Here is a 121896-nt window from a genome sequence, read left to right on the forward strand (position 1 = left end):
TCTTGCGAGAGGTTCTAAACGCATTAAAGTCTCAGTCACGTATATACTATTCAAAATAAGATATAAAGGTAAGGTATTTGAAAACTAATTGAAACATTTCAAGTGTTAAAGTTAAGAAGACGTGGGTGGAGTGTAAGATACAGTTCGTTGTCATGTGAAAGTCCTTTCGTGGTTTTATGTTCAGAATTCAACACAATTGAAAGGCTTCTGATTGACATTAATTAGTGCATTGGATTGAGCGACACATCTCATGTATCATGCAGCGAGCATGCGCATAAGCCTGTCAAGAATATATGAACAATATATATATATATATATATATATATATATATATATACATATATATATATATATATACATATATATATATATATATATATACATATATATACATATGTATATATATATATATACATATGTATATATATATGTATATATATATATATAACATTTACATTGTTTCCCAGTGTAGATAACACAAAATACCAAAGTTGGAACATAACGTTACAATAAAATTACCACACAGTAAAGGGTGACTCGATTAGGAAGAAATAAACCACCTTCCCCAACTCCCCTCCCCTTAACAAGGTTTTGCTTACATGTCTCTTTTGGAAAAATTTTTACTATAATTGATAGATGAGGATTTTCTCATTTTCTGTTGTTATTTATATCTCTTCCAAAAATATCTTCTTAATAAGATTACATCTTAATAATATCACTTGAAGCCAACCTGACATGATCATTGATGTAAGATATCATCAATGTAACATGAAATTCCATAAAGTTTAATGTTAATGGAGGAAAGGGTTTCGTACTTTCTTCATAACATTGAAGCATAAAGTCCCTAGCTGTATTTAACCGCATTTATAAGACAGCTACAACAATACACATATTTGTTCCAATTAACAATAACTACTGTGTTGTGTTTTAGTTTCCTTTCAAAATCATTGTAAAAAGGGAAAAATAGACCAATGATATCGACACACGACTAATTAACACGAACGAATCTATTTACCAACGCATACTAGTTTAATTAAATCAAACAAGCTACATATCTTGCTTACATATCAAACCCGATATAAAACAAGTACGAACATATATACACTCAAAAAACAATGATAAATAAGAACCGACGATGGTTTGACAAGAAGAATGGGCGAATCTTGTTATCGAAGTAGTAATTAACCTATTTACGAGATCGACTGAAGAAGACAAAAACATTTAAATGATGCACTAAGACGGTAGCAATGTTCTTTTACGTGTTGCATTGATGTTCACGTTGTATAACATCATCTTCATGTTGAAGGGATCGTTTCAATAAGTCGAGAAAAAAACGTACTGGTTGTTACCTAATGTTTGTATCTTCATTAACACAGATATCTTTGTGTGATATTACCAGGATGTTAAGTATACTGATACTTTCCTCGGCCCTATCGCATGGGATTTTCTGTATTCGTATGACGAGGTTCCTTTATCACTTTGGTAAGGCAATGGGAATTTAATCTTAAATTAGATTTACTATAGATAGCAAAATGCTCAAAGGTTCTTTAAAGTCCACGTTAATGTTTTATACCGTTAGCTGTAGATAATCTCTAAAGTTGATCAAAAATAGAAGTGTGGCATTATTTCGACCGGACCCAATATTCTAGTTCTTGGTGGATGTTGAAATAAATCTATGTGGTAGGATAACTATGGCAGTAATTCTAGATTCTACATATTCCCTACCACGCCCACCCCCCCCCCTGTAAATTACCCTGCACTACACTTCTGCATTCCCACTCCACCCCTTCTTTCCTCACCCAGCGTGTCCATTCTATTATTATTAGTTTTTTTTATATTTTTTTATAGAAGTCATCCTGTGACTAGAATGGCAACATACATTCCAGGTAGACAATTAATAAAAGAAACAAAACAACCAAACAATCAAACAAGAACAAAGAAACACAATTGCAAAACGTAATTTGGTTGTTTAATATACTGGTTTAACTGTGTATGACAATAGGAGTTACCTTCTATGGAACTATAACAATCGTGTTTTACATTAATATTTCATACATTACGTCACCGTGTTGTGCATTCCAAGAATCAATATCATATTTATCTTACGAATAGTACCGTAATCATTTTTTAATTCCTAAGTTTGTTTCTTTGTAAGTTAACGTGTAATATGTTCTTTCATTTTGTACCGGAGGATTAAACCCACTGAATAGTATTACGTAATCTGGTTAAAGGCACACGTGATCAATTTATTTATTAACAGAGAGCTCGTTGTAGTCAGCAAACTGCACCTCAGATGAGATAACAGCCCCCTCCCCCTCCCCTCCTCTCTCACGAAATGTTGCTCTCAGGTCACAGAGCGATGGCCTTTTGATGTCAATCACTATGAAGGTGACCTTGACGATAACGTCGACAATGGGATTACAACAACCATGACGACGACGATGACGAGAAATGACGATTGGTATGGGTGACGACGAGGACGTGGACGATGACGGCGACGAGAATCATGACGGTGGAGACTGATAACGATGAAGACGAAGAAGATGACCATAGCGATGGGGATGTGGGTGACGACTACGATGATGAGGAGGAGGAGGACTGTGACGATGATGATGACGATGACGAAGACGATGACAATGACGTAGATGACAATGATCTCGATGATTACCATGACAACGGGATGCCAATCATCATCAAGACGAAGACGATGACGAGGCGGATGAGAAAGTAGACGACCACGGCGATGGGGATGGGAGTGACGATTACAGAGGAGGCGGATTACTATGACAGTAACAATGAAGATGATGAAGACGATTGGACATCGATGACAATCACAATGACGTAGATGACAGTGATGACGTAACGTTATTAAGGACGACGACGAAGATGGCGATAACTATGACAAAGATGAACTCCCCTACCCCTCCGACCCGTCCCCCCCCCCCACAGAAGAAGAGACGACACCCACCATCACGATGACAACGATGATGAATATTTGCAAAATGGACGATGTCTTGTCGTCAAATCGACTTATTGAATGAGTCGATTGGTTGCTGTATTTAACTGTTTTTACAATAATCTTAATACTACACTATATAGCTGATAGACGCAAAAGTAAGAAAACTAAACTCTTCTAAAAAAAAACCACAATTCCACCAATTACCGAACTGTACTGAGAAATAAACGTGAATTTAACACCAGCCGAGACAGATGTTGTCAAACCGACAGCTCTCTTAGACAGATAATCGTTCGTGGGTTTATTCTCTTTTGAAATATTTCTCTCGAGTTAACCCATTCGTGTGATACCTTCATATAGCAGTTGCCCACACAGACTTATCCAAACCCACGCGATCGCAATACGTTAAGCATAACAGATGCAAAAGCATTTGGCAGAAATTGACGAAAAACGAATAATCCCGATAACCAAGTATCCTGTTCTTATAGAATGGTTTAAATCATTAAAGCGTCATGATGCAAAATTATATTTTAAAATTATCAGTCTACCCATTTGTAAACGCTCAATACATAAGAGAGAGAAAATGAACCTCTTAAGATGAACTAATGATGACAATCATTGTTTCAGAGTTAACTCAGCTAACATTCAAATTATGAAAAGAAAATCAAAAAGGAAGCAAAAGGCTTCAGATCCAAGCTGGCACTATGACGTCACGCATTTACAAAATGACCACTTCCGGCTTACTACGATATCTCAAACGGAGTCAGATTTTCCTTTGTTGTGTAGGGTTAGTGGGGTGGGGCGGGCGGGGCTGGGGAGTTGTCCTTCACAAAGATCTCTATCATTATAAGCCTAATTAAGATGATGGTGATTTTATGTCACCTGTAAGTTAAACTTGTTATGGATCATTGAAAGCCAATTCTAGTATATGCAGTCCTGGTGTGCTATATCAGACCCATAAATTATAAACATTAGATATTCAAATTAATCAGGTGACACAAAGTAGGGTAGTGTTGATTCTAGAGTAGAGTCTATGCGGAACTGGGGAGGGGAAGGGGGAGGGGGTTATGTGATATTAAACGCAAAATAGTGCTAAAATTTCCATCATTTTCGCTACAGTTGTGTAGAACAAGTATAATTGTTGCCAATGTATATACTTGCTTGCGTACGTTATAAAGAGTAACCAATTTGAAAGACAGAAGAGAGTCTGAACACTGTTTAGGCGACACGTGTCCTCCCCCACCCCCACCCCCGCCCTCCTCATCCATACACTGCTACGTTGACCCTGTTCACCACAGAGATATTTGTGAGTGCAATTACTTTACTGCAGATATATAAGCGTGTCAATATAATAATATTCTTCAACCCAAAAAACATTTTTTTTTTGTCTCATAATTTTTTATGTAATGCATTCCAATTTGCCTTATTCCATTCCCTCAGATTAAAGTAGCATATTATGTTTTCATGTTCCTATATCGAACCTCCAGGTTGTGACAAATGCTACTAAGAAGGCAATTTATTCCACTCGGAGACTTTTCTTGTTATTCTTTCTGGCATTCATCTTCTTCTTGCTTTGTTCTTAATGTTTGCAGCTTCTGCTAAAGATCTCTCAGATAACAAATTTATCAACTAATGAAATGAAATTGCAGATGGATAATTACTGACTGTACATCTTAGATTACAGAAAATTGAATTATTTTATTTTTTCAGAGTGTCCACAAGGATATTAAGTGAATTGTTTATTAGTCACGTGGGTGTAAGACAACTGACCGTATACTTCTCTCTCCACTACACATGAGCTTGTTTGAGTTCTTCAACTTTTAAAGAACTCAATTGACCATCAAGTACTCGAGTTACTGAATCACAGAGTTATAAGCAATAAGTCATACTACAGCAAGTTTCTATCACGGAGACATATGATCGTGAATAACAGACTCTTTACTGAAGTTAACAAGAAACAATTTTCTCAGTATGTCAAACAATTCTTCATCGCCAGTAATGGGTTTGTAATATCGGAAAGTGATAAACTTGAAAGAAAGACATATATCATATATATACAATATATATATATATATATATATATATATATATATACAACAATGACATATATACAACATATATACAACCTCACGGTCTATATATAAAGTGTATATACATGTGTATATACGTGTACCTGATTATGTGTGCATTTGTGTTAAAATGGGGTCGGATTGATACATTAACCAAATTAGGACTGAAAAAGGGTGCATTTACACCTGATTGTGTGTACGTGTATACGTATACGTAGATACGTGTATATATGTGTGTGTGTGTATATATATATATATATACATACATATATATATATATATATATATATATACATATATATATATATAACGTGTATATACACGTGTATATACACGGTTTATACAACTTTACGGTATATACAACATATATACATATATATATATAACATACATTCAATAACATATATTCAAATTGCAGATTTTGTAGTGAATCTGTTTTATCGCTTTACTCTTCACCAGTGCTTTTAATCGTTTTTCGATCTCATATTCCTGTATTTATCTATATATGGTATATTTATTTACTTTTTCATGTAGGCCTATTTACTGTTTTATGTCATTGTTAATTCTAGATTGATTGTAAAGCGCACAGATGCATCGCGCGTAGTGCGCTATATAAGATTTTATTTACATTACATATATACAACAATATATATCATATCGCCCATCGGTATAAGACAAGGATGTTAAATAATGAAATATATGAAGCCCTAAATGCCCGCTGGACCCTTCCTAAGTCCTGCACAATATCTGCTAACAAACAAAGAAATAAACAATTACAAAATATTGAATAAAGTAATTCACTTGGTTTCTCCAGCTTCATACATCCTTCGGTAAAGAAACCTCGCAAGTAAGCTGTATACTTAACTGTTAAATACCAAAACCCCTCCCCTCTCTAATGTCACTAATCTTAAGTTTAATCACTCGGTTATATTGTTTCTACGTTATCCTTCAGTCACGAGTAGGTCTAGGTCACTTATACACCTTCTATATACATAAGAGTATCTTCGCTCTATTGCGAGGTTTATCACAAAAGTTTATGTCTTAACAATCTACAAGAATTCTCACAAAAAAAAGACCTTACATCACAGTTTGATTAGACAGCTGGGGCATGGAAGATTGAAAACCCAGGAGGAGATCAAAAGACAAAAGTCCCTTATGAAAGCAGTTTGAAGTACGCGTGTCAAATAGAACACGATTAAAATCATATGATATCTTGACTATCCCATTTCACCCGCTCCCCCCCCCCCCCCCTTTTTTTTATCATTTACGATAATTGAAGCGGCAGCTAGACCAGGTGTCAACTCGCCCGGTATATTTCGCCACATTTTCCCTGCATTTCGCGTAAACATAGTCACGTTATTCAACCAATAATATAAACATCCATCCCATGGGAAGCTGCAAATTATTAAGAAAGTAAATTATGCGATATCACCAGTGGGCATCATTGCGCAAAATATTTCCTAGCATTTTATTTTTCAATCATTGTTTTACTGGAAATTAGGTTCATCGTTGATACATTACTTGCAAAAGGCTAGAAAGCAAAAGCATAAAACAAAACAAAAGGTATTGAGAAAGTATTGAGAAGGAAATGGAATCAGCGATTCGGACATAAGGTTATCACGTGAACATTGCAAAAATAATATAATTTCACATCATTTTCACCCAAATATGATAATGTCACCATTTTTTAGTAAGATAGTTAGAGAAACATATATACATTAAGAAACAATGCATATTTTAAAGAACACGAAATTATCGAGCCCATCGATGTGCATGAAACTGACAAATAGATGCCATTTTTGATCCGTAATTAATATTAATGAATATTTATATACTTTCACAATGGTGGTTTACTTTTAGCAGTTATTTCCGCGTTCCTTGGCTGCAAAGTGATGGTTCAACCTGCCGTATATATATATATATATATATATATATATGTGTGTGTGTGTGTGTGTGTGTGTGTATATATGTATATATATATATATATATGTATGTGTGTATGTATATATATATATATATTTATATATATATATATATATGTGGCTGTCCCGTATTGATCCAATATCCATATTTTTGGTTAACACACTGAGTACACGTTACACTGAACAGCTCAGGATTAAGTAAAGGCCTAAATATTAGGTTTGATAATCGATGCACGAAAGGGAGGCTACTTCATTGACTATATGAGAAAGCTTTGACAGAAAAAATTCTATTGAGCTCTTCTTTGGTTCTGTAAAATAACCCTCTGCCCAACCTCTCCGCGCCCTTCCCCTCTCACCCCCCCCCCCACCTCCTCACGAACACACATCTGGGAGAGTCAGACATGCATATTTCGTACTTACATTTTACAATGGCCAGCAATAGTCATAAACATTTGCTGTATGGAACGCCAAAAGGAACAGAACTGATGATGATAATATAATTTATATGATTATATAGTCATTTTATAACATAATATGCTGATCAAACACGATAATATACAGAAGATACACGAGGATAAGAAGAAATTATTGTACTATTTATACACTGTATAGAATTCCCTCTAATTTGCTGTCAGCACATAACATGGTATTCTGTTCTGGACGTGGACCGGATAATAAGCACTTTTGTATCGTAAGTTGTGATTGGTTACACGAGTAAACGCGTCGCACACACGAACAACACTCTACAACAGGTCCACCTTATGAGTAATATGCAAATACAGACGCGTATTCATACGCATGTGCATTAACTCGAGTTCATTCATACTTAGTAAAGATTCCTAAATCCTATTGGTCCATTCAGGTCAGCTGACCGTGGTTAATCCTGTGAGTAACGCACGGTAAAATTACGGGGCATCACTTTAATAAATCTTTGGTTATATGTAACCAAAAATGTTTTGTTTTATGATTTTTCCCCCGCACAAATGGTAGTGTATGAATGAACGGGGTTAATCAACGGTCTAGCGCGCGTTACTCACATGATTAATGCACTCCGGGTGTTAATGCTATCGCTGGATGCACTCGGGCTCCGCTACGCTCCGCCCTCGTGCATCGCTTGCATTATCCCCCGATCGTGCATTAATCCTGTGAGTAACGCACGCTAGACCGTTGATTAACCCCTTATTTTATATCGCAAGCAGTTTTAGTAGGATTCGATTGTTATCATCGTGTGCAGTCTTATTATTATCGGTGGCTTAATTATTATCATCTTGTAAAATCATTATTATAAATCGTGTAAACTCAGTATAATATGGTGTATTTTGTTTGTATATTATCATATAAATAGTATATTATTATCATATAGCATCCCATTATCATCATTAGTTGTGGTCTATTTGGCGTTCCACATTGCTGTGAACTAAAGTAAACAGCATGTTCAGATAAATAGCGCGCGAAAACGCGGCGGAAAACGGTTTAGCAACCGTACTGTCAAATATGACGGTTAAACATGGTTACTGCTATGAGCGTTAGTAATCTATTATAAATTGATGACATTTCAGACATTGCTGGGTTATAAAGCCAGTCTAGGAATATATGAACCTATAGGCAAAGGAAATGAATTGAATGATTTCGGAAATGAGTAATCAAATATCTCATATTTTTACTAGAGTTGTTTCCTCAGAGGAAATTTTTCCATTTTGTTGTTTCTGACAGCAAGGTTTACGGAAACTACAAACAGTTCAACAACATCGTCTACGGTCTTCAGAACGGTAACAAGAAGGAGCGAAAATCGTTTTTCGAATAATCTATACTTATTATATTTCCATTTATGGGAATATTTGAAGAAATTACGGTAAACACTAGTCAATTATTTGCATGGTTCACTCTCTTCACCGCTTCCAAATAATCTTATCCACACGTCTTCTGATTTGATCCATACAGTGTTCACAATCCATCAGAATAAATATTTATCTTTTAATCTGTTTTATGGATATTAAAGAACATGAGATGAAATTAGTACGTTAACAAATAAGTAAACAAAGCGCTTGTCATGTATAATTTGTTTTTTTTTTCTTTTAGGTAACATACACCAGTTATGCTTTTTGAATATACAGACACAAAATAATACTTTTGAGATGTTCTATGTAAACTGTCAAATCTACCGCTAAGCAGTAAATCCAGTATGTATAACTATATCACTTTTTAAATCTCAGTTGAGAAACGATAAATTTAAACATCAGAGGCTCATCAATCAAATTGACTGTCCTGTGTAGTCTATACCACACAGATTATTTGGTTTCCAATTCAATACGAAAATATAAACAGTAAAATAGCTTCAAACAATGTTTTTAAAATGTGATGTTGCATATCACATATATAGCGCCAATGTGTGTTTGTTTGTACATGCCATTAAAATAAAGCACTCTTTTTTATTTAAAATGAAGCTAAAACAAATTAACATTATAATTAAAATTAAAGTCTGCACTAAGAAGCCAACGTAATTATCGATTGAATCGTATAGAAGCGATTTCCATATTATAATAAAGTAGCTGATCACCGGGCATTTATCAATAAAGTACAGAAGATTTTGTGTCCCACAAATTTAATATAATGTTTTATTATTTCATTTAAAGTATACAATCATTTAAAGTTCGTGTCTAATATTATCGTTCCAAACGGACTAATTTGAGAAATTTTGATACACTTTTTGTTTTATAAGTACGGTACCTTCATCGTTTTATTATCTATAGTAACGGTCAAGTAGAAAAGAACTGTATATTATGACAAATACCCACACAAATATGAAATGACTGTAAAGAAATATTGATTCGATAATTTATATGAGTGAATTTACATGACAAGGGGTTGTCCCCGCAGGACACAACAACCTTGAAAACATGGCGGTATAAATATAGACAGTAAATAACTAATAAGAAAGTATTAAACGAAGTTGACAATTTTCCTACGGATCAAAATTCTTATCAATCAGAATATTTGCCTATATAATGATCAAGAAGTTCTTTATTATTTGATGGAACTGACAAATGCAATTTTTCTTAGTCCCCATTATGTATTTAAGTGCTTGATGGTTGACCAGATACTTAACAGCTGGCCTCTTTATGCTCGGTCGTGCGTGAAGCTTTGTAAATTAGTTATGCATTATACTCAACTAGAAAGAAATGTTTCCTTGAGTGGGTCAGGTTAAACAAAATTCTGAGTATTTATGTTACATATCTCGTCTCTTATAACAAAAACACACAATCATGATTTACAACCTCAATATTACATCCTCCCGCACAATCCCTAATCCTTCACAAATATGTAGAGATTGTAATCAAATGGTAAAACAAAAAAAGAATATATGACAGTCCCGGCTAAACCTGTTTTATTTCAAGTTATCTCAATGATTTATTCCTATTTCGTCATCATATCCTGGTTCATAACGGTAATAGAAGGTATATACGGATCCTGAATTTTATTGCTCTGCAAATACAGGGATAACAAAAATACGATGATTTGCCATCTAATAGATATTATCATATTACTTCTATGGGTTGCAACCTCAGGGTAAACCCGACATGCTGATCCTGTGTTAAACTATTGCACTATAACGGGATTGTCAAGTCAAAGTAACGAATTGAGTTCCAATTTGTGTTATTATTTCACTTATGTGGTTCATAACCTCAGGGAAAATCCAACCTGATCCACATGTGCTATACACTATTGCCCTTCATACATAGGATCATAAAATCTATATGTTAACTGAATTCCAAAACGTCTTATATTATAACTTATGTGGGTCATAATGTCATGGAGAACCTTCATTGATTTTGTATTAACGTTTCTATATGGTTCATAACGCCATGGTGAGTAAAGAATGAACCTGACATAGTTTACTTTTATGAAGCCGTACTGAATACGTTATATTTCAGTTGAAGAAATATGTAAGGTACAAAGAGGCCCTTCTAAAACCGGGGTTCTCAATAAGTGCCCCCACGCCCCCCCCCCTCCCGGACAGATTTGGGTAGCAAACATATTTCAATCCGGCCCACAAGTGGCCTACAAACTTTCACAATGTAACGCCAATTAGGCGTGAACTTCTTTCAGGCCATAACGTTGCACATTGCTCCGGTTCAAGGATATTTGTAACTATATCTCTTACCAATGATCACTTAGTAACAAATATAAAAAAAAGAAGGGGAGGGGGAGGCGCAATTTGTGAGCTAACACGATGCAACATTATAAAGTAAATGGAAAATATCAACTAATCGTTGTAAATCCATCTGGTTTAACTATTTTCAATGGCCTATATAATAAACAAATGGAGGTTTAAAATCTTATATGCTTTTTACTTGATTTTCTAATTATTTTCCGTAAGTTAGAATAGATAATTAGCAATTATATGTGCTTTTTATTTCATAGATTCAACGCTGTACTTTACTTCTTAACGTAAGTCATGTAGCAGTAGGACGTTGGAAAAGTGACATGTTAACTGACAATTCGCCTGATACCAAATGCATATGATTTGATTGATTATTGGTTTCTTTTTGTGTTTTTTTTTTATTTATTTTGGTTTGTTTCTTGCAAAACCGTCGATATGAAGTTTACAACTTAAGCAAAAACGTAGCCGATCTATCAAAGTAGATGTTGCTTCGCTGAAACGAAACCCTCGCTTTCACTTATATTTATATGTCAAAAAACATATTTTACAGTTGAGTTAAGAAACCTCACTGGAGTTTAAACGCCACAAAATCATTATCATGTTACATATCTTCAATGGCTCATCAAATTCATTTTAAACGAAATATTAAAACCGCATGTTTCATTTAATTCACACATGGGGTCGATTATAGTTAATTAATAATGATGATTAAAGTTTATTGATTATCGACTTCCGTCCAACCTTCAACTGGATAATCGAACTGTACTCAATTGTGGCGCGAATGTACGGAACAGAAATTATAATTATCAGTATCCGTTGCCATGCATCTTCTCTGTTCGTTGTCCCTATGACTATCAGCCAATCTACCTTCTGTACAAATTGATGTTGCCACGTCACTGTTCACAAATGTAAAGTTCTAATATATATTTTTGTCAAGCTCTCTGGTAAACACAATTTCAATTGGAACAGATGAGAGATTGACTTACACTCCTTCTAGCGGCCCCCACGTCAAATCTAACTCAAATTTGATATTCGACAATGGGGTTCAATGCACTGCAAATGAAAAGCTATGTACAAAATATAAAAACCGACGGTTGGTCAAACTCCGGTTGCGGGGGCTCGGTTCGCTATTTTATACTTTGTGTTCCTTTTCTTAAGTTGATTATTAACCTGAATTCTCTTCGATAATACATTTATACCTGGACAGAAGGCAGAAATTTGGCCGCTGATTTGTAGAAAACTGTGAGTTCTCTTTTTTTCTCAAAACAAGTCTATATAGATAACCGGCTGACTTCGAGACGTCAAAGAACTGGACCAGTGTTAAAGGTATTTCGTCTGTCTGCGAGGTGCATGACGGGAAATAACTTCATATATATATATATATATATATATATATATATATATATATTTATATATATATATATATATATATATATATATATATATATATATATATATATATATATATATATATATATATATATATATATATATATAATGGATAGATATATGCTTCAGTTTTTTATAAAGTTTTGATGTGCTTAAGTTTTGGTTTAGAACCTTACTTTACAATTTGACCTTAAAGACTCACCGACATACTTTGATTTACAACACGAGATTACAATAAGGCATCGGCTATGCGTTAATTTCGATTCAAAGCTTTTAGAAATACCTTCTTGTTTGGGTGAAAACGATAAAATCGTAAAGACAGACCCAGTATATACTATAATGACTTGATCGGTTGATTTAAATCAATCAGCAATGGCCTATCAACCGATACGAAATGTAGATGCATTCTGTTATCAATGGGAATCCAACGTATATATATATATATATACTTTATATATAGTTTACAGTTGTAAATATAAGACGTTATAACATCATATGTCAATATATGGATGCATCGTCTGTACTACGATGTGGACATTAATATAAACCCTTCGTAGTTGCAACGTTTGTTTCTTTATTTAAAAGTGGGGGAGGGGCGGGGGAGGGGGAACCAACATTAAAAGGCACACGGTTATTATTTTTACAACTGACAATTACTTCTCCGTTTTCCCACAACATCCCTCATCCTTATCCCCTCCGGACCCCTCCTCCGTATGTCATTCCTGTATATATATATAACAGCTAAGTCACGTGCCAGCAATGGAGAACAAAGACACAAAGGTTTTAACACGAGTCGATCGTTTTTTAATGATCCTGATTAGTTTATTTATAATTACTAATGTTGCTGTTTTGGTGATTAGTCGTCTCTCTTAGAGAAAGAGAAACAATCAGTAACTTGTAACCTATTTTTGTTTTCTATATTCATTACTAATTGTTTACGAGAGGACAACGGAATGGATACGATGAGTAGAAAACAGAGTCTCCATGCAAAGAAGTTTCAAATTGATTGAGCAAGACACTGGTCGGTCCAGGGTGGTCATTTTAGCAAGATCAATGATCCGATTACTGATCTAAAGAAGAAACCAACCCTGAGTGAAGAGGGCGACCTCTGAACCCTCTGACAAAATATGGTATTTTTTAAGATTCCTATGGTTCCTATTCATTGCGATTTTAGAAGAAGATTCATTTCAAAATCCTTTCTCCTGTGTCCAGGAAAAGTATTTAAGCAAAAACAGGTATCCACGTCGTACTGAATTACATACAGAAATAGTCTGAACCCACATCAATGATTGTACGTAAGGTGAATAACCAATAACTATTATTTATGGCACGTTTACTTTTAGATTTTAAGACAGAAATTGTTCAAAGAAAAATTTGTAAAGAAATCGATCATATTTCTTCCATATGTGTTTTCAAAGCAAAAACAAATTCTTTTTTTTTACGAAATAATCGTTTAACAAAGGCTGCTATATTTGACCATTTTCCCCTTAACTGAAAGAGAACTATATAAATAAATAGAAAATGAATAAGAGAAGAGGGTAAAAATAAACTGATTGAAGATCTCGTTGATGTTCGAAAAACATATTCTTACAATTGTTACTTGATCTGTTTCTCCTTCAAATCACAGGGGAGCGTTTTCCTCTTCAAATGTGTTAATCAAATAAAATTTCACCAATTTTACTAAATTACGGTTTCAATTACTCATAGTGAACGTGTCATGTAAAACGTATCAAATCAAATTGTCACAATAGCTTTTTCTTTTTCATAATTTTTTCTTTCTATTTCTATTTTTGATACTTTTATCATGTATTTTCAAAGTTTTCAACTAAATGTCATGTGAACTATGCTAAATTTAGTTACAAAACGTTCCGTATACCTCTCATATTTTATGAGAATAAAAATAATCAAAAGAAAAATTTATGAAAGAAAACATGTTTTCCTTTCATGTTTTTGACGAAACGCTCCATCATTAAACCTTCCCTCGATGATATTGAATCAGTTGAGATAGCGAGAGAGAGATTTTTATTTGAAGTTCACTTTTTTATTATTATTTTAAAGACACTTTTCTATATTTTTGTAGAAAATAAGGAGTGTTAGCTCAAGGAGTGTTAGCTCAAGGAGTGTTAGCTCAAGGAGTGTTAGCTCAAGGAGTGTTAGCTAAGGAATGTTAGCTAAGGAGTGTTAGCTCAGTGGTTAACGCCGGTACCTTTCAATCATAAGGTCCCCGGTTCGAGTCACTCCAAGATTAATGTAGTTGTCCAGTTACAGAGTTGTTGACAATTGACAATTCATAACCATGGACGTTAAATATGAATGTAAGAGACTGACTTTTCGATCAGTTTGCGGCTTTGATAAGCCAATGTGGCTTCTTCGCGAGTTCCTGCTTACAGGAGGATCTAAAATACATACCCAATTACAAATAAGAATAAACAACTATTGACTTGAAGTTTGAGGTATAAGTCTTCAAGCATAGCTCATTTTAATGTAATGATTATGAATCAAACAAAAAGCAACATGTCTTCACAAATCCCTCTCATTCATATATTGTTTTTGTTTTAATAATTGTTTAGGTAGAAACTGCAAGTGCTCACCCTGCATGGCGAGATCATTTTCAGGGGCAGCTTGAAACGAAAACATAAGAAATAAGAGAGATGGGACAGGGGACTTTATTGGAACTGTACAGAACAATGGGGATGAAGAAGAAAATAGTATATAATAATAATAAGTATCGTAGATGAAACGGCAGCTAGAGTTGGAAGAATTACAGGAGATAATCCGGGGATACAGCCTATAGAAAGGAATACAATGAAGGGAGAATTAACAATAGAGGATTAAGGAGCAAAGAGGAGTATAACAAAATGGAAAATAAGAAAGGGTTAAAGCTCTGTCCGTTTGTTGAGGAGGGAGAAGAGGGTGAAGAGGGGTAGGGTAGAAAAGAGTTTGGGAGAGGTAAAGAGGTTCGTCATTCGGTTCTTGGATGGTGAACGCATGCGTGGGGTGAATGCATGTTGCAAAGTCATTGTATCAACAGTTACACGGCGAGCTGCATCAGAGTGGGTTATACCTCGAAATCCAATAGCTTGTAGAATCAAGTCAAACAATATAGAGGAGCAAAGAGAGAAAGGTGTTAGATTCCTCCCAACTCCCCACACCACACATCCATGCGGAAGTTTACCGGGTTTCAGTGTGAGATCCCCTATACCTTCAAACACGTTAGTGTCTATACATTTGATCGGCAGTTTCAGGCAATCTTGATAAAACATACTCACTTGGTTAGAAGCATAAAAGTCGGTCACCAAATAAATGTATTGTATGAACATTTAATTATTCTATTCGATCATAAATAATGTTTCCATATTAGTATTAATCCCACTGAAAGGATGGAGGCAAAAATTTAAAGATTGTCAACATTTGTTTTTATATTTCCTTCATTATTTGAAGTAAAACTATATCATTAACCATAAACCTATACTTAAGCAAATGAACGGAATTTTATGAGAAATTAATATCGAATACTGTAGACAAGTTTCAGAAAATATCAATCAAAAACATGGTGCGCTTATTAAGGAAATTACTATAGGGGGAAGCGGTGACACAGCCTGGGTATCCATTACATCAATTTACAGGTGAGTGTTCCTTTTTAATATTTATTTATTTATATTTTATTTTCGGAAGAGTAGTAAGCACTCACGGTGTTATGTGTTACTTAAATGTTTCTTCATTTGTTTATCTTTATTATTTTATTGCTTCTTACACTTCAATGTTGGCTGAAGTGGATTAACTGACGTATAAATGATGTGAACATTGGGACAAAATGTATAAGACATATTCGAACATTATTTACATTATCTTGGACTTGCAGTGCAGCAAAGGAAAACGCCTCATTCCATCAGCGAAAATGTTGGAATTTAGCCTTTACCAAATAGTTTGCGACCTGATGCAGAAAAATCAATGCCATGGCCATGCTGGGGATAATTGAAAGTGTCATGAATAATAAGTGCATCAGCTATCCACCGAAGTGTGCAAAATGTAATTGAGAAAAGCTTGCGTAGACTTACAATCAAGGCTTGTACGTGTGTCCTTAGGCCTATTAGTCTGTAGAGTTAGTATGCATATATTATATGCTAACATCCTATAACACTATAGATTTGTAGGTCAGAAGGTATTACCTCGCGAGACAGCTCATTCAAGATGGACACCTCCCAGGGTTCGGCTTTCGATTAATTAGAATTTACCATCCTCCGGCGAGATAATGTGCTTGCTGATCAAGAGCAAGTGGCAATTCCCCTTATATCTAAGTAAATTAGCCTAAATCATTTGAATTCAGCGAGGTATTAAGCCTATACCTATAGAAGATTGAAGTAGCAGGAAATCTAAATTGATGGAATTTGTAAGTAAACTATAATCACTATCAAGTACCGTACCTCATGAATATTCATTGCAGTATTTGTTTACATCGTTACAAGCCGGGGGAATGAAGTAGAGGTTTTAAGCCTATACCTATAGAAGAATGAAGCATCGGGAAATCTAAATTGATGGAATTTGTAAGTAAACTATGATCACTATAAAGTACCGTACCTAATGAATATTCATTGCAGTATTTGTTTACATCGTTACAAGCCGGGGGAATGAAGCAGCTGCGTTAGAGATAACATAACAATATTAGATAAATGTGCAATTATGAAACCTCACAAGCTGAAGCGACCAAGTGATGGCTACCCGTCCTTATCCACGTGACAGTTGATTGACATATGGTAGGCTCTCGAAGTAAAGAGTAAAGAGAATACCAAACGCAGTGATATGGCGATCTGTTTTCATCGTCTTCTTTCCAATTCACAGAGAGAAAGAGCGAGAGAGAGTCAAGCTGAAGAGAAATACTATTAAAGAACTACTTATCTGCAACAAAACAAGTATGTAGGGAAATGTATGCAATGTTCAGCTGGGTTATGTAATACTTTATAATGTCCCCGAGAAGAGCTGGATGCGTAATATTTTCCTCAGTAGTTACTATAGCTATAACCAGCCTCGTTTTTACGATGTAACAATTGCTTCGTTGAACGGAGGTGTAGTACTGACGTGTACTATGTACGTATAACATACTTCAGAGTCAATAGGGTATTGTAACAATTCTACGCACTCCTTAGAACTGATTTTAATTTAATTTGAAATAAATTCCAGACTTTTGTTGAAATATTATAGATTTAATATAAGTATCGGAATAAAAACTACTAGATTTGTAACTTGCCTAGGAAGTTACCGTGATGCACGTTGCAGTCATTGACACATTGGAAATTCTAGTTTAGAACACAGGTGGAGGAAAGAGAGGGTGGGGGGGGGTCTATTTATTTGATCCCCAATATGGGTTGACTTTCCTGTCAGTACACCACAGGAAAAAATTTCAGTTAAGTAACTGGAAATTGGTGACTAGTTTCAACTGGTACCAGTTAGTTTCGCTTGAGCAGATGGAATATATTACTGGGAGTTACAAGCTTTCAGCTATACCCCACCCCAACATCTTTGCCTGTTTTTGGTTTTCTCGACTGTAGATGCCAAGCTCGTATAGCCAACACTGAAGAACACACTCTTCCACGACTGCACGTTGCAGTAAAAAAAAAATGGTTTTACAACCCCCCCCCCCCCCGATGGCCGGAAACGACCCTTCCCGAGTGTTCATTTTGGTTCCCTGGCCTCTTGCTAACTTGAGACACCTCATTCAATATCACTTTTAAACCCCAAAAACAAACGAGTTAAAAAAATACGTAATTCAATACTACATAATGTATTGTAAATTAGCAAGGTACATGTACAGAGTAGTCTTACTTTTCAACTTCTGATACTTTTAGATACAAAGATAGGCCAGAAATGTCTTTGATACAACTATAGCCAGTAATTGTCTTTGATACAACTGTAGCTAGTAAATGTTTAAGTTAGCCTAATAAGAGAAGGCGAGAGCTATCCCACGATTGCCATCTGATGCAAATTTTTCACCTGTTTTCTCAACTAAAATATTATTTGCGTAAACGGGTTCTTAACTAGATGTTAAAAAACTGACAAGATCGGATCCTAGTCTTTTTCGGCGGGTAGAGTGTTGAATGAAACGGCACTCGAAAGACATGACAGCCTAGATGACAGAAGAATAGGTCACCTAATTCAGCCATATTCTTGCTACGTTTATTTCAATGGTTTTTCCTATCTAGACTCTTAAACTCGTCCATCAAGCTTATGGATTTGAATTATGGGTGTTTTTTATATAAAAAAGATAACTTGGCCAAATAAAATGTAGGCCCGGGCCTACAGTGCTACATACTGGCTACACCCCTGATCATATGATATCATATTATCAGCAGATGTTGTTTTCTTTTTGAATTCTTTACATGTTCTTTTACATAATATATCAGAAAGACAAACGTAGTGCTCTTTTACAATTTTTCCAGTATGATGATTCTTGTTTATTGTCCAATGTCTGGACTTTAATACATTTGAAGAACTTAACTGATGGACAATATAAACTTTCATATTTTGTAATATAGCCAGATATGCAGTGGTCTAAAAACAAATATCGTTATCGCAGTGTAATAATTATTTATAGGAAGTGCGTATCACGTACGATTGCTAGCTTAGCTTCATAACATGCTGTTCGTGCAACAACTTAGGACGAATCATAAAAAGGATGAGAACGAACGCTGTAGACTAGAGTGAGAGTCATGTATTTACCGGAGTACACCCGCCGCTTTCGCAAGTTGTAATTTTTCTAGCTCTGATGTGTCAATCAAACATCTGATAACAGATGTGAAGCAGCTGAAGCGCGTGGTCTGTTCATCCAGCTTAGATCATTCCAAACTATTTTCACTTTGAATCCTCCTATACGATTTGCTGGGGAAATCTAATTCTCTCAGTCACTGACACTCCAAGATAAGACTTTGACCATGGCAAGACTTTGACCATGGCAAATGTCTCCAAGTTGACAGAAGCCACAATTTCAGCCATAGAGATGATGAGATCAGATGAGGCCTTTGAAGAAATCCTGGGAAGTTATGGCTGAAGGTGCTGGTATTGAGATCCGAGATGAGCCCACTAGAGGAAGAGTTAAGACGCGCCCTTCAGAGGACTTCCTCATCACGGAATCAGTGGGGGTGACACAAGCAGCTAGAGATGAACAAAGTTTCACGATGTACCGCAAAAATGAAACTTGAAACGCCCGAGAAGTGTCTTTTCCGACGATCTAGGAGTATTTTTTTGGCAAAAAAAAGGTCCGTGGTACGCTCCGCGCCAACCTATATGGTGGCGCTCCGCTTAGATAGTATCAAGTAGTGTGTGACACCTACATGACCTACTGATCCCCCTTGTGAACATTTCTGCGGACGCCCTTGCTTGGACCTAATAGGGGGCCCTTTGGGCCAGGAGCCGGGACCCCCAGGCTCATCGTTACGCCACTGCCTTGTTGCACGATGATGATCATCTTTTAACATCTTCAACGGCATATTAGCCCCCCCCCCCCAAAAAAAAAAAAAAACAATGTCCCTAGAACCGCGCCTGGATGAAGGAGGACTGAAGAAGCAAGTTATTTACGAGTACTCCCCCTAGCAAAAAAAAGAAATTTGAAAAAGGGAAGTAAAATACAGGGAATGGTAATACCAACTAATAAAGCTAGTGATAATAATAATCTTTAAGAGTTTAAATGAGATATAGGTTGCGATTCGTTTAAATTTTAGAAGTTGTGTGGTAAGATTATATTGAAATATTTTTACTATTCTTACATAGACATAAATATTTGATATATGTTTTGTGTGAGAAACGGTAGTTGTCTGTGGTAATAGTCGAACAACTTTCTTTTGAAAGATAGTATTTGATTGATGTCATTATACCAGCAATAAACAGCTCAGATAACCTCGTTCTCGATGCACTTTTCCAAAAACCGTGCCTGTCTCGCCTTAACAAAATAAATCTATGCAAAAACCAGGTCACCATTCAAGGCTTGATTGAAGGCCGTATAAGTACTTTCCGTAAAGCGCACGAATATTGTACAAGAAATGTCACATTCTCTGGGAAACAACAAATGATCGGTCCATAGATCGTGACCAAGACAGAGTATTGTTTAAAACCATGTAAATGGCCAAATGAATGAATTTGATTGAATAAATGAATTATGAAGAATTAATAATGGGTAGATTTATAGTAAGGAGAAGTGGTAAATTAATAGGTGTATATTGCGTGATTTATATGCAGAAAGGTTTGTGCAAGGTGTGATCAACATTCTCTTAATCGAGTAAGTATCTTCATTTCTCTGCATTTTGGTTAAGATTCTACCTACATGTTTAGTAGCCTACCTGTTCTGCAAACAGTACAACGCTCATTGACCTTGAACCGTGAGTATGTGTGTATTCCGTTTCACCTAAGGGAATCGTGATACTTCCCGTGACGTATATGCGGTATTTGTCCCATATGGCTTGCCATAGACGTAACCTCTGTGGTTACCACACAGTTACAATCTCAATGTATGAGCAGGGAGTTGCCCATGGAAGAACTCCCTGGTTGGAGTGATGAGGTTTGTCGGGTGATAATGCAGTTTGCTTTTTTTCGTGCACAGGCTCTATAGGTTTGGTGAGTTTTCTTAAAATGTGTCTTAGCTCTATGGAAAAAATTCTCTCAGTCCATTTTCCATGCAGAAACATAGAAATCAAGAAAGAAAAGCGAATCAAAAGCAAAACAAAAATAAGAATAAACTTCGAATGAAATGTGTGAATCTGTTATTCCATTTATTTCTTTTTGAGTTTAGAGGTCCAGTGTTCCCTAGTTTGTCCCCCTCAACACTGAGACTCTGCGCCCCATCCACCCTTGACAAAATGGGTGTGAATTCGGCCCAACTTCAATTGGTTGACCTTGGTCCAATCCAACATTTCTTGTAAAGAACCAGACATTACTTTTATTTACATAGGCCTGGGCCTATAAGAGGAAGGTTATCTTCACTACAATGTTATCCAGACTCAAACCAAACTATAGGTTCCGATTCTTCTTCTTTCGTATTTTATATCTTTAATCTGCTTAAAGGGAGTGAAGACTCACGCACAAAGAAACGTCTGATGCCGGTAATCTGACCTAGTTTTGAATGAGGTGTAACAGAAGTGTTAGACACCACCATCGATCCCAGAAAATACACACACAGCTTGCTACCGTCGGTAATTAGACACTAGTGTACAGTCAATACATGCAGCTACAGTCAATACCCACAGCACAGTGTACATAGCAGCGATGGACATCTCAGCAGGGAGTTGTTATGGAACTCCTTGATCTCATGTCCAGATAAAAGATAAAAAGGTATCACGTTTCATTACTGTCTGCATTTTGTAGCGACAAGAAGAAAACTTCACTTGCAAGCAACGGAAAGTTAACTTTTTCAGACGGCGGCATGCACGTGGTTTTGAACGAGTCTTCAACGCCTTTTAGATTATCTGCATTTACTAGTTTATCTGCTATATGCAGGGTCACGTGACGGCCGGCTCTCCCGTTGATGCATATTCATGAAGGAGATTAAAAGGTGTGAAAATATTTATTAATAATAATATATATATATATATATATATATATATATATATATATATATATATATATATATATATATTTATATTTATATTTACAACAATATGGCCCGCGAGCAGCTCTTACTGGCAAACGGACCTTCTGGAATGTTGCAAATATATAAAATTTCAACGTTCAAAAATGAAAAACCTCTGAAAACATGGCAATGTCCACACATAAATCATCTTGTTTTGGGCGTTTTCCCGCTTCCTGGTTTTCATGTAAGGTTTTGAATACTCGTATATTTACGAGTTGTTATATAATGTCATTTGACTTTTCAAAACATCTTGCCAGCAATCAGAAGGTGTACTAACTTTCACTAAGTTGCATTTCTGACGAATTAGTATTTCATTTTTGTTTTCATTCGTAAATTTGAAACTGAAATTTTACAGTTAATATGCGGGGGGGGGGGGGGGGGGGTTACATCGGAAAAGCCTGTTTTACTGTTGGTCCGGCCCGCCAGGATACCAGACTTATCAATTTGGACCGCAGGTAAAAAAGGTTGCCCGCCCTGATCTACACGATAACATTTATCTTATAAACACAGCCGACGAATATGTTTATAAGGCACATCCGTGTAATAACAAAGGTGCATAAAAGGGTAGGGGCGAGAGGTGGGTTGGTTGCCCCCCCCCCCTCCCCCTCATCTCTGAGGCACACCCATAGTTTTCTAATTAGGGACTCACTCCACGGCATTGCTGGATCATTCAGCTGGATATTTTACATTTGCATAAGAGTGTTAGTTTTATTTTGTCTCAAATCCCTCGAGATTTCGATGTGTTTTTCCTCAATATTTAGAGCAAAGCGAAACTCCAAGAAAACGAAAATTAGTTGTAGCAAGAGAACGCAAAATATTGGACTGTTTATTTACAAAATTTAGAAAGTAATAAAAGCCCCAATGATTTTCGAGGTGAAACATTTCAAAATGCAAAGATAAAGTTTCGACTCAAAACAGGATGAATTTTTTAAACAAGTCAAAAATTGTTAGAGAAATTTCGAATTTTGAGAAGAAACGTCAAAGATTCAGTATGAAATTCAAACATTTCGAAAAAAGAAATGGGCCCAGGGTTTGCTGGTAAAGGGGGAGGGGGAGGGCGGTGGAACTTTGATATAATATTTAAAATCAATATTTGGAGCAAAAAGTAGACATTTCGTAAACATGATCAAATTTTTTAAATAAAGTAGCTAAAACTTTGAGAAGGAATTGTCTAAATGTTGAGATTTAAAGTCGATTTGTTTTAAAGTTCGAAACTGAGAAAAAAAAATGGTTACAATTTTGAAAGAGAATAATAGACATTTCGAGATAAAACGTTTCAATTTCAAATGTCCCATCTGTGCCAACATAGCATTTGCAAAACTAAAATTCTTCCTTCAAATATCTATAACCCAGTTGGCTTTCTGATGGCATCTTACACAACTGTTATATTAATCGCACCGCTGTACTTTCTGTTAAGTTATAACTTTTTATCACCTCCCCCCTCACCCCACTCACCCACCCCATCCCCATTCCCGCCATGTAATAGCCACGTCATCCATTTCTTGATGAAGCTCCTTAGTTAAATATAATCAATGAATTTTCAGTCATTTACTTAATGCTTTCAATTTTGGATTTCCAATTTCGACATTTTCCAATTTCTTTCACTTTTGAGGCAATATGCAATAAAGGAAAATGGTTTTGATCATCATATCCACCCCAACCCCCACCCCCACCCCGATACACACTAATTATGTTTTTACCATAGTGGTAGAACCTATGCACGACCATTGAAGTTTTGTGCTGTTCTTATCAATCAGTTATGACAAATGGTACGTTTGTTAATCCTCATATCTGTTTAAAGACGCCTTGAGAGATGCGTAGGCTAACTAGTCAATTAGCTATGACAAATTGTACGTTTATTAATCCTCATTTCTATTTAAAGAAGCCTTGATAGATGCGTAGATTAATTTTCAGTACTTCAAGACGAAATCTACCTACTCTTTTGAAATTCTTGTATTTAGGCCAAATTGCATATTTCTGATAAAATTGATTGCATAGCTTTTAGAAAAAGAAAAAACAACTCGTCCTTGAAAATGTAATGTGTTAAAGGTTGACCGCTCACAATTGCCAGAGATGGCTAAAGCCATCTTGAAGAAGGAACAAGGTATAATAACCAACCATTTATAGTTACAACGGTTGCTATACGGACAGACCGTAGGCTTATAGTTTATACAGGTTTTATTGGTTAACATTAAGTCTAATTTTACAGGGCGGAATTGGCAAAAACCTTTTTGGAGTTTTAATCAGGAAATTTGGTCCGGGTACAAGAAGGGAGGCACAAAAGTAATTTACAAAATATCGAATAGTCATCACACTTTCCTCTCAAATTTTATCTTGCCCTTTTGATAGAAGGATGGAAATTCACGTATTGAATGATTAAAATACTTCTGTTTTTTTTTTCATTTTTGTCTCGTTGTACACAATAATAAAGTAATATTAAACTCGTGCCCTAAAGTCACGCTGTAATGATACATTATATATACCCAATGAGAACAATTACCAGTCCACTTAAAAATCGTCACGGATTAAAATGTCATAATTAATGTTTTAGAGGTTCGGTAATTTCAGCCTGTCAGCCAGGTTGACAGAGATCACGCGTGGAGTAATATACATGTAAGGTTTCCAGCGACTTTTCTTTTTCTGAATTATTTATAAGTATATTCTGTAAGTTATATAAAATCGAAATAAACCCATGAAATCATAATACTTTCAAGAGGCGTAAGTAATCATTTGAGCTTAATTTGTTGCAATATTTGTCGTCTATTTCGTGATCAGGTTTTCTTGATCATTTTCTTTCTTACGATTGCCCGCCTCTGTTTTAAAGAGAGAAGAAAAGGGTGAATTTAAGTGAGTGGTTCTCAAAATAAAATTGCATTTGATCAAATAAATATAGAATTATTCATGAACTTAAGTTTGTTCTTAATATTACGCCGACACCCCCTCCTCCCAACTCCAGCTACCTTCAAATTTACGCCAAAGTAGGCTACTGTATGATTATAACTTATTCTTGTCACAGGCGCATGAATGAAACGTCCTATGTATTGGCACAGTATATATTATAAGTGTATGAATTTGGAATTTGATGGGCCTTGGAAGAAATCCCAACATTGTCAGTTATAATATTAATACTTAGATCGTCTGATCTTTCGGTTCCAACACGTTTTAGCCATGTGTGACATGTATGATACGTTAGCACAAAACATAAATCATCTTGGAAAGTGGGGAATTTAAGAATGGGTAATTTTGCAATCTCTTACTAACTCTTTTTTAGTTATTCTTTTCTCAATTGCACATTTCTCCTATTATGCGGAAGGGTGAGTTTTTGAGAACGAGAGAAACGAACTGTGTGCTTGTGGCGAGGGAGGGTGGGGGTGTCTGCTGTTCGCAGGTAGCATGTTGTGAGGAATTAATGCGGGGGGGGGAGGGGAGCAGGTCCCACCTCCCCCACATGTTCCCATATTTGTATTTCAAAAGTCCCTTTTGTTATTCCAATTGAAATAATGTTATATTAAATCACCTTACTTAACAAAATGTGAAGTAAAGTTGTTTTCAAAAGTGCGTTGGTGTTCAAAAAAGAAGAAATAAACTACGCTGTTGCTGAAAACTTTCAAACAGTGGAACGTTAGGTACAGCAAATCAGGTACATATTCCACTGCCCCAGAGGCATGTCCCCCAACCCCCCCCCCACCCCCACTGATCCCTCTTAGCCGCCTCTGACGGTTACGTTGCCAGCAGAAAGAGAAGAAATCTATACATCTTCTACCGCCATCATCATCTAGCCTAAGAAGTGCGGGAAAATAAACTGCTTCAACGGTATACCAACCTAAACTTCTTAAACCCTAAGCTAACCCCTTTCTGAAGGTCAGTCTGAAAATTATAGAGGCCCAGAGGGATAAGTAAACAGAGACAATATTTTTCAATAGAGCCTATACAATTAATATTGATTTAGTCGCCTCAAGCTATGCATCCAAATCTGATTGGCTTTGAAGAGAGAGAGAGAGTGAGAGGCAAGTAAGACAAAACAAAAATAAGGGAAGAGCAAAGAATTAAACTCGACTGGACGTGGGGTTCGTCGACAAGAACAATTTATTTTGGCTTTTTCAAGTGTTCCTCATTCATTTATTTGAAGGGTATTAACAAATGCTAGTCTAGTGTTATCAAAATATGTTAAGTGAACTTTAATAAACGAATGTCAACGTTTCTATTAGATAAGTGATTTATGCCATTTGAAAATGGTAGCTTAATATAGAGACAATGATAAACCATGACGATCGAAAAGTAACAAGTTATTATCAATTCGCTCCATCAAAAGGTACTGGTAAGGTGTAAAGAGACCAACGGAGGATACCTCAGGGGGTATATAAGCAACACACTAACTCATCTTAATATACACATGAGGCACGTTTAGTATCATATTATAATAGTTATGAAATAGTACTTTGCTTCCGGCCCGGAACCTTACATCTATTACGTTTATGGTCAAGTTTATATAATTGGGCGACTAGCTTCTTCTTTATGTCATTAGTACGTATAATGATCTGATAATGTTGAGTAGTAACTGATAAATTAGCTGCTCTTTTTTCTTTTGGGGGGGGGGGGTGTATTATTGAGGATAGGGTAGGGGGGATACGATGGATGGAAGGTAAACGCAGAGGTAAGTAAACTGGATATGCGTTTTGAAACATCATATGGAATTGTGACGTCTTTCTGACGAATGACTTGACAGCATAATATACACACACTTCCAAAAGTTAACAAATTTATATTAATGTAACCACGGTAACAAACAACTAAAATAGTTTATGAAAAGGGAAAAGTACAAGAAAACGAAAATCCCAAATAACCACATAGTCCTATATCGGGGAGGGGGGGGGGGCAATATCATTTTAGATAACTTGGGTGTAGCTTTATAAGCACAGCAGGTACCCAGTGGTGGTAGATTCAGGACTTCTCACAAAGAGTGGGAGGGGTGTGGAGGGGAACTTGGCAAGTATTGGTACATACCAGAATTACAACCGAAAAACGGTGAATAAGGAAACATTGATCAAAAATAAGGAAAGCCTGCAAAAAGTGCTAAAACATTGTACCTTGTTCTGATCAAAATGTTTCTGGCTACGCTTTAGTGTCAAAAGAATTTCAATTGGGGGCCCAGGCCAGTGGCGGCGGAACCGGGGGGGGGGCTTGGGGGGGCTCAGCCCCCCCAATAAAAAAGTCGAGGGGGCAAATGCTTGATTAGCCCCCCCAATATTTACCAAGGCTCCGAAACGTACATCTGCCCATTTTCCAATGCATACTTGTCGATCTGTCCGATGCACACGTATACTCTATAGGTGTAATAATTTTAGTAATTGCTGGGGGACCCTCGGCCCGTCCCTTGGCTATAGACCACATTGTCATCCCAACCGCGCGTCTTCACGCCCCGTGAAAAGTGGAAGCAGTGAGTGTGAGTACCGGTAAGCGTAACACAACTTCGTCTTAGGCCAATGACTTGCCTCATTTCAGCCAGTTCTCCAACATCCCCTTACTTAGTCGCGGATCGAGCGTCCATATATACAGTCAGGGGCGGATGCCCCCCCCCCCCCGACGGACTCAAATGGACTGCTGGCGCCCTTTTCAGCTTTTCACAACTTTTTACTTATTCGCGATTTTTGACTATTTTATTGCGCTCTCATATACCTATTGACATTTGTCATATTCTGTCGGTGTATTTTCCGACAAAATGGCGACGACACCTATTTATTCTCCGTTTATCTGCAAATTAGCAAGGCCCCGGAAAGGGTCATTTCCTGCAATCTCGGGAGTATCTTTACTCAAAAATTTTCTGTACGCTCCGCGCCAACCTGTGGTGGCGCTCCGCTAAGATAGTGTCGGAAGCGCCACTACAGACCATTCTTGCCCCCCGACCAATACCCCTAGCCCCGCCACTGCCCTTACTACACTCAAAAACGTCTTTGCGAGTACACTACGAGTAATAGCTACTCTCTTAAAACACCATCGAATATACAAATTACAATGTTTTTACAGACTTAACGTGCAATCTGAGAAATTGCAGGCTTGAGACCCACATTTTAGGGCCAGGTATTCGCAGCATAAAACACTCGGGAAGTGCCGTTTCCGGCCATCTGGGGGTTTGAAAAAACCCAAAATTTTCTTGTACGCTCCGCGCCAACCGATGGTGGCGCTCCGCTTAGATAGTCTCCACACATTAGCCCCCCCAATAATTTTTCTGTTCCGCCGCGCCTGGCCCAGGCTACCTGAATCTACCCCTGGTGCCCGCCATCCCCCTCCCCCTTTCCAATTGATCAATAAACATGATTGACTTGGTCAAACCTGTTTTTTTTTCAGCCATCTTGTTTACAATTCTGAACCGACACAGATTTGAATATCGGGGTAACAGTTACGCCCCTTACCAAGTAATTAATTGTACAGTGTATTAGATTACCATCATACCACACAGCATGCTACCAACCTTGAATCCTCTCAAAACCTGATAAATTGCCGGCAGATACACTAAAAAGGGTATGAATTAAGTAATTTGATTGTCTGTTTTTGTGTTTGTGCGACTTGTGTTTGTGTCACGTTGCTCTGAAGACAAAGATCCAAACAGGATCAAACTCTCTAGGAAGATCGCTAGGCTAGTTTGATAGACTTTGACCGACCCAGACTTGTAGTCCTCAACTAAACTTTCCTGTTCACAAGCTCATTGGTTTGCAATTGTACTCAGGACATTTTATTTGTTACGGTACTCAGGGCATTGTACTCATAATGATACTCGGGACATTATACTCGTACTTGTACTCGGTACATCAGGCGCGTATCCAGGATTTTCAAACCCGGGGGGCGCGAATTACTATCTAAGCGGAGCGCCACCATCGGTTGGCGCGCAGCGTACAAGAAAATTTCTTGTTTTGAAACCCCCCCAGATCACCGGAAACGGCACTTCTCGGGCTTGAAATGACCAACCAGATGTAGACTTTTTGCCTGAGAACCAGGTATTTCCTAATAGTTTTTTTTTTCCATCCATAACCTTTTTGAAGTTTGTCAACCCGGCACACATCATGTTCGACCTGATCGCATGTCCTGTGGATCTTTGCTTTTGTAGGTGATTCTACGTCGCGGCCCACAATACCCGTCAGCCCCACTTTTCAAGGTTTTAAGCCCCATATTTGTTCAGAATTTGAAAATTCACATTTCTCGTGAATAAACTCACTTGAAAACATACCCATAATGTTGTAAAAAATTTCATCTATGGACAACCAATATAGAAAAACTTCCTTGAACCCCTAACAGACCAGTCAAAATTGCACGAGTAGAGGGAAGTGTGATGCAGAATGTTGGTCCGAAATTTTGGAAAATTCCGACAGAGTTAATTTATTGGTGTAGAAACATTAAAACCTGTTATAACGGCTATTATAAAACTTGGTTGAAGGAAATGAAGCAGATATTTCCGAGAGCGAACACTACACACATAGGCGTAGGAGGCGCGGCGGCAGTGGCGGAGCTAGGGGTATTGGTCAGGAGTGGCGAGAATGGTCTGTAGGAGCGCTTTCGACACTATCTAAGCGGAGCGCCACCACTGGTTGGCGCGTAGCGTACATAAAATTTTTGAATAAAGATACTCCCTAGATCGCCGGAAATGACCCTTTCCGGGCCTGGCTAATTTGCAGATAAACGAAGAATAAATAGGTGTCATCGCCAAATTACAGCAACAAAATGTGAGAAATGTCAATAAGTAGATGAGAGCGCAATAAAAAAGTTAATAATCTAGAATAAGTAAAAAGTGGTAAAGAGCTGAAAAAGGCGCCAGCAGTCCATTTGAGTCCGTCAGGGGGGGGGCATCCACCCCCCCCCCCGACCGTATGGACGCTCCGCCACTGCGCGGCGGGGGTGCAGCCCCTAATTCGCCATTACTAATGTAAAAGAGAGTTTTGACATAATTGGACCTCCATGCTTTTTATACATCTACATGAGACATGTCGTTGTTTACATTAGCATCCCGCGAAATACTGCGCAATTTGAACGGACCGTACGGTACATGATGGCATGCGATGTAATGTTGGATGCTTGCTTATATGATATTGACATGAACACGTTGGACGCGCGCTTCTTGCGCGAAAATTTTTGGTTATTTTTCGGACAGTTTTGAGGCTTTTCATCCTGGAACGCCATTTTCATGCTCACTGATATGATGTGATATCTGCTGTTTGCGTTACAAATTCGAACAGGCGCGTAGCGAGGAATTTGCCAAGGGAGGGGCGAAGCCTGTAGGCAAATTATCTAAGCGTAGCGCCACCATAGGTTGGCGCGAAGCGTACAAGAAAATTTTGGCCGAAAATGCCTCCTTGATCGCTGGAAATGGCACTACCCAAGACCATTTGTTAGCGCGAAGCGTACAAGCAAATTTTGGCCGAAAATGTCTCCCAGATCGCTGGAAATGACACTTCCCAGGCCTTGTAAGTTGCCTCTAAGCACTTTCTATTTTGAAATTACTTAGCGATATCATTTAAAAAATGCTGAATGGGGGGGGGGGGCGGGCGGTCGCCCCCATCCCAAAATGCGTCATGTTCCCCGACGACACGGTCGAGTTCGAGACCAGCCACAGTTGGTTTCATAGCACAATTCTACACACGCGTTATGATAGACCATATATAGTACATATATAGATCATTAGTGAGAGAGGAAAATGGAAGCGTCAAAAAATGGAGTTGTCGGTGTAAGGGGTAGGGTGAGTCACACTTTTACGAAATCATTGATCCGTCACTGGCTACCCTTCAGCGCTGTAATGATGTCACTGTTCCTCTTTCTCTCCCCGGTGTCTTCGCGTTTTTCTTTTACTCCCTCCTTTTCTCCTTTTTCTCTTTTTCTTCTTTTTCTTTTCCCTTCCTTCCTCTCCTCCTCCTCTTTTTTCCCCTCTTTTTTCCTTTTTTCTTCTCTTTTTTTTCTCTCCTCTTTTTCTTACCCGGGGGGCGCGCGCCCCCAACGCCCCCCCCTGGATACGCACCTGTACATTGTACTCGTACCAGTAGTTTTATCCATCATAATACCAATGGTAGAGGCCTGCAATAACTCAATAACATTTATCCAGTCAGAAGACATGAGAACCTATTTGAGTTACTCTAAAAACAATGCATTTTATTGTTTCGGACCAAAAACTAATTAAGCTTAGAAGGCAAAAACAAATGGGGGGGAAAAACATTACGATACAAACATGCTGAGAAACTTTCTCTGCCTTAGAAACAGTTTTCTAACATGACTTTTACAAACGCAGATTGGGCTAAGAAGAAAGTGTTTTATTTGGAGTGCCAATCTGCACCACCTTGCTACATGTGCAGGTACAATGTTATTGTCATCAACTGTTTTGTAGCTACAGATACCAACCAACTAAACATAACATACTTCCATACTGTTTACATACATATATTGCTATCTCACTATTACCATAACATACTTTCATACTGTACACATGCATATAATGCTATCTCACTCTCACCACAACAGTGAAAACTTAACACAAGAATTTTCTCAGTTAGATATTCCGTTACATTAAAATCATTTGTAAGATTCCTCTATTTCAAGGCAGTGTTGCATTTATGAGCATTTATCTTTTCGTATTTCTGTCTGCAAAGTTAACAACTGAATCAATCTCTAAATGTTACAATCCATTTCGTCATTCTAAATAGATGAGTAATATGTCTATGTAATACACTTGGGTTATTAATTTTGTAAATCTTCTGTATGCATTTCATAACCATAATTCACACGCACTGGGTTCCACCAGACTACCAGTGTAATGATTTGTGCCCTCCCATCCCCCCTTCCAACACCCCTCAACAAAATGAAAAGGCAATTATCCACTATGCTAAATGAACACATCTGCTTCAGCCTTGATAAGATGCATATTGGGTTAGGCTCAGTTTATCTGCAATCAAAGAGTGGAAGGACTGATTTCTATGGTGTTTTGTTTTATTTTGATTTGTTTCATAAATTAACCAGCTTTCTTCATTTAATCAACAGTTTTTACTCAAAACAAGATTGCAATTGATTGATTGATTCTTCGGCAAGTTATTGATGAATTTGATTCAGTTCTCAAACTTAGGGAAAATTTGCAACAATTTTTAGAGTTTTCCTTTCATGTAAAACTTTGAAATTAAACTTGATAAATCAATTTATTGATGTTAGTATCCAATAAATCAAGAAATTAATCCAAGCCAACTAAAAAAAAGTAAACAAAGAAAAAAGCTCCTTTAAGTCTCAGTTGTAACATTAATGCAACACACTTGACTCCACAATGTATATTTGAATGATTTCAATGACAAGAAAGAGAAGTTACAAACGCTACTAGTGATATGATGAACAATGTTATCATTCTCTGATAATTCCTGTTTGCTTTAAATCTTGCTACAAGTGATAACTTACACTATGCTTCAGATGGTACCAAATGGCAATCCTTGAACTACCTTGCCACAAAACTGAACATTTAAGGGGGTTCATGGAAAAACTATTTAAGCTGATGAAACTAATATTTCGAAGAATGATTCTATCCACCTGGGAAATAACCAACTTGGTGTTAGAATGTAATGATAGCAAGTATAATCAATACCAGAGACTTCCCACAGAGTTTAATGTTACAGTATTTTGCTAGATTAAACCTGATGAAACTATCTTGTTAACAAATACAAATCAACTTTTGTTTCTTTGTGAGGAACAAAACAGGTCCAAAATCGCAAAAAAAGTGTTGATGAGAAAGGGGCACATTTCGAAAAATTTATGAATGAAAAGTCTGGAGCAGGTATTATAGGTAATGTAATAACAGGCCACATCTGCTTAAAACTTTTATTTTCTGACTAACCAATGATAACCGGAGTTCTTTTCTCTTCCACAGAGACTGATGAGGACCAAATTAGTTTATTACCTACTTTTCACAAAATCAACATGAATATAAACTATGTCTTTCCAAACATGAAAAGGATGAAAAGTTTAAAAGTGTTGTTTGAAGAGTAGTTTGTGCTGACAGTCCTTATCAAAAAAAATAGGATAGAAGAGAAGGACATTAAGTCTTAACTTTACAGAAAGTTACAGTCACTGCGTCCTCTTTGATGATTCATATCTTTATGCTTCTTTTTGTTGTTTTCAAACACTGGAAATAATTTTACACTGGATCATTAAAAGCAACCCTCAAGAGTTTTTTTTTTTGTCTTACCAAATTCAAATGGCACGGCCTTTATTCCATGCTTACATCTTACAAAGCCAGCAAACTTGATCAACTTTCTGTTATTTCAAAAATCAGATATGTCAGAAAATTGAAAAAAACTAAACTCAATTTTTTTGTTTATTCCAGCTGTTTATTATGTCTATCCATTATCAATTGTGGTGTCTACCTTGAGTGAGCTATAGAAGCTTAAATGAACCCCTGACTGCTCCAAAGAACGTCACATATCTGAATCTTGATACAGTTTCCGGGGAAAATTCACCAAAAGTAATCACCGAGCTTCAGAGACCGACAGTCAACTGCGATACAGTATAAGGCTGTAATAAACTAGAGTTAATTATTTCATTTCCCTTTTGGGAGTGGTTGTGGTGTTATACCAACAAGGTCTTGCCTGCTTCCAGAGACTGTTGGAACATGTGTGTGACTGGGGGCTGTGTTCCATTAATGCGAGGTTGTATCCTTTTAATACCGCTTTCATATCAACATCAGTGAGTTCCCGAGGGTCTGTATGGGGAAAGGAAAGCGATAACAGAGTTTGATTCTCGATTGAGCAGAATAATATTTTGAGAGTGAAACAAAAGAGAGTCAAAAGAATAATTTAGTAATTACTTCTAAATTTTGGGAGAGTTCACAAGGTGATCTTTTGACACAGTAGTACTAATTTGTGGAATCAAGAGAGTTCCACATATTTGAATTTGTTTGAATAATGCTAAGAATAGAATTCATGTAAAGATCGGAAACAAGTTAATCTTCATGAAGTGTATGCGATGACACCCTGCTTACAAGGTTACGAGATCTGATTGGTCACGGGTAATACATCTCAGAGTCTCCCAGCTGTCCTTGCCACAAATGATCGTGGAATGCATGCCGAAATATGTCGTAGGAAACAATACATGGTTTATAATGGTAGGATTGTAACAATTTGAAGATACTGGTTGTCATGGTGTTGACCTATTCACTTTAACAGCAGATGATTTCAAGTTGTGGTCTTAACGATATACATGTCATTCAAAGGCTCAGTGGCTCCACTGATACACAGTGTAAGACTTAGTAAACCACTATTGAAGCTATTTGCTCACAAATCAGTTTATGGTGTTGAAGCTTGGCAAACGATGACAAGAGAAACTGGGGCCCTTAGCAGTATGATCATACTGTGCAGTATGATCAGTATGTACAGTATGATCACACCATACAGTATGACCACAATGTACAGTATGATCATACTGTACATTGTGGTCATACTGTACAGTATGATCACAATGTACAGTATGATCATAACGTACAGTGTGATCATAACGTACAGTATGATCATAAAGTACAGTATGATCATAATGTACAGTATGATCACAATGTACAGTATCATCATAATGTGCAGTATGATCATAAAGTACAGTATGATCATAACGTACAGTATGATCACAATGTACAGTATCATCATAATGTGCAGTATGATCATAAAGTACAGTATGATCACGAAGAACAGTATGATCACAACATACAGTATGATCACAATGTAAAGTGTGATCATAAAGTACAGTAATTTATTGGAATTTCAAGAAATTTTTCTTTTTGTTGCTAATTCGAGTCATCATTATGCTGTTTTGCCTCTCTTCACCCAGGTGTATACCCTACTGCCACGTTAAGTTCGACAGGTTATCATTGACCAGGGTGAGATTGCTACAGTATGCACCTTGAGCACTGTTATCGGTGGATATGTCTCACTTTATAAATCCTCAATATTATTATAATTAGCTAAGTTTTTCTTTTGTTTTGTTTCTAAAAACTTATTAGCATGCCAAGAAATATCATCCTGGATTGGATAAACGCATCAGTGTTTATAGTACAAACACCACAAACAAAATATTGATATTAGATATCTGTTTTGTAAAATCTCATGTGGGCAATCCACATGAGACTAGTTTAGAGAAAAGGAGGTACCTAGTTACTTAATGGAAAGAGTAACCATTCGACAAAGATCGTTCGTTACTAGATCTGTCAAAAAAAGGACATTCATACTGACTTAGACCAAAATCAAATTTAACAAACATGGAACAACATTCTTGTTTATATCATAATCATTGCCTAATCAAAGTCTTACAGATATACAGACGGTTTGGTTGATCTGATAAATCTATTTTAATGATATGTCTATTTTAATTTTAAAAGCAGTTTGCTATTAGCAGTTTGCTTTTTTATTAGATTTATATAAGATTTAAAATATATGTACAGCGCCTTGAGTTTGTTTTACAATGTAAGGCGCTTTATAAATCTAATTAATTATTATTATTATTAAACAGTTTTTGTTTTATTCTTATTCTTATTTTTATTTTTATTATTACGCCTTTTTTCTAATCTGCCTGACCATGGTTAATATCTCATACGAGTACTGTTTGTATATCTGTGTGAAGCAAAATAACACTCACTTAGCCCATTCTACATTTAGGATCAAATGATCATATCCAAATCCAGAGACAGACTGGATGGCCCTGGCAGCTGATTCCCGACTGAAGAACGTAATGAATGCAAATCCCTGGAAAATTAAAAGAAAAAGAGAAAATCAAATAATTATAACAAGAATTGCGGGGGGGGAGGAGGAAATCAGAGACAAAGATACCATGGTTATTAGACGGAATAAACAAACCACTTAAGAAAGCACTCTGTAAGTCCAGATAAGACGGTCAAGAGACCGTTGATATCAACCGCTGCAAAACCACCTTTCAAAGTAAACGCACAGCACACTGAAGTATTTTCCGTTAGATTCCGGCAGATATCTTGTCCTCGGGCTTGAGGATTTGTAAACAAGGAAAAGTGTGCCTCCTCGGAGGGAAGGTCACCGTGTAAAACAACGCATGAAAGAACACACTTGGAATATGCGATAGCTATCAGAGATCACTTGTTTCCCCCCCCCCCAAAAAAAATGTATATGTATTATCTATTTATAATACCACAACCGCTGAGAGGACCTTGGCTTTTAATGTTTACGTACATGCCAAAGAAAGAGAGACAGGGAGAGGGAAAACCGAGATGAGAAGAAGAAGAAGGAGAAACAGATAGTCAAGTGGATTGACATTGATGGGATTGAGTATGAGAGGTGGGGATAAAAGGGAACAACAACAGGAAATAAATAATAATTGATTGATTCTTTTAAAAAAAAACACACGTAATCATTTCCAACTGACATTGAACGTGATGATCAATTGTAAATTGACATCGGATTCTGATGTCTGTAGTATTATTATTTTTAATAATTTCTTGCTGATGTATGATGTATCGTTTGTATACTGTGCTGTGGGTATTGGCCGCAGCTGTTATGTACTGACTGTATACACTAACTGTCTAATTACCAACGGTAGCAAGCTGTGTGTGTATTTTCTGGGATCGATGGTGGTGTCTAACACTTCTGTTACACCTCATTCGAACTAGGTCAGATTACCGGCATTGGACGTTTCTTTTTGCGTGAGTCTTCACACCATTTATAGTCTACTGACCACTGCCCTAGCAATCCTAGGCAAGATTCTTCTTCTTACAAAGGAAGTACACGAGTGCTTTGTTACAAATTTTCATGATGTCACATTAACATTCAAAGCGCACATCTGTAACTTCTGATAGTTTTCTCTATCGTTTTCTCTCACTCTTAAACAATTTAACGCCACTTGAACTAAACTTGATTTCTAGCTGCTTTCACTGATTAGCCTTTCTGAGAACACAGATCTGAGTTAAATTAAGTTCCCAGGATCATTTTAATCTTCATATGAATTCACATTTTGGCTAGGAATTTATTGGTTAACATGTAAACATCTGTAGAAAATATGTAAAAACTTCAAAAGTGTCTGGAAGCAGGGTGAAAGAGTTAGAACTTGGACAGCTACACAGTATTTGAGGTGACGAAATAACTTCCCACAATGTTGGAAAGGCGAGAAGCTGGAAAGTATAGAACAGTTGAGAATTTTCCAGTCTCAAATGAGATTCAGACTTGGGTATTCACATTCTTCAAAGTAGATGACAATTTGACCAACTTTTGAAGTTGAATAAACTAATGTTTCTTATATCCACAGAGTCGTTTTCTTTAGTTAGCAACTTGGGAAGTAAACTGACACTAAAGCAAAAAGACAACTCGCCTATATATAGTTGTTACATCATCTAGAAGGAAACCTCCCATCATGCACTAGCCTTTATACCTGTATCTGCACAACTTCATCCTGAAGATTGTCGGCAACAAATATCCTGTTCTGTAAATTTACACCAGGATCTAAACCATCATACCCTATTCAAAGCATTCTCATAATGAAAACTCAAGAAAATAAAACTCCTCAATAGTACATTACCTTTGATGTCTGGGTGTTTCTGTCCATTGCCAAAAAGATTCTCTGTATAGAGCCAAACGGCTGGAACAAATCCTTCAAATCCGATTCCCTGGTGTCTTCTGAGAGATTTGTAACTCTGATGGTTGCACCCTCATCTGTGGCAAAAATTCATATTTATATTTTCATATATATAATATTCATATTTAACATCCATGATTATGAATTGTCAACAACTCTGTAACTGGACGACATACATTAATCTTGGAGTGACTCGAACCAGGGACCTTATAATGATTGCAAGGCACTGGTGTTAACCACTGAGCTAACACTCCAAAATGAGAAGAAAAAACTTTGTGAAACAAGTACAGTTTTGGTTGAGGTTAGTCTATAACCAATCTGTTGTAACCTCTACTATAGTAGAATTGGTTTTGGTGACATTCTTAAATATATCATTTGCTCAAAGTAGATATTATTAGATGCAACTCATCCTTGGGGGTTAAAATCTTGGAGAAATTAACATGGCAAAATTTGCAGCTGTTTTTCTGTCAGTACTATATAGAATAAACAAATTACCTTAGTGACAGAAATATGCTGACTTGTACATGTATGTCTAATAGAAAGATTTAGAAAACTAAAATTAATGAAATGCCCCAAATAAGAGCTTACTGTACCTACAGTAGGGGAATTATTTCCCTACTGAACTTTTGACCTACAAAACTCCAACATAGTTCTGCGATATCATGAATAGACATGTTTCAAACATCTCAATAAATATAAAGTACAAGTGTATGACAAATACAGTAAATTAAAACTACATAAAAAATAGGAAGATGAGGGAGAATAAGGATAAAAACATCTGCCTGTTTTCTTGTTAACTTTATAGGTCTTTCTTTGTTGTTTTTAATTCCATTTTTTGCAAGAACAGTAAGACAAGCATGCATGATTTCTCAAAGATAACTGGCACTCAAGGAAATGAGCAGGCTTTCAATTAATGAACTCTAGAATGAACATGACATGTTTTCATGACAGATGAACAATATTAATCCGCTGGCGTAGGTTCCGCTTGGCTCTGGTGACCTCCATAACCACTGACAGACAGACAGACAGACAGACAGACAGACATACAGACAAACAATGAGGCAGAGCTAAGGAACAAGTACAAACAATCTGCTAAGCAGAGCAAACTCGGTAAAATGCTATAATTTTACCTATAGTCTTAGAAGCCCACTCAGAGTCTTGTTGACAAGCTTATAAGAATTGGCAAATATTTATACAATTACAATCTGTGCAGTACAGGATATTGTACGTCTATGCTCAGACCTGTTCTGCTTTTATTCCAAATGATAACCTTCTTTGTATTTTCATCAGTATTGTTTAGGTCTACAGTATTTGACTAGTTTAAAACAGTTACTATTGAAGCATACAGTGTGATTAAAAGTTTCTTGGGGTGGCAGTGACATACTCATCATGGGGTCAAACCGTTTTCATTAATGATTCACGTAAATTTTATACGTAATCATTAATGGTTGACTGTAATCATTAATGATTTATGTAATCATTAATGATTTACCGTAATCATTAATGATTTACCGTAATCATTAATGGTTCACCTTTATCATTAAAGTTCTGGGTGAAACAAAGAATTATTGTACTCAAGGTGGATGTCTCAAGTCGATCCTTGGACGACAAAGATATCTGGATCAATTCAGTCAATTCGATCCATGGACGACAAAGATATCTGGATCAATTCAGTCAATTCGATCCATGGACTACAAAGATATCTGGATCAATTCAGTCAATTCGATCCATGGACTACAAAGATATCTGGATCAATTCAGTCAATTCGATCCATGGACTACAAAGATATCTGGATCAATTCAGTCAATTCGATCCACAGACTACAAAGATATCTGGATCAATTCAGTCAATTCGATCCATGGACTACAAAGATATCTGGATCAATTCAGTCAATTCGATCCATGGACTACAAAGATATCTGGATCAATTCAGTCAATTCGATCCACAGACTACAAAGATATCTGGATCAATTCAGTCAATTCGATCCATGGACTACAAAGATATCTGGATCAATTCAGTCAATTCGATCCATGGACTACAAAGATATCTGGATCAATTCAGGCATTTGACAGGACCTCTTTAAAATAGCGACAAAGAAAATTACTTAAATCGTGACTGCTTTTAACAATGGTAGCCCCATCAGAGGGAAAGACTATGAACAACACTGATCTAAGGAAGGCAAACTACCTTTCCAATGTCTTCATAAGTTTTGGTGGGTATTTTCTGTGTCATTCCATCATACACTCTATATACACTGAGACTGGCTTACAGATACAGTACTTTCTTCCATTTATATTGCTCTTCTTCCATCTTATTAAAGAGATTTAAGTTAACTTCTCAACATAGCTACAGTTCTACGGTATAACAGTACCCTTCCTCTCGCCCCTGAAAGTGAAGGCGGTGGGTGGACAATTAGCCAAATTACTATACATGAAGAGAGAAACCATTTGGCCCAAAGCTTGACATATGTCATGATTAGAAAAAAAAAAAAATTAAAAACCAGCCCACCTAAATGAAGTGAACCCTTTTGAAGATATACATACAGTGTTGGATGTGACAGCTCGGTATCTCTTAGGAGATTTCAAAATGAATGCTGGTATAACAGCACAAATACCTAGATAGAAGTATATATATAAACCATGTTGCACAATACAACTTTTACTTTCACTTAAGTTGCAGATCTACTATTAAGGGTGACATGCATCACATCTTATTTGCTTAAGTTGAAATCTAGTGGCAACTTTAGAACCACAACAGTAGGGTTGGTCAATTAAAATCACTGATTTAAATCTTGCTTTAAAAGTTTAGATTTTGTTTTTAAATTATTGCTATAAATCAACATGTTTATTTGCTTTATAATTTTAAATGATTTTTTTTAAAAAGAGCCAACAGAAACTCTGTACTAAAATAGGAATTTAACATGAAAAGGTTCAATGGAATACATACTGTACATTGGCACTAACTAAGTACCAACCCTGGCTTTATTTGTCAGTTAAACAAACTATCTACTGTACAGCAAGTAGATTTAACAATAATGTTCTCGACATCTTTGTTGAAAACGCATTACTTCAAGGAAGTCTATGGTTAATTGTTGTATAATTATAGTTTACGTGTTTGTTCAGCGCATTGAGCTTCGGGATATTGCGCTCTATAAGTACTGGTGTAATAATAATAATAATCATGAAATGAAAGGCCATGTTCAATGTGTTGACAATTAGTAAATTATCAATTCTAAATGTTATTCAGAATTAAAACCTGGTTCTGTTCAAAAGACGTACTGTGGATCCTGCATAAACCACCAAAATCATTTCATGTTAAACCTACTGAACACACATTAATTCAAAATATAATAGTTTAACAACAAAGAAAAGAAAATGATTTTCATCAAATGAATCCAACAATTTTGTTTTTACAAAAACACAAATCACTAATGGAAAATGTGGTTATGTATAATCAAGTACTTTGACTTTAAGAGGACCCTAGCTTCTTTGGGAAGCAGTTGGTCAAATGGCAACAAATCTGGCACCCCTCACCCCAATCCTCATATCTCTCAAATAACACAGAAATTGTTTCCATAAAAAGTTGACAAAAGGGAATGAGAAACCATGTAAAAGTCAAATATGGAAATGATTTGACAACAGGTACAGTAGTGTCCGGCCATGGGGAATGTCAATGATGGGATAACACAGATATCTGAATCTCTTTAAATCTGACAGTTGTAATCCCTGTAGAAACACTTGGTAAAACAATTGGCTTGTGGGAGTGGGATGGGGGGGGGGGGGAGAGGGCATTTCATCACACTCTACTGTCAAGTTTGTGTCAACCAATCGAGTGAGGGATACGGCACATATACAACTCTGTTTAAGATTGGTATAATGTGGTGACCTATACGAGTAGCACTGAACGCTGACAAGCTGACCTGCTCTTAAACGCCCAGTGACATCCCAGGGGAAGGAAAAACGTCAGAGAGTATAACATTAGAAATCACCAGTCAGACATTATAAAACAAAACAAAAGTTGAGAATTCAGGTAAGAATAGGAAGATTGATGATTCACAAGAGAAGGGGGGGGGGGAGAGGGGATGGAGCTAACGACTGATATGTACAAGAAACAAAAGAATACATGATGACAACAATGTGTCGATTCCAGAATTTCAAAGGTGTACGCCGCTCAAATTAATGCAGTCGACAAATCTCTACAGAAAATTGACATTACTAAAGCGATTCATGCAATTGACTACTGGAAGTTTTTCCGGCGTAAAGGCGCCCGTCATCATCACCAGACATCCCCGCAGATATCCGAGTGCAACTAGGGATTAGGGAATGTAGCAATGTACAAATATAAAATTGCCACCACCACAGAGAAACCTCAGACATCTGTGACCAAAAGCCCATTAAATGTCAACATGTATCTCAGCTCCCAAGATGAATGATTTCAAACCACAGAAAGGTGAAAGAATAAGAGACGAGAAGTAAAGAGATGTGACGACGACGCGTGGAAAAGGGAATTCTGCATGTGTGCACAACACTCAAGTTAATGCGGTCGACAAACTCAGTCTCACTCTATCTCTCTCTCCACCGAACAGAGAGGGAAAAATTTACTCACACCGCTGTCGCTGTTAAGGGCATAACTACCGTCACTGACGACTAAGAGAAGATTTATGAAAGAGGAATGAAGCCCTTAGCTCTCTCTGGCGATGAGAAAACTCCCACGGTGCTTCAATCTCTCAAAATGGATAAAAACTACCTGAGGGCGATATTTAAAAAGCTTTCACCCATGAAAGATTCAGAGATAGCCGTTAGGTCTAGCTATGGTATTTTTTTTTCTTCTTATTTTTCTTTCTGGCTAAGTTTTAAATAAAAGACACAGTCTCCAAGGGCCAAATAAGAAATCTGTGACATCTGTATGGGCGGTTAAATAAATTTCAAAGGAAATTAAGTTTGATAAATGAGATTCCAATGTTTCTCTTTATTTCGACATAAAGTGGTAGCAGGATCAGATTATGTGCTGTCGATTTGGGATGTCACAGGACGACGTACGACGTTGTGTTCGTTATTACGGAGAATAGACGTGACAGTTCAAAGCTGCATTAACATGGTAGGCTAATTATGGAAGGATAACGAGATACATCTTAGTCTTAAGCTCTGATTTACTTGTGCTGACAGCTTGCCTAGGGCACAAAATTCACTTTTATAAACTGTTGATACCAAAATTATAGCGGGAAAGATAATAACGCTGTTTTCTTAAGTAATAATTGTAAGAGCTGAAGTTAATGACTGAGGGATGAGGTAAGAAGTTTACTTAGATCAACTTGAAGCCTTAATCATGGGTGAATGACACATTTTCTAAACTTTGCATTTTGGGGGTTTATTAATTTAATTTTATATTATTTTTCTCTCTTTTTATTTTGAAGCTTCATGCAAGAAAATACAAACACAGTTTATATACCTGAAGAGCTGAAAACTCTTTACTGAGAGTAAATGAAAGAGACAAATGAAAATATGGAGATTATATCACTTAGATCTATACTGGAAGAATTAAATCCTAAAAGCAACATATGGGTTTTGAAAGTATATCGAGAAGAGCAACGCCTAATGCTCGAGAAAGAGAAACGGACAAATGGTGAGATATATGGCAGTCTTATCACTGGTCACACAATTGGCAGTAAATTTAGATTAGATTAGATTTAGAATTGATTAGATTTAATTAGATCCTGACAAAATCTATCGGTTTTGGAACTTAATGAATGAGAGAAATCAACATACAGTATTCTGTGTGTACACACAGTTCTGTTGCTATAGCACTGGGATCCATACAGTAGTAACAAAAATTTGGATCCCAAAGAAATGATAGGCATTGATAGAAAAATGGAAAAGAGCGACCAACGCATACTGTTTACATTCAGTCAGTACAGCGTTTGTAGATCCAACATAGTCCATAGGCACTGAGAATTAATGGGCATGATAAACTGACACATAATGTTTGCAGCAAAACACTGACCAAGTGTTTAAAGCCTATCATCCTTCTAGGATTTACGGGATCTAAGTTTAAAGACATGTCACATGACAAATCACATAAAATGGCTACAATTGAACTTTGGCATTCTATATTAATTACTACAGTATGATCCAAACATTGAAGGTCTCATTTCCAACATGGGGTGGGGCACGGGGGGTGGGGTGATTTCGGTCATCTTGTCATACTTTTAATGGCCAAAATTAGCTCTATGATTACAATTAGCTTTGACCTATAACTGACATCACTCACAGAGATTCAACAGCCCATGCCTAGGCTTACACCTATCAACTTTTGCAGTCCAGAAGATCATATTCATTTCATCATTTCTTGATTTTGAATCTTTCAGCGGAAAGTAATATGACAAACGTTAAATGAATTTAGACGGTAATGATGTCAAAGGTTACTTGAAAGTAATCATCCACTCGGTTTCTGGTCCGCTGTAACTGGAAACCTTTCCTATCATCATGAAACGTAGTTCTTCCTTCATACAACGAATTTGCAACACTACAACAATCCATCACAAGGAATTTTTCCAAACAGCTGGTTAAACTTCTTTGCAAAATATTCTGTAGCAACCCAGTACACTTCATCAAGAAAACTAAAGCAGGTAGATTCCGTGAATATTAATTTCACAAGAATGGAATAAATATTTTCAAAATATTGTCTGTTACATCCAGGGAAACTGAATTTAACAGACTACAGTACCACACTTTCATAGCTCCAATGTGTCTAGTGCTGCCTGCATTGGATATACAGTATAAAGGACACAAAACCGTACGGCTGTTCCGTAACCCGACTTTGTAACTCAAACCGGTTTGGCACAAAACCTGCAGGTTTCGGTCTGTTTCACATTTCATGAAAAAAGTGGGGAACCCTAGAGTACATCATGTGGTGTTTCTTAAGAGCAAACTATAAATAAGTATATTTTGCCAGCCAACTTGCAATCAGGAAGGGCGGGAAGGAAACATCCCATGAGTCAATACAAGCAACGATGCGGCCGATACATTGACAAACCAACACACAGAGAGCTATACACGCTTTCAACGTAGCTTAAAATAATATCTAACTTTGTCATTTTCTTTGATATTATTTCAGAAATGGATAAAGACAGCTTAGAGAGAAGAGATTGAGGGCATCAAAGAGATAATTTTTATCTTTTCCTTTTGAATCTTTAAAAAAAAATTCAACTAAATCTCTCATTATTTTGATAGGAAAACAACGTTTAATCCTTACAGTAAGGTATACCGAAAAGACATTGGACAATTTAAAATATATCTCCTAAAACATCAGAAAATATGGAGTAAACAACCTCAGAAATTACTTTGGTTATGTTTTCAAATGCGAGGGTTAAAACCTGGTTTCCTTGTTTAAACCAGTTTTATTGTCGACACCAACCGCTTTCGTGAGTATCCAAACCTTCAGCCTCATCGACCCTCACTCTTGGGACTAATAACCAGCTGATTACACGGGCCATTTTGGACCAGAAGGAAAACTCCATAACGCTCTCGCAGACTATTTGAGCTACTACTACTGTAACTACTTAACGGAATTGATGAAAGGTGGATTAAATATCAACAGCAACTCTACATGAACTATTACTTATTTCTTCAAACTCTGTACGATTTTTTAGGTAGTCTGCATCATTGCACGGAATATTACAACAACTTGTAAAAGAAAGCAGGTATCGTAGAGGGGGGGGAGGGGGGGCGGGGAGTTCACTGCACTTTAATACCACAAGGTAAACCAGAAGGTGGACCAGAAGGAAAATTGCATAACGCTCTTGCAGACTATTTAAACTACTGCTGTTACTAATTACCGGAATTGTTGAAAGGTGGATTAAATATAATCAGCAACTCTACATAATCTATTACTTATTTCTCAAACTCTGCACGACTTTTAAGGTGGTCTGCATCATTGCACGGAATTAACAATAACTTATAACAGAAAGCAGGTATCGTAGTGGGGGTGGTGGAAGATTACACTTCACTTTAATAGATGTTTTTAACTGACAATTTTTTGCTAAAAATCTAATGAATTCCTCTCATTGTCATTAATTTCACTTCTGCAGTTCTTATACAGACATCAAATGTTAGCTAAGTTTCTGAATGCATTCTCCCGACTGGACGTCACAAAGAATATGGCGATGGAAGTCTCTTACATTTCACTCAGAAAAACATCAAGGAAATAATCATGAAACACCTAAGCCTCTGCAAACCATTGTCCAAAGACAACACCATCAGAGACATTCTTCTAGTACAGTAATTACTCTTAGTAATTGTGTCGGCAAGAGTTTTCAAAGAACCAAAGCTAGGGTTAGAACTTAAATGTAAGACTTTTGAATGGGATTATCTCCATGCAGGATCAGATTTATTGTTTTCCACAAAGTGTCTCCATGACAACCCCATGGGGCTAAGGTATTCGACCCAGCAACGAGGAACACACGACCCAGGAACACATTGAGAGTGTTCAAAGCATCATCAGGGATATCAGGGATGGGCCCAGGATTTCCTGAGTGCCGGGTATACTGATCGCCGCCCTGGGGAGGGTCTAAGGGGGAGGAGGTGTCCCCCTCCCCTTTGAGAAATTTTTCGATTTTTGAAGGTGCTCAGATGCCAAATGCTGGCACTTGTGTAGCACATTCACTAGTTTTGCTAACAATTTACATTTTTTATTTTTTTTTGTGAAATATATTGTTAGGAATGTCTGGATTTTAGAAGAAAATAGTGCTGGGTGGAATTCACGATTTTTAAGACAGTGCTGGGCGGTAAGTTTTAGTGCTGGGCGGGGCCGCCCAGTGTGGGCACATCCCTGCATCATGATATACCAACTGCAATCCTCCTTGGTATAGCAATGCGACAGTCACTCAACAAGTACTTCTACCAATCTTTTCTTCGGTAATTTAGGTTATTATGAAATCAAATCAAATTCTTTTACACAAAGTGACAACCTTACTCAGCTGTGCGAGGCAGTGTTCCATAAAACTAATATAGGCCTAAGATAATGAATCTGAACCAATCCTTATGGAGAAGAACAACGTCCACATCTTACCTTTCCTCGTGAACATGGATTCACCCCTCCTCTTTCCACCTTCTCTGGCAGCTGGGGGAATGTATTTACCAGTAGAGGGAGGCTTGGGACCTTCTGGTGCTTCTCCAGCTTCCGTTGCAGCTGTAAACATGAATTGTAGAAATACAAAAGCAAAGTTATCTAAAAACTTCTGATATGAGTGACGATACATTACATCCAGAAAACCAAATGGCTTGGTGATTCTATGCCACCTTGCACATGAAAATTTGTAATGAAACACTTCATATAAGACTTTTTTGACCATTCTAATTCATATGATCATCAAAATTCTTACATTTATGTGCCTGTTTACATGGTTTTCCAAATTTCTCTTGACTTCAAATGACCTTTGACCAACAAAGACAATGATAAAATTATTTGTGCTTACTAAGGTGGAAATACAAAACTAATTTGAAGTAATTAAACGACCTTCATCTGCCCTTTGCTTTAAGGGTTACAGTGTTTATGTTTGCAGACTTTGAACTCTGTTGACTTTAAACCACCTATGACCTCCATAGAAAGCAATAGGGTTTTTGTGTTCACCAAGGTGGAGCTGCATAGCAAGTTTGGTTTCACCCAGCCTTTACTGTGGGAGAATTTTACAGTGTCATTAGGTTTAGACTTTGACCTATTACCTCCATAGAAAACAATAGGGATTTTGTGCTCACGAAGGCGAAGCTGAGTTTTGAGTTTCATGTAGCCGTTACCTTTGGAGAACTTAACAGTGTTTTGAGGTTTCAGGATTCTGAAGTAGCTAATATAATTTAAAGCAGCATTTTGCGTCCTTTTTTTTCTCAACCTCACTGATTCCAAGATGCCATAACGACATACATAACTAGCTTATCTATTCAAATCTTACTTCAAATGGTGGCATAAAAGTTGAAAAATTTACAACTTTCAACTTTGTTTTTCTCAAAGATATTTTCCGTTGGGATCCAAATAAACCTCGCCCATCATATGAATATTTAAGAGATACGAACGTCATTGGCCAATACGTAATTGCAACACACTGCTTGATTTGTGTAGATTGTCTAAGGCAGTTGTACCAGGGAGCTGTTAGAGTCCAGCTCACTGGTTGTACTAAGTTACCAAATCGCCTTTTTGAATCTATTTTTAGCAACGGCTCATAACTAAAACTGCATCTCTGATTGGTTGAATTCAAACTAGTGGGTTGGGGGGAACTGTATGCGTTTCATATTAAATGTGTAATTTGTCGGACGACTCTATTCTCAATGTCTGCAAATGTCCTCAATTACTTGCCAATTAACAGTTTTGGCAGGGAAAAAACTTGGCTAATATCTTTGTTTACTGTTTTGTGATTGATATATGTAAAAAACTTGATGGACTTGTCAAAAAAGTGGAAACAGCGACAAAACGCAAAATGCTGCTTTAATAGTGGTGGTCATAAACTGTATTTTAACCAGATAAAAGTGTCAAATAGGTTTGGAAACTTTTTGTTAGCTTGATTGAAAACAAAAAAATCAATCCAATACGCTGTTTTGGGTGAGCAAAGCACCTGGTGGAAGCTGGCGACCTTACCTTTAGGTGTTTCTGCACCAGCCTCTCCTTGTTCCTGTGCCGATAGTTCTTTACGGAGATTTTCCAAGGTATCTTTGTAGGGACATTTGGTGGTCCAATGGTCACCCTGGCAGACACGGCACATCCCCATTTTTGTGGTTTTCAGCTTCTGTAAGGGATCTTCCTCTGGTTGATTGTTCAACTCCTGCAGTCAAATCAACCAAATGAGAAAACAAAGAATGAGAATAAATGAGTTATTTTTCTGAATAGGAAGAATCTTGGGAGAGGGGTCTAAGGGGTGGGGATGTCTCCCTCCCCTGGGGAACATTTTTTGCAAATGAAGTATTCTTAGATGGCAATCTTTTTCTTTTCTTATTACAATATTGTTTCTAAAGTCTTTGTGGCATGGACTCAACCAAAGTTATTCCATGACAAAGGCGCAGGGGGAGGGGGAGGGTGGGGCTAAGGTGTGCTTGCTTTCAAAAATGTGCTTTTGTTTGTCAACTTTTCGAAACAATGTTGAAGAATCTTCAACCGTTTAGGTTGTATTGTTCCAACATCATATAGTTATGTATAAGTGCACTAGCAACTTTCTTATGTATTACTCTGCTTTTATTTAGTTATTTTTATTATTTCTTTTCTTTTTTCGAGGTGGGGGGGGGGGCTGGTACTCCCTTGATTTTTTTATTCTGATCGAGGGGGGGGGGGGAGACAGAAGCCCCTAGATGTTTATATGGTTGTGCCCCAACTAAGATGGTGGCACTGTTACTTTATATTTCAAAAGCTTTCCAAAATATTTGGCGCATTGGTAGTGGCCTCTGTAAGCCGGTTAATCAATTCATATAGTTATTGTTTATATATTTAATCTTTTTTCCTTCATAACACATTAATGTACACTAGGTTCTCAAAAGTAGTTGTTTCTGGCTAGCATACTATTCACAAGTGTAAAATGTCGCTTGGATGTGCCAGGCAGTCGGTCATCTTTGAGTTGACAAGAGAAGGGTGTCATGTAAACCAAAATGGACTGAACTCAATAGCATAGTTTATCAAACAATAAATCTATAATTTATGCACCAAATTAAAAATGGCTTACGGTACTGACTTGCCAGGAACAGCATATGGGAGTCAGGAATGACAGAAAAACATAATACAGCACACCTCAGGGAAAATAGCAAAACTGTTTGCATCTCTTAACTAGAGTTATCTGTATGTAAATTTGGTCACTATAACGATAGTTTGTAAGTACGTAAGTATCCCGGGAAGAGATCTGTCAAAGCTGTTTTTATAATTAGTGACAAATAAACATTGACTGGTCTGTCAGTAAACACTGAGAATGATGATCAGTTGCAATTTTTAGTGATTACTTTGCACTCAAAATAGAAACAAAATAAAATAAGGAATAACTGCAAAAGTAAAGAAACTGGCATTCCTAACTATTACCTCTTTATTTGTTACAAAATTCATAAAGATCTCATCGTTGACTGTCGTTGTAGCAGGATTTGGTCCAGGCCCATCACTGTCTGCAGCTCCAAATTTCTTCCATGCCTGTGATGAAGCAAAAAAAGGAGTCCACGGTCACTGAAAGCTGAAACTTCCCCAAAAATTTATGTAAGCACTGACCCATGGATTGATGCCAGCATAGAACTTTACCAAATTATTTCAATTTGTTCCAATGGTCAATAACTTTTATGATTGCAGCCATTTAAAGGGGTATTCTGGTGACAGACAATGTGAAACTTCTATTGAAGAATAAACTATTCCACACTGCTAATTGAAACCCCCATCTCAATATCTTATCCCTAACTGGAGATATGCTTGGTTAAATGTAACCTATAGACTGGCTAAACCCTCAACTACTCCAGGAAGTTGGATCACAATAGAGGGTCTGTAATGTCATTTAGGTAAACGCTCTTTAGAAGCTTTACTAATCCAATATAATCTTCTTGTTGCTTTATCCTTGAAACCTGATTCATTTGGAATGTTTGCATAGCTGTCAAAGTTCTCTGTACTTAAAATTTCATGAAAATGCATCTTTTTGTAGAAATGTTGTTTTTAGTTTGTGAATAAATGATTGGGATATTCTAAAAAAAAAACAAAGACATTTTCAACTGAAGTGCCCTGATGACATCATCCATTCTGCTGTTGCCAGATGCATTTACAAAATATCACTAAATTTTATAAAATTCATATCTTCACAATACAAAATGCTATGAGGATGTGGTTTTCACAGTTAGATTCAAAAAAAATGCAGCATTTTTGTTCAGCTATCAACTTTAGCCACCAGGATATTCTTTTAATTTACCAATGGTCAATAACTTTTTATGATTGCAGCCATTCAATTTACCATGAGTAAACACCATAAATCATAGGTATAGAACTTCAACATTTCTCTTAATGAGAGCAAACGAATGTTTCAGATGGTATACACAGGAGGAGGTAGGATATCAATACTAGGGCCACCGAGTATGATCAAATGAATTGAATTGAATTTGAATTTATTGTCCACAATCGGAAATTCGGCTTACACAGGTCGTAAACGAAAAAAGAAAAGAAAAGCAATAGTATAAGTATCAATAGACTGCGATACACATACAGTAATACAAACAAATATACAGCAAGTCCTACAAATAAGAAACTTATCTTCTCACTTGTGAATTAAATACAAGGATAGAATTAGGCACAAATGAGTATCTGTAACGGCCCCTAAGTGTACGTGGTGGGCACAAACGCAGTCCAGAGCTGTTATAATTATAGTGCTCAAACAAAGGGTGTGTTGGGTCTTGCATGATATGTTACAATTTATTCCACGCCATGAATTTTATGACTTTTCCCTGATCACTCACCTTCCTCATTGCTACTGTCTTTGAGGCTCTCCTCTTCTCTATCTTGAAAGTCTGAACAACCTATAAAGAAATAAAAACAAAAATATATTGTCTTTCGTTGTAACAATATAACTCTTCTGCAAAACGTCTCTTGCTTGGGCAATTTTTCTTTGGCAAACTTTCTTCAACTGATTAAATCAAATCAACTTAAAAGCAGCTAGTGTGGTCCGATTTAACACCGAATACCACTCAAGGTTAGAAGTTTAACGGCAAATCCGCAAAGAATAAAATTTCTGTTCTGACAACCAAAATTAGGTTTCGAGGTCGTCCCGCAGTTGTCTACATCATATTCAGAATGCATTGTAGCAAATAGTCTCAAAGTAGGTAGGAGTTTAGTACAATTCATGGGGATAAGTACAGGCAGTAATGACAGAGGACAGGCTCACTACCAATCTGGTGGTTGGTGGTTGTTATATACAGGATTACAACGTCATTGACTGTAGCTGATGAAAATATCACAAATTTAACATGCCTTCCAGATAAAGGAAAATGTTGGTTTCTGCTGAAGCTCAAATAAAGTAGCTCATTCACTCGCAAATACTGTAAGCTTAGCAAACTTAAATCACTTTCCTGGATTACGATCATGTTACAAAGAACCCTAAAATAATTGCAAATAGAACCAAGGATATAAAACAATAAAGAAACACTACTCCCCCAAAGGCATTTGGTTTTTCTTTTTTTACTTCTTTCTGGAGCATTATAAAATCTGACTTTTGGCATCCATTTGACATTGGCTGATTCAAGTTTACTGTTGTATTAAATGGTCCATTTTGATGACTTTATGTTTGACCTTGATGTTAACCTAACATTTTGCCTTCTTTTCTGGAACACTCCTGTTTCATTTTACATTACACAGAGTAAGTTAGGTGTTCAAATATTGAAGGTTCTGATTTTTTTCTCATAAAATATGCATCTGTGAGCTTGTATAGCAAGTTGCCAATTTTGCGATACCGGATAAATGATTTCCTGCATTCAGAGGGCAGGCTGATATATGTTGATGGTAGGCTAATATATGTTGATGGCAGGCTGATATATGTTGATGGCTGGTTGATATATGTTGATGGCAGGCTGATATATGCTGATGGCAGGCTAATATATGTTGATGGCAGGCTGATATGTTGATGGCTGGTTGATATATGTTGATGGCAGGCTGATATATGTTGATGGCAGGTTAATATATGTTGATGGCAGGCCGATATATGTCGATGGCAGGCTGATATATGTTGATGGCAGGTTGATATGTTGATGGCTGGCTAATATATGTTGATGGCAGGTTGGTATATGTTGATGGCAGGTTGATATATGTTGATGGCAGGTAGAAGAGTCCTCCATATACTACTATCATATTAAATTGCAGATTAACTATGTACCTTTAGTAGTTTGTCTTCTTCACTCCTTTTATAACTGATCACTCTCTTGATGCTCCCATCGAATGTGGTTTTTGAAGGAGGGAGAGCATCTGCGTGGGCAAAGAAAATGTTAGTTACTTCAAACTTACTACACAAATTTTAAAGATAAATTAAAATGATGCAGTGACATCAACGATGTAGTTTGCAAAATTTTACTCAATAATACTTGTGTTATATTCACCCATGACTGGAAAGGTATCGCTCCACCTGAGAGAATTTTGTAATTTCAACTCTGCTTTGAAATGGTAGAGAGGAGTTCTTTTCCCCGTTTTTACCGTTATTTTATTTCAGCTAATAGCCAACATGAAGTTAAACATGCATGTGGTAGGAGAAAGTCTTGGCAAAATCAATTATCTTTCAGTTTTTTATTTATTTTTAATCAAAAACATGTAACACATGCTGATGTGAAGTCTACTAAGTTGGAAGGTCCTAACCATCAATATCACATAATACTGTAGTACCATTGTATCGAGCCTCTGCTGCTCTTTCTATGGGAAATCATAGAAGTAGCCTCTAAACACCACATTAAACCAAATCTTGGCACAACAATCATAAATTTTACAGAACCAAGTATCAGTGAAAAAATGCAAAATATGTTCACACAAAGATGTCCTAGATTTTCTCTCTACATGAATGAACAAGAAACAGATTTGATTTTGATCATAAATTCAGTTATTTTGATCAGTTATTTTCAGACAATAGGAAACATTCAAATTTATCATTAAAGTTTTACACAGTGATAAGAAATGCAGCTTTTAATGCAGTGACAGTTAAATTATTTGTTTAAGTTTGTTCATATGTGAACTTCAAATAATCATAAATAATAATCATATATGAATCATGGTTATATGATTTTCAACAACATTTAGCAGAAATCCAGATGACCTTTATTAACGAAATAGTGAAATCATATCAGACAAGCACTAGTTGCTAGGTTGACATCTTTGGTAGCATGCATCCAAACTTGATTGTGACTTACGGAGTTCTCCTTCCTCAACCTGATCAGCCCAACTGGTTGAATTCAAAGTCCTGTGAAAGCCAAATAACAAAAAGATAGTCAAAAGGTGATGCACCATACAGCTCAACCAAAGTGCCCAACCACCACAAATTTGGTAAAAGAAAAACATAGTCAAAATAATACAGCAAAGATTGTGTAGCTAAGTGACAATTGCAAAATCGACAGTAATTTGTTTTATTTATTTCAAAGGTATCAACCAGTGTTGAAGTCGAGTCGATCCAGCATATCCCAGTCTGAGTCCTTGGGATCCTAGACCAAGCCAATCAATAAAAACTATTAATTTAATTAAGCTATGGAAAATAGTTTAAAATTGAACTTACAGTAAACTATGCCTATTGTACACTGGGAGAACAGCACACCAGAACTAGACATAGTGAAACTACCAACTGAAAACTCGCACCACACAGAATTTACTAAAACTTTGGTTATTTAATGACAAAACACGGCCACCACAACATCTGACACTGATCATGGACCCTATTCTGTTGTGTTGACAAACAACAATATGTTTTACTGATTAAGTGATAGGAACTTTAGGTCTGGCCTACCCCAGAATTCAGAGAAGCCTAAGTAATATGAGCGCGACCAAAATTGTAACCTAGCTAGCTTTCTGTGACATCAAAGACATCATTGTGTACCTCTTTCATGAGCATACCGAAATACTAGTACTAGTAGTATACCGACAGTTTTTTGGCGCTATCGAATAGCCACAGAGCCTTCTAACCTAGGCCTAACTGTAACATACACTAACGATTAACACTAACAAGTGCATGCAACGTTAGCCCTATCCTAACACTAACACAGTAACAGTTCCACACTTGACAGTGGGCAAGATACTCGACAGGAAGTGCTCGGTAAATCTTTGTTTGTATGATTGAAATCTCCTAAATATGAAACACTGGGATGCATTGAGCACATAAATTGAGTATTTTGTAATGACCCCAGAACTGCAATAAATGCACTTACGGAGAATCCATTTTTTTATTCTTGTCGGAATACGTTGCAAGCTGAGCATATGTCTCGCAATGCAATGTGTAGCATGCAACTACATTGACTTGACCAAGTCGTTTCTCGAAGCAAGAAAGGAAACTAGCAGCCATGGTTGAACGTGTTGCGTATATTTATGGAACGCGAAAAAGGGATACTTATTTCGTTGTCTAAACTGAGTTTGTTGTTGTCTACAAAGTTGTTGCTGCTGTTTTACCACGCTGTTGTTCGAACTCACGTTAATGTCTAAACTTCCGTTGCCTAAACTTACGTTGTTGCCATCGGCGCTGTTCAAAATTGCTCAACCGCGTAATGTAAAAATAGGCGTTTCGCACGATATTCAACAATTATCACCAGCGCAGGAGAATGCATGATACGTGGGCTACTTTCACTACTACTACTAGGCCTACTACTATTACACCTAAAGCCATATTGGTACTCTTACTACTGCTACTACTAGACTCAACAATGGAAATAATTCTAAACAGCAGGCTAGACTAACCACATATCCTAATTAACGACGTGCGTAAAGTAAGCATATGAAGACCAAGTGAATTTATTGTGAAAGCTATTTTTTAAGTCACGTGGTTGGGCAATTGTTGAACAGCGCCGATGGCAACAAATCTAATTTCAGGTCACCAGAGGTTAAACTCTGCAAACCCTTCTACATGAAATCTAATGATGCAAATCGTGGATACTTCCATACTTAGTTGGTGGATGCATCATATTGAGCACAAGACCCCTGACTGTTTTTGGTAGAGGTGTGTATTGCCATGTACAGTAGACTGACCTGTGTTTACCATGCCATTGTGTATGCATAAAAAAAGTGGTTCGAGCCATTCATATTGTGAAAGCTATTTCTGGCTAACAAGCAGACATCTAACGCAATGAAGTCATCGAAACTCAATGCATTTCTCATTCTGGTTATAAATATTAGAACTGCCCCTTTTAGTATTGAAAAGTACAATGTACCCCCTAGTTGGAAATTGAAAAGTGTCATTTGTCTATACAGTATTAATATAGGACAGAGCATTATTCATACCGGCAATTTTGAATCAGTAAGATTGCTTTCTTTCAAACTATCCAACGTTGGAAGGCGCATTAGATATATTTTGCTTGCTTTTGCTCAGTTCATCTACTAATGATTTTCGCGGATAGATTACGTCATTTTGTATCATATGGTTAGTCACCTGACCTCGATGCACCGAATAGTGTGCAAAACAGTACACAAATACTACCGAACTGAGTCGCTGTTGTCCGGTTTCCCTCACAGCTGTAGCAATGCAAGAATGTCGCACAGTTGCAGCATTGTTTGTGCAGTCATAAAACTCTCTGAAAATATATGCCTTTTCAAGGAGAAACGTAGCACACATTTGTGATGCAACAACTTTCATCGTTCGTTCAGAACAGCCTAGCTCAAACTTGAGGCCTAACTAACTTTATAGGATAATTGCCATTGTGTGTTTGGTCCGTTGTTAGGCTAGGGAAAGTTTGTCAAACATACGGTATAACCTAGCCTAGGCATATCTGATATATCATTGTAGAAAATAGCTATACAATAAAGTTACCTTTGAGCAAGATGATAAGTTTATGTAAAGGCTTAATTTGGTTGCTGCTGTTAATACTTTTGTCACTGTTGATCACTGGCACCTTAGTCGTGTCTGGAACAGTTAAACCTAAAGTTATTTGTGAACCGGTGGCAAATTCACACTGTGCATGTACATTGGACAACAATGAAGGAACTTTCGATTTACAAGGACTAGTAGATGATACAGTTATTCCACGTTTTTCTGCATCAAAAGGAAATGTGACATACATGTATGATCCGTGTCGAGAGTTTAGGTAAATTTTTTTTGAGCTACGGTACTTTTGTTTTTTCGTTTTGTTTCTTTGTTCATGTTCCTGTAAAAATATGTTGCCTGGACAAAACATTTTGTAGGCTTACTGTTAAAGAGATGTGTTGCATATTATTGTTTTGATAGTGTAAAACCGCCTACAACCCCATTTCATGTTCTGCTTTTTGACATAATTTCTAAGCAAGCTAATCCAACATATTAGTATTGTAAAATTCCACCAAATTTACCAAAGTACTTTCATGGAATTTCTGAACATCTTATTATGATTTCCCGACGTCAAGAACTGTTCGAATGGACAATTAAAATTCTCTATAAAAACATTTAAAACTGCATCTATAGTTAAAGTTTGAGCAAGAGTGTCAATGCATAGAAAAATAATTCCACTTTAAACTTGAACATACCTTTCTATAGAAATTGATGCAACAATGGGTCAATGAAGACAAAAACTCTTTGCCATTAGAGAAATATAAATATACAAAGTGACAATGGCCCTGGGCCTTATAAAGAACAATGTTTCATTAGCCATTGTTCCTTTGGTTTGCACACTTGTGAAATATCTTAACTCTTTCTCTTCTAATGTGACATATTATGTTTTATACCCTTGAGTTAGAATGATTTTATCATGTCATTGCATTTTTAGTTCATCCAGGGCTGTGAGCATATAACATATATTTTTATTTTTTGAGTTTTTGAAAGGGTTTTTAATTTCCTTTAATTTTCAGTTATGGGGACTGTTCTGATGTTGCTGCCTGTGCTGTTTCTAATGGTGTCACTCCTGAAACAACAATTGCTGTGTTTAATAAAGAGATGATTTATGACTATGATGATACTAATGGCCCACAGTTGACAATGAGATACACAAATGGTATTGTTCTTCTGCTTCTGTTAGATACTCGTTAAAAACCCCTCTCGGGTATCACAACGAGGATGTTGGTGCGCAGCGCAGCAGTGCTAATAATAATGCGTGGGCAATCTTGTCTTAAACACCTCAAGACTAGGGCTCTCTTTAACAGTCAAGGATTGTGTATTCCAGTCTTTTATAGTCCTAGGATAGAATTTTATAGTCCTAGGATAGAAGTTAAGGTTAAAGTTATAAATATCTCAACTGTTCATTTACTCAAGCAAATGTTTGCATTTTCATGCTAAAAATTAGCAAATCATAAATATACAAATCTATTTCCAATCAAAGTCACTTGGGCTTACAAATATAGTTCAATTGATATTAGCTTGCTATGTATTTGAAGTTCTTTTTTTTTTTTTTCATGCCCGCCCAAAAGAGGAAGCTCAGTACAGAACTCATTCTGTTACATTCCCTACCCATAAGGTGAACTTATATTATTCTGGCAATCCCAGGTACATAATGTTAATGTTCAAATCAGAAGATAATTTTACAGTGGTCTAAATGAGATGGATGAAATCTAACAGTATCTCAGTTTTGTTGGATTGTGTTGAGATATTTATAACTTTAACTAAAATTCTTAGAAGACTATCAGATTAATTTTATGTAGAAGAAGGTCGTCCAATTGTGTTTTTTTTTTTTACTTTCTGTGTTTTATTTGCCCTTTAGGAGAAAATCCTTTGATTAAAACTTCGGTGCTGTTCTTCTGCGGAAAGGCAAGTGATGAAGATGCCGTTTTGCAGGTCATTTTAGAGTCGCCCAACGAATATTCCTTCTCTTGGAATTCTTCTTACATGTAAGCATACTGGAAGCAGTTCTTCCTGATTGACCACATTGATTGGCCAACACTTGATTGATTGATTGAATGACACTTATCTGCAGTGTTGTCAAGCCTTCACAGCAGCATGGTATAAATGGTAACTTAGCAATGATAAGGGAACAAACATTCTTTGAGAGGTCAAATGTAATAATGATATCTTTGAGTTTGCATTATGGTTTAGTTTTATCCTTCAAATATGTGATTTCACCATCGCTCTGATTCCACCAGAATGAGATAGATTTATACTTGTCACATAGGTCTTGAGTCAAAGCAGTTGCAGCGCGGAAAGACTTCATGTTTAATTTTACGGTCTAATTCCAGTGAAATAAATCGGTGAAATACCTAAGACTGTATGAATAAGATTGTGTTAGAAGAAGAGGTTACATTGTTACTTTAAAGCACCTCAGCTGCAGTGTTTAACAGTGCAGAGCTGCATACTGTCTGTATACTGTAGTATGTGTAGTTAAGAGAAGTAACTTTACACCACCATAATAAATAAAAACAAAGATTGCCATTGTTAGAAATTTTTTCACAAAAATATGATAACTATTTAGCAAACTGATGATATCTTTTGCTTTCAAAACCTTGTGGTCCAAAACTTTTCATTTTAGTATAATAAGAAATACCAAATTCATTTGCAAAATGTAGCACATTTCCTAACTTGTTTGAAACAAGACTGGGAATGTTGAGTCAATGAACTGTGTGATTATGGACTTCTAGTATCAAGTGGTAAAATAACCAACAAATATGTTATATCTATAGGTATATCTCAACAGACTGATATAAATTCATTTATTCTTCAGCAAAACTATGCCCAATATATTCAACTGTTGTATGTCACAGTCAGTTTGTGATGCATCAATGAATTCTCCTTTCTTTCATTTTTTTCCGTACTAAATGGTATATATGTGTATTTCACAAACTTGTATGTTTCTACAATGTCTTTGGGCTGTTCCTGTCCACAGTTGTAACCTGCCCATCCTACCTGAAGTAGCAAGGATTAGTTTTGGAACATTCCTTTGTATAGCTGTCCCAGTAGTCTTTCTTTGTTACTTCTCATTCGGTGAGTGCAGTCGAATCTTCCATTTAAGCTTGGTACCTGACAGGAGGCGTGAAGTTAATTAAATGTGCAAGTGGCAGGGTATGCAACAGTTTGCTATAATTAGGATCACCTTTCGTGGAGATTAAGCTAACTGGAAAGAAGAAACAAGCACAAAAAAAAAAAAAAAACGGATTGTAACCAGTTACCTTATGGTTACAAAATAAAGTACATCTGTGGGGCTTGTAACCATGAGGTCACAAGTTGGAATCCCAGTCTAAGCAAACATTTCTCTGATCTTATTCATTTGGTATAAATAACTTTCCAATCAGCTTTTCCATTTATCATATAAGGATAAGCCAAGGTAGAACCAGGCCTGTTGTCAGGGCACAGGTTCTAATCCTCCCTTCTCCATTGAAACTGCCATGCCCACCCCCCATCCCCCTACCCTGACCCCAACTGAGCCACCATCATGTGTACAAAATTGTTAAATTATTAGTGCCCCTTCTTAAATTATTGGTGCCCCTCCTTAAATTGTTGGCGCCCCTTTAACATTAAAGCTATAAAATAGCAATGGGATGAAAGGCTACATTTTGCTTTTGATTGTAAAGTTCTATGAAAGGTCCTGGTCAAACTGTACATAATGTTTAGATTATTATTAGATACCTCTCAATATAAGTCTACAACCATTGCATAACTTCATTTATTGAGAATGAAACCATTTAAGCCAATCAAAAAATGTTATGTCTCATTAAAGGTAGTCAGTATAGGCCCCAACTTATAGCATGCTATAATTGCAAGAAGTTTTAAAAAAGTACTTTCCTAGAGGAGTTTACTCTCCAAATTGTTCTCAGACATATTTAAAGAATATACAAGATGACTGAATGTCCCAGTGAGGAACATTTCCTCGAAGGTTGAAATAAAAACAGTCTAAGAATTTTGACCAAAGGTGACCATATTTGAATATCTAACATATTTGGGGCCAATACAGCATACCTTTAAGTAAACTACTTCATTGTTGCATTTGCATGTGTTTCAAGCTTAAATTCATCATTTGTGGTGTGAGTTTGGTAGACTTCTTGGTTATATTTGCATCTAGCTTTTTTATTATAACACAAATTCCAATGCAGATTTTTATCAACCTTTTGTTTCTCTTCACAACTTTTATATCTGAAAAACCATTGTATTAACTGTTATGATTTTTCTCTCACCAGGATTTCTGTATCTTTTCTTCATCAAACATGAATCATGGAGAAATGCTATTCCGCACCATGAGTTTTGGTGCGATCTTCCAGGCCTTATCAAAGATGGTGCTACTTATACATGGACTTCTATCACTGGCAAATTTGTTGGGTCTTCAAACGGTTACCAACAAATTTGAAATATGGCTGTATTTCTGATGAATGATCTACTTTTACTCTTTTTATTAATAGATATTACTAATTTTCAGGCTTCTCGCTTGTCACTGGAGGGGGAGGGGGTGTGGGCAGCAACAGGAGTATTCCAATCTTGAGGTAAGTTACAAATGTAGATCTTGGTTGTGCGAATGTAAACTACATTACCAAGTAAACTCCAACGATGCGGTCTGTACTCTGCAGGGATAGAACAATACCCATCCTGGGGGTATAAGCCATCTGTTTATGTACTGTAGGAGGTATAACTACGTAACCTGTACGTATTAGCACCGGCTTACAAGATATCTCATTGCTTTGCCAAAGTTTGTCTCTTTTCAAAGTGTGAGCAAATTGTAAACAAAGTCCAAACCAAAAATAGCCCATTAGAAACCGTAAACAGGTTAGTTTTTATTCTTTGTCTGCAGAATGTTATGATTCAAGCATTCCAGAGTCTGGGTTTAACAGTACGTTGCTCCTTAAAGGCATTGAAGACTCTCCCCAACCGCATGCGGCCATCTGAAAAAGTTAACTTGCTGTTGCTTGCAAGTAACGTTTTCTTCTTGTCGCTACAAAATGCAGACAGTAATGAAACGTGACACCTTATTATCTTTAGCTGGACCTGAGATGTCCATCGCTGTATCGTTTTTATACTGTGCTGTGGGTATTGACCGCAGCTGTATGTACTGACTGTACACTAGTGTCTTATTACCGACGGTAGCAAGCTGTGTGTGTATTTTCTGGGATCGATGGTGGTGTCTAACACTTCTGTTACACCTCATTCGAAACTAGGTCAGATTACTGGCATCAGAAGTTTCTTTGTGCGTGAGTCTTCACACCCTTTAAAGTGCCGTGTTCAAGTTTTACATCGTATAGATGATTGGCCACTGCATTCTTCGTTATTGGTTTGTAATGACTTTATAGTTTGCACTTCCACGAGCATTAAAAGTCAGTGCAAGTAAAGTAGCTATTTGTAGAAATCAAGTATACATTTACACTGTTGTTGTTCTTGTTCTGATGTTAAGTGGCTGCCTATGCCATTAGCCAAGCATCCAAGCTGGTGTACTATCCCTAAATTATGAAAACCTGTACAGTAGCTCTGGTGCCATTAGTTTCTATCTATACGAGGGGATTGAAAACCGGTTTGAAAAGCATTATCCTTTATGATAAAACTTTTCCTTTGCTTTCCTTTCCTTTCCTTCCTTTCCTTTCCTTAATATTTCCTTTTCGATTAACGTTAAATTTTACATTATGGCTCACTGACCTGGCACATCTCGATATACCTGCCATATCTTTATTCGATAGATAACAGTTCTCTGTACCTGATAACTTGCCTGATATTAAGCGTAACACAGAGTTTTGGTAAACAAAGCAATTTATTGACAGGGTTAGATTCTTTCCTAGTTGGTATTGTGATCTAGGTAGTATTAGACTTTAATAAAGATATTCATCTATTCGAAGACACTTTGTATTGGAAAACCATGAAATATCTTCAGCCTTCATTAAGCAGTGTATGTTTGCTTTGTAAATTTGTACTTATAAAGATGTGTAATATTAATTTGTATAATAATAATAATGTCTCTCTTGGATCATGTACAAGTTCGTTCTTATGTCAGGAGAAATTCCATCCTTTTAGATCTCACCGCGAATTTGTCACAATTCCTATGGTATCGTTGAGTGTGGTAATGCTGTTCTATAGAATGTTTTACCTTTGTGACTCGGGTTAACTCATGCTGTTGCGTTATATTTAGCCAAACTCTAGAAAAATGATCATCTTACAATTCTAAACAACTGGGGGGAGGGAGAGGGGTGGGGAGGGGAATTTTTACTGAGCACTGTAACATGAACTGCTGTATGGTTAGACTGACAAGGTTTGCCAAAGCGGCTGGATCCATTTCTACTGCGATGTACAAAGCTCATTTGCAGGATAAAATTTGAGTAACCTTTGATCTATGTGTGATGATGTTAGCTATAGACATACTACAATATTCCTAGGTTGTATATGGACTGCTGTGTATAATGCACTACAAGAGAACAAGCAGGGGTATATACAATGGGTAATAGCCCCTCTTCCTACTGCAAACTGTGACCAGAGGCAAGAAGACTACAGAGGCTCCATTATTATTTCCATTCTAAAATAGCTCTCTTTACTTGTATTTGCCCTCAAGGGGTTACACTCCTACTCTGGCCATTTTGTGAAGCTAACACATGGTTATGTACTCATACTTGCATTTAGACCCTCATTCTTGTGCTCATTCCATGGGAATTTTAACTTGTACTCGTCTTGTTGTCACACCCCCTCCCCCGTCACACCCCCTCTCCTTCCCTTCCTCCCCTTCCCCGTGTGTAGACATCTCTGCCACCACCATATGTACTAAATTACAGGATGCCATGTGCCTCTCCTTAAATTGTTAGTGCTCTTTCATCACAGAATGTCTGGCCACAGGCCTACAACGAGTCTGTCTGGGGGACCGCAGGAGACTTTTGGCCTGCTTATCATCATACTAGGATCCATCCTTATTTCCAAACCCAGCCCAGGTCAAATTTCTAGAATTAGTGAAAAAGGAAAATACAAGAGAAGGACGGTATACAGGATATGTTAATTTTTGTTGTAAACATCAATAGTTTATTAGAAAACGAAAAAGTTGGCAAACTCCATGAAAATTAGGATGAAGATAAATTAAGTTTTTACTTTATATAGAAAACCGATCTTATTTCAAGACCAAACCTGTACAAGCTGGGAGAAAAACGAGAAAGAAATTTTCAGCAATAATAAGATTAACAAACATCACAACATTGAAAGCACATAATAACCAGATCAGTATTAATTAATAATAATCTTTACTTGAATAAGCCAAGAAAACTTTCTCAGCTCAAAAAATGAAAGAAAAAATTAAATATAAATAATGCCAGATGCAAAATGGTTGATAGTTTGTTTAAATATAACATTTATGATTAGTAATATTTATTGGTAAATCAACTTGATTGAGTGTGCTCAGAAATCTTGGAAAAGATAACAAACCCAGACATCAGAACTTCACTGCATTTTTAATATACTAATTTTAAGGCATATTAATATACAAAGACAAAACACAACTTTTACATGATATCCGCTCAAAATTGACTAAAGACATGTTTTGACACTTACATTAACAACTTGTATCATTACACCCCGCCCCCCCCCCCCCCCCCCGCAGTGTATAAATTCAAACAAATGTACAGCTTCATAAGCAGTGAGAACTGCAGAATGATTTCTTCTGATGACAAGAAGTTGGAAGTGTTAGCTTGTGGTTAAATGAATTACTTCAAAACTGTGTTTACCTGAATAATCTAATTTTGCTACTTAGAGGACTCACAAGTTATATAGCATGAAGACTATTATATCACAGTTTAACCTGACTGTTTCCTACAATCCAGTATGAATTGCTACATCAGAAAATCATGCTCAAGATTCTCAAAAGTAGTTGGAACATAATCATTATTAAAAAATATAATTCTTAGATATATTCATACCAGTTCATCTCATTAACAACTATTATGTGTTGTCTATATCAATCATATATAATCTACATAAATTAAGCAAGATGATATAAATAAAATCATTAGAAGGTGTAAAAAAATTCACATGTGTGCCAGCTAATGGTGTTTCTCGAGCTACAGAAGTCTCTGTGGTCGAGGCTGATTAAAATATGGTAATAACTCAGCTGCACTGGATGAACTTTGCAATTGGATATTTTTGTGAGTAAAAACACAGAACTGGCTTTGTTTACCACTGATGTATGGACAATGTTCATGAGACACAACTAGCTCCTTTTCAAACTTATTGTCAAAGATGAGGCAATACTGATTCTTTCTCTTAATAAAATCAATAGCAGGTGTAAACACAGGGAAAACAAAAATATGCATGTCGCACGACAAAGATTTAAAAAGTATACAAAGAGGCTGATGGTCCTGCAAAGTCCAAACCGTTTCTAATAACTCGGAAATTAATAGTCGACTAGGGACGGAGGAAAATAGCACATGTGGTGTATTAATCCTTTACATACAACATTGCTGTAGTATTTAAGAGACTGATGAGTCTACCTAGGTCAATGGGGTCCCTAGAACTAGGGAGCTTCATTTAACACTTCCAGGTAACACATATCAACCTTTTTATTTTCGTGTTATGCCAGAAAAACGTAAAATAAGGGGTTAAGGTGGGGATAGGATGCACAGTACACTGGCTTCGTACCCAAGAGGGTGTTAAAATCTATAGCATTAACATGTGTACAGATAACAATTTCTGTTACCAATGCACTGCTATATCACAATGCATCAAGGATACAATAAGCACTTCAAATCCAATTTGGCATTCTTTAAAAATAAAAAAATCAATAAATATTGCTACAAAGGTTTAGAATATAAGAACAGCCAAACAATGACCATATTGCCAATAGCTAAGGCTATTTTATGGCCTGTATGAATGTAATGTTACGGTAGTGCACATCAGAGGACCATCTCTCTATCCCACAAATTTAAAGTTTCAATAGTAACTAGCAACTTTTGGTCAGAGCAGACTTTAAACCAGAGAATTCTGATCTCTAGCAGGTACAAAGTGAGCTCAACATATTAGCCTAAGCCACCACAAACTCTTCTCACGATAAACTTGCTCCAGTTATTCAGCAAATTCTCTAATAAATTCTTTATCTCTTCATTTCTTGCCACCAGATTGATGTTTTTTTTTTACCTAAATTTCCGATAGAGAAATATTGAAATTGAAACTTTTTCATCGATATATTCTAGCCTAATAGCAAAATTAATGAAAACCAGCTCATACTATAAACCAAAAGCAAACTATAAATACGAAGGAAAAAAGGAGCAAACTTTGTAGATTAAATACTATTACTAGGATTGCACAGATTACAAAGTACAAAATCAGCTTTTTTATTTTTTTTTATATTATTTTTTTCATTATTATTATGATTAATAACATAGCAGATTGACCCTCAGCTAAACTGGCCATTCTTTAAACATTCAGATTTTCTAGACAAAATTTCAAAGACTTCAATCAAAAGTTCCAGTATATCTTGACAGTTCTGTACTATCTATTTGCTTGGTTTGCCTGCTTTTGTGGAAATGTTTGTATTTCACAAGTTCTCAACCACTCTGCCAAGGAACTTTTCTTCGATTTTGGCAGAATGAAGTACTGCTTTTTGTTAGGCTCTCTGTTGCAACCCCCTGTGACAACCCTCTGAAGAGTTGAGCTATTGCAGAGTAACGTTTCTATGACCACCACCAATGTAGGAACCTTCTCATTGATTTCTTTCAAAAGTTACGAACATGGCATCTGAAGATAAACCTCTTTGATTAGATCCACCATTTTTCAATTTTTTGTGACAAGCAAATTACGTGGAAAGGATAAATATCTCTGTACAGGTGGCCTTTCTGATTATTCTAGCCTTTAATAATACTACAGGTATTTATGCCTTAACCTTTGAACAAATGATTGATAACATCTCACATTTAGTTAAAAAAAAAAGAAAATACAGATCATTTAGACAAACAGCTTCAAGTACCACTGTTGCCACCAAATCTGCTAGTAAGTAAATTACTGGTCACTAAAGTATGGATTTCATTTTTCTATTTATTATTGTTGCCTCCCTCTAAGCAGTTCTGTCACTGTGTGGTGTTATTGTCTAATTGAACATTCCTAAATGACTTAGAATATAATAATTTCAACGGTCAGAATCCTCAGGAAAAAAGCTCTTTGACTGTGCTAACAACCTTCTAGAGGCAATAATGATGACCTATAGCATCTTGTGCCATTAATGCTACCAATAATTGTCATAAAAAAGACCATGTTTATTCAAAACTTTCGAATGATGTAAGTCAAAATCTTGAAACAGTTTGTATCTGGTAGCACAGAAGCATATGTAAAGCTTATTTGTCAAGTTTTACAGTCATTTAAGTGTCTACAGAATCCTTAAATTGTTTCTAAATATTTTATGATAAATGAACGTCATGAATTTGCTCTGAATTTCATGAATATGCTATGCAATATGTAAACACTAGATTAGTTCTGGTGAAGTAATGCAATTAAGAAAATAACACATCGAAAATATGAAACTTTCTATGTCAGTTCACCCACAAAGGACAAACCTCTAATATTACTTTACTTTGAGGAGAAAATTAACTTCAAATTTATATTATATGGTATGCTGACATTAATTTCTTACGGCCCATAAACAGCCAAATTAAATCACTTTATGATATTAATCAATATGCTGAGGTATATTGAAATAATAAAGAAAAAATGAAAAACAATGTCATCATACAGATAAAAATTAAACTAGTTTAGGTTCTATTGTTTCTCTGAATCTCTCATTAAGCTTTAATGAGTTACTTTAAATTAAACTTAAACAATTCCCGCCCGCAGGAAAGTAAGTGTTACAGCCGTTGTACTGGAACGACCGTTATAAATATATATCTACAATGTTTAAAGTTTGTAAATTTCAATATTTAACAAAAAAACTAAAAAAAATTGATATGGAGAACACCTCTAGGAATAACTTCCACCAATTTAAACCTTGTTGTGAGCAATGTTTGCATGAAGAGTGGCCAAAACTTTAATTTTAAATATATTTACCAAAATGTTCTTATAATTCATGAATAAATATTTTTTGGTTAGTGAAGTTGATAACAGGAGATTGGATAAAGGCATTTATATTATGTAATGAGTATAAGCAAACCTTTCTAAAGTTAATATTCTTACTGTGATACTGAGAACATGGCATACCTATAATTTCCAATTGGTGGAGGGGGAGAAGGAGAAGGGAGTAGGAGGGGGGGGGAGAAGCTGGCCAATGTTAGACAGCACCATAAAGAAACATAATATTCATGTATGACAGGTTCATTTACGACACTGGTATGTCTACTACAACCACTAACTCTTATTTAAGAATTTTGGTGAGATTCCTTGTCTGTCTAACTGAGGGCATTATTTCAATCAAATTATTTAAAGAAGTTGTTGGCACTAAAGCTTGCACGGTTTAACCCAAGTTTTTAAATGTGTAGATTTTGTTACTAATACAATACTGAACTGTGTCAGTGATTTTCATGGATTAGATTACCTTAAATATTAGTTTCCCTCATATCCTAAGTGTGATCATAAACTGCTTAGCTGATGGTACACTACATAATGACAGGCTTAAACCAATCAGGACAGGCAGAAACTATTACCAAAGATATGCTAATTATGGTATTTACTATTTACCGTAATTATGTAATTTTATGTTTTCTTTTCAGAAGTTTTTAAGTGTTTTTGCAGTGTTGTGACAAGTGAACAAAGTCATGTGATCTCCAAAATATGAAGAAATGGAAGATTTTTATTAATATTTTTATGCCCATGTAGAAAGAACAGTGGCCTGATCAAAACATCTCATAATGACTGAATAGTTCCATACAATTATGAGACTTAAGGCTACTCTTGTTTATTGAATACCAATATCTTTTAATATCTCATTTGTTGTTTTATCGGTTTCGGCAGTGTCACGGTTTTGTATCAAATTTTCAAATTGAGACTGATGGGCGGGTTTTGACGTTGAGAACTTAATTTCGCGAAGCTTTAGTAAGTGAAAGGCAATGCAAGTTAACCAAGAAAATCCTCTGTAACAACAAAGAAATTAAAAATTGCCACAAACTAGGTAGCTTAGACAGAGTTAAAACAAATGCCATCACCATCTTTACTTCCATCCCTTAGTGGAGAGGGAGAGGAGGGATGGAGTAAATTGCAGGGGGGAGAGTAAATTTGCAAGTGGATGTCTGCTATACGTAAAAACAAAATATATCATAATAATACAAAGCCTTTGGAAGACAAAGCTGTTTATGGAAGGGAAAATAATATTTTGAATTTTTTATTTTTGTGCTTCTAGACTTAAAAGTTAAAGAAAAAAAACTTAGCCTCTCATGTGCATGATTTTTGTTATGTAATTAAACATTATGCTTCAATGACTTGAATAACCCTTTCAACATTTACTTACTACTTGGCAATCTATACAAAATGTCAAAAACTTTTTTTACAAAAGTTGTACATTAATTACAAAACTTTGTTCCTACATTTGAATAATTTAAAGGGAAACTTTAATGAATCCTGTTAATATAAACGCTCTTTGCCGTTTCATGATCGGATCAAATGCCAAAAGAGCTATTGTAAATGTTTTGCCTGTTACGTATTTTTGATATTATTATTATTTTAGTTTCAGGAACATTAGGAAACTAGGGCCATTCATATAGTATGATTGACTTCACCACCAAACATGGTCACTCAATGCTCATCAGCACATATGTCTGTTACCAAACCACAAATTACTTGCAATCCAATTTTGACCTGCCGTTAATCTTTGCAGAACAGGGGTCCATGAACGACAAGAAAAGAATGATAAATAAATAAATTTACATCAGTTGTCCAACATCAGAGTACATAAATATCTGTTATTCCATATTCAATGTAAAATTTGTGGTTAGAGGAAAAATGAAAACAAGTCATAGATAAGCATCAATTCCTATATGTGAATTGATAACAGGTGTGGTTGTTTAAGATCTAAATGTTAAAATGTTGATAAATACCAAATAATCATTTATGATGTACAACTGGAGTAAATAATCCTTCTTGTCAGTATCAGAGGCTGTTTTAACAAAATATCTGTCCCTTCCTGCTGGAGATCCCCACATCAAGATATAATAGTGCTAGCAGTAACATAGTGTTACCTCTGTTCCTTCCTGCTGGAGATCCCCACATCAAGATATAATAGTGCTAGCAGTAACATAGTGTTACCTCTGTCCCTTCCTGCTGGAGATCTCCACATCAAGATATAATAGTGCTAGCAGTAACATAGTGTTACCTCTGTCCCTTCCTGCTGGAGATCCCCACATCAAGACTTAATAGTGCTAGCTGTAACATAGTGTTTCCTAGAGCTGTCCCTTCCTGATGGAGATCCCCACATCAAGATATAATAGTGCTAGCTGTAACATAGTGTTACCTCTGTCCCTTCCTGCTGGAGATCCCCACATCAAGATATAATAGTGCTAGCTGTAACATAGTGTTACCTCTGTCCCTTCCTGCTGGAGATCCCCACATCAAGACGTAATAGTGCTAGCTGTAACATAGTGTTTCCTAGAGCTGTCCCTTCCTGATGGAGATCCCCACATCAAGATATAATAGTGCTAGCTGTAACATAGTGTTACCTCTGTCCCTTCCTGCTGGAGATCCCCACATCAAGATATAATAGTGCTAGCTGTAACATAGTGTTACCTCTGTCCCTTCCTGCTGGAGATCCCAACATCAAGATATAATAGTGCTAGCTGTAACATAGTGTTACCTCTGTCCCTTCCTGCTGGAGATCCCCACATCAAGATATAATAGTGCTAGCAGTAACATAGTGTTACCTCTGTCCCTTCCTGATGTAGATCCCCACATCAAGATATAATAGTGCTAGCTGTAACATAGTGTTACCTCTGTCCCTTCCTGCTGGAGATCCCAACATCAAGATATAATAGTGCTAGCAGTAACATAGTGCTACCTCTGTCCCTTCCTGCTGGAGATCCCCACATCAAGACGTAATAGTGCTAGCTGTAACATACTGTTACCTCTGTCCCATCCTGCTGGAGATCCCCACATCAAGATACAATAGTGCTAGCTGTAACATAGTGTTACCTCTGTCCCATCCTGCTGGAGATCCCCACATCAAGATACAATAGTGCTAGCTGTAACATAGTGTTACCTCTGTCCCATCCTGCTGGAGATCCCCACATCAAGATATAATAGTGCTAGCAGTAACATAGTGTTACCTCTGTCCCTTCCTGCTGGAGATCCCCACATCAAGATATAGAGGTGCTAGCTGTAACATAGTGTTACCTCTGTCCCTTCCTGCTGGAGATCTCCACATCAAGATATAATAGTGCTAGCTGTAACATAGTCTTACCTCTGTCTCATCCTGCTGGAGATCCCCACATCAAGATATAATAGTGCTAGCAGTAACATAGTGTTACCTCTGTCCCATCCTGCTGGAGATCCCCACATCAAGATATAATAGTGCTAGCAGTAACATAGTGTTACCTCTGTCCCTTCCTGCTGGAGATCCCCACATCAAGATATAATAGTGCTAGCAGTAACATAGTGTTACCTCTGTCCCTTCCTGCTGGAGATCCCCACATCAAGATATAATAGTGCTAGCAGTAACATAGTGTTACCTCTGTCCCTTCCTGCTGGAGATCCCCACATCAAGATATAATAGTGCTAGCAGTAACATAGTGTTACCTCTGTCCCTTCCTGCTGGAGATCCCCACATCAAGATATAATAGTGCTAGCAGTAACATAGTGTTACCTCTGTCCCTTCCTGCTGGAGATCTCCACATCAAGATATAATAGTGCTAGCAGTAACATAGTGTTACCTATGTCCCTTCCTGCTGGATATCCCCACATCAAGATATAATAGTGCTAGCAGTAACATAGTGTTACCTCTGTCCCTTCCTGCTGGATATCCCCACATCAAGATATAATAGTGCTAGCAGTAACATAGTGTTACCTCTGTCCCTTCCTGCTGGAGATCTCCACATCAAGATATAATAGTGCTAGCTGTAACATAGTGTTACCTCTGTCCCTTCCTGCTGGAGATCCCCACATCAAGATATAATAGTGCTAGCTGTAACAGTGTTACCTCTGTCACTTCCTGCTGGAGATCCCCACATCAAGATATAATAGTGCTAGCTGTAACATAGTGTTACCTCTGTCCCTTCCTGCTGGAGATCTCCACATCAAGATATAATAGTGCTAGCTGTAACATAGTCTTACCTCTGTCTCATCCTGCTGGAGATCCCCACATCAAGATATAATAGTGCTAGCAGTAACATAGTGTTACCTCTGTCCCATCCTGCTGGAGATCCCCACATCAAGATATAATAGTGCTAGCAGTAACATAGTGTTACCTCTGTCCCTTCCTGCTGGAGATCCCCACATCAAGATATAATAGTGCTAGCTGTAACATAGTGTTACCTCTGTCCCTTCCTGCTGGAGATCCCCACATCAAGATATAATAGTGCTAGCAGTAACATAGTGTTACCTCTGTCCCTTCCTGCTGGAGATCCCCACATCAAGATATAATAGTGCTAGCAGTAACATAGTGTTACCTCTGTCCCTTCCTGCTGGAGATCCCCACATCAAGATATAATAGTGCTAGCTGTAACATAGTGTTACCTATGTCCCTTCCTGCTGGATATCCCCACATCAAGATATAATAGTGCTAGCAGTAACATAGTGTTACCTCTGTCCCTTCCTGCTGGAGATCTCCACATCAAGATATAATAGTGCTAGCTGTAACATAGTGTTACCTCTGTCCCTTCCTGCTGGAGATCCCCACATCAAGATATAATAGTGCTAGCTGTAACATAGTGTTACCTCTGTCCCTTCCTGCTGGATATCCCCACATCAAGATATAATAGTGCTAGCAGTAACATAGTGTTACCTCTGTCCCTTCCTGCTGGATATCCCCACATCAAGATATAATAGTGCTAGCAGTAACATAGTGTTACCTCTGTCCCTTCCTGCTGGAGATCTCCACATCAAGATATAATAGTGCTAGCTGTAACATAGTGTTACCTCTGTCCCTTCCTGCTGGATATCCCCACATCAAGATATAATAGTGCTAGCAGTAACATAGTGTTACCTCTGTCCCTTCCTGCTGGAGATCTCCACATCAAGATATAATAGTGCTAGCTGTAACATAGTGTTACCTCTGTCCCTTCCTGCTGGAGATCCCCACATCAAGATATAATAGTGCTAGCTGTAACAGTGTTACCTCTGTCACTTCCTGCTGGAGATCCCCACATCAAGATATAATAGTGCTAGCTGTAACATAGTGTTACCTCTGTCCCTTCCTGCTGGAGATCCCCACATCAAGATATAATAGTGCTAGCTGTAACATAGTGTTACCTCTGTCCCTTCCTGCTGGAGATCCCCACATCAAGATATAATAGTGCTAGCTGTAACATAGTGTTACCTCTGTCCCTTCCTGCTGGAGATCCCCACATCAAGATATAATAGTGCTAGCAGTAACATAGTGTTACCTCTGTCACTTCCTGCTGGAGATCCCCACATCAAGATATAATAGTGCTAGCTGTAACATAGTGTTACCTCTGTCCCTTCCTGCTGGAGATCCCCACATCAAGATATAATAGTGCTAGCTGTAACATAGTGTTACCTATGTCCCTTCCTGCTGGAGATCCCCACATCAAGATATAATAGTGCTAGCTGTAACATAGTGTTACCTCTGTCCCTTCCTGCTGGAGATCCCCACATCAAGATATAATAGTGCTAGCTGTAACATAGTGTTACCTCTGTCCCATCCTGCTGGAGATCCCCACATCAAGATACAATAGTGCTAGCAGTAACATAGTGTTACCTCTGTTCCTTCCTGCTGGAGATCCCCACATCAAGATTTAATAGTGCTACCACTAAGACACTGCTACCTCTTATCAATCACCACCTGTTGGAAAGTTCCTGCTGACATTCTGCATGAAATAAGGAGAAACAAAAAACTGGTTACAAACACAACATGTCAACTGCACCCAAGGTTTCTCAAATCACCCATTTGACTCACAATGGACTGCAGTGGGGTGAAAAATACTGCCTTAAGATATCACCATGTTTGGTTGCCTTCTAATTTGCTAATATTACCTTGGGGGGGGGGGGGGGACTTCAGTAGCAAAACTGTTCGTAACTGAGAGACTGAGAGTTATTCACTGTCAAACTTTACAGCAGAGATGACTAAAAGGTTACCAGTATTGCTCTGCCATGCCCCCCCCCCCACCAACCCATTAAAATTATTAAAAGAAATATTAAAATTACAAATAATTGCCATTTTCAGTTTGTACCATTTTTGTTATTATTTTAGCACATATTGACTATTAATAAAAATAATAATGGTGATTTATAACCAGTGTTCGACTTATGGCCAAAAAATTGCATAGCAACAAATTTCGACAATTGCTATACAATATTTTTGTTGCATAGCAGTTCCCCAATATTGAATAGCAGTTTTGAAATTACCACAAAACGGACCAAATGTAGGCGATCAATGTATTAACTAGAAAATGTTTGTTTATTATTATTATTTAAACTAGTGTTGCTACGATAATCGTTTTCAATATCGGTATCGGCCGATATTTGCAATATCGGCAGCATATCGGTATCGGTAAAATTTTGCCTAATTGCCGATAACAGCAAACCGATATTGAACTTTTCTTTTTAACAGCAGAGCTACCTGTACTTATTTATACTTGCAATGATTTGTTAATCTGCCCAAGACGATCCATTTCTTTAGCGTCAGTTAAACTCAGATTCATTTTCGATTAATATCCATGGAAACCTGACTCTCCGTAACATCTAAAAACACGTCTACGGCGCGCGAATATAACCAATGACCTTTGTGAACCTTGGCCTACACACAGCATTAGTGCAGCATATAATCACTGTACTATAGCCATTCATTTCCTCAAAGGCCTCCGTGAAAACCTTGAACATGATGCATACAGTAACTGCACAGTTCAGCAGTGTTGGAAAACCTTGTTCAATTTCCCGCGAACACACTGCCGATTTCCCGCCGGTGTTCGCCTGCCTAGCACGCGTAACGTGCGAGCATAAAGGCGTGGTGTCCAGGGGCCCGTCTTAGGGCTATGGTGGGGTCATGGGGTAGAACCCCTCGTGGGGATCCTGGGGGCGAAAGCCCCCGAAAATTGTCATTTTTTGCGGTCTGGCGATGAAAAAATTCGCAGTTGAGGATGCAAAATACTGACAACTTTTCTTATTTAAATTGTCACGAAACTGATGAAAATTATAAACTGACAAGTTAAAGTAGCTATATTATGTTACAAAATGAAAAGATTTAATCTGTCTTTCAATCTTTAAAAAGTGCAACTTACAAAACTTCCGATATTATGAAACAAACAACGTTCAGCAAAGCCCCGTTTCTAGACTGCCTAACAATGAATAGCGTGCACTATGCGTACATTTTTACAACTGCAGTGTTTAACCCTATACCCAACTACTGTACCACGGTACATGTGCTGCGAATTTGCCCAGGTACCTTCCCAACAACTGTGAGCTAATCCCCTGTGTAACACCTGTTTGTTAACATTTTTTGGCACGTTGCCAGGGAACCTTTTAGTTACGTGAGATCCGTAACCCCCGAGGTGGTTAGGCTATTTGCTTTACACTTAACTATGGTAGGATATTATTTTTTCATGTTTTTTTTTCGCTATACGGTCAAGTGAATAAGTTGTACATTGAGTATAAACTCAATAAATTATAACTTCTACATTGTGATCGACAGTTCGTAAGTTAAGGTTTGAGTGTTTGCTCCCAAATCTGACTAGGAATTTGTATCGCACAAATCGGCACAATGTGCGATGCTGATTTGGAAACGTCTCGCAAGTTTGTCGTTTTGGATCGCATTTTGCGATGCGATACCGGAAAAATCGAACACTGTTTATAACGTGGTGCACATATCCACCCGGAAGGGTGCTCAAGGCCCTGTATGCTCAACTGATGTACACTCAGGTCACAAAACAACTTAAGTCGATGGCTATGAGCTTATCACCTTTGGTGCTTTAGTATTGCGATAGCAATGCTCAATGATTTGAGAAATTTGAGAAGGGGTTTAGAAACTGTAGGAAGGTATCTCTTACCAACTAACCTGTTCTTTCTCCTCTATTTTATGTCTATTTTATATCATCCTCCTTACCCAGTTTTGCAGCCAATAATAAAACCATCTTCTAAAGGACACACAAACCCAACTAGCATCTTTAGCTTATATGATAGGGATCTATGTGATGAATAACTCCCTTAAACAGCTATGAAAAAAAAACGTTACTCCTTTTACTCCTAGTTTAAAAGCTGTAATTTTTGAAAATTAGTTATGTCATAGGATCTGAAATATACATCTGATAGAAGAATGCTAACACTTGCTGAAACTGAAACCAATGACATCATTAGGTCTTGTTAGGAACTTTAGTACTTATGATTTAGCATCTTCAACATTCATCTCAATTAACAGAATATAAACAGTGTAATAAATTTAATATGTAAGCACAATATAACTAGATGATGTTATACACAAGACTTGGTCCAAGTCATCATCTATGCGTGTGGAGGAACCATTAACTGTGTAGTATCTCCCAAATGGAGCTGATTTTTCTAAGCTGTTTAAGGGATTTGTTCATCACAATTATCTCTATCACATAGACCATTGACGATGGTTGTATCTCCTTGAAACCCGGAGAATAGTTATCAATTTAACTGTGTTCACAAAGGTTTCCCAGGCTTTTGAAGAAATTGAATTCAAAATTTCTTCAAAACCAGAACAGTCTTACCGTTAACCATGTATCCTACACACTTATAAGGACCTATTGCTCGGTTACCGGTAACACGCTTGAAACAATCGGAACTCTGGCCGAATAAACACTACCTCCTACCATTAATTTGTGGTGAGGAGTGCATTCAAAGAGCCACAGACCCCACCGATGGCATGCCCAATAGCCTTCAGTTTTCACCACTTTGATTTATGTCATTAAGTATATTCTCACACTTCTTAAACACCCAGCTGACTGAAATCTTATCAAGAGTAGGTCTGGACCTAGCTGTAATATCCACCTCATGAACTGATTGGAGCTATAGACCTGACACTGTTGCAAAAGTGCATGAAGGAAAGTTTTTCCGGACTAAATTTCAAAAATTCATGGACTTTCAAAGACCCAGAAAAGTGGGGTTTTTCCCTCCTTTTCCCTACTTTTTGCCTGATTTCAACCATATCTTTCATGGTAACCATGGGTTTGTAATGTTGAACAAACTTAACCTTTAAGCAGGAAACTGAGCTTGCTTTTTGAGTTAACACTGCGCTTAACCTTCAATACTGTTTTAAACTTACCTATCCTTCAAATGGTTGCTACCCAAGGCTGTGGAACCATCTTTAGCTACATATAATTGTAAACCTGTGATTTGTGGATGAAAGCAGAAGAAAAGAAAGACCCAAAATATAAGTTACAATGAGTTACACAAACAGTTTGAAATTTCAAGATTGCGTGGTATACCGTGACTGAATAAATATTCTTCACAAGTCGTTCATCAGAAAGCTGTTTCACAAGTTGATTGCTTGATGTTGATTTTATACCTATATCTAGTGGATTGGGCTCTCCATTGCAGTGTTAATCTGAAAGCTTTGTTATTAAAACGATATTTAATTTGATGATTTTAATATAGAACGCGACAATTGTTGGTATATCTAGACTAGATCAGACATACCTGTTGTTGCTTGACTACTCTCTGTAAAATCCTGCTGGCTGATTAGGCCCTGGATGACCTCGTCAGCATCCACTCTGGTATCGTCTACTCGTCTGGTTTTTTGTGTTTCCTCTGCATGTTTCTATGGAGATAACACAGAAAGGACCATAATGATAGGAGTAACTTAAATACTTGAAGTGCTGTTCTTCGATTAAATTCCCTTTATTTCAACCCATTGTAACATATAACAATATAAACTAGACTAAGTGACTACATACCATAGTAATGATACAAAAAATGACAAATGAAGTTTACTAAATGAATGGTGGAGGAGATTCACTGGAAAGCTACTGGAAGCTTGTTTTTGTGAACCCTCGTAATTGTAGATACATACGTACACATAAACATTTACATACAAACACACTTAGATGAACAAGTAGCAATGGAAGACCAAGACCAAGAAGAAGAAGAAGAAGTATAACCAAATAATACTTGTCAGACAGTACCATAAGATGACTGTAAGGAGCAAAAAAGTAGGGTAGAAAATGGAGTCCAGAAAGAACAGTCTTCCTTTGTGAAAATATCGACATAGAGATGTCCTACCTATATGTTTTTTTTATTTCCTTCTATTCGACCACTGAGCATTAATACTATAAATGTTAGCAAGTTGTAACAACAAGTTACCCACCCTTCTTCTCTCTGCTGTACCTCTCCACGAGTCCCTGGATGAGGAGGTCGCCCCTTCTTTATCTGAGGTCTGCTCGGTCAGACTAGTAACGCTTGAAGATTTCTCTTGGTTGCTGGAGGTGTTAGAACTGCTGGAACCACTGCCTTTGGACTGCTGGCTATTGTAACTAGACGTCCTCGAATGGCCCTGCTCGAAAGAGTCGTCCAAAGGGGACGAGTTTGATAGTTCTGAATCGGGGGAGGACACCAGACCTTTTAGGACAAAAGAAATAATTAAAATATAACGAGAGAATCCATTCAATGTTTCACAGAGACACATCCATCGAGTGATATGGTATCAATGTCAAATTTTATATCGTGATAATATGCAAATATCTGTTTTGAAGCACAGATTATTACCTGTCACCATTCATCATATGCACTTTAATCTATCTAGCCTACAAAATTGGTAACATGTTACCACTAGTGTGCCCCCCCCACCCCCACTGATCCATTTCAGGGACAGCACCCACTTCCCTATCTACCACAGCCACCATTCTGAAGGCTTTCAACCAGAAAGCAAGTTTTCGAATTCTCATTTTTTTTTTCATTTTTGAACTGCAACCACACAGCTCACACTGACCTGATGTTAAGAGATTTGTTCTATACTTTGGTCCGTTACCACAGATTTCAATATTTATCTGAGAACTGCAAACCACACAGCTCACACTGACCTGATGTTAAGAGATTTGTTCTATACTTTGGTCCGTTACCACAGATTTCAATATTTATCAGAGAACTGCAAACCACACAGCTCACACTGACCTGATGTTAAGAGATTTGTTCTATACTTTGGTCCGTTACCACAGATTTCAATATTTATCTGAGAACTGCAAACCACACAGCTCACACTGACCTGATGTTAAGAGATTTGTTCTATACTTTGGTCCGTTACCACAGATTTCAATATTTATCAGAGAACTGCAAACCACACAGCTCACACTGACCTGATGTTAAGAGATTTGTTCTATACTTTGGTCCGTTACCACAGATTTCAATATTTATCTGAGAACTGCAAACCACACAGCTCACACTGACCTGATGTTAAGAGATTTGTTCTATACTTTGGTCCGTTACCACAGATTTCAATATTTATCAGAGAACTGCAAACCACACAGCTCACACTGACCTGATGTTAAGAGATTTGTTCTATACTTTGGTCCGTTACCACAGATTTCAATATTTATCTGAGAACTGCAAACCACACAGCTCACACTGACCTGATGTTAAGAGATTTGTTCTATACTTTGGTCCGTTACCACAGATTTCAATATTTATCTGAGAACTGCAAACCACACAGCTCACACTGACCTGATGTTAAGAGATTTGTTCTATACTTTGGTCCGTTACCACAGATTTCAATATTTATCAGAGAACTGCAAACCACACAGCTCACACTGACCTGATGTTAAGAGATTTGTTCTATACTTTGGTCCGTTACCACAGATTTCAATATTTATCAGAGAACTGCAAACCACACAGCTCACACTGACCTGATGTTAAGAGATTTGTTCTATACTTTGGTCCGTTACCACAGATTTCAATATTTATCAGAGAACTGCAAACCACACAGCTCACACTGACCTGATGTTAAGAGATTTGTTCTATGCTTTGGTCCGTTACCACAGATTTCAATATTTATCAGAGAACTGCAAACCACACAGCTAGCACTGACCTGATGTTAAGAGATTTGTTCTATACTTTGGTCCGTTACCACAGATTTCAATATTTATCTGAGAACTGCAAACCACACAGCTCACACTGACCTGATGTTAAGAGATTTGTTCTACGCTTTGGTCCGTTTACCACAGATTTCAATATTTATCAGAGAACTGCAACCACACAGCTCACACTGACCTGATGTTAAGAGATTTGTTCTATGCTTGGTCCGTTACCACAGATTTCAATATTTATCTGAGAACTCCAAACCACACAGCTCACACTGACCTGATGTTAAGAGATTTGTTCTATGCTTTGGTCCGTTACCACAGATTTCAATATTTATCAGAGAACTGCAAACCACACAGCTCACACTGACCTGATGTTAAGAGATTTGTTCTATACTTTGGTCCGTTACCACAGATTTCAATATTTATCAGAGAACTGCAAACCACACAGCTCACACTGACCTGATGTTAAGAGATTTGTTCTATACTTTGGTCCGTTACCACAGATTTCAATATTTATCAGAGAACTGCAAACCACACAGCTCACACTGACCTGATGTTAAGAGATTTGTTCTATGCTTTGGTCCGTTACCACAGATTTCAATATTTATCAGAGAACTGCAAACCACACAGCTCACACTGACCTGATGTTAAGAGATTTGTTCTATGCTTTGGTCCGTTACCACAGATTTCAAGCTCACACTGACCTGATGTTAAGAGATTTGTTCTATGCTTTGGTCCGTTACCACAGATTTCAATATTTATCTGAGAACTTCAACCACACAGCTCACACTGACCTGATGTTAAGAGATTTGTTCTATGCTTTGGTCCGTTACCACAGATTTCAATATTTATCAGAGAACTGCAAACCACACAGCTAGCACTGACCTGATGTTAAGAGATTTGTTCTATGCTTTGGTCCGTTACCACAGATTTCAATATTTATCAGAGAACTGCAAACCACACAGCTCACACTGACCTGATGTTAAGAGATTTGTTCTATGCTTTGGTCCGTTACCACAGATTTCAATATTTATCAGAGAACTGCAAACCACACAGCTAGCACTGACCTGATGGTAAGAGATTTGTTCTATGCTTTGGTCCGTTACCACAGATTTCAATATTTATCTGAGAACTGCAACCACACAGCTCACACTGACCTGATGTTAAGAGATTTGTTCTATGCTTTGGTCCGTTACCACAGATTTCAATATTTATCTGAGAACTGCAAACCACACAGCTCACACTGACCTGATGTTAAGAGATTTGTTCTATACTTTGGTCCGTTACCACAGATTTCAATATTTTTCAGAGAACTGCAACCACACAGCTCACACTGACCTGATGTTAAGATATTTGTTCTATGCTTTGGTCCGTTTACCACAGATTTCAATATTTATCTGAGAACTGCAAACCACACAGCTCACACTGACCTGATGTTAAGAGATTTGTTCTATACTTTGGTCTGTTACCACAGATTTCAATATTTATCTGAGAACTCCAAACCACACAGCTAGCACTGACCTGATGTTAAGAGATTTGTTCTATACTTTGGTCCGTTACCACAGATTTCAATATTTATCTGAGAACTCCAAACCACACAGCTAGCACTGACCTGATGTTAAGAGATTTGTTCTATACTTTGGTCCGTTACCACAGATTTCAATATTTATCTGAGAACTCCAAACCACACAGCTCACACTGACCTGATGTTAAGAGATTTGTTCTATGCTTGGTCCGTTACCACAGATTTCAATATTTATCTGAGAACTGCAACCACACAGCTCACACTGACCTGATGTTAAGAGATTTGTTCTATGCTTGGTCCGTTACCACAGATTTCAATATTTATCTGAGAACTGCAACCACACAGCTCACACTGACCTGATGTTAAGAGATTTGTTCTATACTTTGGTCCGTTACCACAGATTTCAATATTTATCAGAGAACTGCAAACCACACAGCTCACACTGACCTGATGTTAAGAGATTTGTTCTATGCTTTGGTCCGTTACCACAGATTTCAATATTTATCAGAGAACTGCAACCACACAGCTCACACTGACCTGATGTTAAGAGATTTGTTCTATGCTTGGTCTGTTACCACAGATTTCAATATTTATCTGAGAACTGCAACCACACAGCTAGCACTGACCTGATGGTAAGAGATTTGTTCTATGCTTTGGTCTGTTACCACAGATTTCAATATTTATCTGAGAACTCCAAACCACACAGCTAGCACTGACCTGATGTTAAGAGATTTGTTCTATACTTTGGTCCGTTACCACAGATTTCAATATTTATCTGAGAACTCCAAACCACACAGCTAGCACTGACCTGATGTTAAGAGATTTGTTCTATGCTTGGTCCGTTACCACAGATTTCAATATTTATCTGAGAACTGCAACCACACAGCTCACACTGACCTGATGTTAAGAGATTTGTTCTATGCTTGGTCCGTTACCACAGATTTCAATATTTATCTGAGAACTGCAACCACACAGCTCACACTGACCTGATGTTAAGAGATTTGTTCTATGCTTGGTCTGTTACCACAGATTTCAATATTTATCTGAGAACTGCAACCACACAGCTAGCACTGACCTGATGGTAAGAGATTTGTTCTATGCTTTGGTCCGTTACCACAGATTTCAATATTTATCTGAGAACTGCAACCACACAGCTCACACTGACCTGATGTTAAGAGATTTGTTCTATGCTTGGTCTGTTACCACAGATTTCAATATTTATCTGAGAACTGCAACCACACAGCTCACACTGACCTGATGTTAAGAGATTTGTTCTATGCTTGGTCTGTTACCACAGATTTCAATATTTATCTGAGAACTCCAAACCACACAGCTCACACTGACCTGATGTTAAGAGATTTGTTCTATGCTTTGGTCCGTTACCACAGATTTCAATATTTATCTGAGAACTGCAAACCACACAGCTAGCACTGACCTGATTTTAAGAGATTTGTTCTATGCTTTGGTCCGTTACCACAGATTTCAATATTTATCAGAGAACTGCAAACCACACAGCTCACACTGACCTGATGTTAAGAGATTTGTTCTATACTTTGGTCCGTTACCACAGATTTCAATATTTATCAGAGAACTGCAAACCACACAGCTCACACTGACCTGATGTTAAGAGATTTGTTCTATGCTTTGGTCCGTTACCACAGATTTCAATATTTATCTGAGAACTGCAAACCACACAGCTCACACTGACCTGATTTTAAGAGACTTGTTCTATGCTTTGGTCCGTTACCACAGATTTCAATATTTATCTGAGAACTGCAAACTACACAGCTCACACTGACCTGATGTTAAGAGATTTGTTCTATACTTTGGTCCGTTACCACAGATTTCAATATTTATCAGAGAACTGCAAACCACACAGCTCACACTGACCTAATGTTAAGAGATTTGTTCTATGCTTTGGTCCGTTACCACAGATTTCAATATTTATCTGAGAACTGCAAACCACACAGCTCACACTGACCTGATGTTAAGAGATTTGTTCTATGCTTTGGTCCGTTACCACAGATTTCAATATTTATCTGAGAACTGCAACCACACAGCTCACACTGACCTGATGTTAAGAGATTTGTTCTATACTTTGGTCCGTTACCACAGATTTCAATATTTATCTGAGAACTGCAAACCACACAGCTCACACTGACCTGATGTTAAGAGATTTGTTCTATGCTTTGGTCCATTGCTCCTCCCACTGCTTCCTGCCCCTACACTGCTCGGTAATGCACTGCCCCCTCTAATCCCCTCGTCCGCTCGTAACGTTGAGAGACCCAATGGATCGTTGGAGCTCTCCCCTGGTAGGGATAATGATTTAACGTCAGGTCTACGAAAAAAGAGAAAGCGAGATATGACTTATTAAGACGAATTATGGACAAGAATTGAAAAAACCTGGAAAATGAAGTTGGGATGTAGAGGGTAGGAAAAGACCAATAGTTATAATAGTATAACTCAAACAATGATAAAGGGAACGTGTCATATGGTCATGACTACAAGTATGAAAGGACAAGATTGGGGTTGGCAGTTCTGAGACGAATTTGAGAACTGTTTAGTAAAATGCAGAACTGTTCCACATCAACCTGCGATTGTTGTTTATACTCCATTAACAAAAACCTGGAAATGCATCATCACACATACACAATGAAACTATTGAAAATGTTAACTGTAGCCTAGTAAGCTTGTGGTATGAACCTAAACATTTGGTTTATGACGGGTTCCTCGAAACAAAGGGTTGGCAGTTACCAAGTTAAGCAACTTTTTCCTGTATGTGAGAGTAATATATTATAGTAAACAGATAGAAAGAAGGAATACATACATAGGGGACCAATACATAGGGGACCAATACATAGGGGACCAATACATAGGGGACTAGCAGAGTTATTGTTCTCAACTTCTCTGAATAGTTTGAGATTAATTGTTTTACACTGTCAGAGAATAAACAATGCACACATGCAATCAGTCTGACTAGATAAGTCACCTTTAGAATAACATGTCGGCCGTTTCTGATAATAACACCGATACATTCCTGGAAAGTAATCCCTGGTTGTCTAACTTGACTCTTTAAATTTACTAAATCAACAGCAAAGGAATTACGGTTGACTTCTACATAGTTAACAACTGTAGTTGATTTAAGAGGGTAATAGTGTAGAAGTAAGTTGTAGGTAAGAGTTTGGGCAGAGGGCAGAGGGTTCTCAGAAATATGCTTCATTTCTCAATAATGCAGAACGGTTGTATCAGCAGTTGCTTGCATTACACCATCTAAACAAAACGTACAGAAAATATACCTACTTGAAATATCACCGTTAGAATACTAGCCACGTGGGCTGTTAAAGGTCTATAGACAATATCAACAACATTGTCCAAATCACTCTATATAGGTTTTAAAAATCATGAAAATAGCTGCAACTCCATCAAAATTGACCATTTTACAAGTCTTTTCCTCAATTCTAGTTATATTTATGAACAAACATTAGCTAATTATGCACACATGATGATGTACAGGGAGTAACTGCCTAATTTTCTGTTATGTGATCCCTTTGTTTTCCCAACCTTTGTTAGAAGGACACTGAACACAGGTTTCTGGCCTAAGGCAAATTTTGGAAATATTTCTTAGTCGTCTCTTGAAATGGGAAACATTACATTATTCAAATGATGGGCTCGTAATTAGGGGTTAACTTTATATTACGGGATAAAATAAGAAATGTTGATGAGCCTAACACTCCACGTCTAATTTGCACATATGTAATGAGTTTCCCATATTTATCAAACTTCTAATGTGTATATCTTGGAAACGAAAAGAGCTTTCGAAGAAAAGATCACCAGATTTTGAAAGAGATTATCACACACAACAAATGTAGTGAACATGGGGCAAATTGGCTAGGTGTCTGTAGTACTTTAAACTTCTAATGGTAGGCAAAGATTCCTCAAGAAATAATCGATTGCCTTTCATATCAAAGTTCAACTGAGATAGCAATTGTTTTGAGAATATAAGAAAAGAAGGCTAAAAAAAGACAGAGATCAGTACAAACACACCAATGTTTGACGGTTGTGATTATTATCACAGTAAGTAAACATATATATGGAGAGTCAGAGGTATCTGTAATTTACTGTGAATATTAATAAAATGAATATCTCGTGAATGATAGATTGGAGAGGACTATGTTAGAATTATAAATATTAGTTTTTGCTGATCATCCCTAGCTGTAAGAAAATAACATGCACGATAGATGAATGAATAACTGTATAGAACACAAGGCCAGTGGACCAGTTTGCAAAACCTAGAATGATAAATAAATAAATAAATATATACTGTATTTCGGTATTTTATCATTATTTTCTATACAGAAATTGTTGGCATCTAGAGTGGACCTACTATTCTAGGCAACGGATCATTTATCACTTTGTTTGACTATGTTACTTCTCAGAGATCAGTCAAATGTATTTAAAAGGACAAATCAAAATTCCAACATGTGCTGTCTCAAGTTATCACTGCCAATGCAATTTCACACAACACATACAAACACAAGGGACAGGTGTGTGGTTATGGACTGCTATAAAAGCCTGAACAACCACAAACTTTTCAGGTAAGGATGGTAAAGGGATAAATATTGGCAGGAAGTTCATAAACAGATTTGATAAATTACAGGAAACTGATGTCTGATGATTATCAGGAAACAGAAAAATGTTAGGGTTCAAAATATGTGGGTAAATAAACAACCCTTAATTGTAGGCACTTTGGGTGGTACACAGAATGAGAAGCCCATGGTCCAATGGTCCTGAAGTGGAAAGCTTACTCCTGGAGGGATACAAGGGCTTAAAGGTTGCCAGATGGCTTGTGATATATATGCAGCAATTTAAGAGTGCATATGTTGTGTGGAGACAAGTAAGGGAGTAATGACATGATTGCTCATTCAGATATAATGTCCATGCTGATCAGCTTTTAGATGATATTTGGAACTTGATAAAAAAAAATTGATTTCCTATTTAAGCACTGATCTTTCGGTTCACCCAATGTTCTGGCGAAGGCAGCAAATCACAGCTATGTGCTGTTAATTTGCCATAATGAACTGCAGATTGCCATGGAAATGTACAGTGACAGCTTGCCAAAAGTACCCGATCCATTTATGTTATTTTAATGTAACCAGATCTATTTAAGTAACATACATTCGTGTTAATATAATGACAAAAACATGGGTTAACACTGATAAGGTAAACCAGGCCTTTTGTGTGAAACACTGTCAAATTATGTCAGTAAATTAATACAATTTCCGTCCATAAATATGCTCTCATACACTGTTACCCACGAGAGGTATCTACCTATGTGGATGCTTGTCTCTTGAATAATGAGTTTTAGTGTAATCCTGGCAGAAGACCTTTATCCACAGTATGCCATCTATGATTTCACAGAGGCAATACCTTTGGGGTGATACTTAGGAAACACTGCCCGATCTGACCACATTAGTTGGTAATTCTTAATTGACAAGCTGCTGTCACTACCAGGTGAATACTTACACTTTGAATACAGAATCTCCCGATAAAAGAGCCATTCCAACGCTGACCTGGAAGAGAGAGAGGATAACAGAGAGAAAAGAAAAAAGAATGAGAATTACAAATTTGCAACTACTTGACAAATTGTTGCATCGCAAATCAATCTTGGGAATAAAAAGCAGCAACTGGAAGAAACGACAATTACAACCAATGATTGCGTTTGCACATCTCTGGTTTGTAATTAACATCTCCCACCTTACAACTGAAGTATAAGCATAAAAATGTCACAAAACACCTGTTGTAAAAACTGTTGTTAACATATGACAAATAAGCTGTATCTCTTCTGAAACGGTTAGTAGGATAAGACAGGATGGAAAGTAGACAACAGACTGTAGTACTGCAAGTACAACAGCATCGAGTACAAGGCTCATTGTAAGTGTGGGAATATGAGTCAGTTAGCAAGTGCAGTGTACACGAGATTAATTCCACACACCCAGAGGGTAGGAGACAATGAGTACACTATTCACTGTGACTAGTATTGAGTACAGCTATACAGGGCGCTCTGGTCAAGTGGTTAAGGCAGTGGACTTGTGATCTAAGGATTACAGGTTCGAGTCCTGGCCAGATCATTGCGTTGTGTCCTTGGGCAAGGCACTTAATCTCCATTGCCTCTCTTCACCCAGGTGAATATATGGGGACTTGCGAGGTAACTTGTAAATAAAGTTGCGTGCGCCGATGGCTGCACCCTATGGTAAGTCCCCCCCGGGGACACGTGGTTGTGGTGCACTGTGGTGCCCCAGGAGAGACTGATTGAATTGTGCACACTTTGGTGTGTAGGTGTGACAAGTTACCAATGACCAGGGTTAAGTTGTAAAGTCGTGTGAGAGGGCCTTGGCCCTGAACAAAACTGTAAATTAAAATTAAATTAAAAATTAAATACAGCGGTCAACCTTGCTAGAATATATAGAGTACCAGCATGGATACTACATGTCTGATGGGCAGCCATTAATTGCTTCAACTTTTCATTTTGTTGTAATTCCTTATCATTCTGGTGTAAGTTAAATATTGTCAGTGTTATTAGCGAAAAAAGTAAAACAGTATTCCAACATCATCAGAGGCAAAAGAGCCCATATAAACAAAACAAAAAACAAAAAATGATTAAAATTTAGGTGGCAAAGAAGAATTTAGTTTAACTTTCCAAATCAGTTTTACATTGTTGACTCAACTTTTGAGGAACTCATAAACCAGTACATGAATGCAATATTTAGCAATTATCACCTGTGGGAAAGGGAGGAGGGGAGGGAAGAGAAAATTGTCACCCTAATATCTCTGCCAAGAACAATTTCATAGCAAATGTGTTATACTGAAGGTTTGGCCTACAGTACAGTACTTCACATATACAGTAGTATGAACCAGGGTGGGAACTAAGACTTATAACATTGACCAAGTCGAGATATTTGCTGGAGTAGGTACAGTAAATTACTACATCTTTGGTGTACAGAAGAAAACACTTCACAGTACCATACACATGGAACCTTACAATAAACTAAGGTGTGAAGGGGAAAGTTCACTGGAATGTTAATATCAGTCATAACATTCTACCTGCTACTTCAACAACAACAAAAACGACAACATATGAGTCAAAGGGCATGCTCTTACAAGTTTTGCAGGAATAGATTTGTTTTTCTTCTAACAATATTAAATATTACCACTTTTTAAGGAAGTAAAACAAATGGTCAAAACGTTTGCTGGGTTTTGGCTAAATGAGCATTGACATCACAAGATTGGATGCTCTTGTTGGCCATTTTAGTAGCATCAGCCGGTAGCTTTTAATTTGAACTACTTTTTAAGTGGTTACCCTACAGTACAATAAATTAACAATACAGAGAGTAGTGTCGTTTCCATTGAACTGTAAGGTTGAGTAATCACAGACACAATATATTAGTACTGGCATGTTAAAAGACAAACGTGACGATCAAACCGGACAATGGCTGCTGACCAGTCAAATGTCACAACACGTATCCTGATAAGAACAAGATGCTTTATCTGACGGAAATGACTTCACCGTCAACAGATTACTTAAGGACCAGATGTAAGCATAATCCTAAGTACTGTAATCCACAGGTGTTTGTCATAAACCAGAAAGAGCATGAACTATAACATATAACATATAAAAAAGAACCTTTAGGTAGAACATGTTGCTGGCAGCAGTTTTATTACTTAGATTATATTGGAGGGGGCACATAAAGTAGGCTGTATTTATTCAACAACAAGTAAATACCAAATATCAAGAAACACTCAAACTGGCCAATGAGTCTTATAGGTCAATGATCAAAGATAAATTTATATAACTTGATATGAATGAAACTCTGCCAAATCTGAAGTTGCTTGTTCACGAGTTGACTTGGACAATTTGAGGGTCACAGTAAACACCATGATACTGATCAACAAATATTTTTTGAAAAACAAAAGTGCATGACCTTAATAGAAGATAACTAAAAAACTAAGAAGAATAAATAAGAACTAAGCCACTAAGAAACTACAGCAGCTATGTGTGTTATTCTTCAGTATATATACTGCAGTATGTACATACATAGTACGTGAGCATTTATAAGCTACTGTACAGCTGATAGTGCTATATCGATCTTTGAATTAAAACACTAACTCGATTGCCCAGGTACAGGAACAGTTGTTTAAGAAATTATCTAAACCTTCCCAGGTTTGCATGAAATTTACATGTGAGGGACTTACTTACCTTTCTCCTCACTATATATGCACTCTTGCTATCAGTATATGTGTCTAGAATTAACTGATTACCTAATTAAAACTGCAAGCCCTTAACTAGGTCACTGGGGTGGGGGAGGGGGTGCCATAATGATTTACCTCATTCAACAAACCAAAGTGTAAAGAAGTGTTTTCTTACATGTGTTCCTATAATCACTGAATGATTATCAGGAAGTTCACTCTTTAGGCAAAGTAATTACTTAAAGCAAAAAAAAGGTGTGAGGATGGAGAAATGAACACAAGGAAAAGGAGTAAATAATTCAAATACTGTCTGCAGTTATACTGTTTCCTATTATTAACCGTTGCGTCGGAACACACAACTGGGGATCGAGGTAAATAGCTAAAGGTCCTCCTCAGTATTGCCTCCAAATTTTAACAAGCTTAAAAATCTGCTAAAACGTTTTCACATGCAGTTTATATTCTCCTGGAGTTTTTCCCTTCAAATTATTCATACATAAATTACACAGAGGAAGACATTTAAATTCAAATTTTGTTTTTTTCTTTTAATTTTGCAGAATGAGTGATGCATCAGTGTCATAACTTGTGACATCAAAGGTTGATGACATAAACTGATATAACTTAATTCTATCCCTTTAATTACAGAATCATCAATATGTCCTGACTTTTTACCTTAACCGTTTAGACATTTGTTATATACGTCAAGTCGGGTCTGACAACTCATTACCAGACTATACTCAGACAAGTATCGAGCAAGCTCACTTCCTGTGGAATTTTTACTTTTCGTTGCGGCGAATGGCTGACCTAAGGAAATGACCTGTCCCATCTTGATACGGTGACATGCATTTCTTTGTCTGTTTTGAGTAATTCGTGTTTGCGGAAGAAACAAAAAAATAAGATCCATGCAAGTTACAGACTGTCTCCTCCCCAGAATTTTTCAAACATTCCTATTGGCCTATTGGGGGAGTTTCAACCAATCAAGTTTCAACCATTTTCTAACTAAGCAATGTGCAGGAAAAGCATGTAGGGTTCTTGGGCAAATGGCCTGAATGGCCCACATGATACCTCAGGTATGTATGTACAGTAACATGACTAGGGCAAAACTGTGGACCAATTTTCTTTCTTTCTTTTCCCCCTCAAACTTTGATCAAACTCAATGCAATGGAAGAATAAATCTTGCTGTCTCGTTACAGAATTCATCGACAAACAATATGTGTTATTTTTACTAACTGTGAGGATTTTTTAAAACCACTAAAAAACAGGAAATGGTTCTGAATATTGGTAAAGCACACACATATGTCTATTTGTTCTCTCTACATAATGAGAGTGAGTAATAGTTCAAACCCAAAGTACAGTATGAAATTTTTCCCCGGAAGGTAATCAGGGCGTTGGTGAAGGACTTAGCATGCATAGAGTAGCTGATGTGTGACCTGGTTAATTCACTTTGGCTTCAGCTTCAGTTTCTGTATGCTGCCGTGTCGGACGAATCTAAATCTTACAGTCATTGCTGCAATCTGTGGTCACCCTCACAATATAGCGAGGCCAGTGAGAGTGACACCCATAGCTTTCTCTTTCCGGAAACCAAAGAGGGCATCAAATGACAGTGATTGAATCGAGATGGACAGCTGGCCGATGCCCTGGGTTTGGAACATATTATCTCTGGCCAAGCAGTATTGTTAATAAAAATAACCCTATAGACCCTACAGTTACAGGTTTGATGCTATCAGTTGCACAACCGATTGCTCCACCAAAACTAATTTTCAAAGTGAGAGTCTAGACTTTAGCCTGCCTTTAGTAGGCCGACTGCTTCCATGTACATGGACACTGTTCTAATGTACTGTTATTATGTACGTCTAGGCTGATTTGTATGTATACACAAGATATGTCAAACCAAATGTCAGCGCTTCTCTCTGCTGAGCGCTCTCATCCTCCATAAGAAAATAATGAATTGGATTAACGTCAACAACTTTCTGAAAAACATGCCACTACCCTCACCAAATGCATGTTAAAAGAAACTAAAAAGTTGATGTTATTTTTGTCAAGAGGCCCTACGTACGAGATGGGAATTAAAACTATTCTTCTCCGACGCAGACCGGGAGAAGAAAAACAACTTACGAAAAGATAGAAAAGCTAGCCGTCGTCAATTCAAACAAATTAGCCAGCCGATATTTGAATAGAAGATCGGAGTTGGTCTCAAGCTATCACCATAACAACGGTTACACCTGAAATACATGTAGTTACTCAACAGATCAAAGCAGAAGTCAACAACTCATGTAAAGTGAAATAAATTTTCAGTTGCCTTAAGATCGCTGTCTGCATGATATATATATGCAGTATCTACTTAGCAACCAGATCCATATTACATAAATTCATACATGGTTTATGTCTGTTATTTTCATCAAGCACTTTTGGCTTTTTATTCAGAGCAGGAGAATTTCCACATTTTAGAGTTTTATGAAGAAGAATTACAGCCAAGTTAATTTCATAGTGTACACTGTAGTACTGACAGAAGGTTAGAACTTCAGAGCAGAATAAGTACATTTCAATAGAGCAATATCCTTGAGCAAGATCGAGTTTCACATTAGTAGCAGATACACCAGTGGTCATCTTGGAGCTGGGCCAAATGATCTATTACCTATCTGTGTAATAGTTTAATTATTTCCCCATTTTTAGGTAAATTCATGATCAACTGAAGTATTGGGTGAAGGGGGAGGGGTTTAATGGCCCACTTGTCCCACCTTTTCTGGCACCCTTGTTCATTCCATATAGGTAAATTCATGATCACCTGAAGTATTGGGTGAAGGGGGAGGGGTTTAATGGCCCACTTGTCCCACCTTTTCTGGCACCCTTGTTCATTCCATACCAGACCTCACACAACATAATATCCAAGTTGCCTGAATAAGTTGAAACTAACATATATGGCAATTTAATTTGACTTGCATATATGTCGATTTCTTCCAATCAGAGCACAAGAAAACAACATGTGACACTGGTTGTCCAATGACAGCACCAGAAACCGATACATGTAATGAATTTGACATACGCTGATTCGATCAGGACGTATGGCACACCAGGCTTCAATTTCATCCAATCAGAGCAGGAGAAACTTACTTATGTTAATACCAGGACTTATGGCATATACTAGGCATAGATTTCATCCAATCAGAGCAGGAGCAAACTACATCAATTTGACATATGTCAATTTCAGGACTTATGGAACACAAGGCGCACCATAGATGTGTAACACCGACAACTTGTACTGTAAAGCTAGTACTTATATACTTATCGTGATGATCTTTCATACAGGTCAAAAGTCGTTCAATCTTAAATGAACTCTGGAAACTCATAAATTTATTGCACTTTATATTAAGCATGTTCCATAAAGCAAACTAGAAGTTCAAATATTACTTCTTGTTATAGCCAAACAAACAGGTTTAACTCACAGGGATGAAACTTGTAGTATATAGCAGGAGTTGATAAGGACAGTTTGGTCATGTTAAATCATATTCTATTTCCTTCCCTATATTGTTACATTATAAAGTCTACCTCATTTACATGTAGCATTCAAGCCCAAGACCCTAACTGGTTTTGGTATTTAGCAAATCTCGGTACTAGTGTCAGCTGTTCATGTGATCCGATCTACAGTACTATATACTGTAGCAGATAATGAAAGATATGTAACGTTATATCACTCTGCCCTGCTTGACTCACTTCTGAATCACCACCACCGACTTCCGATGATATGTTACTAAGTTTTGTAAGCTATGTACTCTTATGTTACCAAGTTTTTGTAAATGTTAAGAGCTCTATTATACTGTTTAAGGTAAAAACAGAGGCACAAACAATCACATGTTGTTTTGTCATTTCCAGGAGTCACTCAGTGGGCTACAGACGTTGGCCCAGTAGGGTAACGTTGAACTTCCGAGGGGTCTAAACTAACTCATTTTTTGTAGATATGAGTGTGACGTGTATCATAAACAGACTGTGAGCTACCATCTTCATGGCCTACTTGAAATAATCCTGAAATGATAACGAGTAACGTTAAAGGATTAATGAGAATTGAATCAGCTTCAGCTAGAAGGTAGACACTGTATGCAGATGTGTGTTATGATCGATGTTCTGTTAAGAATTGGTGTCTGTGCAATCCATGTTATACATGTAGCCCGAAAATGACTACTTTTTCTGAAACTCTAAACGCATTAAAGGAATAGCAAAGGCAGGGATCAAAGACAATTTATATTATTCAGTAACCTCAAAACTCTCTAATATTCAATTTTTAAGATAACCGCTTCCTGTTTAACTGAATACGTTCACTTTGAAAATTGGCTCCTAAGGCCTCACCACAATTCACATTAAGCTGTCATTGATTACGCAATACACCTGAAATTCCATCTTTAATGTCAAGTCCAGTTATTGTCCGCAAATGCCTCCTGCTGTTTTCGCTACTTTCTGAGAAATACCCTGATAGGAGTGGGGAATAAAAATGCCTTCAACTCTTGTGTTGCAGTTTTTTTCAGGCTCTGAATTTGGTCTCTCATAAAATACTTTGTTTCCTGTGTATAAAAACTGCTACTCATCTTTGTACTATTATGTACTGTACAGCAACTTGACCATTTTGAATAGCAATTTGCGATACAACAATCTGGATAAATTATACCCCAGGTGTAGGGGGTCACCGAAACATGTATACAGAACAAGCTACAGTACGTAGATCAAACCATTTATAGTATACATGTCCGGATCGATAAACGGGAGACAGTTGGAGTGAACTCAATTCTGATGCCTGACCATTTGTGTTATAAATAGATGAACAATTAGGTATATATTTCCATGCATAATTTATTGATTGACCAGGAAACAATACACCCAGTATAGAACAATGGAAGTAAATTGATGGTATAACGATAAAAGAGAAGCAAATGAAAGGGATTGAGTATGGAAATGAAACTAACCATTTCACTTATATGACAATTGATGACAGTTAAGTGCTGTGACCACTTTAATACATCATTTTAACATAAAGAATTACAGGAAGCACAGTAGAGAAAAGTAAGTTGTAAAATATGTACAATTAACACAGGATGAAAACAGATGTGATCGTATTTCCTGAAGCAGGTCAATAGACACAACTTAGGCTCTTATGAACCTTCCACCATACTGTACATGTGCATATGCCCTTTGCTTACAGTAAATATATGGCAATGTATTGTGCCATGCATGATTCTAAATACTAATTGTCATCGGTAACTATCCTTCATCACTTTGATGATGATAATGACAATTTTAGCCAAATTTATCAAATAAACTAGGCCTCAACGATGCATTTAGATATTTAGATAGAACGACATACAGTAGCCTACAAACATGTTAGTGTGGTCAGCAAATAGCACTATAGGATAGGATGGAGTCAAGGATAAGGTTTGCAAATGAAAATGAAACAGAGCAAAATTGTGGGACACAAATTTTCACTGTTGGATTAAATGATAAGAGGATTAGTAGACCAGAGATGGAGAGAAGAAAGAAACCAACAGGGGAAACAACAAGGGCCGATTAAATGATCAATAACTCTATAATAAGGAAGCAATGAAGTGACTGTAACAGCAGAGAAATCTTTGTCAGATTGAGTTGAGTGAAATATTAACCTACTTCGTAAGATCGAGACAAAGATTGTTGACAAAGTGTTGCTAAGAGGTTGCTAAGAGTGCTAAGGCTATGGGGAGACAGGTAAGGGAGGAGCAAAGTAAATTGACACATTCCATGGAGATAAGTGACTGGTGTATGCTGTGAAAGCATCGTAGTAATGTAACACTGTTTGGAATAAACAAGCATTGTGATTTAATGCTAGAAAGGTTAGAAACTAGATAATCGGTGATATATTTTACTTTGTTCTGATTGTGTTACAGTAGTAGGATATATATGTAATGATGCAAACACAACACTCTGTCCACAGTACGGATACACATACATACAGTATACAAGCACACTACTGCAGCACAGTAGGTGACTAACTGTATTTGGTCCTTTCTGAGATAAAAGACAAAAATTGTTTCATTTACTATAACTTTTAATTGTTTATATAATTATGTTGTAATTTGTTTTTATGTTTTTATTGGGTGTCACATACCCATGATGGCTCCTATCAGTATCAATTAGAGAATTAAACAGTATAATTAACCAACAAAATTGAAAAGAAGAGCTGAAGAAAAAAGCTTAAGAAAAACTCTAAATTTAAGTGACTTATTTGCTCTATTTACAAACCACTGGTGCACGTTTATGCCAAGTTCCGGCATTTGCAATGGTTTTAGCATGTTTTGTGGTGTCTTTTGTTTCAATGGAGAAAGTGAAAGGCCATCTTGTTACTTACTCATGATTATCTTTTCCTATAGACAGTTTCAAATACAGTTGACAATGGCTAATTCACTGCACAATGGATATAATTAAAGACGCCTACTTTCCTGTACCAAGCGTGACCTCTAAAAACACAGTTTCTTCACACAAAAGGTTAAAAAAATATAGGCCAATTGTTACAGACAAGTTGGGGTTGATGTGGCAATTGTTAGAAGACTATATGTGAAGAAGACTATAATAATGCCTTTAAAACAGAGACAATAGAGCAAGTGAACAGATTTAATTGATCTTAGTATTAAATTATTCACAATGGATGGGTCATATTGGTATCCCTTTACAAATGCTAAAAACCCTGTAGAGATTACTTACACAAGGTCACAGAAGAATACTATAAACTATTATTAAAACAACAGTTTTAGAGTACATAATGCACCGATCTAATGTTATATTTTCAAAATTTGATCAAACTCAGACCTCTGGTTCTGAGAAATGAAGAAAATCCAATTTGGCGCATGAATCAAATTATTTCAAAAAATAGAATTCCCCGCATTAGTTCACACTTGGGGCATGTTCACGTACTGGCAGTACAGAGACTGTTTCATATGTAAGCTAGTCAAGTATTTCTGCAGTATTTGCATGCCCTGGATTTTTGTGGGAAAACATATACAGTATAAGGGTAGCAATGAATTTAATTTCAAACAGATTCATTTTTATTGAAACTTCAGAGTCAGATTGTGTCAAAATTGATTAGAATTTGGTAAACAACAGATGAATTATACAATGCCTCGAGTGGAATTAATTGAGGGTTTGGATTCTGAAGTCTATGCAAGCACCGTAACTACCCTCAGGGGCAGACAAATGACTATGCTAGATTCCAGATATTGAAGGAGAATGAGACATAGGATATTCTCTGGTTCTATTCCACTAAGTATAGCATTGCAGAAACCCTTTTCTTTTTATATTATCAACAGTAAAAATAACAATGATCATATAATGTATGCATTCCACACATATCAGGGATCAATTGCTCCAGGACATCCATCTGACACTACAGATAAGATCGCTAAATTACCCAGAAACTTCACAACCGTGATGGCTGAAGAACACCGTACAGCAAATTTGTAGATTCGAAACAGATAATTGAGTCCACGATGACATGACGACACTCTCGGACACTTTGAAATTGCGAATGGCAATCTGCCTACGTGACTGGTCACTAAGGGTCTTATATAGTGAGTTCTCTCTAAAGGTTAACAGTGATAATAATGATAACATTCCACTTTTATATATCGCTGTATACCAGCAATAGGTCTCAAAGCGCTTTACAGACGATATTTTACCCCTGGTCAATGATAACCTGTCCCAGAGACAATCCCTCCAGGCGACTGCAGTTATATACTGCGCCCAATGACAAAGTTACCTCACAGGTACCCATTTAACCCCTGGGTGGAGAGAGGCAATTGAGATAAAGCATCATGCCCAAGGACACAACGTAGTGAACTAGGCAGGAGTTGAACCAGCAATCCTTGGATCACGAGTCCGACGCCTTAGCCAATTGGCCACCACGCTCTCATGTTACCAGTTCACTGTAGACTCTATATATATCAAGTGTGCTAATGTGGTGAAGAGACAGGTAAGCAAGGTAGTAAGGTACTGTATGGTATATATATATATATATATATATATATATATATATATATATATATATATATACAGTATACTGAGGCAGACAGTAGTTGACTACAGCATTAAATCAAGAATCCAACCATGGCTACCACATACGTGGAAATGGGTAAACAGTACAGTGCACACTGTACAATTCTCAAAAAAATATTCTTAACCTGCCAAAAGACACGATACAGACCAGTTAACTAATGGAAGATGAGAATTTGACCTAAATTTTGCTGGATACATGCAGTACAGTAGTCCCTGCTTGACTCGTTCCTGATGGATCGTAATTGAAGGTGTGAAACTCAGCAGCTGTAGAGACTGCAGCTCTGTTTTGATTCACACACAATTAACTCAAGTACCTGAAGCAGTGTTTGTACACTGTAACTGGTCTTATTCTCATATGTACAGTACTACAATAGACAGAGAAGAGTCAAATTTACTCTCAAAGCTCAACAACAGAACATATTAAAAATGCTGAAACTTGTGCTACATTTGCCTTCTTTGTGTTCAACAGTGATTAAGAGAGTGGTACATTATGTTATGTTAGCACATACAACACGATAGTTACCATTGTGTTATTGAAGATTGAATTATGACTCAATGTTAGCTAACAAAATGGACACTTTCCCTACCAACCATATACTGTTGTAATACTGTCACATATATACAGATAATGAAGTGTCCTATAAACAGACACAATAATAGACCTGCTTTCAGTTTATAGCACACTCGATTTCTAATTTGTTCTAAAGAATGAATCAATAGAGGAATCTATGTCAGCATAATTAATGCAAAACCCAGCATTTTACAAGTACACTCAAAATTATACGATACAGAATTCCGTACATGTTAAAACAAAAAAGTTGTAGAGCTCTGTAATTAGACAACTTAATAGTCAACACAAGGCAACTTATAATTAACATCTAGACAAAATCACAAACTTTGCATAATGTCAGCTTGCTAATTGAAGTATAACCTTCAGTCCGCAGAATTGGAGCCTTTATTGCTTAATTACAAGAACACATGCTCACTGAACTGAAAAGTTAATCTGGTAACTGATATCTACTGATCAAGGAACCTGATTTTTTTCTTTTTTTTTTTTTTAGTTCAAAGAATTTTTGACACAATTAAGACTTCAGGAACCTTGGATGTATGTAGGTTTTCTTATATGTGTGTACTTCAATGACAGTGAAATGAATACCAGTTAAACATAACACAAGAATGGGTGTGCATTACACTGATTGAAACAAATTTGATGATTACAGAATGAGGAACATGATCATATAAAGCAAACATAATTTACTGATCAGTTACATCAGTTATTGGATTGAGTAAATGGAAAGATTTGAAATGTATGTAGGTGTCTGGCAGTCTCTGTGTTACATACTGTAATCTGAATCAAACTTAAAAACATCTGAGGCTCAAATTTATGCCACGGAGATCAAAATCAAGGATTATTTGATTTAATTCTCATTCAACCCCATTCAGCTCTGCTTTCTAGGTCCTATTACATGAAGAAAATGTGTTCATATCTACGGCACAGTAGGCATGGTACTAGAGCATCTCACTAATTAATGCACTCTCAGTAAGTAGGCATGGTTAACAGGAATATTCTGGTAGCAAACAATGTGAAATATGGAGGAAGAGTAAAACATCCTACACTGTTAGTTACAAATGCTGTCTCAATATCTTGTTCCCCAGAGTATTGTTAATATAGCTGTTTAACTGTTAACTTCTTTTGACCTGATAAAATAACCTTTCTTGTGGTCAGGGCGGGGGAGCAAGAGAGTCCAGGGGCGGGGAGGGGATTGTAGTAGGTGTTCTCTAGTGTTCTATGATATCATCATGGTAAATATTCTTTCAAAATTTAATATTTACTCCTATTATTTTGTCCTTGTTGATTTCTGTTTTGAAAGTTTTCAATGTCATTGACATTTTGAATTTCATCAATAATATACTTGTTTAATTGTTAAGAAATATTACATTCCCCCAGTTGGAAAATTATCCACAAATATACTTTATAAAGGAAAACCAAGTTGAACTGACATGACGATATCAACTTACTCAACCTGTTCTCAAAATATCGCAAACCTGTATCTCCAGGATACAAAATGTTATCAGGATGTGAGGGTTTGACAGAAAGATCAATGCTGAAAAAGATGTTAAGCACAGAAGTATCGACACTGGAATGTCCCTTTAACATGTGTCAATCATCCATGCATGGCTGGTTTGTTCAGTTTATAAAAAAAAGACATTATCAAGCTATCAGAGCTGGGAAGGGGTGAGATAGCCAGCCCTCTGTCTCTCCAACACATTTTACCATGTGGACAGGGATCATACATGTTTCAATTTGAACCCCATGTAAGCTTTATGGGCAGTGGCGGAGCGTCCATACAGTCGGGGGGGGGGGGAGGATGCCCCCCTGACGGACTCAAATAGACTGCTGGCGCCCTTTTCAGCTTTTTACCACTTTTTATTTATTCGCGATTATTTACTTTTTTATTGCGCTCTTATCTACCTATGGTGTAGCGCAATACTTTCAACACCCATATAAACTTCCGAGTTGTCACAAATGGCGATGACACCTATTTATTCTTCGTTTATCTGCAAATTAGCAAGGCCCGGAAAGGGTCATTTCCGGCGATCTAGGGCGTATCTTTACTCAAAAAATGTCTGTACGCTCCGCGCCAACTTGTGGTGGCGCTCCGCTTAGATAGTGTCCAAATCTCCCCTACAGACCATTCTCGCCCCCTGACCAATACCCCTAGCTCCGCCACTGCTTATGGGACTTATACTGCAGTATTACGAACTCACTGTTTCCAGAGTCTACCCTGAGCTCTGAGTTGAGCTCGGGTAAGCCTAACTTAACTTAACGATTGTTAACGTGGGGACACTGTTCAGGATCGGATCTTTCAATCCACCTCCAGAGGTGGATTGAAATCGGTCAGCACCCTCCGTGCGTAAATAATCATTGCAGTAGGTGTTCCACCAGCTTGCCGTGACCGTGGCTTATTACTTTCGCTAAATTCCAGAGTCTGCTTACTCGTGTTTAAACAACCAGTTTGGGCCACAGATTGCGATCATGGTGTCTGTTTGTGGTCTGGGTCCCTTATTACCTCCGGGTAAATCCCAAAACTTGACTGTTTGGATATTTATGAGTGTCAAGTTTACCTGTCTCCCCACAACCCCAGTGTTAAAAGGTTACCAGTTCATTCTAGGCACAGCAGAACGAGGGTGCTAGGGTTGTGGGGAGACAGGTAAGCGAGGAGCGAAGTAAATCCCCGAATCAATGGGAACGTGCCGTTACGGTATTGCATATATTTCAGTGAATAATTTATCCTGTATCGCATCGCATAATGCTATTCAAGATGGGCAAATTGCCATACAAGTCTAAAGATGTACATAGCAGTATTTGTACACAGAACCATAGTATTTTATAAGAGGCAAAGTTCATACTGTAGCCTTCAAACGTGCTATGCAAACTTTTACACTATTAAAATTATTCCTGTATTTAGTTTGGCTTTTAAAAACGGTTGTGGGCAATTAAATCACCGTTTTATGGGGGAAGTGTGCTAATTTCCAGATTATTAAATTTAAAAGCAGAAGCAATTACTAACAGCTCTTGATACAGTATGTACTAAAAAACAATAAACCTACCTTAAGAATACTGTTGTCCTGGCGATGACTGTTATCATAGCCTTCTAAAAGATACCGTCTGGTGGTCGTTCCAGAACCTGCAAATTCTGCTAGATTGACGTTGACGAATCCACATTTCATATATGATTTACCTCCTTTCAATTCCTGAATTGGGAACGACGAAAGAAAAAAAAAACAATCGTACACATTCATTAAAAAAAAGATAATTATCAACTTGAATTGCTGCAGTTTATCATGATCGACAGAGCGCAAATCTAGGACACCACGGTGACCCAGGCCTCGATGTTCACTTTAATGGCAAATATCAAATTTGTTACAGTGCAGGGAAGAGCGAATCATATTATTAATAAGTGTTCAGTTGAAGACATTATCAACGTTCCCTCTCACCATTTTATTTTGCTACAATGGTACCGTCCATACTGATGTAACGTGCATTGAGCATGGCATTTTATTGGGCAGATATGTGTGTTGGTTCATACACTATAGAACAAGGGGTTAAATTTTGTGAGATTCCTCCTAATTTCCAGTACAGATTAGACACAACTACACACCTTTAACATTAGGACATACTATAAGGGTAGCAAACACCTACAGCTAATGTAACAGTTAGCTGCAGTATATACTAGTATGTTGTGCTCAAGATCATTAGCTCCAGATGCATCATCGTTCAAGGCTAAACAGTTTGCCATTAAAAGAGGCATTTATACTGCATTATGCACAGAAAATGTTCAATAGTGAAATGAGATGAACAAAATTATAACAAATTGGACCTTAACTGTATTATATTCTGGTCATGAAGTTCATGGGTTATTTTGAAGGGATCGAGTAACTATATAAGCACATTTTTGCTTGAAATTTTAATGCCAAATATCTTGTTAACTGGTACGAGTGGTACTATATTTATGCAGTAATTATCATGCCAAACGTTGTTTCATTCATATATGGTATACTACAAGCTTACTGTACCTTTCTCACAGATACCCGGCATAAACACGGTTCCAGCACACCAGTTGTTACATTGGCGTTCATCCGACAGTTGAATTTAATTTTTTCACCCCAGTGGACCATGTGATCCTGTACTGCTTGCCTGGAACAGGAAGAATATAGAGGAAATCATTGAAAGGTTGATATCGTTAAAGGGAATGTATGTATACATGTCAATACTAGGTTCTACAGTGATTCAGTTCATCATAGGACACTCAATACATTATACAACAAATGTAGATATAACTTGTCAAATTTTATAGCTCAGTGTGCAGTTCCCCTCTGAACTCCCAACACTTTACAGACACGTACTTAACATTCTTATCATCTGTGTAAATTGATTTCAGATTTGAGTTTTGACCTTCTTTTACCAGACTTGAGTTCTTCTGTGCGTGGTACAGTCCTACTGTATATCTACAGAAACAATGACCTACTGTAATACCCTGTAAAGTGTTTATGGTTTTACTGTATGCACCACAGTTCAAACTATAAGTGTTGGCATTACTCTTTGCCATATACAGCATACAGTATGCTCTTCATACAGTATAAATAAATCAACATATTTTCACTTGCTGATGATATTAAGAATAATATGAGTTGAGAGCTAGCTATTTAATACATCTACTGTACTACCAAAATTATAAACATACTGTATTCTGTATGACAACTGTTGAAAACTTGCAGATATCTTGCATTTGAAATCTATACAGTTACAGATACTGTAGGTAGTACTATAGCTCCATATTGATAATAACATGTATGTCATGCAGCATAAAGTCACACAACATGTATCACACACACACACAAATTTTTCATCGAAAATTTATGGCTAATTCACTGCATTGGTGCAAAAATTACCGAATAACAGCAAAGGTTATAGTTTGAAGAACATTATTACCTAGTGGACCTTCACAATGTGCACAGCTTTAATATACACTACTAACTACTAAGTGTGACAGCTACAAGTTTAGGAAATTAACTTTCCTAAATTCCTTTCAAAAGGAAAGAAAAAGAAAACTTTCATTTCATCTGGATATACTTTGGATATAACAAAATGGCAACCACCTTTGGCTCGCACAAAAGATTATTATAGAGAACAGTTAGATCATACAGTTTATTTACGGTAGGCTATGCTAAAAGTTGGGCAATTAAAGACATATTTCTGAATGATTTCTGTACCCCATCATTCAAACTTGACATTTACACAGAGACAGATAAATTGGTTTTTAAATGGCAAGGAAGTTTGTCCTCATCAATCTTCACTGTCTTGCAGTGTTATTGAACAAACAGCACTAGTATACCAGCCGTACAAGAGCCACTGCATAGATGAAAGTCACTACTTAAAATTTAATGCACAATTGATGCACAGTTGTACCAATGGAAGCTGGATAGCAAGGCACAGTTGCGATTGTTTTATATAATTACCGGTCATGCTGAAATAATTACAGTCAAAAATAATGGGTTTACTGGCAAAGATATACAACCAGCATAGTCTAGCTGTTATGGAAATGTAATGTGAAACATATTTACCAAACAGAATTTTACTGAATATTGCATATTAAATTTTACATTAAGTGGCAAGCACCCTTGTATACTTTCATACATTGCATGCTCTGTCATATGTTAAGTACTTTATCTTTATGTACTTTGTGTACTTGAGCATCATTGATACACATATATGCGTAAGTACTTAAATCATGACAATGAGTATATAATGTATCAAATGTCAGAAAAATAATGTATCTTGTATCACATAGCAAAATACTATACAAAAATGGCCACGCAAATCTGCCATAATGCAAATACAACGTTGAAGATAATAGTTACCATATTAGAGTTCTAGTATTTTTCCAGTATGTTTTTTTTTAATAGCCTATATGGTAATTTAAATAATTCAGAATAGACCACAGAATTTTTTATTTGAAATGTACAAACAGTACACACTAAATATTCCAAATAGTGTTGTGTGGTTTGTGAGGGGAACAACCAAATTAGTTACCATTTCAATAGAGACTAGCTAAGTACTGTAAGTACATTACTGCAACATGTTCACAACTAATAAGTTTAAACTGTTCGCAGTTTTTGTAGCGGTTGTCAAACAGAGTCTCTCAATTGTAAATTGGATATTAATATTTTAAACACTTGTAAATTTTTAAATTTTTATAATTTTTAAATTTAACTTAAAAATTGTAAATTTTTGGTAAAATAAAATAATTGTAAAAGTACCAACTGTAGATCTGTAGTATTAAATTGGATATGGATATTTGAAAAATTTCACTTTGAATGATATTAAAGGTAGCTCCCCTTAATTTTGTTATTTTCTTGAAATCAAACAATGTGCATCATTAATATGTGCATGACTTCAATGACTGTCCTAAGACGGAAATCAATTGTTATGATAAAATTTCGAGTACTCTTATAGTTTACACATCAAATATTTATTTCCTTTTCCTTATTGTTTATTATTTTGTCCAATCTTGTGGTCATACAGTAATATGATATGAAAGCTGGTTCACAAATATGTATGGCTCTATACCTTGCAACTGATTTATTAGCAATTGTGTCATTTAGAGATCTCCCTCTGTAACTTTCCTAATCTACAGTAATCTACAGTAAGATAGCCTCTCCACTTGTAGGATATCCATCAATCGACTTTCTTAGAATATAATTAAAGCAGGCATAACCTCCAAACATGCACTTTCTAAATTTCGCCATAACTCATTGTAAATGATGACATATGGTGTGGAGGCAAACACCTGGGATTGTCAACAATATAGATCTACCTCACCTAATGGAGGGAGATTGTCAATATATATACTGTACTCCCTGTGAAAGGCTTCATGGAATATTAACACCCAGCTGCTGCAGTTAGTAGCCAGTTGTTAATATGTATCAAACTCGCTGCAGAATTCTTGGACTACTGTACTGTATGTGCTTTCAGCTCAACTGACAATGTTTATATTTTGAGATTCAAATCTCGAGATACATGAGATGCCTCTAGCAATTACAATTTAAGGAGTTAAAGGACATCACTGTATCTGGCCCCAACTTTTACATGCTTTAAGCCGGCTGAAATTTTTCCAGAATATATAACTCATGGATGCGTGTCTTCACCCTCACATTTATTTCTTTAATCAACAAACATCTAGGGTAAAATTAGACAGTTAAAAAAGGTTCAATTAACCAGGAGTATCAGTTAAAAATGGTTCAATTAACCAGGTGTATGAAAGAAGATGCATAAATCTGTCAGTTTGAGTATATCAGGACTGACCAATCTTCTAGCATTTTCCGGCGGCTTGCAATGTTAATTGGTTGAACTATTTATTCTTACTTTGAATTTTACTATCAGGCAATGGAATTAAGCTTGGTCACCCATTCTCCCACCCCCAACCCCCCCCCCCAATACAATGCAACCATCCCAGAATGAACTTTGTGTAAACTCAAAAGACATAAAAAACTTTGCATGACATTTCAGTCACGCATGACATTTCAGTCACCTCTGACAGGAATCTGCCCCCTCTAAACAAACAGGTCTATGATTAAAGGGCGGTCTGATGCAATAAATAAATGAATCGACCTCCACATAAGTTGAGCAGAAGGGTTTACTGTACAAATTATCAGTGAATCAACACTGACGTTCATAGTTGTCGAAGAAGCTAAAGAATCCTGCAACAGTTACAAGTACTGATATGTTCTGTGAAGTTAATTTCATTTCTGATGTTTATCTTCACACTGACAGATTATTTACACAGGCTGTATGTACATCAGTACCGCATTCAATCTCCTTGAGATAGATTGCATATACATGCATACTGTAGGGTGGTCTCCAGTGAAACAATGCACTGACCATTGCATTTACATTTTAGGGCAGTAAGCTGGAAGGGTCGAAGTTTAAATCTGGCAAACACACATGGAACCTTTAAGCATCTTGAAGTATACCTGCCTGATTATATTTAGTTTAGTTTACTTTAGTTAGATTTAATACTTTAGTTAGATTACAGTACAGTTTCACTAGCCCAATGTATTGTCCACCTTAACTCTCTACAGATGCAGATTCCTATGGTAATGTTACTCAGTTAAGAAACATGTACTCCCTATTCACTCATCTTTGGTTGACAACAAACATTATGTTTTGACTATCTAGATACAGTAAGGCATATAAACAGTGCTGCTATATTTGTAAACCCTAATAGTACATGCATGGTCACGTAGACAAAGTGATGTTGTCTGCATACTGTAGCATGCATGCAAAGTCAGTGCTGATATTGTTAAAATCATTACCTACAGTATATCCCTCCTTGCTTGTCACTCAATCATTTCAACAACATTTGAGATGGAATATCATATTACATGTACTGTATAACACTGTAGCCTACCCATGCATGCATGACAGGTTACTTCAATCATGGAGCTATTACTGCTTCAATTGAAACAATGCTCAGCATTTGAACAGCCAACTTCCAAGGTTGATGAAGGGTAGGGCATTATCATTAAAGGGACACAGACCATGTGAACCTACAGTAAGACAATAACGTGTCCTCAGTTCATAAGAAAAACTTAACAGTCAGCAAGATTCACTCTCTTCAATAACATGCCCTCAAATAGTGCACTGTACTATGTACAGTGAATAAAAGCTTTGTTCCTTCCATCTCACTTTATAATTTAAGGAATTGTGCACGTACACAATTTCACACAGATATTTCTTTCTTTGAAATGGACAAATTATGAATTTTGCAGGTATTGTTAAAGGAGGTTTTTCATGTGTAATGGTGACAGTTTGACTAACATACTGTAGGAATGTAGGCCACCAAGCAGCAACATGCACATTCAGGTACATAAATGTGTGAAGTAAAGCAGATATGGCTCTTAATTACTAGATGAATTACTAAAGATCCTTTCTCATCCAGTATAAATTAATCCAAAAGTTTCAGCTCAATCATTTTGGATATTATTATTACTGAATGCAAATCTACTTAATAGTCATCCATGCAGTTGCCTTTGTCCAAATATGCTAAAAATTAAGACATCAATACTCAGCTATATGGTCACATACACCATCACATTGTTTCACTGCTCGTACTTCAGTAAGCACAACTTTCCATACACATACAGTATAACCTCCTCTCCTCACCCCCTCCCACCCTCCTAACCCCCCCCCCCCTCTAGTAGTGTTTCAACACTGCACAGCTGCATAATTCAAGTACTGTATCTGCAGAAATAACTGTGTACTCATGATGCTGAATACATTAGCGAGCTGCATCATCAGCGGCTATACTCATATACTGTATGAATAGCAGTGTACATCCTGGAGGGAGTACATCTATCATGCAGTCAATATACTTTTCAGAAAGGTTATCCAGGAAAAATATATCCTGGTCATTCCATGAAAAGGCTGCTTTCAGCTGGTACAAGAACAGTATGTCTGACACCTCATGATGAAAGCTATACTAACAAGGTGTGACATTCTATCCAGGGAAGCAATGATGGAGTGTTGACAAGTCTGTACATGTCAAAAAGGCCTGGACAGGTAATAAGGTGAAATCAATTAATGATGCCAAACCCCTTGTTGTCAAGGGGGACTGGTATGTATATAATTTGATTGCATCAATATTGAAATGTGAGAACTGAAAGGACTTTTAACAGAGAGATCAAAATGATTCAGAATATAAAGAAGGATATTAATGGCTTCTCATGAAATAGTCAGGACCCCATCAACAGCCCATATCAGATACACCCCCTAGTCAAGTACAGAATGTACCACTGATGGATTTTAAATTAGTAAGCTGCCATTTGGGAGATAGAATAACTCCAATCCCACTCAGCTTCATCTCATGGTGCTGACACCCTCGAGACCATTTGACTGGGATCATCGGAGAAATAACTGTAACTTAATCTTCCATTCATTTACCTCCAAAAATATTTTTGTTTGTAATACAGATATCTCAAGAAGGAATTTGTTGATAACTATTGGCATATAGATATACATACATACCATCACCTTGTTATCTTGTACACAATTTAGCACCTCCAAGCAATTCAGTGCCTTCAAGCAAATGGTACTTTACTGCATAAATTCAACAGTGATACTCAAGCCACAGAGATGTGTCCCAAGCCACATTTTACTGTACGGCTCTGCTTAGAACTATTCAAGCAACACTGATGATGCCTGGCAACATGGTTTTAAAATCAAATTCTCTTCCGTAATGTGGAGTTTTTGGATATCATTCAACACACCAGGCATTCATCAATTGATCGATATCATCCTACTGTATGTGTGGATCTCACATTATAAAATGTTCACAACATTTCACCAAGAGATTTGTTTTAAGTTTGATTGTCGGCACTTGGCCGAACATCGGTTATCTCCGGGTCTGATGTTTAAATTTCAATCCCCAATTGATGAAGGAGAGGGATTTTGTTGCTTTAAACTAGGAGATTGTGATTACAATTAAACAGAGCTATTAAATGGATCATCAGTCAGTCACTGTTTTAATGAGATGAGAAACATGAAATGCTCTGTGAGAGTTAATCAGAGATGGTTTACATGCAGGCTTGTTACCATTATGTTTACTTTGATGACATGATGCCAACAAAAACGGTACTTAATTGAGTATACTGTATAACCGTGAATAGATCATTAGCTACACCATTGTCATTGAGTATATATGTCAATAAATTATTAGCGTACACCATTGTAATTAATTGAGTATATATGAACTGCTGAATCACTGGACGTTATAACCTTGCAGATTATCTTATATGATATCAAAATAATGAAAGATAGTAATCAAATTACCACTAACACTTAATACTTTTCATTACATTCCAAGTGATCAAAAAGTGTGCAAGAAATTAAGAAAGAGGTAAGCATATATATGACACAGATTTTTTTGTCTCAAATTCTCAATGTTATAAAGCAGTGCACATGTTTTGTATAGTGAGCAAGTTAATACTGCACATGGCAATAAGATAATTCATAATATCATTTAACAACATCACAACTATACATTTAATAATCAGATCATTCTAGCAGTTCAGATCATCTAGCAGAGAAAGTGCACTATATATACTGAATGTATAATAGCCATATGTGCAGCACCTGAAAATACCAACATCCCTCCCCAACAACCCCCCCCCCACCTCCACCCCTCCCCTTCTAATCATATACCAAAAGGCAATGCATTTGAGGGCGAAAGTATGATATCAATATATAGTAGATTTATCACTCCTTTACATAGCTACAGTAATTCTAGTTCTCCCATTTCTTAAGCAAAAATCACACAGAATTACAGAGAGTCAGAAAAACTATATTTATACTGGAGGTATCTTAAATGTACATCATCTATCATGTAGGTATCTTAAATGTACATCATATCATGTACATGTGCTTGTAAGGAAAGTTAACACACAATCACGTACATTCATGTAGACACTGTAATTCAAAGACCCTGCAGGCACGTCTTGCAAAAAAAAAACAATTCGGAGGAAGTTTGTCATTTTAATAGAATTAGCATCAAAACCTGTGCAAGCTCCATAGCCAAACAAACTAACCAACACAGAATGTGTACGAATTGTATAGCGTTACTTAGCTGTCTGAGAGACACATCTTGCAGTCTAAGATATTCATAGGAAGCACACATGTACATATCAATCTAATTTTAGAAAGCTAATCACCAAGGCTATTACCTCTAGAGGGTACCAACTCAAGGTTTTAATATAATACCAATGCACATACAAAATGAACCATGCACTATCACCTTGGATACAGTATATAGTGTACTGTTTAGAATGTACTACAGTAGATCCCTGAGGTTTGTGTACATACGTGCCACCGCATGAAATACTCATCGCTTAAGATCAGCATATTTGTTTTGATCACCTTGTATATCATTTGGATTTATCAATGATAACTGTGGGTTTAAAATGTATGTATGTATGTAATATGTATGAAAACATATATGTCAGGTATGTCTGTATACATATATGTACATGTGTGCATATAGATGTGTGTTTGTATGTATGTTGGTATGCGTGTTTGTAAGTATGTGTGTGTGCATGCATGTTTGTATGTGTGTTTGCGTGTATGTATGTATGTATAGATGTGGCATGTGCGAATGTATGTACGTAGGCATGTATATATGTACAGTATGTATGTGTACGTGTGCGTATGTGTATGTGTGTATATATGTATGCATTCCCAAAATAGAACCTTTGCAACATTGCATTAAGATAATTAGTGACTCATTTTCAAGCTATGACTTTGCTACGTAAACATTGGTTTGTTTGATGTATTTTCTCATACAGTGCTGTTTATGTTCACACAGCAAAGTGCGTTTAACATATTCTGATAAAGTACTGAATATATGACTATATTTGTTTATCAATGTAATAAGTAAATGGTAAACTGTACTGTAAGAACATGTCAGATGTTTTGTACAATTGTGCTTGTGTACATACTAGGTAACTTACCAAACAATTTACTGTACCTAATATGTCTGGAGCTCTGCTGTTAATTTGTATGGTTTCCAGTATTAATGTCTGCAATAGGTAATTTATACAAATCTAATATAATACTGGGTTTGATATTGCTATAATATTGCATTATTAGTATGCTTACGAGCAAGCTCTGCCTCTTCCATAAACACCAAAAGAAGTCGAGGATTACAACAGTTTCAAATCGATGAAAAATCTGAGACAAACAAACGTTCTAAAAACTTTTGATGGTAGAAAACGAGAAGTGAAGTGATTGACAGGCAGGGTCCGGTCACAGAGGGTGCACAATGATAAAAAGGTTACCAGTTCACTCTAGACACCGTAGAGTGAGAGTAAGAAATATTCTGGATACATACTGAAATCTTAATGCCTGGATTGCTTACGGAGTAGGCCTTAGATAGTTTATTCAAAACTGTATGACTTTAAAGCTCAAAGTCCATTCCATGTTTGACCCAATTATTCCACCAAATGATTACTATACTTTCTTAATTTAGGGTTATTGTTGTTTTTTTTTTATTTCCACACATAAATTACTCAACTTTACGTCTGAGCTTAAAATGTATATATATTAAGGTACTTTTTGCATGTTCACACATAAATTACTGAAACCTTATGTCCAAGTTAATGTGTATTTTAAGGTAATTTTTAGGAAATATCATCCCAGAATAGGGAGCCTGGGCATTTAAATCAAACAACTTGATTGACTCTCACACCCAGGGCCTCCTTTACTGTACACAGTATATTAAGACTGTTACCATGGCGATCCTGATGATGTTTGAGTCCAGTGAATTACTTATTAACATCAAGTCCCTTGGAAAGAGAATAGATAAATTACACATGATCAAGTTAAAGGTTGGTCAGTGACCTATTCTGTACACATGATCAGATTTAAAATCTTAGCCAAAAGACAGAACGCTTTTATGTATAGCTCCAACATAAACTGAGTTTTATAATTTTAACCATGTGATATGTCCTCAAATCTGTACGACTTAAGAAATGGAAGACATCCAGGGCACTCTACCCATACTGTATCACAAATTACTTGAGAAAGTACTGGAAACATATAACCATACAGTAGTTCTGAAATCCCTTGAAAATGAATGTACTTAAATACAGAGTTACAATACAATTGCCACCATGCACAAAAGCAGATGTGATGCCTCTTGAATGGCCTTAGTACATGAAGAGATAAATACTGTACACTGTATGCAGTAATTTCAATGGGACACTTGAAAACAGGCTGTTCAAAGCAGGAGCAACATTCCAATTGTTTCTTGAGGCAATTACCAAAGAGTCCCTCTTCCTGTGAGTCCCAGCGGAGTAGCCCAGTATTACACAATTCTGTTATTCACACAACTTAACACAACAATGCAATGGAATGTGGCCAGACATTCTGGTATTTGGTGACCTTCTATTGAGCTTCTTTGTCTCTCTGAGCAATCTAAAACTTTGGCAGTTTTTCAAGTTAATTGCAGCATCCATTAAAGTAGTGATGGTTTGTAGGTTTGTAGAAGTACAGTGTAGGGAGAGCTGGTAAACAGGAGCTCCCTGCACGGTTGCTATGCTGATCAATGTACATGGTGGCAAATGTACAAGTAGAATACAAACATGAACTCATTGTATATGAACAGTAGGCAAAGTGTCTCAAAGCTATTTGTTACATTTAAATGCCATAAATTTGTTAAAAGGCATTATCAAAGGAAAAAGTAAACTAGGATGATAGAGCAGATAGCTGTTTGAACAACTCCATGTGTCTCCGACTGCAGTTTCTAATATCTGACAATAATAGAGGTGTAAGCATTTCTAATTTTGAATAAAATGAAAATTCTGGCATATTGCACTGAAAATGTTATATCAGGGAGTGGTATCATGATTCATCATGATTGGTCAGTGTTATCGTTAGATTACATGGAGCCGAGAAAAATAGGGAGAAGGGAGGAGTTAGGAGGATAGAAAAGGGAATATATCTGGTTCATAAAGGCTTTTTCATACATACACACCTGGGGGGAGGGTGAGGAAGGGGATGGAATGAGTGTCTTGTTTTATTGCTGAGAGAGTTAATGTATGCTAAAGGATTATTAGCACTGTAGACAAGGTATCATAAGATTACAATACTGTAGCTGTTTTGAGACCAGGTAAGTCAAGAGCAAAAATATCAGAGAAAGCAATCACCAAAATTTAAAAATTCTGATTTGCTTTCTGCATGTCATTAACAAATATTACAAATGAATGGGTCTGGATTCACGAGTTTATGAGTTGAATATGATGCATTAACTAATGTAAATGTATCAGTACTTGCTGATCATATTGAACATGGACATACATTGGACAGAGATAGTGCTGTAGAAGTTACCTTTTTCAACCCCATGTGAGTATTATATGCAGTACTTGGCTGTTGTAGGATGAATTTCAGGAAAAATTAGGACCAAATTTTGATTAAAAAGTTGCATTTAAATAAATAAACTACAGTATAAATACCTGTACCCTACAGTACTTGATGTGTGTGGATGTTTGTGGAGCACTATTATAGCTAGTAGTATGATCAGAATATCCCAATAATTAAGCCAATTAGCAAACTATATCATTAAGTACATAGGCTTTAGTGATTTACGTGTACACTATTCTGGGCCATCTCTTTGAACATGTCCATCAAAGTGATAAATCAGATAATTCTAATTGTGCTCATGAAATGTTTTCCTAATTCTCCACTGCAGTCTACAGAACTACAGTACTACTGCTAGTAAAGCCAGCTTAGCAACCATCAGTATCTATGGGGGTGAATTGAAAGGATTGAACACAATAATGGTGACTGTCATTTGAACTTCTGTTTGAGTACAATTGAAGTTCGTCAGGTTAGCAAATAAGTAGTAATTGTTGAATGGAATCAATAGGCTTTAACTTGTACAGTCACCCTAATGACATTTGCTTAGAATTTGGGTTGCTATGGTGACTTCAAGCAATTTAACTTTACAAGGTTTACATTATCATAATATCATTATGTGAATGCATAGGCACAGGAAATATAAATTACTAAATAGTCAATAAGGTAATAAAGGTAAATAATTCATCAAATGCTGTGAAAACTGGTGTCAAACTACACACAAATGCAAAGATATTTGTTTCCGAAACCACTTTTTTGTTGTTGATTGATTGATTGATTATTATTTTATTTTATTTGTATGATGTTAGTATCATACAGGCTCACTCAAATGACTGAGCCGAAGACAACATCGTACACTATGTCTACTGATTGCATGGACAGAGCTTAGTCCTATATAGTGCATATATACATCAGGGAAAGCAGTATAATGTGAGACATACATAGTGTGTTCTTGAGTACCGAGAAAAAAACAAAAAAACAGTAACTTGTATTAATCATAACAAACTCTACCGTGTACCCAGCACATACCCAACAAACATGAAAATGAGGTGACATGTTTGGGACAGCTTGACTCCTCTCATCATGGGGTATACCTAATTCCTATATTGTAATGTTAATTTGAGGACAATTGGTAATATTATGAAACTGCATTTATAACTGATGTCATGCTGTAGTGGCTGTGTATGTGTGTTGTGAGTGGTTACTTACAGTTGTCATGGCAGTCTGGAATGTTATGGGACTATAAGGGTCTGAAGACAGGAAAGGTTAAAAGTTGGTGTATGGAGAATTGAATTACTAGACATTACAGGGGCCAAATGGGTCTGCCAAACTGATTTATTCAAACTAATGCTTGTCTTTGTCTTTTTTTTCTCCCTTTTTTGTGTGTTTTTAGTAGAAATCACTCCAACTACCGGTATGTCCAGTAGTACAGTTGCAAAGATATGAAGCCATAGTCTGTACTTTTTATCAAAGAGAAAAAGATTAAGAGGACATGTACAGTAGTAGCTATGCATAATTTCATAGCTTTTCATGTCAATAAAGACTTTAATACAAAACAGACTGTACAGCACTTATAGGTCCCCTGTGGGTATATATCAACTTGGCTAAATCTAGTTTAGCCATGACTTGGACACTGGACACTGAAAGAGGGACTGGGTGAAGGGATGTATACCTGGACCAATCCCACAGGACCCACAGAGCATCCAGAATTAGGGAAAGGTGTTCAAGTGTGAACTGTACACATCACTATACTAAACTAGCTGTTTCAATTGCAGATTGACTATGGCACTGTTTATATCTACTTTCTCAATCACTGAGTAATAAATTAAATGTATAATAAATGACAAAAAGATGCATGACATGTGTGTAATAGTGTATCAAAGTAAATTGCATTTCTTGTAAATACTGTGCAAATAAGTTAAATATATACTTCAATCATCTAACTACTGTAGTCACAGTGTTGCTTGCTTTCCATTCACCTTTGGATCTGCTTTTAAGGTCAAAATAGTTTAGGGAAAGTGAAACAAGAATCATCAATGAAAAGGGACGTACTGTACAGTACAGTAACAAAGGAAGTTATTATAACGCCAAACACAATCTCAAAAAACTAAATAAAATCCATGAGGTTACAGTACTGTAGTACAATCACCTTAAAACTATAAACAGCATTGGTGAGAGAAAAAGCATCTTGTGTGCATTGTACATCCTTACAGGAAGATATTAGTTGATTAAGATTATGTCAATACTTTCATAAGAAAATAAACAAGATTGTAATTTCCCACAGAGTTCATTTCTTTATGGTCAGGTGTAATCAATGTTTTCCTCAACTAGAGTATACAACTATAAGGTGTACAAGTAATTGCTGTAAAATTGAAAACTAATGTGTTCTTCTTTCCCAATGACAGCAGTATGTATACTGTAGTTCAGTATGGGACATGCACGGCTATACCTGAGGGATGCTCAGCTGCAAGGTATTCACTTAAATTAAATGTAACCAGGTACTCAGCGTCTTGGATGGGTTACAAAAGTCTGCCAAAATCCCAAAGGTGTCTCTGTAAATTAGTTTTCTAAGAATCTCTAGTGGATCATACTTACAGTAGCTTTTAAAGCAGGGAGTTGCTACAACAAAGAATTTCATGGACTCTTTATATGTAATGTTACTCAATAGAGAAAACACCAAGAACTGACCAGTGACATGTTCATATTATAAGCTGTGGGCTAAGGTGTAATTAATTCAGTTTGCTGCTGGTTAAGCTTCAGAATTACAATAACTTACATTCATATTCCTACTATTTCCAATTCTGCTAACCTTGAATAACCTGAAAATCTTCCCAGAACAATATTACTTAAAATGGGACCTCTGTTTGTCAAATCTCAATACCGGATTCACTCCATTTTGTCCTCTTGAGGATTCAATATTGATAAACTGTATGAATTATGCATGTACACACACACACACACTTACATATACAGGCTCTCCACATGTATTGCTTTGGGGAAATCAACTGAGGTATAGTACAGTACTGCAAAGTTATGGACATTTTCATGGATTTATTTAATCAATTTAGATCCTGCCTGCATGTACTGTATACACGTACTGTACATATAGTTCACTAGTTGGATATAAATTTATCTTGAACATAGTTCTGTGACCAGTACAGTAATGTATAGTATTAGTGCATATAAAGTCTCTGCAGTATTTCATAAGAAAGTTTTATAGATGAATACATTTATGATTTCAAGTGTGAAGGTTATCCTCATGTTCAAAACTAGAAAGAAAACTAGAATTTCAACTTCAATAACTTTACTACTTACACATACACAGCAAAGACGGATATTACTGTAAGTACTGTAATTTTAGAAAGAGGACATAATATGCAATAAGAAATGAGGAACACAAGTAGTTCTGGGAAAATTTTGTGATTCATGGTTATAAATGTTTTGTTGTGGTTTCTGATTCAAGTATTACTTACTGTTTACCAAATTCTAGTACATGTTTTGAAGGAACTATTCAAGGAAGTTGAAGGAACTCTGACTTGATTCAATCCTGTGTTTGTTTTATAAGTTATAACTCTTCCTGTACCCCTCTCAGTACATTAAACCATCTCTGTGTGAAGTGTACATTATCTTTTTAAATTATATTCATTTACTGAAGAAGAAGCAGACCTAAAACACTGAATACTAGTCCAAACATGAAGTTACACACCATCCATTTACTGAACATGTTGTTAGCCAAGTCCATCTGCAATTGGCCATGACGTGATAGCATACAAATGCATCAAATTGTCTGACATAATTTCCTTTAAAAGTAAACATGTACAAGTATAGCTAAGTGTATACATGTATGATAAGGTATAGGCGTTGCAAACTGTATGAAGTGCTAATGTGTACTTACTGTAACTACACAATTGACTACACAACCCATGTGTGCAGTAGCATGCCACCAATTGGTAACTATGCTCAGACTGTCAAGTTGTCAATAAAATAGTACAAAACCCATTGTATTCCAAACAATGGTGGAAATTCTTTGAATCTCCCAACTACTGTATGCAAAGGTATGTATACTGGAAGTCTGATTTACGTACTGTACATCATAGTTGAAAGAACTTTTGCTGATCATATTGAAACTAGGTGGACCAACTTTGTTAATTGCCCTCCTTTGCAAATCAAAATTACATCTGAGACTGAAATAATAAGTTCCAAAAAAACACACTAGTACCTGATATGTGTGTATAGTACTGAGATCATACCGTCGCTGATCTTACCACCCTTAAACAACTACTTCAAGGCAATTGTTTAAGAAGCAAATTTGATTCCTACAACTGCTACATTGAAATTTTTTTAAGAAAAGAGCTAACATGACCAAGAGGGTTTGTAAATATTGATCAATCTAGACCCAAACAAATCTGAGCTTTTTGTCTTTATACCGATAATTTAGCAAACTGGGCAAACTTTAATACAATTTAGGTTCATTAGTATTGTATGTTGTGAAGTAGCTTCTTTACTAAACAAAACATTTAACTTAGCCATAAGCTTGAAAAAGCTGACTTGTGGCTCACTGACATATATGATGAAGTTTTTTTTTTGTGAGAGGAGACGACCATGTTTCCCCCTCCCACTTAAACACACCCTCTTCAGTTTCCAAACTTTAAGGACCCCTTGCACAGTGCACTACTGTGCCAACAGTTTCAATGAATTAATTTACAAACTGTCTTAGATTGTAGCATGCTTGTAACATAGCACAAGTAATTCAGCACACTTTAGTCTAGTAATTACTGCACACATTTCTGATATATACAGTCTGCTTATTGCCACTTGAGGGCTACACTCTGGGCAACAGCCAAGGGACCGACACAGTACACACCATCTACTTTTCAGGCCAGTATTTTGGATAATGGTATATTGATCGCTATTGTGTAGTTGTTAGTGTTAAGGATTTAACACTGTTAGTCCTTAGAAGCAACATACTTTGTAGAGCATTGTCAGAAACTGATCAATAAAATGCAGACACCTAGACTGGTCTGAATATGGAGTGTCAATTTGGATAACGATGGCATTAACTGACATTAGATTAAACCAGACTCAAACCCAACTCTCCCCACCCCCCAAAAAAAAGAAAATCTTGAGCTCTGTAACTTATAGCAGATCTATATAGGGATACTAAATCTGAGATATCTCTCAGATGGAATAACATTTTTGCTTTTTTTAAGGTGTTTGGGGAAGTTGGTCAAGACAGTTATATCTATCACTGTTATCACACAGACCGATTATGATGATTGGGTTTTGTGTAAAACACCGACCAATTATGATGGTTGGGTTTTGTGTTAAACAAAGACCGATTATGATGGTTGTGTTTTGTGTCTCCTTTCAATTGGGACTGTTGGAAAGCATTCAAACTAATCAATGTTGAAACATTCAAATTAAAGTTAATTTAAACTGTCACAGTCACTTTTCCAACAATCATTGATTAACTATACAGGTACTGTAACATTAGTATTACAACTGTGAGACTATGCATAACATGTAGTCCTAGCTGTACAGTCAGTATCTAAAACAGGTTAACTACTTTCTGTGTTCTATAACATCCCTAATGCACTGAGCTGTACACTGACAACACTAACACTGAACTTCCAAATATGGAAATGGTTTCAGAACTTAGCACAATCAAACATTGTACTAATGGCTGTTAAGCATTCTTCAGTGCATAATATTAACTACTTAAGCTGAAAATCATTAAACTGTTTCATTTTCCAGGAATACTTGATAACGTTGATAATGAGTTACGGTGAGATTGCAGTCATTAATATTTAACTACAGTAACTGTATGTTGGTTTATTGTTGTAACAATCTGAAACTGTAGATCAATGTAGAATGAAAGGATTGAAAACAGTTTTGTTTGGCATGGCAGTGCTTCAGTGACGACAAGAGGAGCCTTTACAGTAAATCCCCTAACCAGTATTTCATGAACAGATACTGTAGTACACAAGTTTGTCTTTGCAATGGGGCCATTACATATCTCAATTTTATCTCAATTAGTCCAGTATAAAAAAGGAGAAAAGTACAAAAATGGCAGACAAATTGAAAAACTTATTAATTGATGAAGATTGATAAAATGACCAAATATGAAACTTTGATGTAGAATGTTTACAAAAATTATGTCAGTCAAGAGTCCTTAGTTTGTCTTTCAGTAAATGCCTGAATTAAAGTAATCAAAAAAATGCAATAAGATTAATGTTGCAATAAATCACAATTTATAAGTGTCATACTTCATGACTACACATTTATTTTTAATAGGAACCTCTTTCATTCCATTCAGTATAATGCAGATGAAACAGAAAATCAAACAAGGCCCAACAAACAAGATTTCACAACTCATTTTCACATTAGGCCTATACACTTGTCATAAATAAAAAACATTACATGAAATATCTTACCTGGAAGACAGCTGTGATAAGCTCCCTCCATCAAGTAGACGAATTTTCCCAAAGAGAACAGCATTTACTAGAGGTACCGAAGAGAGTTCCACTAGCTCTAGTTCAACAGCAAACTTAAACCTCTTTTTCCTCATAATGAGAGATGTCATACAGACTTTAACTTTCTTTTGGCGGTCAAGTTTTCTAATGAATTGCACAATCAAGAATGAATGGTCATGTCACTGAACTCGCTGTTCACTGATATATTGTACTTGTAATCAAGATAATTTAACATCTGCCATTTAGTTGATAATACCGTCCAACATTTTATGCTAGATAGCTCCAATAGTAATTGGGCTTATAATACATCTTTGGTGAAATTCTTACTTGAACAAATCAACCCTAAGTGGGAAATGTCAGTTGAATTTTGTTCACTAAGACCTTCCCTAGCTACTGTTTAGTCATATGATCTCCCCTATGGGTTAGGTGTCTGTTAGGGCTCCTATAACCTAGTCTCAACAAAGTGTTAAATTAAGTCAATAATCAATAGGTCCTATACCAAGGCCTCTAGTCTAACATAAAGCCTTAGGGCCTAGGCTATGTTCCTGAAATTAAACAAGTATTATCATATGCAACTGGATATGAAGGAGGTGGTTTAACGATATGAAAGCCTTGAAGGATAAGCAAATCTAACACATCACTCAGGACGTTGTCATCTGTGTGGGCAGGCTAGCAACAAAAACACATAAACAGTCCATTGTCACTTGTCTATGAGTAAACGGTACGTTCGACTTCGAAACGCCTAACGTTAGGCTCAACAATTGGTGCTCGTTATCCGCCAAGATAATTCCACAAAAACCCACTTTAAAGAATCCAAATAATCGATTTGATAAAGCTCCGGACCAGTGCTTGAACAAGATTACCACACACAGTGATTGGTGGTATAAAATATTACTCTCGTTTCTGTTATCTACCTCACTCCATTCCGTGACTTATTAGAGTATGTATGTGATATTTGTATCGTATTCGTATACCAGTCAGAAATCAGACTGCGACTTTTGACCGTTATTTCGCAATCATTAAACACTTCGCAAAAGCGGTGAAATGCATTGTGGGAGCTTAGTCCATCACTACATTTCAGTACACTGCAGCTTGGATATCGTCTGAAAATCCGTTTTAATACATATTCATAGAGCAGCAATCGAATTGCTTGAACGAAAACCTTGAAGAAAAGAAGTTAAATATTCATTAAATATCTGTTTGCGACGATGTCGGACTCACGATGTGGATGAAATTCGGAAATTTCTTCGCACCGGCTTGAAAAATAAAAACGAAACGTGAGTAAAAACCTTTCATCTTTCGAATTGCACATTTTCTGTTTTCAAGAAGGTACAACCTCCATCGTCCGGTCAATGGTATAAAACAAATTGAACAATGATTTTGGGCTAAATTCGGAGTTGTTCCAGCATTCTGGGTTGAATTAAAGTGACATTTGTAAGGTTGCTCTTGATCACCGTCATCAACGTATCCTATCGTGGTTCATTGAATATGTACATGTGTATGCGCATTACCATAGTGTGTAGCCTAGGGTTATAGTTTTAAGTATTCTACAGTACAGTGTATTCATATTACGGGACCTTGTGTTTATGAATGATGTTAGACATTGTTTACGAATACAATGTCGTTTCCTTGAATTTTAGGGTAGTGCTAGTACTGTACAGTGACCGAGCAGTAGGACCCTACAGTACAACTACACAATACTAGGCCTATGCTGGTAATTTTAAGTTTACTACTGACTTCTGCCACTGGTGGTTGTCAGCAATGGCAATACCTTCATACCAGCCCAGCTACTAGTAGTATTCAAGTACTAGTACATATAATAGTACTTGAAAATTAAAAAGCTTACATTGAAAAAAAGGTACTGCCTTGGTCGGCTCTGGTTAGTACTAAGTAGTTTTACCATTGTGTGATTTAATCCGGTGTACCTAGATACATAGGTTGGTCGAGTCAGTGACAGGTGAACATTGGTTCTGCACTGAATTTTTGTACATTGTTCGCAACACATTTTGGTAGTATCCTTTTGTGTGTGAATTCATATTGCACTTATTTTTTGGGGGGTTGTGCATGTGCCCATTTCACTTTGTTTCAAAGTTCTTCAACTTGTACTGCTGTATGTCTCTGTCATTTTCAGAGAGAAAATGCATTTACAAGTTCCACTACAATGTTACGTAATATGGGCTTGTTGCAACTAATCTCTGCCTGTTGCATTTAAAAGCAATGTGAAGTCATTCGTCATGTGACTTTAAATATTGTCTCCTATTATCCAATGTTCTGTTAATATTTATTTTTGTTTTCTTTTATTTTCAGGACTCTTTCTGCATGTGCGGGTTGGATTCTCCTTTGTGGGCAGTTGGGATATAGTACATGCATCGATATTCGAGACAATTGTAGCCTGCAATTATTTCAAGTTGCTTCCTTAATGTGTTTTTTTTTTTACATTATTCACAGTTTCAACAAATATGCATGTGTAAAATAAAAACCCCACCATATTATCTTCATTGTCATACATCATGTGGCAAATATTGATGCAATTGCATGTGGTTGTTTTTGTAGGTCCAGGTTGAAATAATGTTGCGGTGGAATGGAAAGTCAATTGTGCATCTTTTGTTCCTTGCAGAAAGTACACGAACCTAAGCATTCAATAAGGCTCAAGTTGATTTTTGTGTTTATGCATATGTGACACCTACCTTTGATAATTCACTCTGTAGACACAATCTAATGGGTAAAAGTGACCTGTTCTTGTTGCTTTGTCACAGGGTCAAACCTGACAAATTTCAAATAATGACAAGTCGTGGTACTCATCATGAATACTAAT

The 121896-nt window shown here is 36.8% G+C and overlaps 3 protein-coding genes and 1 long non-coding RNA gene across 9 annotated transcripts; 2 read left to right on the forward strand and 2 right to left on the reverse strand.

The window, feature by feature from the left end:
* Positions 1 to 31218: 31218 nt before the first annotated feature.
* On the reverse strand, positions 31219 to 54728 carry LOC139963780 (eukaryotic translation initiation factor 3 subunit G-like). Its single transcript, XM_071964906.1, has 10 exons — positions 54580 to 54728; positions 53575 to 53624; positions 52557 to 52645; positions 51148 to 51207; positions 49745 to 49849; positions 48326 to 48509; positions 46769 to 46888; positions 37646 to 37779; positions 35744 to 35850; positions 31219 to 33824 (listed from the first exon to the last, which is right to left on the reverse strand). The coding sequence occupies exons 1-10, from the start codon at positions 54711 to 54713 to the stop codon at positions 33806 to 33808; spliced, it is 1002 nt and encodes a 333-aa protein (XP_071821007.1). The 5' UTR covers positions 54714 to 54728; the 3' UTR covers positions 31219 to 33805.
* Positions 54729 to 55798: 1070 nt separating this feature from the next.
* Positions 55799 to 68199, forward strand: LOC139963782 (uncharacterized). The gene is made up of 5 exons (XM_071964907.1): positions 55799 to 56442; positions 57179 to 57321; positions 58024 to 58150; positions 59140 to 59237; positions 60428 to 68199. Exons 1-5 carry the CDS (start codon positions 56180 to 56182, stop codon positions 60592 to 60594), a joined length of 798 nt encoding a protein of 265 aa, XP_071821008.1. The 5' UTR covers positions 55799 to 56179; the 3' UTR covers positions 60595 to 68199.
* Positions 63204 to 120028, reverse strand: LOC139963777 (early estrogen-induced gene 1 protein-like). Of its 6 annotated transcripts, none has more exons than XR_011791758.1 (10): positions 119043 to 120028; positions 101718 to 101838; positions 100752 to 100895; positions 86358 to 86404; positions 82997 to 83172; positions 77602 to 77852; positions 76935 to 77055; positions 76561 to 76624; positions 72637 to 73147; positions 63204 to 72303 (listed from the first exon to the last, which is right to left on the reverse strand). XR_011791758.1 is itself a non-coding variant. In XM_071964896.1 (9 exons), the coding sequence occupies exons 1-9, from the start codon at positions 119189 to 119191 to the stop codon at positions 73102 to 73104; spliced, it is 1119 nt and encodes a 372-aa protein (XP_071820997.1). In that variant the 5' UTR covers positions 119192 to 120028; the 3' UTR covers positions 63204 to 73101. The 6 variants fall into 6 exon arrangements, 1 of the variants encoding a protein (XP_071820997.1); XR_011791757.1 differs by having other exon boundaries at positions 72436 to 73147; XR_011791760.1 differs by having other exon boundaries at positions 63204 to 71166; positions 71634 to 73147.
* A 193-nt stretch (positions 120029 to 120221) lies between these two features.
* LOC139963786 (uncharacterized) lies at positions 120222 to 121571 on the forward strand. The gene is made up of 2 exons (XR_011791761.1): positions 120222 to 120358; positions 121389 to 121571. It is a non-coding gene; the product is annotated as an uncharacterized lncRNA (long non-coding RNA).
* The last annotated feature ends 325 nt before the right edge of the window (positions 121572 to 121896 follow it).

Source organism: Apostichopus japonicus, chromosome 22 (genome assembly GCF_037975245.1).
Source record: "Apostichopus japonicus isolate 1M-3 chromosome 22, ASM3797524v1, whole genome shotgun sequence".
In the NCBI taxonomy this organism is placed as follows: Eukaryota; Metazoa; Echinodermata; class Holothuroidea; order Aspidochirotida; family Stichopodidae; genus Apostichopus; species Apostichopus japonicus.

Coding starts and splice junctions, on each gene's coding strand:
- LOC139963780 (XM_071964906.1), bottom strand. CDS start 54,713: ATGGCTGCTAGTTTCCTTTCTTGCTTCGAGAAACGACTTGGTCAAGTC. Junction 51,208..52,556: donor AAGAAGACAAACTACTAAAG/GTACATAGTTAA, acceptor ATTTCTTTATAG/GTTGTTCAGACTTTCAAGAT. Junction 48,510..49,744: donor ATTTTGTAACAAATAAAGAG/GTAATAGTTAGG, acceptor ATTTGACTGCAG/GAGTTGAACAATCAACCAGA.
- LOC139963777 (XM_071964896.1), bottom strand. CDS start 119,191: ATGACATCTCTCATTATGAGGAAAAAGAGGTTTAAGTTTGCTGTTGAA. Junction 100,896..101,717: donor GCCGGGTATCTGTGAGAAAG/GTACAGTAAGCT, acceptor TTCCCAATTCAG/GAATTGAAAGGAGGTAAATC. Junction 77,853..82,996: donor AACAAATCTCTTAACATCAG/GTCAGTGTGAGC, acceptor TTGTCCTAAAAG/GTCTGGTGTCCTCCCCCGAT.
- LOC139963782 (XM_071964907.1), top strand. CDS start 56,180: ATGATAAGTTTATGTAAAGGCTTAATTTGGTTGCTGCTGTTAATACTT. Junction 57,322..58,023: donor GACAATGAGATACACAAATG/GTATTGTTCTTC, acceptor TTTGCCCTTTAG/GAGAAAATCCTTTGATTAAA. Junction 59,238..60,427: donor TCTTTGTTACTTCTCATTCG/GTGAGTGCAGTC, acceptor TTCTCTCACCAG/GATTTCTGTATCTTTTCTTC.